The 144,179-nt window shown below is 39.2% G+C and overlaps 1 long non-coding RNA gene across 2 annotated transcripts; it reads right to left on the bottom strand.

The window, feature by feature from the left end:
• Nucleotides 1-39,705: 39,705 nt before the first annotated feature.
• Nucleotides 39,706-118,923, bottom strand: LOC133214804 (uncharacterized). Of its 2 annotated transcripts, none has more exons than XR_009726231.1 (3): nucleotides 118,748-118,923; nucleotides 59,935-60,071; nucleotides 39,706-40,141 (listed from the first exon to the last, which is right to left on the bottom strand). It is a non-coding gene; the product is annotated as an uncharacterized LOC133214804 (long non-coding RNA). The 2 variants fall into 2 exon arrangements; XR_009726232.1 differs by lacking the exon at nucleotides 39,706-40,141 and adding an exon at nucleotides 46,598-48,740.
• Between the last annotated feature and the right edge of the window lie 25,256 nt (nucleotides 118,924-144,179).

Here is a 144,179-nt window from a genome sequence, read left to right as displayed (position 1 = left end):
CTTAACAGCTACAGACCAGGTTTTCTTTTTCTCTGTTAGGCACATCTGAACAGCAAAGCTCTACACAGCAACATGCTTCAGCAGTAGTACCTATTTTTTATGATACATTCCTACCTGAATGCTTCAGAGACCTGATTTCTCATTGATTATGCCACTTTCAACTCCTAACGGCAGCAGCGCAGAGGAAGCAGAGACTGAAGCAAGAACAAAAAAAGCCTGAAGTGGCAACACTGATTTGTTTTACATTGTAAGTGTATGGTTTTTCTCAGCTACAGTTCTGAAATCCTAAAGCATTGCTTAAATTGTCAAAACCAGATGAAAATGAAAACATAAATTTATGATTCAGAGACAAAGCAGGAGAGGAGCACATTTCAAGCAATATATGGTTTACAGTGGATTGGGAAAATAACTACAGTTAAAATAAATACAAAGCCTGCCGATAAGCCTACTAAAAACAGACAATGCAAGACAGTATAGATTATAAATCTAATGACTAAGAATATACAACACGTTGCAATAATTAGGCCCTCTGCATTTTTCTCAAGTATCTATACAGTTCAATAAAAACACATCTCACCAAAGAATTGATCTGCTTTACAATTTAGACCTTCACAACCTGTGGAATTTATATAATGGGCTGAAAACTTCTCCCTCTACACATTGATCAGTATCCTCAAAGATGGCAGACAAATCCATTTAGCTACTCTTTAAGACTGGAACCTCATTTTAATCAGGGTTGTGGGTACCATTGTGACAGTCACAGAAATAACTGCAGATGAATACGAAGGTACTTGGTGTAGTCACAAACTAACCAGCCAGGTAAGGATTGCAGAGTGAGTGCAATAGCATTTGCCAAAACCCTGCTACAGCTTTCCCCATGGCACTATGCTTCCAGTTGAGCAGCTCCCAGCCTTCTGCTAGAAATGGGCAACGTTTTGCAGCCCCATCAATGCAAGTTCTGAACAAGTGCTGCCCACAACATATCCTCTTGATCACAGTGTAAACAGGAAATCTAATTTTGCTTTTTCTGGAATATATAACACGATATCAGTAAAGTCTCCCTCTCAAACATATGGCTTGTGAGTACTGCTCTAAATCCCAAGGAGCTAAAAAAACCCAATTAATATTTTGTCTCCTTCCTGCAGAATTTCTAGAGTAAAAACAAATTTAAAAGCAATCTCCTTTACTGTTTCCTGAGTCACACAGATCATCTTTCCTTACTTCACAGTGCTTTAGTGGCAACTGTACCTTCCTCTACATGGTGCATTGACTGCACATTGCACTTCAGCCATAGCATGGAATAAACACCTTTGGATGAGCCCATTCATTACATACGCCCATTCACTACAGCACAACCATTCTGGAAACTGTAAAATTAATAGTTTTATAACATCACCAAAACATATCAGATTAATGAAACAAACATTGCAGTCCATCACCTTTCTTTATCACCTTCTGTTCCATTATTAGTGGTTTTATCCATCATTTCCATTTTCTCCCTGGCTTACTGGCATCTGGACCATTTTCCTCTTTTCCTAGTAGCTGAAAGTTAGAGTACATCTAACTCAGTGGAGTTTTGCCATGTAGAGCAGATGGCAGTTCATGTATTTAAGTAATACAGTGTCAAAGGCCAAAGGAATCACTCTTCACATGCCAACCTTTATGCTAAAGTTAATCTGATCTGACTTTGGATCTGGCATATATGACTGTGATGGCATGACAGACCTTTCTTAACTCACCAGCCACCCCAACTACCCCTTCAAACTAAGCTTAATGCCATTATTCACACCAGCATTTTTTTCCTGCACCCCCACAAGCCCTGTGTAATGTTCAGGCCAAAGGGACAAGACCAAAAAGAAGCTACAGGTTTCAAGCATGGCCTTCAAAATGTGACAGCTATGTTTTAAAAGTATTGTCTTTCACTTGGTATTTGAAAATAATGTGAACAAACTCATTTTCAAATTCTGAATCAGAAGCATTTGAATGTTATTACAAAGGAGAGGTCACACCACAAGTGGGTTTTCCTCCTCTGCCAAAAGAATTCACAGTGTTGCAGTATAAAATTGTTTGCCATCTAGCCCTTACTATTTCACAGAACCTGATTCACAACACTGTTAGTAACCTTTATTAAAATTTCATCAGTCATTTCCCTTCAGAAAAGATGATGTATGCAGTTTTTCATGCTACACCAAACACTGGAAGAACAAGATAGACACATTTGAATTTACATAAAGATTGCGAGCTGTTGTTCCAAAGTAATTCTGAAGTGGTGTGCCCTGTGTGTAGGCATTTGATCTGATCACATTTCTGCATATTGAGTGTAACATGTACAAAATCTATAATTGGAGTCTGTTTTCTGAAAAGAGATAAATGGCTTCTTTCTGTTAAAAGATAAAATTATATGTTTCTGGACAGGGTCTTTCAGGCCATTTTTCTAAGTAAATTGACTCTTTTATTTTATCCAATACATATTTAGAATTGATAACAATTTTACCAAAAAAATGCTTACATACTTTTTCTGTTTTAAAAAGGTTACACTGATAAATATACTTTTTTTTTTTTTTTCCCACTGAACCATAAATGTATTTTACTGCTTACTTAAGGGGCATTTATATGTTGGGATTGATTTGTTATCGCATACCTGCCTGCATTAATTTACCACTTCTGGACAAACACCCCTGTTTCTGAGGAGTTATCGCTAGGTGGCTAGGTTCAGTTTTTCTTAGCACTAGCTTATACTTTTGCTAGTCTATATACTTTAAAGACATTACTGCATTTCAGATGGGAACATCATAAGAAAAAGCTCCCTGTACAACATGGAACCGCCCAATCAATCAATTTCCAATGTTCTCTAGTCTTCACAAGCACCGAAATTCAGAGGAAAAATAAAGAAAAATTGATGGATTTTGTTTCACTTAAGTTTTAAATTTTAGTGTCAATTTTCCCTGGCTGGACAGATCATTTTTTCTTATGAATTGCTCATGTCCTCTCAAGTCCACTTTATTCTAAGGTGTATAGTTCACAACAAACAGCCCTCTCAGAACATTTCACCATTTCTTCTACTCCCAAAGTGAGTTGAAAGTTTCCCAAGTTTGCTGCCTTTTCATGAAAACTGCAGATGAACTAAAATCTAAAAGCAGACCTCATCTTCCCACCCTAAAAGTTCAGATCACAAGCACTGCATTTTTCCACAATAACGCTATAACATACAAAAAGTACAGAACAAGAGTCTAATGTGCTAACCTACTCCTTCTGCAGTCTTTAGCAAGAAGGAAGCTGGCATCAGGTCCCAAACTGTGACCCTTCCAAAAATACAGCCAAAGGAGAAAAAAAAAAATGATCATGAATGACTAGGGTGCAATGATGCCCAGATGAGATTGCTGTAGATGAAAGCCTATAAGATTCAAAACATAAGGTAAGTAAACAAGGAAATTTATGTAAGCTAGATAAAAACAAGAGTACAAGGAAGCTGGCTATTAACCTCTCTCTCTGAACTAAGAAAACTCCAGCAAACACTGAGACAGTTTGCAAACCCCACGTAAATCATACACTAGTGCAGAAAATGTGTTATGCAGGCAGAAGAGGAAGATGTCAGAGCTGATGCCACACCACATTAGCAAGCTTTCTGGAAATGGCAAATTGTTGCAGATGTTGGCAAAGGGGAAGAATAGCTCTACATTGTTCCCAACCTTGATGCCTCCACCCCTGCTGCTGAAAGCACCCCATGCAAGTGCTGAGGACCCCACTGGTACACAACAGTCAGAAGTGAGGGATGGGAACCTAACAGTGCCAAACCACAGCTTGTAATGGACTCCTGCAGGCCATCAGCCTTGGCAGCCTCTGCTTTTCCCAACGTTAACCCTAACCCTGTACCACAGCAAACCCTATCACAGCAAAGGGCTGCACTCAATGCATTATCATGTCAAACGATGCTGGCCTTTAGCATCCTTCTTTTAAATGTGCAGATTTTTACAGGCAGCCAAACTCTGCAGCTCCTCCTGTTCCTAACCATGATCCGACTTTACAGTTTTTACTTTACTACCCTATTCTTAATCCTGACCCTACAGCATACTTATATAAGCAAGAGTAGCATCCTTAGAAAACTCCTCATTTCTAAAAAAACTAAAATAAAATGAGCAAGCATGCCATCCAGGGGCTATTAACAACTAGAGACGCCAAGAGAACAGGGACCAGAGGAGGTCTCTGATGCTGTTTCACCAGACAACTACTTTGTTCCTGTAAATCACAGCACCCACACAGCACCTGCCCACCTGCTCTTCTACACCAGCACAGACAGTGAATTCCAGAAAAGAGCCTGTTCCTTCTAATCTCTGCAAGGAGCTTCTTCATTTCTTTGTCTTTTGAAAACAACATGGTAGGAACAGCACCCTCTTGGAAATAAAGGGATTTTACTGCTTTTATTTTTCCAAGAGTAAAAAAACTCTCAGACTAAAAGATGCAGTGAACTGCCTGCTCCCCATTGCACATTCCTGTCATGCCCTGTTTGTTCTCACACCTCTTGAAATTACAATATTGAATAACAAGATGCATAGAAACAAACATGAGTGAGAGAATCAGCAAGTTTTAAAAAGTAGACTTACACACAGAATTGTATGTGTGTATGTGCCTGTATTTTTTAACACATACATATAAAAAATGCATACACACACACAAAATGGGTATATAAAATAACAGAATACAGCTTATATCACAATGGAACTATTGACAAAATCTTACTTTGCCCTTAAATACTTGGCCTTTTCTGTATTTTATTTTTTTTTCAAAAAGCTGAAGTATATATGTTAACAAAAGGAAGCTGCTGGTCTCTCGTGAGACCTCACTTGGAGTACTGTGTACGGTTCTGGTGTCCTCAACATAAAAAGAACATGTAACTGTTGGAACAAGTCCAGAGAAGGCCACAAGGATGATCAGGGGACTGGAGCACCTCCTGTATGAAGATAGGCTGAGAAAGTTGGGGCTGTTCAGCCTGGAGAAGAGAAGGCTGCGTGGAGACCTCATAGCAGCGTTCCAGTATCTGAAGGGGGACTATAAGGATGCTGGGGAGGGACTCTTCATTAGGGACTGTGGTAATAGGACAAGGGGTAACGGGTTAAAACTTAAACAGGGGAAGTTTAGATTGGATATAAGGAAGAAATTCTTTACTGTGAGGGTGGTGAGGAACTGCAATGGGTTGCCCAGGGAAGCTGTGAATGCTCCATCCCTGGCAGTGTTCCAGGCCAGGCTGGACAGAGCCTTGGGTGGCATGGTTTAGTGTGAGGTGTCCCAGCCCATGGCATGTGGGTTGGAACTTGATGATCTTAAGGTCTTTTCCAACCCTAACTATTCTATGATTCTATGATTCTAAAACCAGCAGTTCCTCTTCCTTCCATACTAGCCCACAAGGTAAGGTCTTGGTCTAATAAAAATTGTATTTCCCAGATTTTCCCAGTCTGTCAGAAAGCTCATCTAAAGTCTTCCAACCTTGTGCTCTGTCTCTTGTACAAAGTTTGAAGGAATTGCACGCTGGCATAGGTTGAGCTACAAGGCAAGGTGGACTTCAGCTCATCAGGCTCACTGGACAAAAAGCATGGCACTTCCATCTGTGTGATCAGCTGCAGAAGAATACCCTTACAGCACAGTGAGTCTTAAGGTGGTTTGTTTGCAGGGCCCAGGGAAGACAAAAGAAAAAGTAAATAAATTATTGTGCCTAATACATGATTTACACACAAGAGAACTGTAGCGGATCCAAGCTACTCAGACTACCAATGCAGATACACTCAGGCCAACCTTTAATAAATATTAACTATTACAGAAAAAGTCATCATTTTTTTGTGCTTCTCAATTAAGCTGCTATTTGAATATTGGCCGATACTACATTTTGTTTTCAATTTTTCTGAGAGTTAAGAAGGTCTTTGTTGGCACTGGGACTGTGATGCATGAACCTCAGCTACTATTCACATTTGGTATCCTGTATATGCCATTCTAACTAATGGGAAAAGCATGAAAATCAATATGTCTCAACCAAGAACTAATACTATCTAAATGACCTATGGCATGCAGCAAAATACACATTTCTCATCATTTTCTAAAGTGAATTCTGCATTTTTAAGCTCTACAGTAATGTGCACATTGAAAATATCTAGAATTAATCTATTACATTTGCAGGGAATGGTAGAATGAATGAACTATGTCTACTTTAGGATGTTTTAATATCAGAGATAAATTTGTATTTTCTAGTAGAACTAAGCAATACAGCTACCAGCAAATTAACCACTGTTGTTTCACATACTTCAAAAAATTCAGACCTCTGGGATCTCCCGTTTCATAGCAAAAAGCTATAAGCCATCCCACAAAGACACCAGGCGCTTTAGAAATTATAAGCTTCTAGCTACACATTGCTGAGTTTTATTCTACATTAGGAATTCTTTTCCAGTCATGTAACAAGACAGAGGTCTTTCTAGTATAATAACCTAATAATAATTAATACCATTGCTTTTTGCATGCCAGTCTTTACATGGCTACATTGTCTGCTACATTCAAAAGGCTTGTATTGTTGTAAATTTGGGAGTGGCTTCTGGGTTCATCGCTCTCATCAAAACTGAAGAATTTTGATAGCCCATAATGCAGAAATTCGGTCACCAGTACCCACGTACTGTTTCCAGAACGCTGCAACTCTGACACATAAATAGTACTTTTTGCCACCCAATCCCACTAAAATCATTATTCCCTGAACATCAGTTAGACAGACCTGTGGCTTCTTGCTAATGAAGAATATATGTTTAAATTTCAGTTTGCCATGTAGATTCAACAAACTTCATCTGACTTTTCTATTGCTTCATCTGGATACTATGCCGCATGACATCTAGCGCATGGTTTTGAGGGGTTAATAGAGAAGAAATATTAGGCTTTCATCAGGTTTCTTTTGGTGTGTAGTTTCCTTGAATTCTGGGTTAAAGATTTTGGCAGCAATTTGCAAGTCCAGTCAGTCAACTCTATGCAAGGTAACCTGACACATGAAATTGCATTTGTGCATCACAGAAATCATCTTCCCAGAAACAACTCTGGATTTCTTTATTTTTTTTATCTTCCAAAAATGTGTTGAAAAGCATTAACAGACCCAAATGAAGAAATCTTTCCTTTTATTTTCTTCTTAGAGAAAAATTTTCAGTTGTTCACTAATTTAACAAAAATAACAATAAGCCACAAGAAGAGTGAAGATGCCCAGAAATCAAACTGTGCTGTACACACAAAGGAAGACAATGTCCCAGGTTCTACAGTTCAGCACAAAAGAATGCACACACTTGCCAAAAATTTGTATGCCAAAAATGAGAAGCCATAATTATAGGATTGTAAAGTTATACACATCTGTGAGAGGGCAGAAGAAAAGGTAAATCTTCAGCTTGCTTAATATATTAGCTCTTCAATAAATGTACCTATTTAAAGAACATAATAGTTCTGTTTTACTGAAGAAAAGCAGTCAACTGCTTTCTATAATTACAACCAAAGAAAAATTTTGTACCCCATTTGAAAGCCAAAGCTACATGAAGAGCAGTAAAACCCTGAAAGAAAGCTTCCCTGTAAGGAGATGGAAAAAAGATTAGCATTTCTCTGAAGTTACTTGCACAGAGAAATGGGTGCTTTCATCTGAGTACTACAGGTCAAATTCATACTAATAAACATGTACCTGATACACTGTGCTTTGCGTAATCTTCCTTCCTGCCCAGACTCCAGCCCTCATTTCACATTTCTGTCAATTCTGTCAAATAGACTGGAATAAAATTGAAATCCTCTGCTTCATTCTTAAAAAAGCTTCTTATTCCATATTCAGCCAAAATCCTTTCTGCTATATGTACCTCTTCAATAAATGTTGCTCCTCCACACTTTACCTCACCCCTCTGCCTCCTCTAGTTAAGACAATCCATGGTGAAAATAAATTAAGAACTTGAAAAGTACAAGTGAAGAAGGCAGAAAATGATTTATTGCAGCACCAAGAATTTAAACTAATAGAACAATACAGCACTTTTTGATCCATCTACAATACCCCACAGGCAGTTTTATTTAAATCAGAGCATTATCTCAAATAAGATGAAGGGAAAAGTAATTCAAAAATATATTCCAGAAATATTTTAAATTGGCTTTGTAGAGACACAAGGGTACTCGCTTTCTGCTGCATTAATACTGATGGGATGATACAGTATCTGTAGAAGCCATGCAATTAGAGCACTATGGGATAGTGCTCACAGGACTCGCTGAACTGTAACACAGTCAGAAAAACAACACAGCATAGTCTTAGATGAGAGAAGTTTAAATAGTCAAGGTACTTATACATTCAGAATGACTGCTGACACTTCTAATAAAGATTTCTAAAGACCTGACATTAGTAATTAGGTGCTTTAAGTCTAAATAATTGAACACATGCTTCCACATTGTTAAATCCTCTTCCTCAAATAGGCAGGAAATTTTGTATTGGCTTCAATTAAACTTTGTATCACACGAGTGATACTTTGTATCACTTGAGTGATACCTGCAAACTGCTTTGACTTGGTGGGGTCCCAATACCTAGTTCAAAATACAGTAAGGTAAGAAACCGCGTTGAAACCAACATCAACCAGCATAGAACAGACCTGCATATGCACCAACACAAAGCAAAGATTTTGGGGGGCTTTGAAGACAATATTCAGTAGTTTTGAAACAACAGAATTCTTAACAATGTATTTGGATTCTTTTATGTGGATGCCCTCTTTCTGCTAAGAGCCTTATTTATTAGCATTTCTACTTCAGTTTTACTCCATCTCTAACTCCACAGTTACTCTACATGCAACTACAAGGACAGTCCTTGTTTTAAACATGAACAGACTCTTCACTGCTAAAAGAGTGGACCCTCAGCAGTTACCTTCTATTTTTCACTGCTTCACTGAAATAAAACTCTCCCCACAGATATACTGCATCAAGAGAAGGGATTCACAGTGATGCTCAGAGAAATAAAATGTGAAAAATTAAGTACTTATTTCTGGGTGTACCACAGCTCCAACCAGAACCACTTTTTCCCAGGGCAAACAAGCATCCTGCCTCCTGCAGCTGTTTAGATTTGGGATCTTCTCCCCCTGGTGCAGCAAGCCTGGAGCAGAGCTGACTTCCCCTCTCACCTTCCTGGGGGCTCCAGGGCTCACAGAAAGCAGCAATTAGCCAACCAGGCCTGCATCGAGTAGGGGACTGCAGGGCAAATGTGCTAGTGATGCAGGCCTGTGTCCTCTGCAAAACAAAAGGCCAGTCATGCTTTCAGGGTACACTGTGGACAGTACTACTGTGCTGCCCCTAGTTTTACTGCAGGCTTATTAAAAGTCCTGTGCCTTACACTAAGCCACAAGGCTTTTCTCCAGCTTGTTTCACTACTGGCCCATTAGCAAACCTTAACATTTTCATTATGTGCAGAGAGAGAGGCAGGCTGCCAGAAGCCACAGACGATGCCCCTAGTGCTACCCTATTGAGTACCGTGTGTAAGCCAGGGCAGAACAGAGGCTGGGATGTTACTGGTTTCTAAAAGGTTGTCATCAGGCTCAGTGAACCTATGTAAGGTACCATCCTTAGGAACACTTTTCAGAAGGGGATAGACAGCCAATAGATTATAGCTAGGCCTGCTCTGTGCCAAAAGGATGAATTACAAGAACACTGCAAACTCCATACTGAAAATGGTGTTCAAACTTGTTTACTTGCGAAATAAATAGCTCTTCTTCAAGCTGCATGTGCCCCATCGCTGGAAGTGTTCAATACCAGGTTGGATGGGGCTTTGAGCAACCTGGTCTAGTAGAACACGTTGGAACTAGATGATTTTTAAAGTCCCTTCCAACCCAAATCATTCTATGGTTCTGTGATAATGTGGAAGACTTGCTACTTTCCTATTTGACCCAAACAAAAGTTTCATTTTCTCACCCAAAAAAAAAGCCCCAGTTTTAAAGTCCAGAAGTGTATATGTGCATACTCTACTCAGCAATACAGCTGCTCCTTTTTGGAAGAAGGCTTTTTAAGCATCTAATTCTTTCCCAGATGCCTTAATATTGGTCAAAAAGAGCCAGAAATCAAAAGATATTTGGTCAGTATCTGTAATATTTTATTAATACTGAAAGATGAAGAAACTAGAAAAAGAGACACTGACAAATGAGGAACTACATTAGTACATAGTTTATCCTATTATTAGCACGCTTCAGGCCTTAAAACTCCCACGAAGAAACCTTAAATCAGGGCTATAAATTTAAACACCCGCAGATACTAGTTATGCTGCAAAAAAAACCTGCTCCGCATCTCGCTCTTTCTCTGCTGAGTCATATGCAGAGCCTCACAGGGAGAGGATATAACTAACATCCTTTGCTCTCATCACTCCAGAAATGCAGCTGAAGTACAGGAAATCATTACCTGGAGCAGGATTTCAGGGAGCTGGATATCTGCATTCTCTCCTCCCAGAACTTATCTACAGGTCCACTGTAAAACCACTCAGCTAAGGACCTCTTACAGGAGAGCTAAATATTAATGTGAGTTGACAGAATTTTGTATAAACTTATTACCAAAGAACTCATCACCTTATCCTTCTGTGGTAAACAGAGATTTGCAGGAGGACTGCCAGGGGCTGGTTAATGCCTCAGTTTCTCATGTAAGGAATGCCCTGCTATCCAGGTTCATTAAAGGACTCTTTATTTGTGCTAGTTATAGCAAAACACAAATAAACCACCCAAATCAGACATGATTAAAAACATTTATAAACAACACATAGGACAAAACAAATCAACCCCATAGCAGGGAAGGGAGCTCGCTCTCTTCTGGAGTGACTGTCTTACCTTACAAGCATTCTTTGGTATGAAATATACTTGCTGTAGCTTACTTCTGAAGCTACATCCAAGCCATTGCAATACAAAGGCCTAAACAAGACTGCTCATGACTGGCTGCTGACTGAGACCAGAATCAGTGGGGGAGCAATGGGGTTGGGGTGAAAGTTCCCCAATCTCCCTTTCTAATACCTGACTAAATTATTCTTTAATCCAATTATTCTCTGCTGGATAGCAATTACAGAGAAATGTGTGGGTTTATCAGCTATTGCATACCAAGTATGTACCATGAAGATATTGTTGTTGCCACTTAGCTATTATTTCCCTAGAATGCGAGTTAAATATTTATGAACAACCTTTCTTAGAAACTTGGTTCATAACTGTAAAAGTATTCCTGAAAATAATTTGGAATACAGTCAGTTGTGCCTTCAGATACAAGAACAATAACATAGAAAATGTCACATTCTGTTTAAAGCTTTTACTTCTAGTAATAAGGTAGCTAGGATCGTCTTTAGGTTAGGTATTTCCAAAGTGATAATTTGATGTCTCTTCATTGCTCTGAAGCAAAGTAGTAGTTTTCAGTGTCATTCTTCATGGACAAAAGTTTGTTTTACCAAATTAGCATCCCACCCAGGTATGGAGATTGATCTGGAGAGGCACAAAGACCAAAATACCTTTATTACCTGCTAGAAGTCTTCCTAAAAGGTACTGGAGATTTTAGCAGGAAAACAGGCAAGATATAGGGAAGTCTGACCCTATTCATGATACAGTAATTTTGTTTTCTTCCAAAAGCACCATATTCAGTGAAAAATTCAGCTCCTACCTTCCCGATAACACATTCTTCATGAAATTCTGAATTATATTAAAAACTTAAAATCCATTTCCTAAACCAGAAAACTTCTACAACATGCCAAACAGCTAAAAACTTCGATGAATTAATAATACAGCTTCAAAGGAAAAACTTGGCAATTTTTATTTTCCTCTATCATTGCCAATAAAATATCTGCCCTTAGACAAAAAGTTCAAATATTCTTATGAAAAGAAATGCAGGTGATTCCTAAAAAAACCCGATGTTATACATAAGCTGATGAGGAAAGTTTTTAGCACTGTATGATAGGGATTATGCAGCAAAGTAATTGAGTGGGTAGCACAAGCACAAGCAAGCAGTGACTAAATTTATGCACTGGCCTTCTTTCAAATACTTTTTGGTTTGGGTTTTTTTTTTTCCTTGAGGATGCAGTTTGTTCCTTTAAATACCCTTTATCAATTGTCTTCCCACAGGCATAATTCTCTCTCAGGGCTGCAATGTCACTAAGTTACCTAGATGCTGAAAGTGCAAGAAAACTTTGACATTCAGAAGCAAACTAATTATTTCGCTTTAATAAATGCTCTGAAAGGCTGCATAAATTAGCATCTTTTAGTACAAAGAAGCCAATGGTCAGGACAAGGAAAAGAAACATACTGCACTAAAAAGTCAAATGTTTTACTTAGCAATTCATTTTTATTTAAAAGAGAGATTTTAACACACCAGTTACTTTTAAATAGTTATCTCCTTTGTACTGGGATGACTTCTTTTCACAAACTGCTAAAATATGCAAAGAAATATTCCATACTTTTATTTTTATGGAAGAGGTTTTGGGTCTAAGCCCTGTTCTCCTGATTCTATCACACACAAACTTTTGACTCTTCTTGGTTCACAAAGAGCTCTGGAGTCATTTTCCCAGGTATTTGTTCAGTCTTGCATTTCTTGTCACCGCTTTATCCAGCCCTGCTGCTCCATCTGACACCTTTCTTGCCTCATGCCTGTGCTGAAAGCAGCACAATCTGGGACCTGTGAAGGGCCGCTTCTCACAGAACAATGGCATGGACTCTGAACAGACTATCTATAGTACACTCTGCATTCATATTTGAATCAACCCTGGAAAAAGAGGTGCAGCAATCTTGTCTTTCAGCATCCTTAGTCTATTCTTAGGGACACCTTTCCTTCCAGTGCTGTACTGACGCACACCTCTACAGAGAACAAAACCTCCTGCTATTTACACAGATCAGTTCTGCCACTATGCAAACCTAGAAACCAATAAACACAAGCAGAATTTTTTTTTTCCTAACATTAAAACCTTACTCACACAAGCAGCACAGGAAAAACCTTGTTAGATTCTGTACCATAACATCACTGTCCATAACACTGTATTAAATTGTAGAGTCACCAGCCCAACTTGGACGCTCTTCACAAATCAATGTAACAAACTGATTCCAACACTTAAATCAGCTCCACAAGCAAAATCACTGTCCAAGTGCCCCTTCAGTTATTTCTGTATTGTGGAACAAGTTGTAGCCCTGTCAATTTAATTGCCAAGGTATAACACTTAACTAGGTCCAGTGACCTAGTTAAATGCTAAAAAATACTTCATCTGCAAACCTGTTATACTTAAAATGGTGGTAGTTAATATCACTATAGCATACAAAAGTTTAAGTTGGTAGAAGAAAGCAACCACTGGGTTTTGTACAGACAAAACCCTTCATAACCATACAAAGTGGCTCTCTTGTCGCTCTAAAGTTTGTGTTACTGTTGAATAGATAAGCCTCCATGGGAAAAGAGCAAAGCAGATTTGTAGTCACCAATGGAGTCCAATGGCTCCAATGTTAATTCTACTGGAGCACACATCTCTGCCACAGAACATGAAGACAGGTGTAGAACCCATGCTCACCCTAAAAAAATGATATGCAAGGCATAAGCATGTCTATCACAAACAAACCCCAAGATTTTAGTCTTCAGGGGCTCCTTTTGATTTATTTTTTAATGGCTGTAGGTGCTGAGGTTACATTCTACTGCAGAGAACATAATTCAGCTGAGAGTGTGAGAAGTTCACCAGGAGATGGTAGATGTCAGCCATTATCTTCTGCAGGCATTTCTATGCTTCGTGACAGGAAAAACATTTCCAATAAATCTGAGAGATACTATTGCCAATGCACAAATGGACCAAGAAAAAATAGTGCATTGAATAAATAACAGAGGAGGAATATAGCAGCACAAGTTTTCAGGCCAAAGCCTAATAAAGTATACTACTGCATTTCCACATCATTACTGAATATGAGCGAATGACCATAAAGCAAATTAGTTTTTTAATCATGTTTTATGGCTTCACACAAAACATAGCTTAACTATGGATTTGATAAATCATGACATACACCACTATGCAAAGTACTTTATGAACATTTATGCTTTAGTACCAAATCACCTATTTGATGCCTGATGAAAATGCCAAAGGACAGCCCAGAGATTATTCAACTGTTGTAGCACTGGGCTGGGCCCAAGGGACAGCTGAACTTTTCTATTCCATGCTGTACTCAAAATCCCATAGCTTGAGCCCACCGTGAGAACTGCGGTCACTCCAGCAGTAGGATTCAATAACTGCAGCAGAGATGCTAAGTTTTTTGATGTGTTGTGTTTGTTTTCTTTCCTTGTGTGAGCTTTTAGTTTGTTTGTTTTTAAATGGAAGGACATAGACCTACGACTAACCATCTTCACACCAAAATCAAAAAGACACTGCAATGCAACCACTAAGGCATCTACTGATGTATGTGAAAGTTACACAATCCCATCCCAATTCAGGACGCTGCATTGATTACAGTACCATTACGGAATCATGTTAGATCAAACTAAGCTGATTTCATACATAGGGTATTAGTGTGGGATTTTACGATGATCCTTTCTTTGACTTATATTTTCAAGTAGATCTGTTCCAAATGTAGTGAGATTATTTAGAGAGAAGAAAAAAAAATGTCTCTCCTCAGTCTTAAAATTGATGTGAATCTGCTTCTAGAAGTTTACATTTTACTTTTACAGGCCTGATGCTGCTATATGCATACCAAGCAATTGATTCAGTGGATTTCTGTGTCTTAAAATATTACAAATTGCTGGACTAAGTCAATATTTATGTCAGCTCCAGTGAGAAAAAATAAAATAAATATGTATGCTGTAAACTATTGCTCAAGGAATGCCAAAACATAACCGAATAAATGGAGGAGACCAATACAAATACCTCCTCACAGGGGCAATGCTTGTCAGAACCACACATAAAAAAATAAATATCCTTGAATATAACATTATACAATATTTGACAGAACTTTAATTACCTACAACAAAGCAATTGGATCATTAGGCATCTTTTCTCTAATTTCCCCTTGTGGGTCAGCACCCATCAGCCTGTGTGTCAAGAGTACTTTGAATAGAGGAAGTGAAAGCATTCCCAAATCATAACTGTAGAGCAAATGCTCCATTTCAGGAGAGGCTCCATTCTAGATATTTAAAGTGAACAATAAAGCCCATCCATGAAGATGGGCATATTATTATGATTTATAAATCAGACAATTTATAAACACGTATTTGTAGGACTGTGATTTTTAATTGTCTAAGCATAACAGACTCCTTCTTATCACACAGATACCTGCAAAGCAAACTGACCAGCAACTCAGCCTTGTGAGTGCAGACAGGAGTCACATTCCTAACTCTTCTTGGTTGTGACATTTGTATTAGTAAAGGGAAAATATAAAAATAATAAAAGAACCCCCACAAACCCACAGACTTTGATCTCTAGTTGTTAGGTTCCAACCAGCACTCACTCAAGCTGTATTCCTTAGTTCAGCAGAAGTGTGTTTATCCCTTTGCCATCAGTTTGGTCAATGACAACACAAATCTGGTCACCCCATTCAATGGAGACAGCCACCCAAGACAGATGCAATGAATTACCCTTGAGTACACAAGGAGCCTGGACAGCTGGTTGGATGTTGAAATTTTGTGGGGAAAGTCATAAAGATACCATGCAAAGTAAGTAGTAGAGACAACATGTACAACATGCCTAGCTAGATCACTTCTGGAAACTGAGGCATGGCTGACCTTCAAGCTCAATTCACTCAAGCTATAACAGAAGCAGAGCTAATCAGAGCCCATACACTCACTGCAAGTGACATCCTGCTAAGGAGTATCCTAAATTCAGGGGTGATGTGTGTAAGAACTATTCAACCTACATGTTAGCAGTTTAGGAAGCAATGGGGGCCAAGTGCCAAGGCACTGAGTGTTCTCTAACTGACCTGGGACACGACTGAAGCAGAACTATTTTGAAATGTGAGTATCCCTTACTGACTTCCCTTTCCAAAGCTGAGACTTTAATCAAGATCACAGCAATTCATATAGAAAGAATTTAGATATTGCTTGTCTGACTTTCATCCAACCCCCCCCCCCCAAAAACCAACACTGGGCAACTGAGCTGACTTCTGCCATCTACATCAATTCAAGGACAAAGCTCCCTTTCTAGAGTTTTAATCATTGAATAAAAGTAGGGCTAAGGTTTGTTCTCTTCACAGAGCATATTAAATGGGAGATTTTATCTGGGCTGTAACAGCAATTCCTACCTCTCACCCCACAAGACAGAAAATGCTTCCTGAAAGAAAGGGCCTGCTTTATCGAAAATGAGACCTTAGCCAACAAAGTGCATAAAGAGAGAAATATCATCAATGGCATTCTGTTTCCTTTTTGCCTCTTTAAGTCTTGAAATCCTTACTTCAATATTCCCTCAGTCAGCCTTATTGAATCATACCCCACATTTTCAGCAACATACCAGTGTTACAAAGCTAGTGCTGAATGAGGTAAAAAAATTGTCTAGTTTAAATTCTATCCAAGAGCCTGTCTCCAGCTGTCTGACCGTGACTCCATGTGGATTTTGCATGCAGTCATTGTACCTGTGTGTACCTGTCCCATCATGTTCAGAGTCAGATTTTCACATGGACACAGAAAAACCTGTGGTCTTCAATAATTCTAATTAGACAATGGAAACAAAGCTTGACAGTGTGCTGTGGAAAAGCCGTGAACAGAGTTAAATTAGATGGAAAGTATAGAAGATTCTATTCTAAAATAATAATCCATAATGTTGATTTATAAACTGGGGGAAGGCAGGGTAGCAGTAGATGAGTAATCACTCACCCCAGGGCATAGATGTCTTTTCTACAAATCCTTTGTTCTAGAATTCCAGTGGGAGATTTTCCCTGAGATATGGCTTTTAGGTATGACAACCAGTGCTTCCTACTTTCACTTGAGTCAGAAAAGCCAATATGCAAATAGTCAGAAATTAAATCCAAATCACTGACAAATGACTGCTTCTGAGAGATGTAAAGTGAGTTCAGTCTCAGAAGCATAAATGGCTGTGTGCTAATCTAGTGCTATGAAAGACCAGCCTACCCAGGCAAAGTAGGAGGATGTCATTAATAAAACACTAGCATTTTGATTTTTCTTTAAAGAATGAGCTTAAGTATGTGACTTTAAAGCGGTGGGTTTTAGAGTCCCACTTATCTGGGAACACCACCATAGTTTGCTACTTCCTTAATTCAGAGCAGAAAGAAGCTAAAGGAGGACAGTAACAGAGCTGCAGGAATCTCCCCAAAGCCCAGCCAATAGATATAAACATACACAAGAGTGAGAAAAAATGGTTATTCCGTGGATGTTCATGTTTAGGATGCACTTAGAGAAATATATTTATAGGTGCTCATAAAAATAAAGGCATTCAGGAAAACCTTTTCAGACACATATGAGAAACAAGCTGTGAGTACATCCACCCTAAGTGTTAAATGCATTTGACAAACCACTAAAAGCATGGAATGCAGGGTTAGGGTTGTTGTTATCCTTTAACTCAGTCTTCTAGATGTGCTCCACTGTGGTATACAGGGTCTTTGACTCTGCTTCAAAAATGAAAAAGTAAGATGAAAATATTTTATTTGCTCATCTTGAAGTTTGCAGTGAAAATGAGGGCTGACTGAAGAGCCTTGTTAAGGCAACTGGGATTTTAAATGGTGAGTGAAAAAATGCAGGAAAACAGCCAAAAGTTCATGTACTGAATGAGGGCTGCCGAGTTAAACATGCCCACTTGGAAATCAGGTCTGGAGCTTAAAATGAAAAATTATATTACGTAATTATGTCAAATTGTGTGCAATTCTGGTCTTCTCTCACTCCCCAATTTCAGAAATTATACAGAAGATCTGGAAACAGTTCAGGAAAGCATGGCAGGGATGGGCAAAGTTAGGAACAGCTGCTGAACCTCTTGAGTGGAAGAGACAAATGATAGAACTGAGGAAGAGGTGTAAGATCACTAGTGGTGTAGAGGAGATATTGGCTGTCCATTCGAAAACAGAGTTAAGGAACTTGGAACAAAAAACAGCAGGAAAAAACAAACACAAAGTTCACATTTTGATTCTGCAAGAAATTGCTATCATAACATTATTTTATGGTAAATTTGGAGTACACAAGTCACTCAGCTGATTCTAGTTTGTTTCAGCTCAGATTATTTGCTACAAATTCCTTGACTGTTTTCAGCCAGCACATTTCAGATGTGTACTGGATTATTCTCCTTTAACTGAATTGTTTCCTGGTTGCTGAGTCATAATGCCTTAAAATGACCAAAGATTTTCAAAAAAGAGTCTTTTGCCATCAAACTCCCAGCAAAGTTGCTTTCAAGCAAGAGCTTTTCATAAAATTCACCATTCAGCTGGCACTCAATTAACTATTTGCAAAAACTGAAAGCAGAAATATTACCAGCAGAAGTATTTATCAAGTGCTTTTTCCATTTGACTGGGACTTGCTGTGAGTCAAGTAGAAACACTGATGTGAATAATGAGCTTTTTTTTCCACAAATGGCAACATGAAATTACAAATAGTCTTTGCAACAGCGGGTGCTGCTGTTCACACACACCAGGTACACTGAGCAACAGACTGTGTGACCACCTCTCAAGGCTTCCATCAAATAAAACAATTAGCCTGGAGTAAAAACTTAAGCTAAAAAATAAGCTGTAAACTGTGAAGATAACTTTTAATGCATAAATAACCAAAAGAATTCAGTCTTCATGGAAGAGTATCTCAGAACTCTAAATTTATGTGAGATCTCATGTATCAATATGACATACATGTGTAAGAAATGAAGACAACAGAGGCTGAACACATTTCCCTTTTCTTCACAGCAAAGACCCTGTTCTGAGGAGTATTCACGTGTGTGCCTATCAGTTTACTTTTCTAACAATACCTGTGGGATTACAGAAATAATTTCTGTTCAGACAGGACCTGTATAAATATTAATAAATATGAAGTCTGCAGGAAAATATGGAGTCAGGAAACTTGGTAATTTTTGCTGTCAGTTAAGTTTGGGCTGCTTCTAGAGAGTGTCTTAAAACTAGCAATAGATGCTACTGTGATAACTTCCCGTTGGTCCAGCTTCCATGACACAAAATGCAATACAGACAAAACTGAAGCAGCTGTAAGTTCATATTAATTCAAAAATGTATATTTTCAACCAGAAAAATTCTGAAGTCTCATTTGAAAACTTAATGGTTGCAAAGAAATTATTTTTTATTATTTTTAATTTTATTCCTTCAATTTGCTACTGTTACTTTGTACCCATCTGTTTTCTTACTGATACAATTTTTACTGCAATTGAATATTTTAATTAAATCTTCCTTTATTCCAAAACTGTCTTCAGCAGTTTTAAAATCATTTGTTGATTGTTTTGATGTTCACTCTCAAACCAAAGATAGAGAACTTCTCATAAAGCAAAAGTTCTGAGGTTGGAGCAGCTGTAATTTAAATCTGCGCCCAACATATACAGCAGAAGAGTATGGAAGAACACTAATTCAGCATTTTTATACTAACCTCCAGGAATCAAAAGAAAAGCAAATGTCCCCAGAGTATCCTGTGAAATTCTCCAGCTCTCATAGTGATCTTCATCAAAGGCTCAAAGACAACTGTCCTAAGAGACACTGAAACAGTGTTTTTGCTCTTAGCACCCGGCCCTAATGACTTTGAGAGGTCCTTCAAACTCTCAGTGACTAGAGCAGCTTCAAAATTTTGACAAAGTAAGCTTGCCTACCCCTATCACTGGTACAAAGCAGTGTGAAGAGCCCTGAACTTCAAGAGAAAGTAGGTTTATGAGCAACATGCAACGCCGCACTATGTTTAACATCTTGGCAATATGTAAGGCTAGAGGTTAGTGAGGATTAAACAATACTACTATTAGAAAAATGTCACTCAACTAAAACTAAAACATTTTGCTGGAGCAGTTTTATTCAAGTAAAACATTAGTTGCAAAAGCCTTCTCTAGGTCAAACGCTTAGCTACAAAGAGGGCAGGAATAAACTGCTCCCCTTGTTACCTGCAATAGGGTATCTCTGGTTCCAGTTTGCTCTGCCTCGCATATTCTAGCTGGCTACTAGGCACAAAGCTAGCAGACATTTTAGCAGACCACCTCTTCTGTTGGAAATGAAACATTTAGAAAAGTAATTATTACTGAGCTCAGGGAAATCCAGTCCAAGCCTCTTCTTTATTTGAGTGCACTGGACTGCTGTGGGTTGTGGCTCACTCATTTTTTTCAGACCAGTGGCCCTCTGTCCCACCAGTTGTCTGTTCAGCAGTCAGCCCAGAAGAGAGAGTTGCTTTTACGGGAAATAAAACCCTGCAAAACTACATCCCGTGTTAAAACCAAAATCCATGACAAACCAGTACAAACCACCTACATAAAGCTGAAATCCTGGTGCACAATTACTGAACGCAACAAGGACAGAATTCTAACAAGAAAAGTAAGCCTCTGTGTGGGATGCAACTTAGGACTTTTCTCTGTCAGGTAAACCATGGCAAAGCAAGATTGCTGGCAAATTTTCTTTTGTCTTCCTTCAAGATTTGATGTGTATATGTTAGTCAGTCTTTAATTTACCTAAGCAGCACAGTTGGCTAAGTGTGGGAGGCTTTTGAATGCTTAAATACTAGAAAAAGAAGCTTTAATACTCCTGCTGCACAACAACAATAATAATAATTTATCATTTCTCCAAGGACATTTATGGCAGATACACAACTCCTGTCATTGTCAAAAGCAACAAAATAACACTAAGTAACAAAACAAGTTTTCCTATACTTTCCAATTAATGTCAATTTATGAATCTCCAAATAACACAGCCAAACATATTTTACTTATTTTCATTTACATACCATGGAAGATCATCTCGGCATCTAAGTGCCTTGATATAACAGTAAAAATAATAACCCTAAAGAAACAGAATAGACAAATAAATGTAAACCTACCAGCTAACAACAACTCTGACCAACCACCTTATCCCTTTTGACAGCTCCAGAACTAAAAAACCTCAAAAAAAGCTGGACTCTGCATTGCGTTCTGAATGCTCAATCTGGGGGTGAAGAACATCCCAAACTATGAAGACACTTTTTCCCAAACAGGAAGAATTCAGTGTAAGCGTTTTTCGCAACTGCAGCTAAAGACAAGAGGGTGTACGTAAGCACTTGTTTCAAGAAATACACATCTTTTTTCTAACCCCTTATATTTCTCCCAGTGACTACCTCAGAGCACCCCTGCAACCTGCTCACAGAGAGTAATTCCACCAGTTGAACAGGTCACTCTGTTATTTCAGTGTCTGTTTGCAGATGGATTTTCGAGATGCATTTTACAATCCACAAAACCTCTAAATTTCGGCAACAAAAAATAAGGTCAGCAGCAATGAAATGCAGCAGAAAATGGTTGCAACCTCTTGGGTGAGTGGTATGTGTGCACAACCAGAACTACAAGCGCTGTTTGTTCATGGATTCTTTAAACTAGGAAACTCAATTACCGATAGCAGCATTACCCTGGCAGAAAGGATTACAGCAAGAGGTAGAAATTCCTCTTGAGCTTCAGGAAAATCTTCAGACCATCCTTTACCTATTTCTATTGTGACTAACTCCACTCCATAACACAGACACCAGCCAGCATATACCTACATGAAGTGGCATTCTTGATGACAATGTAGATCTACGTAACCATGAAAATGAAAGGGGAAAATCCCCACAACTAGTAATTTACTCTAAGAGCCTACAGCAGGCTGGGAACTAGTAGACATCCCATTTGCTAGCTGTGAAATTGCAGCTATCATTTGTTACTGTTCAAATTCTCTGGCAGCTTCTCCAATCCACCAAAGTGCTGGGGCAAAAGAGCAGATTGCTGAGATGTACAGCAGCATTCCTTAGCACAGCCTGACAATGTCAGTGAGATTCATACACCCAGAATGAGCAAGGGGCAAACATTTTTGGGAATTAGCACCTTCTCTCTCCCATCTTCTTATTTCTATGCCCTGCATGCTTGTGGGCGAAGAATAGCAAAAGTGCTGGGACTTGAGGCACAGATCTGTTTCTGGGATCTCCGAGAAGCAACTTAACCACAGGAGAGCACCAAAACCACACCCTGATCAAGGACAACATATAAACTTAGTCTGCTCTGGAGAGCAGTGTTTGGCGGATGGCCACTGACCAAAGATAAGTGCTATAGCTAATGACAAAAGCTAATAAAAATGTGAGGGAAACCAGAAGCAAACTGAGAATCACCACCACAATTTCCTATTCTCCAACAAAACATGAAACATCAGCCTTACAATAAATCACTACAAAGATTGCTAATATTTGAGAGGACATTTTAAAGCAGGAACTAAATGTTGTGTCAGCATGCACTTTTGCTTGACAGAGAAATTGGCAATTTTCCCCTGAAAAGGTCTCCTGGGATTTCTCCAGCCAAAACAGATGAGGCTTTAAAGAGCAAACTGTGCCTCCACAAAGTAGGAGATGGTATCTCTTATATCTGGAAATAAAAAATAAGGGTGTAAACAGTGCTGTTCAGGGTGTATACAGATATGATCACTGTCCTTTTCCATGACAGGAGCACATGTAGGCCTTTCAAAGATTCCCACTTTATACTTGCATTATATAAGGAGGAAAGAAAATCTTATTTGTGCAGCAGTTTGGATAATCCCCTCCTCTTCTTGAGTAAATCTGGGCACAGCACATAGGTGGCCTTTCAAACCGTTCCAAAAGATGTTGGAAGGTTTAGGAAAATGTCAAGTCTTTTACCCAGTGACCGCTCAAAGGGTTTTCAAGTCTTGAGCTACAGCGTGTGTGCACGCACGCTGAGCACAGAGCTGTTGACTGACCTTCAAGATATAAATGCCTTTTTCTTAATCACTAAAATAAAGAAGCCAAACCCAATTTTCTGGCTTAAGAATCATTAAGTCTTAATAAAAAATTATCATAGCTATTGGAGTCTCTCTCTTACAAGTACTCAAAGGAGATGCCTACTTTGCTATCACTAAATGAAAAAGAAATATATTCAATACAAAATAAGTAATGTTATGTAAGAGCATCATTTGGTTTCCAAAGGGCATTTTTAAATTAAAACTTAGTATATAATGTTGAAGCCACCCATGAATGCTGAGCTTTATTAATTTCAGACACTAATGCTCAATGGTTTGAAAATTTTTAATGAGAATGGCCATCTCTGTAGATTGAAGACCTTGAAACACAGAAGTAAAAGCTAACGTCTTGTTTAGCATTTGAAAATGTCACTCTGCCTTTGTAAATCCAAAAATTCCAATAGAAACTTAATTTCTTTCATTTGGCTACTATGTACTACTGCACCTCCATAAGGTACCTGCTCTAAATCAGGTACTAAGAATTGACATCCTTTGTGGAACAAAAGATTTGTTAGGCCTTTGTCCTGGGTTTAGCAGTGGCAGTCATTTTTCTCTTTCTTGGTAGCTGGTGCAGTGCTGTGTTTTGACTTTCGGGCTGGGAACAAAGCTGATAAAAATGATGTTTTGGTTTGGCCAAGGACTTTGTGAGTCTCATGCTCTGCCAGGGAGGAGGGGAAGCTGGGAGGAAGCAGAGACAGGACACCTGACCCAAACTGACCAAAGAGGTATTCCATACCACAGCACGTCATGCCCAGGAGGTAACTGGGAGTTACCCAGAGGGGCTAGAGTGGACTGCAGGGTTGGAGGAGGTATCGGTCGGTGCTTGGTCGGGCTTGGGGGGGCAAGTTGTCGGTCGCCTGGTGATGGGGTGTTGTATTCTCTTCCCTTGTTATTTCCTTTATCATTACTATTATTGGTGGCAGCAGTAGTGATTTGTGTTATACCTTAGTTACTAAACTGTTCTTATCTCAACCCGTGGGAGTTGCATTCTTTTTGATTCTCCTCTCCATCCCTCCGAGAGTAGGGGGAGGGCAAGAAGGGGAGGGGAGTGAGTTAAACTGGATGGGTTTAAACCATGACAGCCTTTTAGAGATAGAGAAAAACATGCCTTAAATTTCAGACTGAAGGTGAAGAAGGCCTTAGCTGCCATCAAATGCATCTTCCCTCATGACCAACAGAACTAACAATACTGACTGAAAATCCAGTTATTACCAATTTTCAGGCAACTGCAAGGAATTACCTTCCTAAATTACCGGATAAGGCAGGATTCCTATATTCCTGCACAGAAGAAATGTGTCATTAAAGAGATCAAAGAAGGAAGTTAAGTGATAACAAAGAGCCTTTCAATTTTAGGGCATGTCAGATTTGAGTTGATTTCTCATGGTTCATTCCACACTTGTGTTGGCAACAACTTTGAAGGATATGAGCTGAATTCGCATACAAGCATTAGGTTCTCCTACCACTAGGAGTGAAGGTTTCTTGTGAGATTCAGTGTATCATTACTAGTCTCCAAAGGAAACGGTACTGAACATTCAAAATTGACCAATACAAAAGACAGTATATGTTCTTAAACAGATTTCTAAAAATAGGACTTTGGTTTTGGTTTCATGCCTCTATTCTTAATAGAATATTGATAGTGTAGAAGTTGCAAACTGAAAGCCCAGAGAGGTCCACATATGAATGTACTCTTATTTTATTTCTATATAATTTTAAAACCTTAGAGAGTCATAAAAACAAAAGTGACAATTTCTAAAAGCACTCACAGAAGTTATAATAAAAACATATGTTTCAACAGTTTAAGTGTCAGCCTGTCTTGTTACCTATAATCTCAGTGATTGAGTTTCTATATTTTGAAGGCAAAAATAGCAATGATATAAGGAAAATCAACTGCAGTTCATTAGTCATGGTACGTTAGATGAAAGCGATTCTTTGGCAATTTTATGGCCATTTTAAAAATGGTGCTTTATCAAAAGAGAAAGTCTTAAGAGATTCATATTTCACTTATTTTTCAGCGGCTGGGTAAGCAACATCTAGAAAAATGGTGATTTGAAGCAGGCTATGCAGAAAGAAGGAAGTGATTGGGAGCTGCAGATGCAGTGCAGATATTCAGCATCTTGTTTACTTGTAGTACCTGACCTACATCTGAGTACCCAAACACTTAGAGGAAGGGAGAGTTCAAAAACCTGATTCGCATTTGAAAGATGTGACACAGACCTCTGTGGAGAACAGTAAACAAACAAGACTGGAGAAAAGCAGCAGATTTCTCTCCCTCCTCCTGCCAAGCAATGTTACATCCTATAGGAAGCCTATGCAACTCAGGCAGTTTTACTCCTCTTGAAAGCAGGGTCTATAGCTAAATTACCGTTGTGAGTAAACTGATGAATACTACCTTCTTAAATAAACCAAAGAGAAACTTTGCGTAGTAAACCCAAAATGCAATTAACCAGACTCTTTGTGATTTTCCTCAAATAAATAATTGTGGAATAAAAGGGACAAGGTGAGACTGTGAATGTAAGAGAGGACATTTCTCTGATATGGACATCAGTTAAATACCATTGGACATGTAAATAGCTATAAAGAAAATATGTTGATTACAGACAAGTATATTTGCTTGTGTGATAGTCTTCATAGGTAACCTTTAGATTCATACAAAGTGATGCATGGGGTAGGGCAGGGGATGGGACAACAGTGAGCTCAAACCTAATTTTCCATACAAAATTACCATCACTTAGGAGCAAGTCTTTAGTATTAGACAAGATCATTTTATGAAAACATCAGCTCAGCTTGGAAAACTATCTTAAAAAAGGAAGTAAAAGTTAGTAATTATTAGGACAGAAGCAAAAAGCAAAACAGAACCATGATACAGTTTTACGAACCTACAGTGTGACCAGATCTGGAGTGCTCCAAACACTTCCAGTTGTCCTAATTTAAATTTAATGGAGCAGAGAAGAGATGATTACCAAAAATGTTATAACTATCATACTGAATACTATTTAATCATCCTGCAAAACAAAAATATAGCATATTATATATATAGCAAAAATATAGCATATTAATGATTTATAATATCATAAACAGTGATAGGGAATGGCTCCTGAGCATTGCTTCCAGTAGAAGAATTAGCTAGACTGCCTTTTGCTGACTTCAAAATACAACTACAAAAAATACAATAATATATCACATCCAATTTCAGTATTGCAACAAAATGAAGCAGTTAAATTAGAAGACTGAATATACTGAGCTGAAGACCAATGTACATGCCTATGGAGAACAATCTGGCTTTCGTAGTTTTCAACTGGTCTGTGATACATGATAAAACAAAATAATTTTCACTAAGTTTTAAATTATGAATGATACAGTGAATTATTAATGTTAAAGGTACCCTAGCATTTGCTCTTAGCTTCAACCACTCTTCTCTGTTTAACAATTCTTCGGTAACACAGACAGCTTTACTGAAGGTAAGAAATAGCAAGCCCTTTCTACACTTCAAATTTCTACACTACACTTCAAAGCACAGAGTCTACATACAGACATCCAACCTGGGAGCCTCTTCAGTCTCCAGAGAGGATTGTACATGATGGCCATCACTAAAACTAACAAAGGTTTCATCCAGTCAGTGATTTAACACCACTGTCAAGGATCTTTACAAGCTACATTGAATCACACTGAAGGCAAAGGGAACATACAAATTAAGGGTCTAAGTCCTGAAAACATCTGGCATCTGAGCTAAAACTACTCATGTTTGACTTAAGTGTTCTATTTCTCCTGAAGCAACAAGGCGGGCATCAGTGATGTGTTTATAGTCCTCCACCTTGTCTCACAGGTTTAAAGCTTTCAGCAATGGCTCCCAGGAAACATCACCATCTACCCACATCCTGCTCTGCTGCAGGGAGTAGCTTCCTTTTCTGTGTAAAACCAGTTTGTGTCATGCTTTGGGCTACTGAGGATATTTTCTCTTGATGGAGAAATTCTAACCCAGGAAACTGTAAACTGCAAGAGTCTTGGGTGGGAGGCAAACATCTCAAGATGAAGCATTTAATTTTTCCTGGCATATAAGCTATTTCTGATTCTAAACAGTTACCCAAAAGTAGAGAGCTAAGAAATCATAGACCATGAAGAATCCAGCCTCTTTTCACCAAAATTAATCAAAGCTGTGTCACTAAAGTTAATGTGAGCAGAATAAAATAAAATCTAGATATTTTCTATTCCTCTATTATGCAAATCAACTGTGACATGCAGAGCTCTATTGCCTATTTCAACAACAGCAGGAACCCAGGTAAGTTAATGCATTTTTCTTTTACAATTTACACTTCAAATTACATGATCACCCACAGCACGCTGCACTGCAAAATACTGCAGCCTGACAAAACACAAGATGAGGATTTCATTGCTTGCAACAAGCACTTCAGGACTGGCAGAAAAATGACTGGCAATATTTTCAAATAACAAATACTCTCATTATGGTAAATAGTCATTGGGTTTTATTTTGGGGCAAAGCCTTTAAGTGTCTCAGTAAAACATTTTTTATATATGCCATTATGAACTGCAGACAACCACCTACTACTGAAAAGTTTACAGAACCATTTAAGCTTTTGTAATCAAACATGGAAATTAATTGACCTTGTGGCATTTAAGATCTGGATTGAATGAAACTGCTCTTTACTAGTAGTCACTAAGACTACATCATAAGACTAGTAGTCACTAAGACTACATCAGACTGTCTATGAAGCTCTACCATCATTGCTCAGACTCTGCAGAGAGCACAGACCACTCTTCCTTCAGTCCTCCTTCCTTTCCAACCTAAATGGACAGTACCACTGCAAAAAGGGCCTCACATTTCCCAGTACTGACTTCATTTATGATATGTCAGAGGGAAAACAATAGCAGGAGGCTAGAAAGGACTTAAGCACTTGCACACCCTTAAGCACTTACACACCCTTTAAAGCCCAATTTGCAGGAAAACCAGCTGTCTTTCCCAAAGAGGGATAGTTATGAGCACAACCTTTTTCAGATAGCCTTGGAAAGTACTCAAGATACTCAAAAGTAATGTTGAATCTCTTCTCAACTGCTAATGAAACATCCTTAGATTTAAACAAGCTAAGAGCTTACTGAAATGCACACACAACACATTTCCTTTGTCGGAGAAAGAAGTGCTGAGAATTCTTGACCAGATACAACAGGATAATATGAATTTTGTCACCAAATGCTAAGCCAGCATACCTATTTCCTCTGAAGCTGTTGAGAAATGCATCAGAACAGGCTAAAAGATTAGACTAAGGTGATCTCAACCCATAAATAGATACCTAAATTGCTAACACCACTCATGAGGAAAAATTGGAACTGAAGGCATTCATTTTCATTCTCAAATGCATGTGCAGCCTCTTCCCATCACACATGCCCCTTCTGTTTCCCAAACTCATTGCAGCACAAGCACGCATAGCACCACATATCTGAACAAGAGGATAAGGGATTTCCTGTGAAGAATATTATAAGAGAAAAAAAAAAGTCACAGTAGATCATACATTTCTTATTTGCAATACTTCAAGGATTTTTGGTCAAAGAAACCTAAATCAAAACTAACAGAAGGAGATTCAATTAGATCTAACATAAAACTATTCAATTTCAGTGCTATCAGACACTGGCAATCCCCTGTCCTATATGCAATATATCCCTTTTGATCTAGGTGCACAGAAGACTCTGAAAGTGTGCAGCAGTTCCCAGATAAAGAGAAAACTTAGTTTGAGCTATAAAGTTAATTGGAGGGGATTTGGAAAGAGAAAGGGTGGCTTTTTCCTGAAAACTCCCCATACTTAGTAACTGTTGCTGATCAAGAGAGTTGTTCAATTCAGATTTTGAGCATTTTATGTAGAGGGTTTTTTAGTTCACTGAAGCTACCAAGGAAGCTTAAGTTGCATCAGAGAATGACATCCTGTTGCATGAAAGAATAGCAACCTGTTGCCTTGAATCCACCTTTCCAGGAATAATAAATAATGAAACAATAAAATAAGTCACATCACAAGTGATACCTGAAAGCTTTGTGGTACAGTCCCCCTTCATCTGAAACATGAAGTAATAATTTAGGAATCCCTTCCTCTCTTATGATCTCACTTCAGCAAAATGAAGCATTCACAGATCTAGTTCACTTCAAGCCAACACAGAACAAGCAGAGTCTAACTCTGAATTTGGCCTTGAATATTTCTGAATACAGCAAAGCTCTGACGTTTTGAAATGTTTATTTATTGAATCTTGCCTGCTTCTATGTGATTTCACAAAAAAAAGTTGAAGGAACCATTGTATAGGCTTCACCTGACACCAGCACACCCTAAAGGATGAATTATTTTTAAATGCATAGTCAGCCAAACTATTTATATTTGTTGACTAGCATTTTCTTTTTGAAAAACAGCTCTTTGGGGTTTTAGTTTAGTCTTGCTCCCTAACGTGGTGAAAACTTACTGCAGTCATCACATCACTACAAGAAGACACTCCCAATTACAACAAGGATTTCTCAGATGACAAAGACCAGATTCTGCAAAGCTACTGCTCTGTCAATATTAAAGACAACTTTTCATTACTCTTTTGTCAATTATAAATACTCTTACTGTTGCACAGAGTTAACTCAGCTGTTGCTGTTCAAGGTTTGCAGTCTGTATATCACCTATGGAAACAATGAATGGTCTACAGGTAACAGTGAGTGGTCACAAAGGATTTATGGAAAGACTTTTTCCCTATGAGGACAGTCAAGCAGTGGAACAGTGCCCAGGGAGGCTCTATGGCTGTACCACCTCTATCCTTGGCATTTTGCAAGGCCCAGCTGGATAAAGCCCTGGTTAATGCACTTCTCTTATGGCTGACCCTGCTTTTAGCAGGAGGTCGGACTAGAGAAAACAACTATGCCACAATTCACTGAAATCCCTTCAAGCTCTCCCTCCCCATTTCTCAGAGGTATGAAAAAAAAAGCAACTTATTTTTATTAAGAATAAAAGCTTGACAAAATAATCTTGCCCCAATTTCCCCTTCTTGTTTTGCATCAGACAAAACATTTCCCCAAAGTCCTTCGTTTTCAGATTATTTTCCAATGTTTAAAAGTTTGATATCTAAACACAACCATATTGTATGTTACGTGACATATTTGACAAGCACTGAAGTCAGCTAGCTTTACACATTTCACAGATAAAAGCCTGGCTGACTGTATATTATTCTTGAAGATAAAATGCACATATAAAATAGGCATGATATCAGCAGTTAAAAAAAAAAAGTATAAAAGAATTAACTTATGATACCACATGATAATTTTTCACGGTTTTTGCTTCTATTTTCCACTGTTTTAAGTTTTTGTAGATACTGGATTTCATAAAGACAACAACGTGACTGAATATGAACATAATGCTTTGCTCTGTTCAGCTGTATGTGACACCTCCAAACATAAACGCCTGTGCCAGGATGCGGAGACAAAGGAGGAATGTGATGAATGTGTAGTTTTCCTCTTAAGCCTAATAAGTTGATTGGAGATTTTATTTCTAAAATCAGTTTCTGAAAGTCTCAGGAAATCTCACTCAGCCACTCTGGTTGCTAAAGAAAAGGTCAATGACTGAAGATGGAAAACAAAGCCTTAGACTACTACAGATTCATTTTCTTAATGATGTAACAGACACTGACCACAGAGTGACTTCTGCATCTGTGCTATTCACTTTTGGAATCTATTTATATTTCTTCCACAAAGCAAGTCTTGGTTCTTTTAACCTCATTACTGCTATCCCCTGCTTCTTCACTAGACAGCAATTTGGGAAAAAAGTCAAACAGAAGTGATTCGTATGCGCTGTGAGTAGAGGCAAGTGCTTAAGACTTCTTTTGTTTTAGAAGTGTTCTTCTTGACAATGACACCTGCAGAACTAAATTTAGGTATTTATCTGTTTCTGGATATGCCAGAGTATCTGAGAAAGACTTACTCCACAGACTGCATAGTTCAGGCTGTTTAAAGTCAGAAAGGGAAGAAAAGAGCTCATTTATATACCAGAACCCATTATAACAGTACACAGTACATTTTTTTACACAGAATCCATCTTTCATTAAAATAATCAGTGAACTATAACTTTAAATGATTGTGGACATTTTCCTTTTTCTCCAATGGGGAAAAAAAGAGAACAGGTTTTTTTCAAACAGTCTATTTTATTAAAGACTGTTGAAACACTTCTGTCTAGATCATCAGTAATGCCTTCCAAATACCACCCATACACAGTTCTTGAACTTGACTGTTGTTGAAAGCTGCTAAGAAAAACATTTATTCATAAAGCTATACCCGCATTTCCCTCTTTTTGGGATGGTATGCCAAAAGTCATTAAAATTTTTGGAATTATTTTTAATTTTTTTATAGAATCTAAACCCTACGTTTTAGTTGTCTTCCAAAACTAACATTCAAGGAACAGATCCTGTAAAATTTATCTCATAAGTAATTCAGTGGAATGCAGATAAATCCTTTCAATTCTGTAAGACAGAATCAATAAATACATATCACTCCAGTAATTAAAGGTTATCCATTCAAACACTACACATTTTATTTTAGATTACAACTTTAACAGACTGTACGTGAATCAGCCCTTTCCCTTTGGAACTCTATTTTCAGGAACTCAGCAAATCCCTTTCCAGAAAATCTGAGTAAGTGCATTACATATTTACACATTTAACAAAAATTTTACTACCTCTTAAAAGCAATATTATTGATATCTTCTGCCACAGACTACTTATATCTGGTAATCCATCACTTCCAAACTAGAACATGCACTGTGCTGCACTACAAGTCATCTAAGGTATTGTGTCTTTGTTTTTACAGATTATGCATACATCTTTTGTCTTTAGGGTGAAACCCAATGGAATTATCTTTCTAAAACCAGAAAGGGTGCTACAGTCTGGCACAGCCATAAATCCCTGCAGCCAGTCTCGTTAGAAGTTCTTTTGTCTGTAGCATGCACCCTGATCAACATACAGAGCCGCTGCTTGGAGAGCTGTGCCTGTTGAAACAGCCAGCTGTGTGTCTCATGTAGGGGAAAGGATTTTTACTTTCCTTTTATTATCAGTCAGATTCATTAAACACTCACATTTTTGGTTGTCCCTTTATCTACTCTGGTCTTAGGCTGACTCCTGAAATTTTACTATTGTTTTAGTCACTAAACTTATAAAATACTGTAATTTGGAAACTCTGTACTTAGCTATACCCAGAATACCCAGAACAGCACTAAAAAGCTGCTTCAGTAACTCTGCCCCCCCACCCCCCCACCCCCATTTTCACAGATGTTAGAGCAAATGCTATAAAACATCAGCTCTGCAGTAACTTTCGTAAAAGAACATCAGAAAAAAAAAAAAACACCCCAAGCCCAAGAGCTGCAGTTTTGTATCAAAAGAAAATTCCTGATAACTGTCAACATCTTAAAGGAAATTTGTACTATTTTTTTTTCACTATCTGCTCACCTCTATATCATTACAAACATGAGGTTACAGTATATTTACCCTGTACCCTGTAGTGATTACACATTTGCTCCATGTATTATCACCTAGTGCCTATTTGTTTCAGCTCTATTCTGAGGCTGAGAGAAAAACTTGGATTGGAGCTGACATGGCACTGCAGCCAAATGGTTACGAGAAGTAATTGGGCAGCAAGCCTGAATGGCCTTTTCATTGCTTTTATTTAAAATTATATTGGTGAGGGATTATTTCCCTCCTCTTTTAACTGGGTACACAATTTTAGGTGGCACATGTCGTCAGCACGTAGTAACTGTGTTTCCAAGGGAACCAAAAGGGATCATTCCCACGGGGCCTGAAGCAAGGTGAGCGTGCTGGGGCTGTAGTTGCTAACACAACAGACAAGGGCTGCTGTTATTGCCATGCGATTGCAGCTCCAAAGAGACACAAGGAAATTAAAAGACTACAACAAAAAAAAAAGGAGTACCATTAACAAAACCCTTCACCTCTGAGACGGCCTTAGGCTCCCCATAAGGCCAGAGCCTGGTGCCAGGGGTGGTTCTGCATAGCAAAAGACTTTCCCTATAAGAGGAATATACTTTGGAAGTTTAAGATAATACCTTGAAAAATAAGAGGCTTACTGGCCTGTCTTTTCCCCCTTCTCTCATCTATACACTGAAGACACCTTTATATTTGGGTCATCATTGCCAGTGGCTTTAGCACATTATCTATCTATCTATCTATTTATCTAAAGAGTATATTTTATCTAAATTTTGTAAATACATTTGTGATCCTCACTGTAAAGGTGAGAGACACCCAGTCATTAACCAGAAAAACTTGCCACCCTGATTTACAAAAAAGTCAACAGTAAGAGGAGATCACTTCAGGCTGGATTTCTCTCAACTCAAAAATTTGCAGGTATCTAGTAAAGGTCTTTACTCATGCTCAAAGAATCCATTTCTTCCATGCTTCCCAACTCTTTTCTGTTTGAAAGGTTGTTTCCCCATCAGTTTTATGTTCAAATTTAGTTTTCTACTACTGGATTGCATCAGGTAAATCCCAAATCTTATAAAATACACAGAATAAGGATTTAATGAAATTCCAGCTGGTAGGAGATAACTGCCACACACATAAAGGAATTTTACTTGTAGGAAGTAAAACACATTTTATCATTAACCTACTAAAGAAAATTAATGGAAATCTGTGGAAGTAAGCTGTTCAAAATTGCATTAATGAGACTAGAAATAAAGCAAAAATAGAATCTGGATGACACTTTCGGTAGGTGGATCCCTAATTACACAGATGTCTGTGACACTGCTGGGGAAAAAAAAAAAATAAGTATCTTTTCCCCACAAAGAAGATGCATCTTTTCATAAAACAGTTTCTCAAGCAATTTAGTTCCTGTATATCTATTGCATTTTCACACGCATACACAAATGAAGCAACCCCCATATAAGCAAAGCATAAGTAAAAGTTTAACTTTAAGCAGGTGGATATCCATTTTAAACTCCATGTTTGATTGTTTTTCTTTAATAGAGCTCTAATTCACCCAAATCAATAGATTTACTGCAGACATACTGAAGGCTGAGAAAAGAGATTAACCAAAATATATAGTTTATTTCTAAAGACCAAGCATATATTTTGTGTGTGCATAGGTCAAATGACACAATAGAAATCCCAAGCAAATGCCCTCCATTGGCAACAGGGGGAAAAGGGAAAGGCTGGAGCTTTCTTGGGCCCCCTCACATAATTCTTACTAGCCTGTCATCAAGTTCTTCTGTCTGATCTGCCCATCCAACTTCAAAGCAAGCCTACAAGAGACTTGGTCACTCTTAATATGGAATTTAAACCCCTTTTTATCAATTCTAGTGCATTTTATCAATTCTACAGCACATGGATGCAGCCTTTGAGAAAGCATGAAAAATTGTAAGTATATCCCAAATTGAGTCTCGACTACAGATTCTAAAAGGACAGGATGCCTGAATCTTTCCTTCATAATCCTACCACTCTTACCTTCTCTATTGTACTCCAGTCCTCCAAACTTTATCATGCTTGTGAAAGCACTATAAGGAGCAACATTTATTTAAGGATGATACTGCACTGGAACATGCAGAAATGTCTGGAGATTCAGTATTATCTGCATGCTACGTTCACAGACTTTTTAGAACTGTACTAAATACCAATACACCCTGTAACTGGTGTTCATGGAATGTGGTCTGAGTAAGAATGTTAAAAGATATTAATATGCAATCACTACAAGCTGCAGTACCTAGCTTTTGTAGTTAAACTCATTTTTCTTCAGATCTCCACTCAAATTTCACTTTTATCATCAGACATTCAGGACTTGCGAATTACTGATGAGAAGATCAGAGAACATAAACCTTTAACAGTGACATTCTTCACTAGTTTGGTAGAATTAACTCATGCAAATTACTGGTCTCTGGAATTCAATGTTTTTTACCATTGTCACCTCTTGTCTAGCTTAGTCTTTTGTTACAAAGATGGAGCTCTCAACACCAGATAAATTATAATAAATATGATAGCATAGGTAATTTTTTAAATTTTCTGTTAAAACTGAAATAACATTTATTCCTTGACAACCCTTCAAAAGGGGATTTCTATGTTATACCTTATATAGTTAAAAATTTCTGACAAAACCACCATTAAATTTTAATATGATTGAGAGTTCTTGACAAATGGTTTTTAAAAGCTTTTTTTCTTTTGTCCAAATGTATTAGCTGTAACAAAATCTCTTTGGAAAATTGTTTCCGAGTAAAGGACACAATTTTCACTATTGATGCTACCCTGGTATTACAGGCAGTTTGGAGAGACAGATCTTCAAATCTCCTCTGTTTCTGATTTAAAGCAGAGCTAAAAATGCATTAGCCATTTTCCTGGAAAGCCCTTAATCACCAATTCACAGGCACTGTCCAGAAGAACATATTCTTCTATGAGTGGTTGCTTTATTTTGTTCTTAAAGTCTCATATTCATCCTGACAGAGAGAAGTTTAGAATTCTTAAAAAATTTTCAAGACAATTTTTTCTCACCCTCACCCACTTCTAATTCTATCAGATCCCTGTGATTATTATTATTATTATTGAAGTATATTTTTATTTTAGAAGCGTAGCTTGCTGATGTATGGTACAATGTTAATTCTTTGTATAGCGTGCCCACCACAACCACATGGAAGTCATTTAGCATCCTCTTCACTTTTATTTCCCTTTTATGCCAAGTAGTTGTGCTTATGAAGAAAATGGTAGTGCCCATCATTCAGTGACCTGTAGGCTTTGAATTAGGATAAGCAGTTCAAACCAGAATGTTGTTACATTGTCAGAAATTTACCCAAAGGTCTTCTCAGAGAGCAGAGCATGTATTCGGGAGGTAGCATAACTGATAAACCTTTAGAGCATGGGAAGTTAACTGCATTCAAAAAGAACATAAACTGTCAAATCTGACAGTCGCTATGCAGAAATGTGGAAGAAATATACATTCCGTAAATTAGCTTGACCGGGATGCTGTGATAACAAATCTATGTGCCTATTTTAACAGCCCAGATAGAATATTTCTACTGTACGAACAGCTACAGGTCTGACAAGGCTCACTGATGTTACAAATATCTACAAGAACAATTGCCTCAGGCCAGTGCTCCCAGCTAACCTATTAAGGATGCAAAGTTCTCAATTCTTTTGATCAGAGTTACAATAAGTTGACTTTTATTTACACATGCCGTGAGGGGAGTTTTATCTTTTACCAAAAAGTAAAACCTCATAAGCCATATCACTGCAGAGGAAAATACAAACACGCTCAAGAAACAAAGCAATCTTTTGATTTTCAAGGTCTGATTTATAACATGCAAGATTAGTCACATCTCAACTGTATCATAGGCCTGAGCTGTTTAAGGCTGGATGGGTTGCTGATGCAGCTTTAAAAAACCTCCTCAAAAACTGCCTTCTTCCCTGAAATATTCCTTCTAAGAGTTCACTTAACACGGCTGACCTTCTTTTGACCAGCCAGATGAATATAGATGTTAACATTATATGGTGTCCTTAGGATGCGTGAGTATAAGCTATCTTCTTTCATCACCACCAAGAATGAAAACACAGCCCATGTAACTGCAGCATCCGCAATTTATGTTCTCAATAAAAACTGTGTAATCCCCATGTAACTGGTAAGTTTAATGTAGCACTTCACAGCAGCCTGAAACCAACCCATCACTGGGAGCCCTGGGATACAAACCATTAGTTGAACCAGATTTTCATACCCACCATTTACTCACTTGAATAAAGTGTATCCTGAGGAAATCTTAAATATAGCCTATTTTATCCAGGAGTGGTACCTCTAGCAGAGAGGTAGGAAGGAAGGAAGGAGATTGGAAGGAAAATTAACATTGCTTAAAATTCCTCAAGTGTTTGAATTTATTTTTTCTTCTAAAGGAAGCGGCAATAGCAAAAGGTTTTTGAGCTCCCCAGTGAGATGCAGGAGTCAACGATCAGTATAGAAGGGTCACCAGGAACATCTAACTAGTCTAACTAAATACTACTACTCAGTGCTCAAATGCTGTTTTGATCTGTTCTTGTGATGAGGCTAAACTCTGTAAGCACAGTACCTGGTACTTATTATTTCTTCTGATCAATTATACATTTGGAGAACTGCAAAGAGAGGATTACTGTAAGTTCAGAATAATGAAAGGATAAGGAAAGCTTTATCCCTAAACCCACCACCTGCAACTCACAGGCATGATTTGCAGTACTTTTGATGTTTTATCTGCTAGAAAACCTGTCTTTAACTGAACTGTGGGTATTTACACTATCTTGAAATACTTGGAGGTATGAGAAATGTCTTTGCTCCTCATAAAGTTTTTCCAGCTGAGTTTCTTATTTTCTTGGAGGACAAAAATCTAATTTTCCTTTTTTATTCCCGTTTTCTTCTACATGTTGTTGTGTCATGTGTGCACTTTCCCCCCCCAGTCACAATAAGACATCACAGTATAAACATCCAAATGAGATTTTTACTCTTGAATTTTGAGTAATGTTGCTTTAAGGACAAAGACACTCCGTACCCTAACAAGGCAATAGCTATAATATTGGATATTTTTTTAATTATTATATCACCTAAAAAAGGAAGAAATGATAACTACTCCCTTGATGAAGCTGGTGATTACTTTCTGAACATTTTGTGTTTCACATAGATTACAAATTAAAATCTCCTTGCCCAGGACAGAGAGGCTAATATGCTTGAGAGAGACAATGCTTTAGCCTGCCATGAATTAGCAAAATCCAATTACAACTAGTATCCAAAATGCTATAAAATGTACCATACTGCTTAAAATTCAGAAATGCTTAAAATCCACATTCTGAAATGAGTTGTGCAAGCAAAAACATCACCAGAGAGCTCATGGAGAGCACACATACTAAGGATGCAAGTGTGGTCAGAGAGAACCCCAGTTAGATTCAAGTACATATTATCAAAAGGGAACTGTGGGTGCTTTCTGGGGGTGAAACAGTACTGTTCTCTAGAAGACTGCAGAACATCAGCTTAATTTGAAAGCTTTCCTGGAACACACTATGTTAATTTTTTTTTCTCCACAGAGAGAGCTGAACACTCCTTTCAAACAGAGTTTTGATGATCTAAACTCTGGAAGCAAAAGATTAAGCTCTCAGCTCAGGTGTAGACTTATAAACACTAGTATATTCAAAGCAGCACAGGATGTTGGCCTCCATATTCAAACAAGCATTTTCTTTTGGCAGAAAATACTGATTCACTGCAACCCCATTGCTTTTCAAGATTTCCCCCTACCCTGTAAAAGTGCACATACACAGTGATGGTACTGGGGAAGGTTTTTCCAGTTCAGGTAAGGATTTCTACCCAAAATAATTTGAAATGAAGGAGACTCAAATATTCTACAGCCCAGACAATGGTCCAAAGGTTAGGGTGGACAAGAAGGATGAGAAAGACCCAGCCATAAATCCCTGCTCTACCAGCCCAGAAGCATTATCTCATTTGCCTTCCAGTGAAGAGAGGAGTTCTATTTTAATTCTGTAACAAAAATAGTTCTCCTGGCATATTGACAGGAAAAGTAAGGTGAAGGGTGGTGATTCAGAGGCTCTGACCTAAAGTCCTGTCTCTGCCCCTGGACAGGTAAGCAGCCTGGAGCAAGACAGGGACAGGATGTTTCCAGTTTCCCACGTAGGACTGGTATACCTGAGCTGTCTTCCATAGGCCAATTGAACATAAAGGTTCATATAAATACTGACTGTGTTCAGCACTATCAAAGTAGTAAACATGATCTGTAGTTCCTTCAAGTTGATTAAAAACTATGGAATATTTCTGATCAACTGAGTGCTTGCACAGACTCACTATACAGCAAAACTGACACCAAACTGTCCTTAAATGATCCAGGACAACACCTGGACAACACAGCCTGAGAATCTTTCTACACTGCTTTTTGCCTGTATTCCCACAGAAAGTAATATTACTCATGGAGAAGGTCATAACATATAATTTTGTGCAATCACAGCTTATAGAAGTTAATTGCAAGAGTTACTTCAATCCCTGGCGCAATACATGCCTTTTAATAAACAACATTTTAATTGAGTGTAATTGTCCACCACAAACTCATTCCATGTACCCAGAGGCAGTTATATTAATTCTTGAAATGCAGAAGGAAGTATAACTATCACATAAATTAAGCTTTAAGACAAAAATGCCCTGACAGACTAGCACTGCTACAAAATAGCAGTAAACATGCACATAATCTGTTTGGAAGCTCACGGTAAGTGCAGATGAGCTGCTCACATTTAGAATTTCTGCAGTGTTTGCTGCTACAGCATTTAAGTTCTCACACGTTAAATAAAAACACCATATGCATCAAGGATGGGTTAGAGGCCATTTCATGAACATTAAAGTGTTTCCTGCTTTTTTTCTCCTCCACTCTAAATGGCAAACATTTCATATATTCTTATAAAACCAGAGTAGCACTAGGAATACAGGTTCTTTGAGAACCGATATAAAGACCACATTCAGACACCACCCACTGTTACTAAAGCAGAATTGATTCATGCTTGAGACGTAACTATTGATCAAATATTATTTACATACTACAGAGTTTCCACCTTAGCATTTCTCAACAGTTTTGAATGAAAACAGGCAATCTCTATTGATAGGTAGAATGGCATCAAGCCAGCCTGAATGTTTACCCTCCAGGCAGCATCACATTCCTTCATCTCTAACAGAATCATCTCGGCAAGCACATGCAAAAACTTCAGCTCTGTGGAGGAGGCAGTATAAAGAGTATACATCGTATGTACCCTCCTTATACGTTATACAGCACAAATAGTGTACAGGCCTGTTGAAAAAAGATTACATGATATTTTTGTTTTTATATTTTTTCTTAAGTGAGGAGACCTTCATTTTACTGATGTTTGAAGTTTTGAAGAAACTTCACATAAACAACTGTTCAATATTACAGTTACAAAAGACAGGGGGAAGAAAGGGCTGTGTGCTCTTCTGATTTCAAATAAAATGACTTTAAACAGTATTCGCAACTGTCCAACAGAAAATGAGTGAGGCATCATATATAGCAATAAAACAAATGTGACATATTAAGACCTTATCTCCATCATAACTAACCAAAAGGTAGCTCAAGGGCACACACTTAGGAACCAGAAATGGTCCACAAATATTTTTGAGTGCTCCAGAAGAGCAAAATGGGAAAAGAAACCAAACCAAAACCAAACCGACACCCTGTCTCATGTCACAGGGCTCTGAGCTCGTTGTGATGTTGCTGTTGTGACTGGCACCATTTTTATACCTCAGACTTAGTCAAATATGTCTAGAAATAAAACAGTTTAAAGAAAACCAAAACTAAAACAAAACCAAAATCAAACCACACTGGTTTTCAATTTAATACATCAAAACCTGCAATTGTCTGCAAGAACATCCATGTCAAGAGGAATTCAAAGTACCTCAAACCATTGAAGAATCTTCTGATGAAGGCCTCTGGAATGCAACATATTGCAATGCCATAGCTAAGCTAAGAAATTTTACGCAATAAGGTGATGTGCTTTGAAGAATAAACAGGGAATCTGCTTGATAATACCTGATCTGGAGGGTTACAAGTAGAATGCTTCATGTTCCCCCAGCTTCCCTTCAAACTATTCAGACATTCAGTGAAATGCAGTTTTATACTATGCTGCTTTGACCCTTGCAGTATTTTATATTTTGAGCAAATGAGCATTACACCCCTTTCCCAGAGGCTAGTGAGAATGTAAAACAGGAAGAAATAGGAATTGCAGCCAATCTAATCACAGAATATTGAAAAGGTCAAACAAGTGCACCACGCCAGTGTAATTTACAAAATGAAAGTTATGAAGAGCTCTTTGATATGGTGGGGGAGTAACAGAAATGAAGCATGCAATCTCTATTTACCCAGTTGTCCAGGGAAGAGAGGGAAACCCCCAAAACAGGGACAGGAAAATGCAAACTCATTTCAGTGTTGCAAGCTTCAAAGTGTCGAGCAACAAAATCTGCCAGCTAATGGATTTTTCTTCCCTCTGAATTGAAATTCATTTTTCCTCAGTCCAACTTAACAGTGACTTGAAGTCAGTTTTCTGGTGCATTGACCTTCTGCTTTTTGGAAATCTACTTTGTTTTAAAAGTGTTTGGAATGCAGGTCAATAAAAATGTGGGGCAAGGGGATATTATGATCGTGAAGGATTTCCTCAGACCTTACGTTACTTCTTGAGTAAGAATTTGAGATGCTGCTTTGCAGTTTAGCAGCCTCTCTGGGCCTTCTTTTTACCTATGGAACAAGGCTGCTGGAGCTCAGTGACTCCTCAAAGTAATGCAAATGACTTTTCATTTCCACACTGAGCCTTCTGCATTTGTTGCATGTTTAATAAGAGCTATTCTACCCATTCGCAAAGGGCTCCAGTGTATAATTTATGAAGAACTATGAACAATAGTGGCAAGAAATTTACATTTATATCTTGGGACCAATGAAATTGCTGCTGCCTTTTTTTTTTTTTAATATATACAATTTTAAAGAAAACCAAATGGAAGAAGAATAATGAAAAGAGTCTTAACCTCTGAGGAAATTGTTAATGCTGAATCAGAAATTTGAGAATTGCAAAGCATGAACAACTACAGCAAAAATCTTCCACCACTCCAAACCTGTTAGGTTTTTGGAGTTCAATGACGCTTTGGATCACACACCATAATACTCAACACAAGGAACAAAAAGCCCTGTTCTTCAGAACTAAAGTGCCTTCAATACACAACTCTGATTGCTTAGGGCAATGCTTTGGGAATGGGGATAACTTGTTCTTGCTCTTTCTGCCCAGGATAGTCCCACCCTAAATACATTAAATACTCTGTAAGAAGCACAGCAGCCAGCATCAATTATCAACATCCTGCCAAAAAAGATTAACCAGCACTACCTTAATGAAGAGGAAGAAATATATTTGGATTTCCTCTTCCAAGTTTTTTATTAACATTTTCTTGTTTATCACATCACAAAGCTCATTATGATGGAATTTTTGAGCTCTCTGTCTTAAGGAACTGTAGGGAAACTATTTGTTCATCACATGTGTAAGGCATGTAAGGAAACAGTAGGATAATTGTGCCAGTGAAACTGCTTCCAAATAAATTCACTTGAAAGGAAAACTGGACCACAATCAAGTACATGTATGGGGAAGAATGAAGCTTCACAAATTAATGCCAATCTAGAAAAATAATGGTACACAAATATGTTGCACAGACATTTGTGTAATGCTTTTAAATTAATGAAAATAAAGAGATATAAGCTATGAAAGGAGGCAATGGGAGGAGAAAGCAAGCAAGGAGAATAAGGGGAAAAAAGCTCGTGTTTCCTTTAAAGGAGGACATATATAGAAAGGCTCTGGAAAGGACAGAGCAACCCAAAAGACCTGGGCAGACATGACATGGAAATATGGCAAGAGTTGATTTTAATGGCTAAACCAGTGTCAAAGAAGGAGAACAGGGAAAAAAGGGAAGAGACACATGCCTGGTGTAATGCAGGCTGGGCTACAATTACACCCTGCCATTCAGCACATTTTTGGGGAAGACAGCAGCAGTGGGCCCTACCACAACACACATTAGCAGTGCAAGGTGCTGGGTTATGCACAGCTCTACTAGCACTTCACAAAGCCCCATAGAAGGTGGTGCATTTTAAGAAATGATCAGGCAGTGCTGGAACTTAACTTGTCACATCTTTGTGAAGAAGAGATGCCAACCTCGAGGCTGCACATAGTCAAATTTTTGTTCCTAGAAGCAGGATAGCTAACAAAACAGGTACAATTTAAATCTGAGCATCTCAAGCAAGCAAAGGGATTCTGTCAGCTGCAGGGCAAAGGCGTGATAAAGGCTATCTAGTCTCCAAAGCAAAACATTGACAGCTTCTATGCCTCACCTTACTTGCTCATTGAGCAAGTATCACTGTCCTATATGAGCATGAGAGACTTAATTCACAGAAAATTACAAACACTGAGTATATCCAAGCTACTGAACATGAGCCCAAGTTATTCCTGGTACAGTCAGTGCTGTTCTGCTGTTACTTGCAACATGAGCAATTTTCTTAGTAAATGTTGTCTAAGATCAGAATCAATCCATGCCACGGGTAATGAAAATTTCAGTGAAAACAGGCATTGCAAGTTATCACTGGCTGCAGCCCTAACCTCTGCTGTTTGTCAATCCTCAAAATATTTCCTCATTCAGATCCCAGTGGTCATAATGAAAAGACTCATCCATCTTTATTACTTCAAAGAGAATGTATTACCATCTAAAATGTCACTTAATTTTCAACACCAACTATGTATTTCCTGGTGAAAAACCTACTTGGAAACCATATCCACAGCACACAGAAAAGATTATTAATATCCAATCAAATGTAACAGTTTTATCCTAACGAATATTTTGTTATCACCACTCACTATGATTTATTGTGATCTATAAAGCTCCTGTTCTCTCCATCCTAAAGAAAAAAAGACTATCTTTATAAAATTAATGTGCTCCCACAGCAAAATTATATTTTTGACTATTTTCAAAAAAGATGAAAATATCATTATGAAACATCACAAATCATGCCTCCTAATAGAAATCTTGGTCTGTTGTGGACTCTGAAATGGCCCATGTGGAATGGCTCATAATTATGGTTCCCATTTATCTCTACTGTGTTGTTCAGCTCAGCTGCAAAGGAAAATTCTCTTGCAGTTATAGCTCCTGGGCCAGACCCTCAGGAGGAGAAGCCAGCACAGCTCCATTAACCAGCTCTTTCCCACAGCATTTCCCTGGGAACTGTTAGGGACACCACATTAGGAGTGAGCTCTCACACAACAGCTGCTGCCCATTGGGCTCAAGTTGCTTGGTCTCTCCCATTGACAACAGCACATCAGCAAAAAAATTAAACAAAGGCAGCAATAATACCATTTCCAGCCATGCAAATGTTGTGTTATACACCTCAAAATCACACAACTCTCCCCCCTGTCCCTATTGCCCAGCCAAGCAATGCTTAAGAATGGTCCCTGCCTCAAGCTAGCTCACAAGAAACGGGTTGGAATGCAGCTCCCTGGTCTGGTGGGTGCAAGAGCTTAGTAACATGAACACAGGCAACTACATACCATGGCTGCAGGGCCAGAAATGGTTGCTGTGCATGTTCAAATATAGATATAGGTTCTCTACCCTGGCAGTTAATCACTATTTTTTGATTTTTCCATCTGCAAGAAAAGGAGGTAGAATTATTCCTTCGACTTTATTAGAATGGTTTGAGACCCTGAAGTGAAAGTCCCTATACCACTATAAAGGACTATTAATAAAGAAAACTGTAACGTTGTTTCAGTACATCACAAGCAAATTTGATTTTTAAAATGACAGCTGACTACTGAAGTATTGATTCCAATTCACCACCTGACAAAATAGCATAAACCTCCTCCAAACTCAATGCAAATGCATGGACCATTGCTTCTTCTCAAAGAAAATGAAGTCTAATTTTACTGTCCCTCAGATTTATTTAAAATGGAGCAAAAATAAGAGAGATAACAGCTACTAACTGGTGTTTCAAAACTAAGCACAAAGAAAATCACAAATTTCGGTACTCAGTCTCTCAGCATCATAGAATTATGTATTTTTCTTTATAGAAAAGCAAAGAAATTACTTCCAATGGTCATATTTTAAAATAAGAAATCACTATACAGTGCCTATGAATTGTTCAAGGTAATGCAGCGCATGTAATATCATAAGAAAGTGCAACCATCCTGAAAACTTTATTTCTTGGCCTTAAAAATGCACTCTCTGCAAGAATATTAATTTTATAAACAAAACTTCCCATAAAAGTACTTTACATTACCTGGCAAGAACATCAGAAGGAGCTTAAAGGGCCAAGACTATATAAAAGAATAATTATGGTTAAGAACAGACTAAACACTTTCCATATGGCAAATGATACCAAAAGCTACTCCCATTAAAAGGGAAGGCAGCAATACCAAGTGCACCATATTTCTTTACTACAGCATTTTTTAAAGGAAACGCTTAAAAGCAGGCTGTGACACACAGTGGTGTCCCAAAGCACTGCCAGCTTCCCTCTGCTATGTGCCAGCTCTTCTCCAGCACTTCCCAGCCCACAGCACACTACAGGAGGGATGCACCAACTCACCACCAAGGGCAAATCTGGTGCTCAGCTGCTAACCCCCACGTGATGGGTCTAATCCAATGCACTCAATGTTTCCTTGGGAGCTTTTTTCCTCTTGCCCATTAAAAAGTAGTTTGGGAACTTCTGGCAAAGAGGCAGTACAGGAATTTTGGGAAATGTGACTTGGACCAACACATTAAGACATCACAGCAAGATTGATGAGTGCATGTCTAAGCTTTCACTTTTCAGCTATGACATCTTAACTGTGGTAATCTCCAATTTCCTCTCCAACTAGTTCTACTTCCAATAGCTGCTGGTTTGTTAACAGATTTTATCAGAACAGCTCAAGACAATCTTGAGGCACAGCTTTGCAAAACGAGCATGAAAGGAAAAGAAGCAACTCTGCTCCTACTTTTTTGAAGCGTTTAGATTTTTCTGCACACATCCTGACATCTGGAATTAACGCTACACCCTCTAAGCAGTATTTCTAAGAGTGGAGTTAAACACTTACTTAGTTACATGATTCCCAGGAAAATACCTTCTGCAGTGAGTTATCTCTAGAAGTTAAGACCAAAAAAAAATTAAAGCCGTCATCAGGATAACTAGGGCCAGACTAAAACCCCTAAACCTTTTAACTCCCACCTGATGTGGTGGCTATTCCCAGAAACCTGCCCCTTTGGCAACAGCAGAAGTAAGCATGAGTGCCACTTCAGTTCTCCATAAAGCAGCTGGTATTTGAGTTAATGGAGATGTAGGCAGTGGCAGAAGACTTTTGCTTTCCCAGGTTATTACAGTTCCCTCATTTGGAATCCCAATTTTATCATAATACCGTTTTTAAATACAAAAATAGGTAGGTGTGATCACAGACCATTCACACAGCCTGCAAATAACACCTTCCCTGCACAGTGGGTGACCCAGCCATGCACTTAGTTACCTTCTGCTGGCATAGCTCCACAAAAGTCAGGGGAGTGATGATGAATTAAGTCAACTGAGGAAAACGGTCACAGGTTCTCATTGAAATATGTAAGAAAAAATAGCCTTTAAAAAGAAAAACAAGAAAAAAACCCAAACAAAGCTAACACAACTGGAATGCCCCCATTCCTCAATCTATTTAAATACAGACAGAAAGCTTACTTAAACTTGGGGTACAGGAAGTAAAAGGAGTCTGTCTTACTAGCAAAGGCCAGAGGGTGAGTAAAGGAAGCTGCTGTGCTGATACTATGCAGCTGCAGGTGTGCTGCAGCCTATCAGCATTGCAGCTCCACAGGCAAACACTGCCCACTTTACTTTCTCCAAGATTTTTAAGCTGTTGTGTAAAAAAAAATAAAAAATTAAAAAAAAAAAATCATTCATTAGCTCACAGCTTGTCTTCAAAAACAGGTATTTATTTCAAAAGCTGAGGATAAGGCTGAGAGCCCTGAAGGCACAGAGGACAGTAACAATGAGTGATGCTACAGAAGATGCTGTGGTGCAAAAGGGTCTTTCAAACCTGCTGGGGGTATGTTGCCTGCTGCCTGGCTTTAATTCCGTGCTAACATTGTCATTTACACCTCTGATGTCAATAATACTGTATACTAATTCCCCCAAGTCCTGAATTCTCAGACACCTTGCTGGTGCTTTAGCAAGTAGTAAGCTAGATTGTGGTTCTATGTCCTGTGAAAAGGGACAATTCTTATTGGAATGGTGAGATTCTGTGTTGGAAATGGGATTCACTGAGTGTATATTGCTAGGCACTAGTGACATTTCTAGCCCCAGAATTTGCACATGTTGGCTTGAGTACAAAATCTGCATGGGACCTTTTGTTTGTTGTGCTCAGAGACAGGAGGCAGTCAGGCCTGCCTTCCCGTCCTCTGGTAAAGGTAAAGTAGATGATGGAGAAGATGTTAGAAAGAGATTCACTTTCTCCTCTACTGTGTCTCTGCTAAGCAGACAATAAGAAATGCCCAGAGATGCATGCAACTATGCCTCTAGTCTTCAATCAAACAGCCAATGTCTAATGAACTTAAAATGCTGTCACCACTGTACTTCATTTCTGACCTGGGCTTTTCAGGCAGCAGAGGTCTCATGGATGTTATCCAAGTTGTTTTTATTTGCACAAGCCAGATCTTCAATTCTAAGTGCATTACACAACCTATGCTTAAAGTGATTCACCATCACTGTAGTCTTCCTGGCTTCCTTCACTTTCAAAAGCAGTTATTTTCCTGACATGATGTAAAGTTTTTTCTTACCTGAAGAAATCACCTTGTCTACTGCAATGTCTAATTCCACCAACACAAGTACAAAATGACTGAGGTGAAAAGATCTGTTAAGTTAGTTATTTTGTGATTTCTATTTAATTTAACCCTATGAAAGTGGGTTAGGTCAGAGTACCTCGAATGCTTAGTTAATGATCCACATATAAGCATTGCCATCCCCAAGAACATTTCTGAACAGGGTGTACTATGGAGTTAAAAAAATAAGCAATTTCTATTACTGAGTTGTGTTTTAAATTCCAGACTGGCCAGTCATGATAAAATACAGAGACAGCTTAAAAATCATCTTCTGATAAAGAAGGAAAAAAAAAAAAAAAGTAATGTTTCAAAGTCTGTTCTTCAAAAACTACCTCTCCCTCAAGAGAAGCTATTCTGTTATTGTGAAAGTGCCAAATGAAGAATCCAGCCCAGATGCAATCAATGCCTTGGCCAACATACCACAGCTTCCCCAGCTTCCCCACTTGTAAAACAGTTTTCCCCAGTTCCTTTTTATCACTCACGTTTCTCTTGGCTTTTTAAATTTTTACTGAGTCTGCACTGCAGGTACACCAGAAAAGCTCTGATCTGTGCTGCACCTCCAAGCACTATTCTATCACATATAAGACCATTCTGAAACAACTCTCCTGTAATTAAAGCATGTCTCTGAAGCACCTGTAAAACCTTACAACCAGGCAAGCATTTTAATTGACTGATGCTATAGCTGAGTTTGCATCTATTATCTACATTCTACTTCATGTAAAGTCACAAGACTGATACAAGCTTCCAATGGAAAAGTGAGGTCTTATTCCACATGACATTATACTACAGTAGATATACAGATCTCAAAAGATCTGGATAGGAAAATACATTCTGGGACTGTAAGAAAGGCTGAAGTACCATGTAACTAATATCAGCTCACAAAGGTCAGGTGTAAGAAAGATACAATAAAGTGATATAACAGGTAAATTACTGTATCTATGGAGATTTTCTACTGAACAAAATTAGTCATGCTAGTAGTGATAATTTCATACTAAAAAGAATTTTTTCCATATTTAAAGTTGATTGAAAGATACTTTTTTTTCTAAGTACACTAAATTATCATGTAATCCAGACCATTTCTAAGTCACTCTAAAGGAACTGAGCCCTGCAAGTAAATTTGTTATATTTCTGCTATATTAAATAAGGCGTTTGTGACTGGGAATGTATCTTGAGGCTCCATTCTGCTGAACTGCACTGCTTTCCTGGCAATGAGCCGAGGAAGGTCAGAGCCTGTAAGAAGGTCTACTCCAGAAGAATGTAACCCCAATCCTTTACCCAGCAGCCCTGCCACTACACATATTGGAGTCACTCGATAAGTGAAGAGCTCACACAAATAATCTTTGCTTTTCTACTGAGCAACATGCATTTCCAGTTTCTCCTCCAGTATCCACAGCTGTGCAGCAAATGCAGGGCACTTCATTTATCAGAAGATGACAGTGCTGACTGAGGTAGTACAATCAGGCAGCCTCTTCCATCTGTTAAATATATGCCTCTATTCCCTCTTAACTTTCTTTTTCCTTTTGCAGGGAGGAGAAGCACAAGTAGTTTTATGCTAAATATTTTGGCCATGTATACAATTTTTGCCTTATTCTTCTTTAACTGACAAGTCAAATTCCCCATGTCAGACCAGCATAGCCATTTATGCCACTCATTGTTTGCTCACAAAAGGATCTACTGAGAATATAATACAGTATTGTCAGATCAGAATGACAGTTGATGATAATGCAAGTTCCTCTGTATTCTGGTTGCCAATATTATAGTCTAACACTTATTGAGGTTTAATGCTCAAGGGAAAAAAGAGAGTGAGGCTCTTACTTCAAACTGCAGCTAGATCAAGTTTAGGAAGAGCATACCTCAATGAAAATGAGTTAATTTAAAAAAAAACTCCCCAAATTTGGAAGAAATCGTGAAAGAGAGATGTATGATAAGTTCTGACGATCAATGACAAACTCTCAATACACACAAGCGTCTTTCAAGCAATATGTTTTATGATTTTGCTGATATTGGTTCACAAGGAGAAAAACAAATCGGCTCTCAGTGCCACTTCAGAACCCTAATTCAGTCTACAAATGTAGCTTAAATTTGTGGCTGGTGCCACTATAAGGTAATAAAGGCTGAGATTTATCATTCAACCTACAATGGATTCAGATCACATTACGATCCCTTCTCAGAATGGTAGGATTATTTTTTTTTGTGAGGGACTAGAAACTTCCTTAGCTCTTGAATTTACTGCCAGTTGCTCTGTAGGAAAAAAGCAGCATAGTAAGTAAAAACAAACCAAGAGACTCTGCCTCTGCAGTGGGCTGGCTGTTCCACAGCCTCTGCTCAAAGCTTTCTCTCTGTTTCCATTCTTTTCATTTGCAATTACTCCTCTGGCAAACGCAACATAACCAAGTTCTCTTATAAACCAAAAATATTTAAAGGGAACAAAGCTGGGAAGAGAGTAAGAAGCATGTGGCTCGATTATCTACATTTTTACAAACTATAAGTGTCAACTGTTTCTTTTCCTATTTTCCTTTCCACTCTGGGGTTACAGCCACTCCTTTTGCCTATAAACGCCCAACTGGTGAATGAGGTCACTTTTTAGAAAGAGAAACCTCAGAAAGCCTAACCCCTAAGAACGTCTTCCTGGATACTAATTCTGTTCAATCTTCTAATAGCAGACAGAAACAATGTGCTTGAGAGAGATTATTGGCTCCAGATAAAGGGATTTCAGGAATCCTTGCAATGAACCATAGAGGAAGAAACACTGGGATCTGGAACAACACTCATAAATTTGATATTAAGAATAATTAAGATATGAAGAACATTATCATCACATCATTGGGGTATGTTCTAAAACAGTGGTATGTGGAAGGGGATCCATCTGTTGCTAAGCAAAAATCATAAATATCTAAAACCAAATATATATCATCAGTTTAACTTCCCTGGGCCACATTCAGCAGTGTGTTTACTTATTCATTTTTTTCTATGAGACATTTCCATCTTTCTCTCCGTACTGACAAAACAAACAGCAAGAATTATGAAACATGAGTCAAAGCTGAAGTTTAAAGCATACAAAATTTTATCTATCTTCTGAGGAAGGCTACTCAGGCAAGTCAGGCCCTGATACAAAGCTATTAACTTGGGTGAAGAGCATGGTTGTAATGGAAATATTCTAGTTGTTTTGCACAGTAGGGTGGAAAAAAGCTTACTCTTAGGAAAATTCAGCCAAGGCTGTCCTGCTTTACTGCAATTTTATGCTTATGTTTCTCATTATCAGAAGAGATTCAACACCCACAGGATTAGTTCCCCTTCTCCATTAGCCTGTCTTTAAAGATTGGGACAATAAATACATAATAAACTGTGGCACACTATAAACAAGCCCTTCCATCTCTTCAGTTCATTTTGGCCTTCTCCATTTCAGCTTCTAAGAATGCAGGTACTTTCTACCTGCAAGCCATCTCTGCTGAGAAAGCAGTGGTACTGAAAGCTAGCAATATCTGGGCTGCAGCTGGAAGCAGACCCTGCATTTTCCACGTGCTCCTTCAGTATATTTCATGCCACAGGTATGACCACAAAGGAAAGATATCAAGACTCAGTTTAGTGGAGGGTACTATTAAAAGGTTGACTTTTGTAAACAGCTATAATTCAGTATATACTTTCTGAATACAAACTTAGGGACCCTCTCTTACGGACAGAACGGGGTTAATTTTTCTCCCATAGGAGAAAAAGAAAGCATGGAAGACAAATCTTAGATCATTTACATTCATCAGCAAATTTTTATCACCAGGAACATCACACGGCTGCAGTCATCCCTCCCCCAGGTTAATGCTGCCTGAGCAGCACAATGTTTATGGGCACCTGGGTAAGCTGGGTGTTCATCTCTAAACAAAGTAATAAATCTTATAATGTGTGATACTCTTACCTATGCACACACAATTTCTTTTTGGAAATTAAATCATCCTAACTACATGTACAGTTTCACCTTCATGTACAGGTTACCCCAGAAGTCTGATAACAACCAGCCCAGCCCTGGCTTCATGCAGTGCTTTCCAAATGCCTCACAGACCACCATCAGGCCACAATGCTCCCAGTTGCATTTCTTTAGATGTCCCAACTCATGTTTTCCTTCTAATCAAGTGACAGAATTTGATGATGTGGCACACAGTTAGTTTTAATTGACAAAGCCAGTGAACATATCAGCATCATACGGCTTCCGCACTCTGTGTAAACCAACCAGCTCTTTGGAAACATACTTGATATTTAGTACAGGTCTTGCTGAGCTTCTTGTCAACACTTCCTTCTCTTCAGCACTGCTCTCAAACCATTCTCCACCCAGCCTGCAGCTGTGCTTAGGATTGCCCTGACCAACATGCAGGACCCTTATATTTGACCTTACTGAACTTGATGAGGTTGGCATTAGCCCAGCTCTCAAGTCTGTCAAGGTCCCTCTGGATGGCATCCCTTCCCTCCAGCATGTCAACTGCACCACACATATGTGCACCTCAGGCTTAAAACAAATGGTTCTTTAAGCTTATATTCCTAGGCAGCTTGAAGAAAAAGAGGTGTGTCATTTTCAAAGCAAATTTCTCAGGATAAGACTGGCCATGCTTTTGCTCTGGAAATAACAGAACTAATAACATTCTCTAATATTACTGAGGATGACTAACATCAGGTTTTTGATAAGTTCCAAAGTGTGCACATTGCAAAATAGCTGTCTGCAGAAACTCAAGCCAGAAATGACTGTGTGGAAATGGAAAACTGATGTGTCTCACTGAACCTTTAGCAAGACTCTAAATATGAGGAATCTAACAATATCTTGCAAAGAGTTTAATTAATACTTTCTTTTAGCACAAATATTACTTTGCCTTACTACATGATATTATTAGCTTCCCACTGTGGGTAATTTTTATGCCCTAGGCATTCAGCTTTAAGCAGTTCTGTGAATGGCTCAGCTTGACCAATTATAAAATAGGAGAAATGTGTATGTGCAGGCTCAATTTAGCACACAATTAGTATTTGTTTTCTTCAATAATAGCTAAATTTTCCTCATACATAACATGCATATACAGCAAACTCTGGGGAAAAATACTTCAGAAACTGTCCTTTTTATTTTTTTTAATAATCACAAACCTGTGGGACAAAGCTCAAGCTCATCCATGAGCCCTTTCTCATTCACAGTCCAGCCAAGCTTAATGAGAATTTTCATGTACACAAATATTGTTAGGACATAAAGCTGTCAGTAGTTCTCTTCACTACTGGATATATTCACACTCTCCCACTCCTCATTGCTCCCCTGTCATTTATGTCTCAGTCCATATTTCATACCCTTTTGTGGCCTGTCCAGTGACGCTCACCTGGCTGCATCCAGTTCTGCCCGTGGCTGCATGGATGTAGTCCCCACAGGCTTTCCAAAAGCAGAGGACGAAGAGGAGCACAAGACTGCTAACCTCTCAGCACCAGCCAGGCAAAACCTATGCTGGGCTGTGTTCTGACCATCATTGCCCATTGTACTCATACATCATTTACCAGCATATAAACTGCTTCCAGTTAATAGAAGTTCTGACATTTTTCATCTATGACCATATAGTCCGAGAAGCTCAACATGATAAAATTTTCCCCAAGCAGTCTTTCAGAAAATGGAAGTATTTATTGCCAACATGAATTAAAATGGCCAAATGCATAGGATTTTTTGTTAAATAGTTTTTATTGATAAAGCTTAATATGTCTTAGTATGTCTGTTTACTTCAGTTTACGGTAATCACTTAATTCTTCTCTGTCACACCCAGAAAGATATTTTAAAGCATAAGATTTCTAGTGTGCTCTGAACCTCACACAGAATTGATTTCAGCACATACAGTACTACTGGTGTCTGATGCTGATGAATTACCCTGCTAGTGAAACACAATTTCTACTACATCAACAAATAGTTTGCTATAAAGGCCATAAGATTCACTCGGTTCCTACAACAAAAGCTCCCATTTCATCTTCATTAATCCTTGTGAAATTCGATAGATAAGAGAAAAATTCCTGCTAGCTACCCTTATGGTACTCTCAACCATTTAGAATGAAAGATAAAAAAAAACTCAACCACCAAACCAACAGAAGTTAGTTTAAGCTGAGAGCCCCAGAGGAGTCTGAGGTCACTATTCAAAACTCTTGTCTCTTATGAAAATGGAAAACTATGCATTCACCTACTAATCTCCCAACACAGATTACTGAAAAGTAATTCTTCCAAGTCCTGAGAACACCACAGATAGAGACCCCCAAAATCTCCTTCAGAACAAAAGAGAAGTACCCAATTTGAACACAACACTGTCTTTCAATTGGATTTTGAATATTTTTAATTCTATTTTCTCATATTTTAAACCTTACAATAGTCCAGTTTTTAAACATTATTATTCTGCTTTAACAAACAAACAAACAAAAAAAAAACACCAAAAACCAAACAAACCCCCCTAAAACACAAACCCAAACCACGACAAAACCAAACACCAAAAAATAACATAGAAAAGAAAATAAAAAATTAACAAAACACCAAAACCTCAACCAACAAAAAAAATTCCCCACACCAGAAGTTGAGAAGTCAATGGACAAGGAAAACGAAATCATTAAGACTCAGGATGGAGAAACTCTTTTGGTGCAGCCAGTTTGCTTTGGAGTGAAGCACAGCTGGGTAAAACATTCCTGTGGCATCTCAGCCAACAGGGAGAAGCAGTTCTGTGTTCTTTCACCATCATTGCTACGAGAATATTCCCTTCACCTGAAAGAGCAGGTGAAATATTAGTGCAAAGCTTAATTTATGGCTGTAATATGAAGCACAGAGAAGCACATGACTTCTCAAAGACACAGTTGAGGATATTCTCCATCAATAACTTTCAACTCTTTATCCAGTGTCATAGAATCATAGAATCATAGAATAGTTAGGGTTGGAAAGGAACTTAAGATCATCAAGTTCCAACCCCCCTGCCATGGGCAGGGACACCTCGCTCTAAACCATATTACCCAAGGCCTCGTCCAACATGTTATACAAGCCCAAATTTGGTGTAGTAGCGGAATGCCTAACTACATATTCTGAGTTTTACTCAGTTTATCCTCATTTCCACACTCATCCCCTGCTGCCAGCACACTGGAATTACTTGCACAAAATAGAAAAAGTTGGGTGCAATATGAAGATGAGAACAACATGCACATGTGTGCTGTATCAGGCTGGAAAAGCCCCCTGCAGCTTCAGCCTCCATACCTCAATGCACACAGGAGGTGAAATTCCACTTCTACAGACTAGAGCCCAGCTCAATTTACCCTAACATCCCTAGCTTCACTGTAGTTGTGGAGAATATGCCTACTGACAGTGTAAGCCCAATTCAACCACTGCTTTTTACCTATCTTAGACAATACCATCTCACAAACAAAAGAATCTCAGATCCCTATTAAAAGTATTCTCCTGTTTGCTGTATTTTCACTTATGGCTTCATTCTCAACAGAACATCACTTCAGACAAACGTTTATTTAGGCTATGTCATCCAGAACCTTGCTTCCATTTGCTTAGGAGCTTTCTCTTATTTTCAGTGACAAACATAACAGGATGAAGTAATCTGAAAAACTACTTTCTCCTTTCAGTTTTGGATAATCTGCTCAGTGAAACATTTCTTCCTCTAAATCCACATACTGTAGTGCTTGAATTGGTAAGAATCTTCATTTCACTCAGTATGAATACAGTAGTACAAACAGTATTAGAACCATACTCTATTATTTGCGAACAAAGTCAAAAGTCTAGATGCACCCAGAATGCTGATTAGTAGAAGCCAGTGAACTTTATGTTCACATCCATAATTGCTGGATCAATGAAGTAATCTTTCAAATACTAACTAAGACCCATCTATGTAATGTGAAACATCAAATTCTGGCACATGAGAAAATAAGGATCCAAACCCAAAACCAAAAAATCCCCAATCGTACACTGACTTCAGTGTCTGGTTAGTGGCTCTACCATGCAGGAAAAAGCAAAGCACCAATCTGACTGCACAGCATCATCCATGCTTCCTTATGGACCAGAACAAGGAAAATTCAGTTCATCTACCATGTGCTACAGCTATCTTGGCAATGCCATGGTGCCTCCTATGTCACTCATGTTTTTTTCTACAAAGAATGAAGGTTATATAAGCTTACTGAGTACCAGTTTCATAAAATAAAGTATGTAGTTGCTCAAGTCACATAACTGGACCGATTCTAGTTTGAGCCACATTCAAGAGACATTCAAAAGGCAAGGCCACAGTGTCTGCCTCCACAAAAAGCCAACAGCATTCTCCAGTGCTGTTCGTTCCCTCTTTCAAATCATGGTTACATAGATAAGATCAACAAGCAGGTACACATGCTATAAGCAGTGTCATTATACCTAGGTTACTGTATGACACAAAGCAATTCTAGTTTCTTAATTAACAAAGGGGCCTTGAAGCAAGGGCATCCAGTCCTACCAAATCCTTGAATATGGCTAAACCTCTGGTCCCACAGAGCAGGTCACAGAACCTCCAAAGAACAGACATTTAAACTCTTCTCTGATGCTGTATTCAGCTGAAATAACTTCTTCACAGAATCTTTTGTTGACACCAATTATAATTTCCATTAGAGTTGCTGAGATTTATCATCACTACAGAAGGATGTGCACTAAACAAAACAGTATGCATATTGCCTGCCCTAGAGAAACCACAATCTAAATTTTTCAGATTTAAGGATTATCTAGCCTTGGAATTAATTCATTAAAAGAAGCAGGGCACATCAAAGAGAGACTGACATGCACAGTTGGACTGGTAGAGAATACATAGGACTTCAGCTGAGTGACAGAAAATGATAACATTAATGGAGAAGAAATTAATGGAGTAAATGCAATATTGAAGCAAGAAGGTGGTGGTAGGAGTAGGCAAGTGGTAAATGACACTGAGCCCCATACGATCATTAGAGGCACAAGTTCACATTAGTTCACAAGCATCCTGCAGTTTTAGACCACGGGTACAGCCATCTTCTCTACACAGATGGCACCTTCCATCCTTAAGGCTCCATAAAGTAAATTTATAAAGTAGGTTGTATTATAAATATTGGAGCACCCTGAACTATGGAGATCCTCATCCTTAGCCTGTAATCAACATTTCTGCCAACCAAGTTCTGTGAGGGGAAATTCCTTCTAGATTGCCCATTAAGACTAGAGTCTTCTTGTCTCCGCCAAGGTCACTGGACCGTGAGATGTTTCTGGCTACGTTTCCCAAGGCAATGAGGCTTAGAAGTCCTAAAGAGGATTTCTCCAGAACTTGGAAGAAATTAGTTCACTGGAGGTGAGAAACACCCAGGTTAATGTCACAGCACTAACTGGAACAGTGGCTAAACCGAACTGTTACACACTCTCCCTGGCTGCAGGCACAGACGCTCTTGCCAGCCTGGCTCTGTACTTCCCTGTGAGCATCAGCACCGAGGGTTGCCAGAAGCTGCAATTACATTCGGGAAAGGGAGAAAGCTATGGGACAAAAAAGAAAGCTAACCTCCCCCCCACTCCCCAACACACACAACCCAGCTCAATTTCATTCTTCATGGAACACGCACTGCTCAAGCAGGCACTGTTTCATCAGATAGGAAAGTTGTTGAAGTGGCAATCTGGGGGGATACAGAATTTCAGGCTCACAGTCATTTGAGTTCCTTTTGAAAATTAGGAGCATGCATATGCCTTAGAGGAGATAATAATAAAGAGAGACCAGATTTAATTTATGGGATATATTTTAATTTACTCCTATGATGATTTAGATGAGGCAATAGTATCTTAAAATGCCTCTGAAACTGCATTTGCCAGCCTCACAGAGTTCAAACCACTTTCCTTTAATAAACTGGTTATTGCTCTTCTTTAAATGTCATTATATTTAACATTTCTTCTTTGTTTCCTGTAGCATTAATCTCAGTTATTGACAGTCAGCATCCATACTCAAGATGAAAGGAATTCTCTTGTCATGATTTAATGCATTTCACATCCTGATAATTCTTTCTTCATTCCTGCTGTTTTAAACAAAACTAGCTAGGAGCACCATTTCTGCCTTTCACTTATAACTGCTGGCTGATAATACAGAAACACATCCAGGGGCAGTTTATTATGTTATCTGTCCCCAATTATTTTTAAGATGATTAATGATTATTCACCACAGCTATGTAATGACTACAAAAGTTCTTTGATATTCCTAAACAACTATCTCCCCAGTTTCTGAAAGCCCACTGAATAGGCATGACTATGCAGTCTGTTGTAAAATTGCCTACAGACAAGTCCTTAATAAACAGCTACCAAAAAACCACTGATTTATATTTTTATCTTACTTGCATTTGGCTATACTATTCCTTATTTGTTTAAAGGAGGCGCTTTTAAACGATGGCTGCAACCCCCAGAGCACTGTTTAATGAATTCTAATGTTAACACGTTCAAAGGCACAAAAGAATTAGCTACTGTAGGCTGTTTGAGCCTCCAGTTTTCTTCCTTTGTTGCTTGTATCATCTCAGAGCACAGTAAATTAGCAGACAAAGAGCAGCATTTTATGAAGTACATTAAAATTTCTTAAAATACAGCTATATTTTCATATTTATAGTGCACAAGCTTCCCATCACTCCTTCCTTCACGATTTGGCAGCAGTGCAGATTACAGAGGGGAGAGACCAGACCTCATTATCCCCCTATAAGTTCCTCAGCCTCTGATCTTCCGTACTTTTGTCCACCAACTCAACAGTCCCTCTGCTTTGACCTCTGGTTTTAAGCAAGTTGCCAGAATTATTATTACAAATGACTGGTCTGAGATGCGAGCTATACACAGGAAAGCACAGCAGTTATTTACATTATGGTATGCTGCAGCATGCAGCTTACTGTTCAAGTAACTTGTTTAGACAGGGGAAATGATGCAGCAGCGACAGGCAGAGGCCAACTCATACCGCAGAGAAGTTGTGCACCACTGAGCATTGCACCAAAGAAAAACAGAAGAACCAGTTCCTACCCCAGTTTATTTTGGTAATGCAAGAGGTGGATACAAACAGATGGGGAAGGAGGAGGGAATGAGAAGACACTCCGATCAGATCATCAGCACCCAAAGTGCTGTCAAGACTTTGGGAGGCAACCTGCCAAAGACAAACTTTAATGAGATTTTTAAGGGGGCGGATGCTCATTAATTTTATGACAAAACATGTAAATATTAAGGGCTTACAAATGCAGTTCACTGCAGTGAAGAAAATGTCATTCTACTAGGAGGAACAGGATTGCCTCTCTGAAGTGGGCACCAAGCAGTATCTGTTGCCTTAACAGTGAAGAGGGTTATCACAATTTGCAACCTGCAAAACCAATCCCCAGGTGCATTTGCTGGCCACCTCCAAGTACCCTCCTAACTCCCCACCCTCATGTCCAAGTCTCCTCTGGAAGGAAAGCAAACGCACAGACCGGACGGGGTTGCAGAGCCACCCTGGATTCCCATGTCTTTCACAGACAGCTCCCCAATCCCGGTCTTCCTTATTCCTGCTGCAGTGCTACAGGCCAGTTCAAACAGCTCCAGGGAGGATACTTTCCTTTGCCATGTGATTTTGGGAGTCATATATCACTGTCTTAGTCACAAACTCCCACTTTGAAAAGTGCTTAGAATGCTTACAAACTTGATTCCCTTCAAAGGCTGTAGATATTATTAGAGCCTAGGTCTCTTTCAGAGAGAGAAATATGGACTTTATTATATTTTATGGTTAAGGAAAGGTTTCCACTAGGGTCTCAGAAGATTGGGAATTCCTAGAATCTGGTGTCCTTCAAAAATATAATCTGTTGATTTACAATATGAAAAATTGAGATTTTTTTAACTGCAATTTTCAAATATAGTTAAGAGAACTCTTACTATAACTCTGAAGCAATAGCTAATTGGTTTTTATTCCTGTCCATGGCAAGGTCATCACTACATACAAGGAAGCAAGATAAGATTTGGGCACTGTTTGTTTAAGGGCTAATTCTTATTCCAAATAATGATTAAAAGAAGACCAAAAAAGGGTTATATTGAATAGAGTAAAGCAATTAAATGATAAAATACAAATGGAAAATGAAAAGCATTTGTAGCTAATGAACATACATCAAGTGACCAATGGTTTCAGGGGATTAGACTCTCATGGTAATAATTACATATTAATGTAATCAGTAACAGCAAATAGTCATTATTCAGTTGAAATAAAATAGCAGCACATACAATTCTGCATCGCAATGGACATTCAGTTCAGATAAATTGAACTATGCTGAAACTTGGTACCAATATATGACCATTTGGAAGACACTTTTGCTACCTCTACTACCCTGAATAGCATTTTTGAGCACAAACAGGATCAAGCATGGTTTGTCCTGAGGATTTTGCAACTTGGAAAAAGCTTGTAAATAAGAGATATTTATTCGAACTTGGACACAGATAACCTTTTGTCATGCAGATTAACTCCTTTTCAAGCACACGGGACACACTCAGGTTTACATGGTACAGCTCCAGTAAGCAGCTCAAGTCTGAGGTTCCTAGGTTTTCATTTTAAGATAACAGAAGTGCCCTGTGATTTGCTTTGAAACCCTGTTCCACAGCAATACTAATCAGAACGTACTGCAGTTGTGAAACCATGGATTAACAAGGTTTACTCTGTGGCTGACGCTTTCAATTCTAGATTGACCACAAACAGAGGACTGAAAACAGAAACTAAAGATCCTTACCATGCTATTCATTCATCCTCTTGACAGTATGCTCTAGTAAGAAGTGCTGCAGTCAGCTCAGCTGTATATATTTCACTGGCAACTCCTTCAGGGAAACACCCCCACACACAGCTCCATGCTTCACTGGACCTCACAACCTAAATAAATTAATAGAATTTGGATATTAGATTTTTAAGGAAATAAAAGTGCTCCAGAAAATGGTATAAGTGGTTCACCAGACAAACTCACTCTTCTTGTGTCAGAAAAGAACAGGGAACATCTTTGCACTTGTATTTGGGAGGAGATCAAACTACGCTGCCATGACTCTGTGAGATTGCCAATGAACACCAAAAATACTCCAGTTCTACCCAGACAGAAGTCTGTGTTGAATATAGCATTATTACGTGATGCTTAGAGCAGGAACTATAAGCAAAGGATTTAAAGTATATCAACATCAGAGGAAAAACTGGATAGTTCAAAATGCCTCTGTGTCTGATGCTCCCACTTCATCCTGATAGACACCTCTTGATAGAACTCCATCTCACATGCCTCTGAGTACCTTGTGGTGCATGGCAAAGAATCAAATACCACAGAGAACCCAGTCTCTGAGAGAATAAGAGCATCAGGCAGGTGCAAACTAGAGCCCTTCTAAGCAGATTCTGAAACCATATACTGACATTTTTTATATACATAAATTCCTGTTCCTTTATGAAAAAAGATGCGTCAACCTAAAAGTCAAGGGTTTCTAGCAAAATGCTACATTCACAGAAATTTTGTCATCTCTAGTGTGGGAGAACAGACTAAGAGCCTATTCACGCTGTTATTCGTGATGTTGTGCCTTCTAGTCTGTAGTTACTGCTCCCTCAGTCAAGGCAAGTAGCTTAATTAGACTGTACTGCAGTTAAGCAGGAGAGTTCACAAAGCTACTAAATACTTCCCATCTGAGGGGGAGTAACATCCGAATGCCAGCAAGATCATGGACTGAATTTGTGAGCAAACTCAAAGTGGACCAAAACCTCTGCTCATTTATTCTGGTAGAAAACGGGTGGGGGGAAGGTGTGTGGAAGTAATAGAAGGGAGAAAGAGAAGCAGGAACCCATTGGAATTATCTGCTGTCAAAACCAGGAAGAGGCTGAAATGGGAGTATAGCAATGAAAACTAGAGGCAGAAGAAATGGCAGCCAAGAAAGGAGGCAGCAACTCCTATAGCAGAAAACTGCTGTACGAGAAAGTCTGTCTTACTCAAACCCAAAACATTACTTTGCTTTTCATGCAAGAACAACATCAAATATATGGGGGGGGGCCCCCCCACGGCAGCATTATTTTCATTCTTCTTCAGTTCCATGACTTCCTGACACTCATTTGCGTACGCCTCATGAGAGCAGACTGGGGCATGACATTCTGATGCATCATTATAAAGGACAAAGTCTACTGAGTACAAAAATGTCACCAGCACAAGACATCTCACCTCCACTCTCTTCTTGATTAAATAACAATAGAATGAGAGCTGTGTTTGTTCATCAAATAGGGAGAAGGGGAAAAAAAAAGTAGGGATAATTCATCACATCAGTAAAAGTCACTTTAAAACAACATAATACAGGAACAAAGTGTTACAAAGCAGTGCAGCTTGGGGGAAAGTTTGGGGATTGTGGTAGAAGAGTATAAAACGGATGCATAAGTGACAGCATTGCAGGTAGGTTGAGTGTGATGCCATTTCCTCACATAGAATCCTTTCTCTCTGCCCTATAAGGAACTACATATGTGTTATGTTATCACTTCACCTGCCCCTTCTCTCTCTCTCACTTGCTCCTCACTAGCCCTGTTGAGAAAGGTGCAGACTCCTGAGAGTCTGCTGAGGCTGCTCATGGTGCTTACTAAACCCACTCCAACTGCTGTTTTCTGTCCCTTCTTTATTCTCTCCTTGTAGTTCCTTTCAGAAGTTTTTGGCCTTTTCTAGTCCCTTAGAACACAAGCATGATTCAGTCATTCACATTTTAAAGCGCCTGACCTTCAACTGTACTTTAGCCTTCCACTTCAACTCTTCTCTAATACACTTTTTGGTTACTATTTCTATCCCTCACTTGGCATTTCTATGAATTTGTTCTAACCAAGACAAATGACTTCATCTTACTCAAGTCTCAGAAACATCACCCTGCTCCCACTGCCCTGTCCAATAACTCCATCATATGTGACCATGCTGATACTCCTGAAATGTCATCTTTTCTCAATCCTTCTCTCGCTTTTTTTGGTAATTCTTTAACATTATCTTGGGTGGATTTTCCTCACAGATTCTGGCATGGCTCCATATACATAATGACTTTGGCCTTCATTTTTCCTCCCATAGCATTTTCCCAGCTGCAAGCTCACAGTTTGTTAGCAGAGAGAGAGGGGAGCTGAGTCAGATATCCACTCCTCCGCTCTTTGGTTCAACAAAAGAAATTTATATGCATTCAGAAGTCTTTGGCCAACTTTGACTCTCTTGTCTGAACACTTTGGCATAATTTCTTCAAATCAGCAGAGGGTAATTATATTCAGAAATACAAAACAAGGCTCTCAACCACATAGAGATGGTATACTATTAACTTCACAAGAAGTTAAAAAATAGCAACAGAAACTTGCTGATGGAATAGGCAGTAGCGTGAATCAACACCTGAATTATAACAAATTTTCAAGAAAGACTTTGAGTGCTGCTTTCTGCTATGAATAACAACTAGTAGGAGGGTGCAAGGAAGGACTATTCCCAACTAGTTAACATCTCAAATCTACTCTTAACAGTAGACAAAATGAATAAAATGAGTGTCTCTCAATGTACCATTTGTTGTGCATCATAACAGAAAATCATTGAAAATCTTCCATACTTTATTGTCACTTTAATAAAAAGCACAACTTCAGTAAAAAGCAATCACCTTCATTTTTGCAGAAAACAAGACAAATTTTAGGATTGTCAGAGAGAAAAAGAAAATCTTCTGGTGGTTTTAACCGAAAGAGCATAAAGGCGTCATAACAGAGTTAGAAACTATTCAGGCTATGAAGCCTCCTACAATGAGTGTCTCATCCTCACACAGAAGTCATCAGTTCCAGGGGATAAAGCCACAAAATCACTGACATCTCATCCCTACTGAACAACTAGGAAATGATGGAAAAATAATGTAAGACACAACTTCCATGACTTTACAAAGTAGAGAAAGTTCTCTTCATTGTACTTTGGTGAAAATACAGATAACTGTACTTCTGTTCAGCCCTCTATCAAAAACAAGATGAAAAACATTTTGTGAAGCTATCAAGGTCTACAGTGACAGAAAAACCTTGTAATCCACTTACTGAGCTTATCAGAGCAAATAGATTAGTGAAAGTGCATCACTAAATGTCCTAAGAAGCACCAAGAACAGCTACAAAATCTGGAAGCGTAGGGTAATATTCCCCAAAAAGCAGGCTGTAACTCTAAATTCCTTCACAGCGAGGTACTGACCAGCTGCCACTGGGAAAGTTGTTCTTAACATGGTTTTCCAGAGTTCAGTGTGTAGAACAAAAATAACAACCACCTGCTTCTTTTGTACAATGAAATAAAATGGTCATCCTAATTCCTCCAGACAGAATGCAACGTGAGTACAGGACTGCAAAACTTAACCTCCAAGCTCCGATCTGAGGGCTGGTACTCCTTTGCCATTTTACTTAGGAACTTTAGCTACTTAAATGCTCACAACAAAGCAAGGGAAATGATAAATAAATAGCTGATTTTTCTTTTCATTTGCTAATGGCACAAATGGCAATCACTTCAAACTTGGAAATATTCCTCACTGGGAATGAATGATAAATGCAGAGTAACTTTGTCACTGACATAAGAGAACACTGCTTGCATTTTGGTCATCAAATCCAATGGATACTTTCCCAACGGGGTAACAAAGGCTGAGATCAAGGTCCCATTTTCAAAAGTTGATGACACCTTTCCAGATGGCTGCTCAGTGAAGGAAAAAGAAGGACTGATCTTCACTGAGGCAGGAGTCTCAAACTTATGTTCAACAAAGTGCAGCTCGGAACTGTGGGCTGCAAAGAACACAAAATTTATTCAGAGATTGAATAGAGCTTGAGTCTGCCATACTCTTCCTACCCCAATGAGCTTCAAAATCAAACCAAGCTTTTGACCCACTTCTCACCTTACAAAGCAAGCAAGTATGCCTTCCTAATTAACAGCATGTCTTCATTTTCCTTCAAAATCTACTCAAAAGGCTACCTGTTTTCTTGCCAATATGAATATTATGAAAAATAAAAAGAACTTTGGCCTTTGGCTCAGATTCAACAATACTCCAAATATTAAATAAGCCAGGAACTTATGTGAGACAACTTAAAAACCAAACTACTGATTAAGCTCAACAACACAACAAAATATCTTGGTATTATTTATGACACATGTAATTGTTATTCAGATTATATGACGCACTAAAGATATTTATAACAATCACTGATTCATTCCGTTTCTTCTAGATTCAATGCCTAAGAACATGAGAGGTTTGAAAGCGATGCTACCATCAAGATTCTAGGCTGCTGTAGGAATTGTTTTGCTAAAGAGTTAAGAGCTATGTAAGCCTACACATTCAATAAAAACTCCCACAAGGAAAGCCTGCACAAAGTTTCTGAACATCATATTGTAACAAAGCCTGAATAAATTCTGGAACTGTCACCCAGACTCCCATGCTCCCCTGAGCTGAATTGCATCCATTACTTCCCGAGTATCATGGTGACAGTCTAAGAACTCATTTGAAGAAGCTGCCTAAGAATTTGTGTCAAACATCCCTTCTTTCTTTTCCCAACACTTGTATTCCAATAGAAAGGACCTCTTCAGTGAAAGGCCTTAAACCCTCTCTGTGACACTTTTGCTGAGAGCTCACTCCTGTTCCCATTTCAAGCATAAGGCATTTTAGCTGCCTTTATGGAAACTGAGCTAGACTCAGTCCACTTTTATCTTACTTTCCCCTTGGTCTGCTGGCAGCTCACTTTAACCTCCCATATGCCCCTGGCACATCGCGCTGGGGCAACACTGTCTTTCTGAGTGCAGGTCTCTCAGGGCTGACCAAAAGTTAAAGGACAGCATTAAGGGTATTGACCAAATGCCTCTTAAATGCTGATGGGCTTGGGACATTCGCCACCTCTCCAGGAAGCCTGTTCCAGTTTTTGACCACCTCCTTCATAAAGAAATGCTTCATCTGTACAAACTTGGTACTGCTACAGAGATTGAAATACTCTGATGTGCTTGCACATCTACTAGCTTTAAAATGTATTTTAAAAGATACACCTCAAGGCCACCCTCAAAATCAGAGATCACAGTATCACAGTATGTTAGAGATTGGAAGGGACCTCAAAAGATCATCTAGTCCAATCCCCCTGCCGGAGCAGGAACACCTAGATAAGGTTACACAGGAACGTGTCCGGGCGGGTTTTGAATGTCTCCAGAGAAGGAGACCCCACAACCCCCCTGGGCAGCCTGTTCCAGTGTTCTGTCACCCTCACTAAGAAGAAGTTTCTTCTCAAGTTTAAGTGGAACCTCTTGTGTTCCAGTTTGTACCCATTGCCCCTTGTCCTATCATTGTTTGCCACTGAGAAGAGCCTGGCTCCATCCTCGTGACACTCCCCCTTTATATATTTATATACACTAATAAGGTCACCCCTCAATCTCCTCTTCTCCAAACTATAGAGACCCAGCTCCCTCAGTCTTTCCTCATAAGGGAGATAAACAAACAACAGAAAATTAAAAAAACTATGAAAAATACCATGGGGCAGAACACAGCTATGTTTTTAGTTGCTTGCATAGAACTTCCTAGTACGAAGAGAAAGGCAAGTCAGAAGTGTAGTAATGCTTCAACATGTGAAGAACTGAATCATGCCTCTCTCTGTACATAAACATGCATGCATTACACTAAAACAAAGGACTATTTAAACATCAAAATTGGCTCAGACATATAACGTTCTGAAAGTGATCTGAGCCCTCTAGTGATGAAGAAAATTAGTGAAGTGTCCACTCTGCTCCCTTCAGTAAAGAAATGTTTCTGATTATGCTTAAAGATGAAGTGACAGTAACACTTTGGTCCCTCCTTAAGTTACATCCTTGTATTTTTTCATATGCTAAAACCTAAACTAACACCACAGCTGAGTCACACATGAATCATGTAGAATTTATTATTTTTTTTCTTGATATTAGATATTGTTTCCTTTCTGGGAAGTGTTATGACCCCATTGCTATGCTAATTATTTAAATCCACTAATTGGTTATGAATTTCTAGTTCCTTTCCAGTGATATTTCATGTTTTCTCCCATGAATAAAATGAAGTTTTATGAAAGGAACAAACTAACTTAACATGAGCGCTGGCCACACAGATTAACAAACAGATATTTTCTTCTCACCCTGTTTTCCAGCTCACTTTACTGTCTCACATTCATATTATTGACCTCAGTCCAAATGAAGTAAACCAGTTGCCTTTTAAATGTTTTTAAGCAAAACAACCCTCCCTCCACAAGTTTCTACCACTCTGCGGCATTATACATCATCTCAGATCACATCAGCATATGGTAAATTCTGGTCTGTAGGAAAGACTTGTTTTAAGCTGGCCTGGCCAGCATCCGTGGGTCCAGGACAGCCTTGGCAACCCAGAGGGGCGTAGCTAGACCCCTAGCCTGCCCACCACTGAGCCACAGTGAGCCGTGTTTGCTGCAGAGACACCTATGCAGCATCCCACATCCCAGTCGCCTTTACCAACCAGCTCACAAGTCCTCCCTTCAGAAAACCTGCTCTTTGAGAACAAGCTTTCAGCTACAGCACATGGGTGAATGATCCGTGCTCCATGTCAGAGGCAGAGGATGCTTAGGGCCACACTCATAGCTCCATAAGTGCCTCCAAGGTTAGTATTAGCTGAAGGTCTTTCAGCAGCTCAGTTTCAGAGTTAAGCATTTACTGCTAAAGTCTCACTTGAACATTCATTTTAATCAGTTCCAAAGTGATTAGTAGCACACATTTAAATAGAAGCAGAGACTTCCCAAAATCCCGAACTGAGACCTCAAGAAGAGCAAAGATAGAAATATTTGAGATAAGGGGAAAAAATCCAAAACTTCTGGCACAGCAAGCATTGCCATCAATAACTCAATTAACACAGGAGTAACAATTCAGATTAAAGTCAGACAAGATACATAGCTTCTGGTGATATTTTTAGTCAACACACAGAACACACAGAAAATAAGCGTGCACCAGAAATTTTGAAGAATACAAGGATACAGACCCTTTAAAATACTTTGCACTGTTTGAAGACTAACCTATGTAAAATAGGCTTTGGTTAGACGCTGGAAATTCGTCACTTTCACTCCTTTTAGAGCACCCTAGAGGACAACTTCCTGTGCGTAAACAAACACTTATTCCTGGCTAGTCCTTGGTGATAACTAATAGGAGCCCCCATTAACCACCTGGAAAAAGATAATAATGACTTGTTTAGACTAGACCTCATTAATTAGCAGCACTGCTAAGATGAACAGTTAAATGCTAAGTAGTAAAAAAAAAACAACAAACAAAAATCGAACAAAAAAGGAGGAAGGTGGCCAGCACATGAGGTGGACTTTAAGCTCTGCCTGCTACGAGAAGTACTGCAGCAAAACAGGATGCTAAATTAGTTTCAAGATGCACCACATGCAGCGGTGCATGAAATTATTTCTTATGGTGTGCTGCATAGATCCACCCCCTGTGGGAATGCAAACCTCAAACAGAGATAGCCACAGAAAAAGGACTGTTTGCAGGGGATGTTCAAATCAAGATGCCTGAAGGCACAGGGCACGTGAATTTCACTAACTGCTTTATTCCTGAAACATGTTTAAAATATCAGTAGTGGTGGGTTTAAGTTTAGATGAGCTTCTATGTCTGGATTTCTTCCTTACAACACAGACTGCACAGCTAGATTTCAAATATATATTAGAACTTTAAATCATTTTCCTACTGTGCTACTGCACTGATGGGTCAGGCAAAAACGCATTTTTTCCACAGTCATAAAGTAGTAGCGAAATGAAAGTCCATCAAGAAGAGAACATATTAAAACCACCTCCCAGCAAACTATGAATGGTTTTTTTTACATTGTCTTATTGAAGAAAAAAACTGCATACTTGCCCTGTTCTTGATGCGAGCTGCTCTTACTGCGTAGGCAACGTACTTCAGGGAGAAGTGGGTAGCTGTTTATGGGAACATTCATTTCTGAGATCCATACAACCACCACCTTTATCTTCCCACAACAGCCCAACCACAGTTTGTAACACCAGGGAAAACTGTGATGCAAGGGTTGACTGGAGTGAGAGCCAATTCAAGCCAGGGGACATGGGAGTTCTGCTCCCCATCCCTCCACAACCTGCAGCCTCATCCACACCAACATAAGGTCTCATCTTCACAACTACCATTTCTTTTTTCTTTCTCTTTGCTGTTAGGATGGCAAAAAGCTTACAGACGCTAAGCTGGCAAAGGACAGGCATGATTTGTAAAGCAGTACCACCTCCACACACCTTAAAAAAGCAGTGCAGATGTGAATCTGGAGACAGACCTGAGCTGGTATCTTTAATGGCAATGGGCTACACTTGAGTTTATGTTCATTCAGTAGCCTGCATGCCAACTTGTGCTGCCTAATACAAACATACCCTTGCTTCCACTGCTGGTCTGAATCCTTGCTGTGCCAACTCTACAACTTCTAGTGTTGTGATTGCCAGGCACTAATTGACACCATTTTCCTCATTAAAGCCATTTTCAGCAATGTCATGTACTGTCCTTTTTCACTGCCATTTCCAGATATGAACAGCACCTTTTTTTAGCATATGTAAGCATAACATCCCAACCAACCAGATATGAATATCTCTTTGTTCTTGGAACAGTTGCTGTATTTAACAAAAAATGTGACTTCTCAAATGAAGCAGGAAGAGTGGGTTTTTTCTCCTCACAGATTGGGCTATGCTGGCAGATAACCCAAGAAACTCCCCTTTTTTCTGATTTTTCAATTCAACTGAAGGTTAAAAGTGCCTGCAGGGGAGTTGTTGATCAAATTTAAATCAAAGCAGCAAATGAGAGAGTTGAAGAGGGAGGACACAGCACAGGCCCATCACACCAGGAGCTCATCAGACTTCACATTCTTCCCTTGAGGCCTCACATAAATTCTGTCCGGTTGTTAACTACGTGTGGAGTAATGATCCCAGCTCTACTGATGTCACTTCTCTGTGTAGAAACTGAAGCTAGGGCCAATCCTAGTCAGAAAATATCCAAATGGGACCTACACAGGTAGAATCAGTTAGATTGAGGGCAGCCCTAAGGCCAAGCCTTAACAGCAGGTGCTTTGATGCCCCATGTTCTTGCATGGCCATGCAAAAGTAGGACACAGCAGTAGCCTGGAGGTTGGGGAGCTCAAGAGGTTTAGTCCAGATGGTCCTTTGGGCTATTAACTTGTTTTAATGGATTAGGAGAGAAGCCAGCAGAGTGTTACCACCCACTCCCCATCAGTCAGAAATTGTCCAGCAGCAAATAGAGGCCAGGGAAAGAGTGACCAGAAGTGAAACAAAACAGAGAAAGAGCAGAAGGCTTCTTGCAGCACCTCAGACACAGATGGAGTGCTCTGAAATGTAATGTATGTTTTGGAATGTATATTCAGTCTGACAAAGACTAAAGATTTGGGCAATAGAGCCCCATCTTCCTAAATCACAAGAACTTAGAGCTAAAGGGTGAAATTCAGGATTAAGTCTACCTGTTAACGCAGAAAAAGCTGATGACTCAAATCATACAACGGTAAAGCAGTGCAATAAAGTCACCGGTTATGCTAATCTTTTTACATCCTCTTATCTGCTTAGAATGATGTATGAAAACACAACAATCTCCAGCATAGTTAGACCTTGGGAGGCCCTTCACTATTACATTTAATTTAAAAGTTTTAAAATGCTAATTAATAAACTCATCCACTTAACTATATTATTATAACCGAGATAAACCTCTTGTTTGTAAAGGAAGGTCTAGCAAGATAGCAGTATTAAGTGACAGGCATGAGAGATTAATTTCTAAAGCATTCCTTAATGTCTGACAAACTTTAGACATTAAGGCTGGCTGTGCAGTAGCTCAAACTGTGCTCAGCTTGGGCATGTGCCAGCTAAAGGCTCCCTACTATCCAGCAGCCCATTTTCCAAATTCGAACAAGGTGTGCTTCAATTCTTTCAAGCAACCACAGAAAACTTTTGCTGAGCACTGTTGATTAAATAAGCTTTTCTAAATCCTTTTGTATTCTGGATACTTTACTCATACGCATATGGCCAGTAACTCTGAGAAAACTAAGCACATGCTATCCTGCCAGGGAAGTGGGAAAGAGTCAAGATGTAATAGGGCACAGATCTACCTGCATTTAAACCTGTTACAAAACCTCCAATCCAGTGGACAGGTTTAGACTAATCAACCTCATATTCACCATGGTGAAATTCTTTGCATTTTCCTACTGCCCCCAGGAACTCAAAGTTGTTAATGTGGGATATCCTATAGCACACACACACACACAAAGTTTAGACACTATAGCATAACAAAGCACACTAAATGACTCCACTAATGACTCTGCCCCTGAACTCTCTCACAAAGCTTTTTGAAATTCAAGCCAGAATCTTATAGATCTAGTTCAGAAGACCTGACTATAGTCATTCCACTTTTGCTATTGCTAAGGAGGAAGCTTCTGAGCTTCTTGGTGACATTGCAGAGGAAAACATTTCCAGTGATACAAGATTTCACAAAAACTTACAACCTGATGGTATTTTGCAAGAAAAAGTGGGAAAGTAATTACTAGCATACTTTTTAAAGGGAATTTGACCAGAATTATATACAGCATACAATATTATGCAACATTGATTATTTTTTCATTACAGCAGGTTTTCTCCAAGACACTTAATTTGCAGCATTTCTGACAGCCCTGGGAGCAGGCTTAGTCCTCACTGCAGTCCAGAAAAAAGATACTGCTTATGTTGGAAGCAAACAGCAAGTGTTGATTTTGTTTGTTTTTAAATACTTGCCTAAAAAAGCCTTCCAGGCACAAGCAAATCCTCTACATTTTAACACTGCTTTTTGCAAGAATAGATGGCAATACCTCTCCTTCCATAACCGAGTTTGTACACAGGAGCTAAGTCCTGGGAGGACTGACCTCACCTCCCAGGTTTTCATCCTGGAAAGAAACTCTTTGGATTTCTTTATTTAAAATAAACAACCAAAACCTCAGAAACCAAAACAAGAAAGCTGTCAAAACGTGCTGTGATAAAAACCAATGGAAAACACCCGTTTATGCAATTCTGTAAAAAGAAGCAACTATCGCTCTGACTCAGAAATGCACACTGAGACAGAGATGCTGAGCATGCTCACACAACAGGTAAGCAAAGGACTTGGACAGTCAATAAATATCAGGCTCCATTCAGAAACCAGCTTAGCATTAGCAAAGACTAAACAAAGCTTTTCATAATACTGCTCCACAGGATGTGTACAGATGCATGTCTCAACAAATAATGGATTTTTGTTCTTCATGACAAGTTCTATGCTTCCAAGATGAGGGTGATAAATTAGTTAAAAGCTCAAAGCAGCCAGAGAACTGAAAGATGCAAGATTCTTCAAGATGCTGTGACTCTTCAAGAAGCAGCGTTAAAGCTTATGCCAGCAGCTCTTGCCAAACACAAGTGCAATTAACCAAAGTGAATCTGTAAGAATCTGCAGGGAAAATAAAAAGGGGCAGGAAGATAACGAGACAGGAAAAGGCTCATCAGATCTCAGGTCTGAACTATGAGACAGCACAAAATAGGATGGTCATGTAGCAGAAAGGAAAAGGACCATTGAGCAAAACAGAACATGAGTAGAGAGGGTAAATGGATACAGAAACATAGTAATAAACAAAACAGGTCAGTGAATGTACAAGTGTTTTCAAAACCTTAAGCATGTATCACAGAGAACATAGGAAAACAAGGCATCTATGTGAGAGCATATCCAAGCGGAAACCAAAACTAAGAGGAAGAGATAACTAGTGATAGGACAACAGCAGATTTTCTCCCTTAAAGATAGTGAGTCTGTATGTTCCCAGAAAATGTTAGGAGGTTTTCAGAATTGGCAGGCTTACTTAGACACCCTTCAGTCATCAGATCATGGAACATCATATTAAGACATCAAGAAATAAAGGAGGACAGAATGGGAGGAGACAGTTGTCTCAATGTCCTTGAAATATTAGTGCAAAGAGAGAAGTTTGAAGAGCTCAGTAGTAATTATCTGGCATAAAGGGGAACAGAATCATGCAGCAGTAAGGGAGTGGTGAGGGAGGGAGAAGAGAAGAACAAACCCATGGCCCTAAAGAGCATTCCAGCTAGCATAAATACAAACTCCTGTAACTGCTGATCTCAGGAGTGGAAACACCCAAACATGGGCTTAGGGAAATACATTAATAGAGTATTACGAAGCTTCATCAGAAAAACACAGCATAAAGTAGGAACAGAAGAAATAGAAGAGCAAGTGAAGTCACGCCATTCATTTCACAAACATGCACCAGTGCTGGTGGACCCACGGCTTTCCCCAGAATCCTTTCCTTCCCTTTTGGGGGAGATCTCTAAGCCAACACCTTCCCCACCTGCTCCAGATGCACCAGAAATGCCACGGTGCAGGAAGACCTAGACTGCAGTTTGCATCACAAATGAGAGGACATTTGTGCACAGTTTATCTCTGGGCATATTCTGCTCCCAGGCAGAGGAGACTCCCACCGTGTAGCCTACAGAGACCCTAGGAAGGGCTCCCATGCTCATCAGGAGAAGGGGGAGCACAAGAGGTTCTGTGTCACTGGGCCTCTTCTCCCAACACCTGCACATGGGCAAAAGCACAGGTCCATGCTTCAAATGCACAAGATGCCAGAGCTATAGCAACAGAACACGAAGTTGGAGGCCAAAACATGCATTGCTCGTACAGACAGAGCAAGGCTTGACAATCCAGAGAAGTAAAGCCTGGAAGCATCTGAATCTCCAGAGGTGGAGGGAGACTAAGTCACAACATAACATCAAAAAGCCAAGTAGAAGGCCACTAATGTCTTCAGATCAAACCCAGCAATAATATCAGCAATAATCCTGCAAAGAGGGGCAGACAGCAGAGGGAAAGACAGGCACATCTATGTGGACCTTCTCTCCCCCTACTCTTCAGTCTCCATCTACAAGGGACAGCATTTTCAGTGCTCTCTTATAAAGCAACAGTTAAGACAGAGTCTGAACTAATTGGATCATGTCTCTCCAGAGGTTTTCCAACACTGACAGTGTTAGCATTCCTTTTAAGCTCTTAATATCATGAAGGGAACATAACCTACAGCTCTGAAGAGAGATCAAGTAAAATATCCATGAAATCAATAGTTTCATCTAGTGCATCACAATGCATACCAATACTGCAGCAAATTTTCCACTTTTTGGCAAAAGAATCACAACCAAAAATCAAGAGATATACTGAGAAACAGAAGTGAAGCAGATAAGGATGAGAGGGAAGAGGATGATAGAGCAGATCTTCGAGAGTGCTGTTGACTCTCCTGTGTGCAGGGTAGTATGGCCCACATCCAGCAACCCCTCAGCCAGTTCTGAGTGTGCTCTGCAGACAGGTCCAGGCATGCCTCTATCACCTAGTACACACTTGTGTGGTCTTCTGTTATCCAGAGGCAAATTCTCTATCTCATCAGCACTGCCTATTTTACAAAAATAATGAGGAGTATGCCACATTCCATAACTAAATGGAGTTCTGCAGTAGCTTCGCTCTTCGTCAGTCTCATCTTCAGAATTACAAGTCAGAGGGACAGGCATATAGACTGGGAAATTTTCCACTTCCATCAAAGTAAAAAAGGCAAAACAGTGACTACTCAGCACTGACTGCTCTCGGAAGCCAGAACTATAAAAATGCTACCAGCAGCACTGAAGATGATTTGAGTATACTTTGTATTGTGAGCAACTGCAGTATAGAACAGTGTTGGTGTGCTAGGGCCAGCCAACTTCTCAGTAACCAATAAATTAAAATGTCCTTTCTGACAGTCACTGCACAGACTTCTCAGCAGGGAAATGTTTGTTTGCTTAAACTGAATTTATTTCCAAGGCTTACTGGGGAAGGAGAAAGAACTTCTGGATTTAAATGTACTATATAGCATGCTGGTAAATATATACTGACTGGTAGAAATGCATTAAGGTCAGTGTTCTTCCACTGTTTGTTGCAGGTGTCTTCAAACCTACAAACCCATACTTCTATCCCAGTGGCTCAGAAAAGGAGGATGTTGCTCCAAATCACATTGATCCATTAGATACAAACAAGTTTTTCTAGCACTTAATTTAGCTTGAAAAACACAATATTATCTGTGTCTATAAATTTCACGAGGACTTTTTAATGCTGAAAAAATGTCAGATATGTGTAATAAAGCTATTACTCCTCGTTTAGATGCTAGAACACTTCTCCACAGCAAAATTTCTGACCAAGAAGAGTACAAATAGGTCTCTGATTTTTCTTGAGTTTATACTTACAGAATTACCAAAATGCATGAAGCAAACAAAGAATAATGCACCAGCTAAGAAAGCTTTCCTTGCTTTAGAAAGGGATCTTGAGCTATGCAGTCTTTACAGGGCTTCTTTTAGCAGGGTTTAGGAAAGGTGCACAATGAATGCACAGAGCAAAGAACCACAAAAGTATCACCATCCTGAGCAACACTCAGTCCTGAAAGTCAACAGGAGCTCCATCAGGCAAAAAGATGTATTTCTGCTCACTGAAATAGATCTATAGAGCTTTCAGTAAAATATGATAAACAGCCTAACTCTTAATTTCTTTTTCTATTTGATATTAGGGAATTCTGCATATCAAATTATTAAAGCATTGGATTATTCCATGGAAACTACCATCAGTCTACAGCCCAGACAAACTGTCAGTGTCTTTGAACAGGATTCACCTAACCTAAGTACATGGAAATTTGTTGTCTGTGTATAAGCTAGTCACCTTAGGCTATCTTCATAATCAAAAGGGAGAAACAGGCTTCTGCAGAGGGAAATTTAGATGTACTTAATATTTATATATGGACATTATCTTCAGATATACAATATTTCATGAGTATGTTTTCTCCCTAAACTTAGAATATATCCAAACAAACAGTCAGAAACTGGTTATGGTTAGAAGTGAAAGCAAGGAGACATAACATCAGAAAATAACAGTGCTTTAGAAGGTGATGATTAGAAGTGGTGTTATCTCCTTGAAACTCATACAGCACTTGGGTCAAAATGATTTAACAATACCGCAAGGAGCTTAACCTTCTCAAGCAAAGAGAAAATAGGGAGTGACTCATCATTTAGCACCAATTTGAATTAAATTATTGTACCCTAAGATATTAATTCCTTACCTTCTGGAAAACAAACATACTCATGTTTGGAGTTCACCATCATATTCTGCACCCCTGTGAAACTTCACTAATAAGAATTCTAAAACAGCATTTCCCTACATGACTGCAAATGCTTTTCATCGCATACTTAAAGGATGTGAATTTTGCCTTCACGATTGTTCCTTCAATTCTCATTCAGACTAAGTAGCATCTGGTGTGGCACTTAGTGGGGGACTGATGTCCTTTTTTAATGACTACCAGAAGAGGCAGATACACAAAGGATGAGGAAATAGTGATTAACTTTCTGCTGCTCAGAGTCTCGCAGAGCCTAGTCATATTTCTCTTAATGGTTATACACTTAAGCAAGCAGAACTGTGTATTGTTTATCTGATGAGTTTGCCTTCTCTTAAACAAGAGAGGAGACGCTTGGGGTTACATTCCAACATAAAATGAGAAGCAGAGAACGGATTAATCACTGGAAAGAGAAAATTATACAGGAAAAAATCCCAAACTTCTTCAGTGACTCACTGTCACTTGCCATGCCTAGCCAGGAAAAGTTAGTTGGAATAAAAGAACTCCTAAGTAATATCAAAAGCCAGATCAGCCTGAGCAAGCACTGATGAGACATAACAACCAGCCCAGCTTTTTAGGCTGGGCAGAGGCAGCAGAGGTGCTGATGGTCCTTGTGAAACTCTGGTCTAGTGAGAAGAGCATAAACTTCCTAGGAGAGAGGTCTAAGCTTTAGACTCTTTTCACACTTCACACCTCGGTAGCAGGGGCTGCATGCTCCACCACAGCAGCTCCTCATGCAGCTCACAGTTGAAATTCACTGTACGTATGACTACCTCCCACCCATTGCACTACTATCAGGGTTATCTAAAGAAGTACCCACCAGAAGAAACATGCGCACAGTTTCAGTCTCATTCAGTAAAGCCTGAGATCTCAGCCCCAAGGACTGCCTCTTAATGATTTCAAAACACTGAGTCTCTCAAAGTCTTTCTTCTCTTCTTGCAAAGAGCGGAATGCCTTTACATCTTCATCAAGACAGAAAATGCCTACAGGAATGAACAAATGAGCCCAGATTTCTCATTATTTCATAGTACAAGCACTACATACCTGACCACATAACAGAAGAAGAGAATTAACGTTAGAGACATACAAAATTAATAACCAACACCTTCTGACTCAAAGAAGTGAGTGCAGCAAAACAATACTGAAATGATACCTTTTACTAGCAGCTAAACTAACTCAGATATATTTATGTCATATTGCTGTTGCTGCAGACCAAAGGAAAACATTTAGAAAGGTGAGAACTAATGAGACCAAAGTTGCATCTGCTCGTACTATACCATTTATCTCAGCCTTCTGCAATTTCATCCAGCTGTAAAGAAAGAATAACTCAAAAATCATGGCTCATTGAATCCCTTACAGAGGAAGGAGAATGAATGGACCCTTCCCCATTCAATCATGACTATTTGCAGGGGAAATTGTGCTGAAATAATGGTTTATCAGATACCTCCAGCTGTGTGAGACCCTGCTGTGCCTATCCACTAAATAAGGCACCCAGCAGCACATAACTGATCCAGAAATCCTTTCCCTGATTCTCCATACAGCATCTGCTCTGTTCCTTTGCTTTGTAGCAAAGCTCTAATCTTTCTTGCTTTAAGCTGGCTTGGCCTACCCACTGTGCTGCCTCCTCTGGAAGCAGCAGGATATGGGGATAAGCCCTGGAGCTCCTCCTCAGGTCCACACTCACCAGGCTGGAAGTTCCCAGCACCAATGCGTTCTCCATCCTTCAGGATTTCCTTTCACAACCTTCATCATGGTGGTTAGCACAGAATATGCTCTTCTGAATGACTGTTGTTTTTCTATCCACTTCCTCTATATTACCATCTCAGGAGAGTTAGCCATTATACGTGCAGTTCAGAACTTGTATAGCTGTTTCCTTTCTCTCCCATTGATGCATTTTTTGTTGTTGTCATCTTGTGAATTTCTGCTATAAACTTTCACTTTTACCCACAATGTAATTTAGGTTTTAAGTTAATGCAGTGTTCAGTTTATGATAAGCCTTTTTTGGCTTCTGTTTAGCAGAAAAACTTTAAATGCTAGCTGGTAGAACTCTCCTGTGCCAAGGCTATTAAGCATTTCATCCCTGGCCTATCTCATTGGTTTAAAAGCTGACATAAGCCCAAGTATCTGCTCTCAAGCCTGCATCAATATAGTTCAGCTACTCAGCTAACTTGCTTTCTTACACAGTCATATGACCAGGACCTGTGTTGAACATAATTACACAATGGCTAAGAAGCAGCAAAGCACAAGGAGCTTAAATGTCACGACCCCCCAGAAAGCTGTTGTGTAAAAGCTTTAAAAATGTCAGATGGTTAACCAAGCACAAGATTTAAAAAATAAGGTCTTTGAGTAATTTATTGCTTTGCAAAAGGATCTCTGCCTTCAAAGAGGTCTTCACCAAAAGACATGCCTTGGCTTAGAAACTTGAGTTCTCCTGGGCAAGGAAGACTTTACACTTTGTTATTAATGCTTCCTTTTGTTTTCATTATTAAACACGTGTGAATAAGGAAAAATGCAGATGCAGAACTGCGTTTCCATTGAATGCATCATTAGTTCCCTAGAACACGTTGACATCAATGCTGCAGCATTTTTATTCTTCATAAAAATAATTATGTAAAGAAAGGTTGCCTTACAACTAATAGAGTACATGTTCACTTGAAATGGAAACAGCACAATTGTATTGAAGCTACTGAATGGTAGCGAAGCAACTGACAACCATTTACTGTTGTGGCTTTCAGTAGAAGCCTCAATGCATATCTTCCATTAGGAACAGAAGTGGGATAGTTTCCATTTACCTGAACATCATTTGTTTAATTGTAACATGCATCAGCAAAGCCACTAGATTTTATGACACATGTGAAAGACAGATAATTAATGATAATGGTCTGTTTAATAAATATTCTACTACCAAGCAACGTGACTAATGTAGTGCTAGGGGAAAAAAACAACAAACCAAACAAAAACAACAAAAACACAACCTGGCACACAGAAAAGTTTCAGTTTACACAGGGCCTAGAAAATCTCTTTAAGTGATCCAATTCTATATTACACACTTGGTTTAAGTTTTTGAGGTGCCCTGCTAGAATGAGTAATCATTCATGCCATCACATTCCAGCAGCATGAAGAGGGCAGCACAACACTGAACACACTGAGGAGACAACAGTTCACTAGATGCCAGTTCGTTTGCCATAGTTGACCTGATCCTACCTTAAAACTCAAGTTAATACAAAGAAAAGCAAAGTACTGGCATAAAGGACAACCATTCTCCAAGTCACTAGAAGTATAATTTCTTCAAGCCCGGAAACCTATCTTTTTAGAATTCTAAATAATTATATTCTGCCATTAGAAAAGTTCTGCCTATTCTCCAGCCTCAAGCAGAAAGCCTATCTTTAAGAAGGAAGTGTCCTATTTCATACTGGGAGAGGGGGGGAGCATTGCTTACTTTCATAAAACCCTAGAGGAACATGTGATTCATTTGTTGTTTCCTTTAGCAAATTTTTAAGCCGCTAGAGATTCACCTATTGGTAATTCAAAAGCTGGCACAATTAATGCAAAGATCTGTTCTGAAGTTAAAGTGGTATAGATTAATGTTAGGGAAGGGGGGGGGGGGAGGGAAAGCAAAGGCTTATGATGCAGCAGGTATTTTCTGAAAGTCTAACAAGCATTCAACTCTCATACTCGAAGCATGCTTCAGAAATCATTACCTTCTTCAACCAGCAGGTCGAAGGAGGTGATCCTGCCCCTCTACTCTGCTCTTGTGAGACCTTACCTGGAGTACTGTGTACAGTCCTGGTGTCCTCAACATAAAAAAAAGACATGGAACTGCTGGAACAAGTCCAGAGGAGGCCACGAGGATGATCAGGGGACTGGAGCACCTCCCGTATGAAGACAGGCTGAGAAAGTTGGGGCTGTTTAGTCTGGAGAAGGCTGCATGGAGACCTCATAGCAGCCTTCCAGTATCTGAAGGGGGCCTATAGGGATGCTGGGAAGGGACTCTTCATTAGGGACTGTAGTGATAGGACAAGGGGTAATGGGTTAAAACTTAAACAGGGGAAGTTTAGGTTGGATATAATGAGAAAATTCTTTCCTGTTAGGGTGATGAGGCACTGGAATGGGTTGCCCAAGGAATTTGTGAATGCTCCATCCCTGGTGGTGTCCAAGACCAGGTTGGATGAAGCCTTGGGTGATATGGTTTAGTGTGAGGTGTCCCAGCCCACGGCATGTGGGTTGGAACTTGATGATCTTAAGGTCCTTTCCAACCCTAACCATTCTATGATTCTATGATTCTAATAAGCAGCTGGTTTAGGCAGAGCAATGTGAATTGGGAGATTTGGAGCGTAAGAGCAGAGTTATTTTTTATTTTTTAAATACTTTTATATTTGCACTATAGGTTTTTGATTGGCCTGATAAATAGTACCATTCCTATGAACAAGGAGACAATCATGTCTGGTTTTCAGTTTCAGGCTCTGTAAAGGGTAGGGTTTCATCACTGAGTTCAAAGGACCAGGCTTTCTGATTCACATAAGTTTTCAAACATTATCACCATCTTCTTTTGTCTCATTACTTCTCTTCATAAAGATCTGGGGTCATTACAACAACTCTCCCGCTATGAGATACTGCCTGTTTTGCTTGCAAACAATAATTCTACTTCTGGGTGGATTACAACAAGGCCAGTGAAAAGATCACATCAAACATGCTGTCATCAGCAAATGTCCCCCTAGCCCAGATCCCACCTTCAGCACCAGGATCAAGCTGTGGTGGGTTAGACAGACATAGCCAGGATACAGGACTGACCAACCCCAAGGCTCCTCAGCATAAAGCCTGTCACCTTCCCAGTCAACCCCAGCAAGCTTCATGGCTCTGCTACTTCGCTGGAAGAAAATGAATGCCAAAGAAATCGTTTTTGTTTTGATGGTGGTGGTGGTGATGTTGCCATTTGGAGGAGATAGAGGAGGAGAAGCCTTCCTCTCAGACACGAGGTGGCTGAGGCATTTTCAGCTCAATCTCCTCCCTAGGCCAGGGGAACAACCAACCTATGCAGCCCTTGGTAGCTTTTTGAGAAATCTTTTTATACTTTTATGCAAGTTCCAATCAAGTTTCAAATAAACATGCCAGGCAAAAAAAGTTAATCAAGACAAGAAAGATCAAGAAGAAAGAGTTCACAAAAATGACATGAATCAGGAAAGAATCTGAGATAAGTTTGCAAGAAGTATAGCTGGCAGTGTTAGGTATCAAGCAGCTTTTTCTCAAAGCATAGAAGGGGACTCAGCCAAGGATGAAGAAAGATCATTTCAGAAAGGAATGAAAAATACAGCCACAGAGGATGGTAAAGCAATTCAAGCATTAAATGAATACTTACATGTTTACAACAGAGATGCCTAAAAATCTGTCAGACGACACTGGCTATATATCTGCTATCATGAAAGAGTTCAGAAGCAGTTAAGGGAAAGCATTAAGCTAACTGGAACAGTGGAAATGAAGGACAAGACCACTGGAGAGCCTCAGCTACGTGACAGCCTGAGCACTCTCAGGTTGAACTTGCCGGTTCCATTGATGCATACAACAGATATGGGCTCACTGTATGCCCACTGACTGCAAAGTGGAACTTAGAGACTGTGCTCAGTACTGGCACCACTATCTGCTCACTGAAGCCAGGGAAAGGGGAGGTCTGAACTCCACAAGAATTGATACAAAGGTTATATTAGATACTAAATTCAAGAATGTCCCTAAAAAAACCCTTGATCATATACAAACACCCGGTGTGCAAGATTCACATTGATCAGACTAGTACACTTTTCAAAGGGAAAAATCCACACAAGTCAGCCTCTTAACAGTTGCACGGCACTGCATATGTGTTCATGCAGACAGTGATGCTCCTGAAGAGTCTTAACTTTAAAACAAATTTCTTAACACTCTTACTGCCATTTATTTTGACACTAACAACTCAAACAACATGATTACAGTGTGGAAAACAAAAGAAGTTTAATAAAAGACAACAAAACTGATTTTTAGCTCCAACAGGCTCCAAGCTCTGAGCTAACATGTAGTGAATCATTTGCTTAATGAATAAAGCCTCTTCCTGTTTACAAATTGTCCGAGAACACTTGGCATCTTTCACACAGGCTCCTTATTTGGAATTATTTGTAAAAAATATTTTTCAAATAATTTTGAGATTCCAGATTGCTCACCAGCAGTTCATTGTGATTATGCAAGATTTAAAATAAATAGATGAAAAATAAGTTGAGCTTTCTGGTTCACCTAGTGTTGCACAGCTTATTTTTCATTTCTTAGACTGGATAGCCATTAGTCTCAGACCTTGAAAGGTCTGTGTTCACTAGCTGCAAGTTCAGGTTTCATGCATTTCTCTAAATGTTAATTTAAAATTTGTGGTTTTCCTCATACATCCTCCATAAAATTATTTAATAGGTGGCTAACAAAGAATATATATATATATAAAGGTTTTTCAAAAACCATTGAAATTGCAATTTCAGCTGCTCGCATTTTACATAACTCTACCTTGGACTGAACAGTTTCTTGTAGCATAGCATCCTGCAGGTTAAGTACTGAAAGTACAGGTGCTTAATTGTTTTTTCCACACTCAAGCAGAGCACCACCACTGAAGCCACATGACCATGACTGGGAAATGCAGCCACCTCACCTCACTTGAAAATTACTGTATGAATAACTTTGCAGTCTTCCAGTTACATGTACCTATTTCAGTGGAACTTTCATATAGAACAAATGATATTTACACAAATGGTATCAGCAGAGACAAGAACCCATGTAGTTCACCTCCAAATGAAAGCCTCCACCTCAGAAAGCCTTCAAATATTTCAGTGTACTATATAAAGCAGAGGCTAAGAGAAGCCTGCCAGAAAGCATAACCTGATGATGTAGACCCTTGACCCACTGTGAGATGAGAGCTTCATCAGTCATACTGAAAGTTGCCCCCATCAACCCAACTTTGGAAAGCAATCCTGTTGATCAAATATATATTCTTTCCTTCTGCTTAGGTTACTATTTATGAGATGCAAAAAAAAAAAAAAAAAAAAAGGGAGAGGGGAAGGGAAGAAGTGCACCAGAAGATGTCAACAAGCCAAAGGTTTATTAAACCATGCAGGGACTCAGCCTGAAGCGTCCTCATGTGCTTCACAAAATTATTCCTGAAAAGATCTCTTAGATTTTGTAGAGAGGATAAAGGTGTTTCATGGAGTCCTCACACTCACAGGGCAACTAAATATACATTTTTTCCATTACAAGCCATTTATGTGTAAGATTCTCGACGTTGTGGATCTAATCACATTTACCATAATCCGTGGGAGAAACTAACTTGGAATTCCAGGCGTGTCTTTACAAACATCAGTGGCAGCTCACTCCAACTCATACATTATTTTTATTCCCATGGTCCCTCTCCTTAGTACTGTTAGATTCTTTTTTTTTTAAAGATTTTTTTTTAAAGGAGTATTTCTCTTCCATAATTTTAGCCTTGTTATTTCCAACAGAAAAGAAGCAGAAGGGTTCTGCATTTGCTGAGAATATAAGCTGCAAGTTAGGCACTATTTCTTTAAATTACAATCTGCTTTGTCAAATATCTAGGCAACCTCAGCAGATCATGTTTTAAATAGGACTGGCTTCTTTTAAACAAATCATTTGAAAGCCTGGTTCAGAGTTATTTAAAGCGGTTGGTATTTTATGGCACCACGAACGCTGCACAATGCAACTGCTGAGCTTTAGAAACACAGAAACTAGAAAGTGGGTACAAGAAACTACCATCTGTCCCTCTAAACAATTATCGTCCTGCCATCTGTCTATACACTAGATAATGTTTTTGCTGTCAGTAATATTTGATTCAGAAAGCTCTCTCTATGGATACTAAGAAGAGGAAACCATTTTACGAAAAACAAAATATTACTGATCATTCAGGTTTCCGTTTTCTGCAAGAAAAGCCAGCACTATTTTCTAGTTAGACAACATATGAAGGGTACATTGCAATGACATTGGACTCCTTAATAATAAAAGGCTTCTTCTCCGTCATTACTCCATTATTTATAAAAGTCCTTACTATGTTTATTATAAAAAGCACATGAAAAGCATAAAACCAACCTCAAACTGTGCAAAAGATGAGGAAAAGTTTCTTTGACATTTACTTTGGACTTTCTTCCCCACTTTTGATTTTCTCCATGCCACAGCATCACTTATCAGATGACAAATTTAAGCTCTTCAATGAACCTGACAGCAGTAGTCCTTCATTGGCCAGCCTGAACAGGGTTTAGATGGTTAGCAAAGCCCAACACAGCAGGGACAGAAAGGAGGATTCCTTTGAAGATCCATAGACTGCTGCTGGTTCTGCTCCCTAGCATACTTCAGCTAGTCCAGAAGTGCAGTTACATGGACTGCTAAAAGGACTTCCACTCCCTGGTAATGGCTTTAGGAAAGATACCCTTGAGAAGCCTCTTGTCAGGTCATGAGTTCCCCCCAACACTCTAGGTTTTGCCCTACACTTTGCAATCTTTGAGATGAAAGGCTGTATAGAAATATTGATTACATCTCATTTTGTACTTCCTTGTCTCAACATGATGCAGGTATTACATTACACAACAAATCCTCTAATGTTATCTTGAATTTGAGCATGTCTGGCAGAATTACCCTTTGGTTAGGTAATTAGTATCCTTATTGTAATTATAATTATCAGTACTCCAGTACACTTACACGACCCACCCCAGCAACTTGGATTACCCATGATCTTTCACCAAGACTCAAAAGGACAACAAAAAGCTACATTTGCTTGCAGATTGTTGCAATCCTTCATACTTGACTGCTGCAGAGCCAAAAGAATGTGGCAGCAGACACAGTAACTGAACCAGCATTTGTTCGGAGGCTACTGATAATGATATTTGTAAAATCTGCTGAGTGTTTATTCAATAAAATCGTCTCTATTTCTTGTGGTGGAGGAAGAAAAGAGACAGGATTACATGTTTCATGAAGAGGTTAACAGTAGTTTTTCCTCTTCTGTAACAATTATATCTTTCAAATGTGGAAAAAATAGTTTTGTCATCAAATTCTAATCCTTTACAACAAACAAGTAACCGAAAAACCCTCTAAGCTGTAAGGTTCCAGTGGCAGACCAAATGCATTTCAAGTCAAGAACATATGAAAGGCAAGGATAGCTTCTCAAACCCCTAACTATACTGCAAGTCTTTTTGAATGCGAAAGCAGGGAGATATGGAGGTGTACTTTTATTCAACCTAACTTTGTGGGGAGTATGTTTTTGGGGGAGGGTGGTAGTGTTTGTGTTAACTGAGCACCATGTTTCATATAATATTATAAGAGAACTACTAGTATTATAATAGATCACAAAAAAAATTCCAAAGTACACTGGGCACTGAGGATGGGAGGAAGTTCACAAAGCATTAAAACCCAAAAGGTTCACATCTGCTACTGCAACCTCCCATTACGGTGAAAGAGCACAGGCAGCTTATGTGAAGTGTACTCTAACACACAGCAAGCAAGTGCAGAAAATCCCAACTTAGAAAACACCCAGTTATTACTGAAAAGCTGAATAAGCTCTGCTGTATTTCTCTCTGAATAGGCTCAGGTGTAGCAGATACTCCCTGAAATCATGCAAGTAAATCACAAAACTCATTTTAGCCTGGAAGTTCAAAAAACATGAATATAGATTTAACCAGGGGATGGGACACTACACAGGAGACAGCATAAGAAGGGCACACACCAGCTGGATTTCCTGAGGCATGTATTTTATTCATAAGTGTAAGCTGGTGAATAATTTACACGCAGCAGTACATAGCAGAAGCCACATAAAAACCCTACAGTGACCATTCCTGGACTTGGCTTTCCCAGTTGTTGCACTGAGTTACTACAACTCAGTCTTTTTGCAAACATTTCCACAGTGGAACTGAGAGCACACACGTCAGCTGTTTTATTACAGTTCTGCAAAGTAATGATAGTCTTTGGAAATGTCATTGGGAAAGAATACTTCTGTGTATTTTATATATATATATATATATATATATATACACACACACAGATATATATGTATATATATACAGATATGTGTGTGTATATATCTGTGTATATATATGTATATATAAAGCTCTTTGCATAGTTTTCAACCAAGTGTCTTGAAATAGCAAAAACACATTTTATTAGAACGACAGTTCACCACCAGGCTCCAACTGTTTTGCATTCATGGCGCTGAAAATTGACCAAATAAGTCAGCAAAGCTGCTAAAGCCAACTAGTGTGCTCAGCCGTGTGGTTGGAATTGACTGGCTTAATCTCCACGCTAATTCTAAACTGAACTGGAGAAAACCACATGCTTATCTGAATGAATTTGAGTGAATAGGTTTAATCACTAGAGCTATCCATGCACCAGTACAAGGAATGTCAGGACCTTAACCAAGCCATCGCCCTGCAAACAACTCCCCTCACCAAAAGCATGAAGGCAAAGTCCGATAAGAGTAGCCAGGATTAATGCTTACTGTCAAGGTGGTACTTAAATTCAGAGAACCCACAGAGACAAAAGATGAGAAGAGTCAGGCCTCAGAAGCCAAAAAAATGGTGAATACAGTTTTACAAATAAACATGTATACACACAGCCTGTACCAGAGGCTTGTTAAGCAACCATTTTCTAAGCAATGCTTAGAGAGAAAAGTCAGGCATACAACCTCACCAACTCCTGTAGCCAATACTGCAGCAATCTGAGGAGTCTCTGCCTGATCAGATTATTCTGGACACTTTCACAGAATGGTGCATTATGGAAAATGATGGGAAATTCCAGGATCATTGAAGCAGTCACACTTCTACCACATAGATAGGGTAGAAACAGCTGACAACTGCTGGTTTTTGGAGTGTCCTGGAACACCTTTGCCCAAGCCTTAACAATGCAGTTGCAGTGGCAGTTTGGCAACCAGTTAGTGCCCCAGAGCACGGTCATCAAGCACATCAGGGACTAGACTGAGCAACTTGTTGTGGTTCCTGCAGGCAACGTAATAGCTACATATGAACAGCTTCCAGCTTCAACTGGGATACTGTACTTGCCCTCAAACATCACTGAAACTTGTATCTCACCAGAAATAAGTCCAAAGCTGAGACTATACCAAGAAAACAAAATGCAACTTATTCTATGTTTAAATTACAGTGAAAGATTAAAGTGTTAAAATAAGGATGAAAAACAACTGTAGCCAGCTCATTTTAAGGTTTTTTTTTTTTAATCACTAAATCCAAATATTGGACATTTTTTTGCAAGAACCTCAAATCATGTTTAAGTAGTTCAGCTGAAATGCTTTCCTTATGCTTCACTTTCCCTACACTCTTAAATCACCAGCTTATTTCCAATATTTAGCCTCTAGGCCGCAATCTATTGCTTCTTCATTCAAACCACAAGACAATAAAGAAACCAAACGAACCACTTATACAAATAAACACTGTCCAACCTCATATCAAAGGACAGTCCTCCAGGTTCCAAATACAAGTTCTGCACACCCTCCTCACACACAGCACTTATCTCACCACACCACAAGTAAGCATGCAGTCTGGGAGATAAACTTTTATAAGAAGATTATAAAATCTTTATATTTTGTCTTAGCAAAAGTAACAGTGAAGGCTGCTGCCAAGGTCCAGTGAGCAGAGCATTCCTCCTCATCATCACTCTGGGACTGATGAGACAGACTTCTCAAGTCCTTCTCGCAGTCCCCAGTTTTCCTTCATACACACGACATTCTTCTCGAGTGGAAAACTCATCAAGGGGACAATCTGTGTAGGTAGAAGGGCAGCTTGATAACAGAAAGGGATTAGACGAAGCTAACAGCACAACTAGACAGTAAGATAAATCCAGGCTCTCTGGTATGGAAACAGCAAGGAAAAAGGGATAAAGAATGTCTTTCACCTGATCCCTTTTTAAAGAAAGATTTCCATAATCTCTGAATAATTTTCTTAAGAAATGTTTTCATAACCAGACCACATACCATAGCACCCCACATGAGACAGACCAGGCTGGAAAGTCCTCATCCAGCACTGAGAGAAGGATCTCCAAGGCCCTTATTTCACCTTAGCACCACAACCCACAGGAGATTCACTCTGCTTAGACAGCTTCACCACAACTCTCTTTTGGTCAGGGAAATCAGCTTCCTGCATTCATGACTGCAAGAACAAAATCTGCTCTCAAGTTCCCTCTGTGGTTTGTGAGGGACTCTAAGGAGGCTGTTTCAAGAATCTTGTTTCACTGCTCAAGTACAATTAGCCAAAGTGACTGTCATTAGCTAATTATGGCTAGCTTTGAATGTGGTTTGCTGCTTTGGTGTTTCATTGAGCACTGGCACATTTATTTCATTATCATTTGCTACCTGCGCCTCTAAGGAGTCACCTCTCACTCTCACTCTCAACTAGCTAGAGGCAACATTACTGACCGCAGTGAGGTCTATCACATACTGCTGCCTCCCTTTTTTCCCAGTAGCAGGAAGGCTACAACAGAATCGAGTCTAAAGTGACAGACACATTGCCAGAGCCTGTAGAGACCTCATGGCCAGTCTGTACAAATACTTTTGTAAATGGGTCATAAATTCATAGGAGAAGCATGCATTCACCATCATTTTTACATTTTAACAGCCAAATAGTACAATGCATTAGGAAAGTGCCATAAAAAAAGTAAAGTGACAGTTACCTTTGATGATTTTTCATAGCCATAAACCCTTAGATACAGTCCTGAAACAGGCACTATTTTTTTTTCTTACTGACATTTGTGATAGAAAATGTGAAGTATTCAGGAGGGATATAAGGCAGTAGTGAGAATCCTGTCTCCGGTCTGTCCCTGCACAGACCAAGATCAGCCAGCAGCTTATGGGAAGTGCTTGGTTTCCCCATAAAGGTCATCTTTCTCATGTCTCCTTCCCAACAGTCAGTAGTGACAATCCACTAAGGTGTCCTGTGCATTTCTAAGGTACAGATTTCAGCAATACATCTGCTATAGGGCACCTTGTATCCATTAGGTAACCATCCAGGTTCCCAAAACATTCAACCTGTAAGTGCAGCTGACTCCCAGATGGGAGTGAAAGGGGACTATGGAAAGTACTAGAAATTTTTCCCTCCCTTTCTTTTGTCACTCCATACTAATTATGCAATTCAGATAAGCAAAGGATTTATAATGTTATAACAGAAGGGATTTAAAGGTCCTAATTTTTTTTTATTCCAATCTTTCTCAAACGTGGAAAATGAGAACTCAAAAAGCCAAAGTTATTTTAAGAAGTCGTAAGTTACTGCACTCTACTGCCCAGTACAATGAACTATTCTCAGTTCATGTCAGCTGTTAATAAGGCTTTAACATAATACAGCAACTCAGCTTGATTAAAAATACACCACAAAGAACATTCACCTCTAAAAATAGTTATTAAAAAAAACCAAACACAATGGACAAAGTCAATCTGAAAATATATAGAGGGAAAGGAATAGAAGCAAAAGAGATTAAGTTGGGCAAATCATATTGGATGCCAGGAATTAGTGCATTATTCCAAGCTCATAAAACATTTTTAATACATATATAACCAACACATGCAATAGTGTATTAATCCAGCCAGAGTTCCCAGTCCCAATCACTTATTTTAAACCACAGAACAGAGGACATTCCAGCTTTCTCTTTTCTGATCCTCGCAATAGGTTCAGCCACGCAAAGTAGTGAGAGCTCTGGCATTAACAAATAAAGGCTCTCCGTGTGCATTAAAGATAGAGAAGCCTTGCTCACTGATTTTAGGCTTTAAACTTCTCACAAAAATCCCATCCCTGCTGCTTTACCAGGATAATTCAAGCCAGCTCTGAACTCGCACCACTGATGCTGATTTCATTAAAAGAAAAACCAAGCTCACTTTCCCCAAAATTAAGCAGATGCTCAAATGCTCTGCTGGTTCAGTGCCAGAGCACCCAGCACTTGGGACATTCACACATAATATAAAGGCACTATTCTGCCTATTAACTGTGATTGCTATCATTGTACAGACAGGTAAGTGCAGTGTGAGTATTTAATGGAAAGACTGATGGGAGAGATGATATACTGTTCAAGTTTAGCTACTTGCTGACCCAAGAGACTAACACCTTGTTTGAGAGAACCAAGTGTTAAAAACCATTTTTAAGAACTTGATTCACCTTTTCTCCAAGGCCGAGGTGCTGCAGATTTCAACTGATGACAGGAAATGCCTGCACTAATATCATTTAAACAGGATATTACAATATTTTCTCCAAATCCTATCAGCAATCACCAACACAAATGAAAGAAAATTTGTTGTTTTATGAGTTTGTTCAGCACCTCCATCTCGTGGTATTTCAAGAATCAACACAACCCAAATCTATACTGGCCAAAGAACTCAAGTCTAGGTTCACACCATTCCTAGTATTCCATTAATACTAGGATAATAAATCCTATGATTCTGTAGAGGAATATAAGCCATTATTTATTCAAAACATCACAGGGAATAAAGCCATGACTTTCAGTAATCAAAAAAGGGACAGGGGAAGGAATATTAATATAAGCTGTGCTGATATATTGGTAGTTGTTGAGATGTGCTATTGATAACAGCAATGAAGGCTAAAAAGAAAAACACCAAAAATCCCCAAGTTACTGAGTGACTACCTAGAACCACAGAGGCGATGAATGCAGGGCACAGGTATGATCTTTTACACTCAGGCTGTAAAGCAGAGGTAAGTATTCTCTGTGCTGTCCAAAATATGGGGTTTAATGTGGGGGAGGGTGTCAACTTAAATATGTAGCTAAAATAGGCAACTAAAAAATAGGTAGCATAAATAACTGAAAGGAGTCCATGCCCAATGGCCAGAAACTGATCCCAAGATTAACTGTATTCTAAGACTTCACAAGAAGTGCTGGAACACGCACTATTTCAGAACACATCTGTTAAATGTCTACCTTTTGCCTACAAATCCCAAAACTACTAAGAGAATGACTCATTTTCCCTTTGTAATTCACATACCAAAAGAAAACACTGAGTGTCTAAATCTATCTGGACCCATCCCATCTTTTTTTTTTTTTTTTTAAACAAGCCTTTTATTCAATTTACAGCTGTGAATATTTCCATGAAACGTACATCTCTTTTATGGCTTCCATCCTAAAACCAAGTCACTTGAATCTCAAGTTAGGAATAAGGATTGTTTGTTTCATAGTGATTAAAACCAGCAAGAACAGTCAAAGTGTTTGGGTGCCAAGTCTGTGCAATTTTCTTTCAAAATCCTTGGTGTCCAAGTCAGAGGGATTTAATTTCCATAGATGCCAAACAGCCACTTAAAGGCTCTCCCTGTGCCCTAGCACTAGGATAGCTTAGCTCTGATGTGGGGAGAGAGGAGCTGGGAGGAGGGGAGTTAAACTTCCTCCAGTGCAGGTACAACATTCACAAACATATATTCAGCAATTTCTTCCTACAAAAAACCTTCTCAGATATGTAATGAAATAAAACCCCCACTATTTTGTACTGCTCCTGTGAGAGTGTAATCCCTGAAACATCACCACTGTGAGATGACATGGGCTCTGAAGTGACAAATATTTTAGCAACTTGCCTATCTAGAATATTAAACAAAAAAATTACTCTTATGGGATACACAAACACTTTCAACTAAACCTACAGACATATGTTTGCTGTAATGGACAAAGTGTGCAACAAAAAAAGCAGCCCAGACAGCACGCACTTTCACCCTTATGTATTTTAGCTTCCACAAGAAAGGTTAAGCTTTAGAAAGATCTTATTGAATCTTGTAAGTACTACTTCACCTCAATAGTGTAAAACTCATTTTCTCTTCTCTACTGATATGGATCTATTGAGGCTATTGAACAGACTGAAGTCCAGCCATACAAACTGAGCAAACAGAATTGGTAGAGGTGCCAATAGGTCTGCAAAGATCTTGTGGCCTTTGCAAAGTAAAATAGTCTGGACTTAGGTCAGTAAGTATGTTACTATTTGAGAAACTATCTTAAAAGGGCATATGTTAGTGGAAAATTGAACCGCCTTTAGCTCTGTGTATTTCTTGAATAAAATGACCTAGCTACCAGTGCTTATAATTTGTGAGCTAGGACTTGATCCAAAGCCCATTCCAGTCATCAGAAAGGCTCTCACATTGATGCGAGCAGCCTTTGGATCACGTAATAATTGGTTTTATTCAGTTTTATTTTTCTCCTGAAGCAAAAACCAGCGTCTTTATCCACCAAATATGCACCCCTACCATTACTCTAAGCTTTTCTTATAAACAGAACTCAACTGCTTCAACATCAGAGCCTGCAAACAGATCTGTTCATTTCTGTGTGTAACATGGCAAACATTTTCATCTTCGCAATTACTAGCAGACTGAAACTTCACAAAAACTGGGAGGTTAATTGAGATAATTTTGTGTGAAAAATATTCCTATTAGATGCTTAAGAAAATATTTTTGTTTTATATAATGCATCTCTGGGTTCAGACATTAACTAAGTGGATATGTGAGGTGATCAATTAAATTCAAAACGAATTCATAAATACTGGCAGATTAAACAACACCATATTGCCAACAACTAGTTAAAGCACTTCACCTTTCAGGAGACCTCTCATAAGGACATGACATTTACCAAGTGGGCCAGATGAGATCAGTCCACCAAGACCGTATGCCAGTTGGATGTATTTGCTGACTGATGGTTCAATCAGCACTACAAGAAGGAACCCAGAAATGGCTTCTCTCCTGTCTCAGGAAGTCTCCGCACCCTCATGGAGTAAGACTGCTATGCTGTAAAGTGTAAAAAGGCAGAAAAGGACACAGGGAAAATAATGGAAAAGAAGAAAAAGGCTTCCTGTGCTTTACTTGTGGATAGCAGGCTTATCCCCTGCCTTTCATTTCCACCTCCTGCATAACACCAGACTGTGCTGAAATAAATGCATTCCCAGTCAGCATAGCGTCAGAAAAATTCCTAGAAGAGCCTGTTCCGAAACCACCACTTGTCTGTCAATCCCAGAATGCCATTAACTACAAACCAACTGGTTTAGCAGGAGGCTTTTTCAAATAAATTACTGGAACTTCTCACTGAACTTGGTAACAGTCACTTGGACTGAGCCAAAAAGCCTCAACAGATGTAGACATCCTGCCATGTTTGCTTACACAGGGATACAGCCCATCATCACAGGAGTGGCCATGTGAATGAGAAGTTGATGCATTCTTTCAGATCAATAAAGACGCTGTACAAGAATACAGAGTTTGGGACTGATCAAGTTGCTACTACGAGAAACAAAGCCAAAATGAGGTAAAAAGCATGTAATGATGTGTTTATATTTTCCAACACTTTTATTTCACCATTTTCTTATAATATGGGACATTTTAGAACCATCTGCACAAAAAAGGAAACATTTCCCTCAAAAGATTATTTCCATTTTCAGCAATATAAGTACATACATATGTGCAGAAATACAATATTCTTGCCTCCTAGCAAAAGACAACATATGCAGCTATAAGAGAAAAAAATGAGACCTTAGCTACTGGCACTGTCATTCTAATGGAGAGTTTCAGATCTGCTCCTTCCTCCAGCATCACAGTACAAGGAAGTTTCTGTTTATTTTTTTAATGCAGGCTTACAGGCCCTCTGGCTATTGGAATACAAGCACAAAGGAGATGCAGTGTTAATTTAATTCTGTAGCAAGTTTTCACTGGTGCAGGAGCAACATCAAAGACAGTCTAAGAATATCAAATTAAAGCCATCCATCATGTCTGTTGTCCACATTGTCCAAATGGCTTAACCAATATCAATGAGGATTTAACTGTCACCAGCGAGCAGAAGCACTGGTATCATAGGCCTAAAATTAGTGTAGATTTGAGTAAGTTGTATGATTATTAGCAGGGGTACATTAACACAAGTTCCAGTCCAGCAAATTTAAAGCCTTTAATCAATCTTCATGAAGTAATCAACACCCATTTGTCACCAAAAATATTGATGCTTTGTTAGATTACAGGAGAATACCAAAAAGCTCCTAACTTTATTAACATGAAAGTACTAAGCAGATCAAGTCTAATCAAGGATAGCAGCTACCCTGACTACAGAGTTGTTTTGTCATTTAATCTGCAAGCCTCAGGTTCCCCAGAAGTGTAACGTATGATATACCTGCCTTGTGTGGAAAGCTGAAAGTGTCTCTTTCAGAGCTGAGGCTCTGAAGCCTCATATGTCTACTTTACGAATATATTTCCATTTTCATAAATGCATAGATAATTTTTAGGAAAGTTTTACAGAAACATAGATAATATTAAGAGCAAATAACATCTCAAAAATTATTACAGGCAAAAATACTTGAAGCCACTTGATAAAACCACTACTGTTCTTTCCTTCAGGGAGCCCAAAGCCTGAACTGAACTGCACACTTGTCATTACAACTGGGGATGTTTCATGTCAGACACTCAGCATGTTAAAACACTTCATGTCATCCCCATAACATAAGGGGGTACCTTAAGTATCTTTGCAAATCTCCTGCTAGCTTCACAGCCTGTGAGTGGAGAAAGCCAAGACAAGCTTCCTAGCAGCCTGTGTGATAGTCTGACCTGCAGACACAAGTGTGGAGGAAGACCTGGCACGGGACAGGGCACTGGAAACAGAAGCCAACTGCTCTGGAGCCAAGAACATCCTCTGGGGCAGACCCACAGGGGAAAACAATGGGCAAAACTTATTTATAAAAAAAAAAAAGTAAAAAAAAAAGGGAAAAAATAAAGTAATTAAAAAAAAAAGAAGCATCAATTACTGTACTGGTGGAACCTCTGGCAAGGCCTATTTAAGAAAGGGCAAAATGCAGTGAGTGAGGAGAAAAGCACGAGAAAGACCAAGGGCTGGGCTGGAGGAGGCACCTCAGGTCTCAAGGAGAGCTTCCCCTGCAGCCTTTAAGGGCCCATGCTGGAGCAGGGAAACATGTGAGGAAGAGAAAGTAGCAGCAGATAGGCAACTACCCCCCTATGCCCACCTCTGCACTGCTTAGGGCTGACAGAGGTAGAAGAGTCCGAAGTGAAGGAGCGAAGTCAAGTCTGTAATTAACAGGGGAGGGAAGGTGCACTACATGGTTGTCCTGGGTTTAGCAGTAGCAGTCATTTTTCTCCTTCTTGGTAGCTGGTGCAGTGCTGTGTTTTGACTTTCGGGCTGGGAACAGAGCTGATAAAAATGATGTTTTGGTTTGGCCAAGGACTTTGTGGGCCTAATGCTCTGCCAGGGAGGAGGGGAAGCCGGGAGGAAGCAGAGACAGGACACCTGACCCAAACTGACCAAAGAGGTATTCCATACCACAGCACGTCATGCCCAGGATGCAACTGAGAGTTAGCCGGAAGGGCGAGGGGACTGCAGGATTGGAGGAGGTATGGGTCGGTGCTTGGTCGGGCTTTGGGGGCAAGTTATCGGTCAGCTGTTGATGAGGTGTTGTATTCTCTTCCCTTGTTATTTCCTTTATCACTATTATTATTGGTGGTAGCAGTAGTGATCTGTGTTATATCTTAGTTACTAAACTGTTCTTATCTCAACCCATGGGAGTTGCATTCTTTTTGATTCTCCTCTCCATCCCTCCAGCAGTAGGGGGAGGGCAAGAAGGGGGGGAGTGGGTGAACAAGCTGTCTGGCTGGGGTTAAACCACAACAACGGTTTACCTTTATTTCTACCATTTAGTCTAGTTTTAAATGGCAATAAATTAATTTGACCTAAGTCAAGTTTGTTTTGCTCATGACAGGAATCAACAAGTGATCTCCCTGCCTTTATCTTAACCTATGAGCTTTTTAATCATATTCTGTCCTCCATCCTGTTGGGGACTGAGAGTAGAAAGCAGCTGGGTGGGCATCTGGCAGCCAGACAAGGTCACCTCAACACAACTATCTTGTAAAAATCCCCATACTTATTGCTTGAGGATGAAGGATCTGAAAGCAAGAGGGAACTAGGATGAAGGGAAGCAGGTGTTCTGATTATTCACCATCATCCAGCAAGGGACTTCTGAACCTGTTTTAGGAGACTTGCTAAAATGAAAATATAACTCCAGAAACAATGCAAAACCACTCTCTCCCCCACACACTCAGGCAACAAGGATCTTTGATCTTTTTGAAAAAGCAAACAAAAGAAAAAGAAAAAACCCAAAATCACACAACCACCCCCACAGCCCTCACTGTATACAGGCAGCAGTCCAAAATCCATATTGAAATCTTCAACCATTCCTACTGTGGAAAAAGAAGTTATGATGCCATGTATTTATCAAGCACTAAGATATCAGGAAGTGTCATCCCAGTTCACATAAACAATGCAAAGCAAACAGCAATCACAATCTAAAGCTCCATTTAAGTTTCACTTATGTTTGGAATCGGCTGAGTTATACCACTGCACAAATGATGATTGTCACACTGACTGTGAAAGTAACATTTCATCAGATAAGTCTACCATTTTCAAAAAGAAAAAGAGGAATTAGAAAAAGTAATTTTCCACTCATCACAGAAAGCATAAGGATCACTAAAGATCACTGTAACTGCCATAGTGCTTTTGGTAATTCATATGACCGTTTCTCAATTGTTTGTGGTGGACTGTCACGTATGACAGCGTGCAAATGAACAACATAAAAATAACTCAAGAAACACTTCTGAGAGCAAAACTGCTGCAAAGAGACAAAAAAATATTCCTTGAAAGAAACATGAAAATACAGACACAAAAAATAGGTGGTTGCTACAGAAACAGCTAGAGCATCACAGTAGCATCCACAGTTATTCATACGGATCACTTAACTGAGACAGCAAATTAAATAGAGTCCCTCTCCCTAACAGAACAGAAATGATACATCGCAGTAAGACAAAATCTTTGTATACTGCCAACAGTACATTAGTTCCTTTTAAGTGGGAAAACAATTATAGACTTGGCTGAGAAATAAACTTTTTTCTCCTCTGTGGCTACTCCTACTTCAAATCCTGGAAGCATTGACATGATTTTCATAATTTTTTGTCAGTAGACAGCTGAAATAACAGCAAAACTGATCTGGAAATACTTGAAATATAAAAGTGTAACTAAATCAACTGCTTTAAACTTTTGAAAATATTATCGTTGCAAGTGATAATTCCAACATTATCTTTCAGAGGCATTCCTCTAACTGCAAATAAACAGAAATTCAGTATGAATATTTGCTTGAAACTGCTCAGTTCCTATTCTTTATAGTGTAATGAACTGTGGTACAGATAACTCATTTGGAAGATGAGAAACATTGCAGTCACTTTTCCTCATCTATGAAAATAATTCCATAACTAGAGAGCATACTTTATTTTGTCAGTCTTGAATGCATAAGAAGTTGAATCATGTCCCCAAAAGAGGATTATTTCTTTATTCCACTTTTCTGTTATTTCTATATCCTACAGTAAAAACCAGTTTTCTGAGTGATAGGAATGATTTTTTTGAACAAACACTTTAAAGAAGGGCCTACAGACAGATATTTTTCTGTGATTGTTTATATAATAGTAATTACTTTTATTTTCCTTCATAATATCATTCAGTGACCTTCTAATGAAATAGGGAGTGTTGACTTTTCAGAAATTGTGAGCACTCCTGAGGAGCTGCAGCTTGCAGTAACTACAGAAGGATCATTTGCATGAGGATTATTTTGCAGAGCCATGAATGCACTCCTGAAGTCTTAGACTAGGAAATGCTGCCATGTTCTACCTTCAAATTCCAGTCCTCAATCATAAGACATACAGACTTTATTTTAGCCTACCCTAAGCACAGGAAGAAAAAAAAAAATTTCCTTTGTATGCAGACAGAGCAACCTTCTGTCATACTGATTCGTTAAGGAAGAGCTTTGGTCAAGTTCATTCCAGTTGTACCTACACAGAACTCTATGAATCGATTAAAAAGGCAAAGCCAAAGCCATATGAAAACAGATTGACTCTCTAAACAGCAAGTTTAGATTTACTGTGTTTGAATATAAAGGTACAGATGAGATAAAAGTATATGATTTTTTATGATACGGTTTTTACATGGTGACTATCAAATTTCCCTAAAATTCACTTCAAAATATGATACTGTTCGTTATTTTTCCCAACCCAAGAAAAAATATCAGTTACTTCATGGTAATACTAGCATTCTGTGGAAATAAGATTTAAGCTGAACACAAATAAAATATTGTTGGTCTTTGCAGCCTGCATTCATAATAATATTGTTAATAAACTCATAAAAGGCTTAAGGCTTTTCAATGTCACATCAGAGTCAAGTTACAATCTGACACAGGACATGAAAGAAACCCTAGTGACTGTCTTCACATATTTAAGCAGTACTAGACACTGGATGCCTATCCCCTCTCTTTTTTGTCTTCCTCCTCATTAAAAGATTACAGTACCCTGTAAGGCTCACACCTGAATAGAACAGAGGCAAAACCTCTTCCTTAGTGCTCATGTTCTAAAGTACAAATTTAAGTGGATAAATCCTCATGGTAGAAAGATTCAGCAAGTTCTTAGAGATACTTTAAACACGTAAGGTTAACTGTGCATCAGGGACTTCCTTTGGCACAAACCTTGCAAGAGCTCAAACTACATTAACAGCCTCTGGCTGGAGTGTCTTGCTGTCCCAGATTGGAGCAGCACTAAACCTCCTCAAGAGCTGAGCTGTCACCTGCCTTGCTCCACGCTTGGATGGATGATGCAGAGCAGATGAGAAGAGGTATAGTGGCATTCCATCTTTCTGCAGCAGCATATTTTCCTCAAGGACTCCCCTGCCGCTTTCCCCCTGCAATCAGTCTCTGTGTTCACTTTCTCAGTTTTCCAGACCAGCCCATGATCTTGTTTCACCAGGCTAGAAGTGTTTTACCAGGAACAGTGACCTCATAAAAACAGTATCTGTCCCTTGGTTCTCTGAGCAGGCTGATACTGAGAAGTGGCAGTGATAGAAGATGTTCAGAGCTTTATCGTAAAGAGATAACAGTATATGAAGAACAAAAAACAGCTCGCAAGGGAACTTTTACCAGACGCTAATCATCCCTCTGAGATTTAACAGAGCAGAAACTGCAGACAAGTTCCTTTAGTGTCTTCAAAGTGTGATTATCCTGGGGAAACACCATTACCTGAAATTGCTTAAAATATTTTTCCTTTCCCAAGTTTCCAGAGAAAGTAATAATGCATTTGTACTAGTAGGGGAAAAAAAAACCAACAAACCAAACACAGTTGGCAATGTGGCCTGGAGAGATATATGGCCAAACAACAGTCGGCAATGAACTGTGCAGTTCTGAGTGCAAATCCTATATTGAATACAGCTTATTTATTGGCCTCACTGTGTGTGAGCATTAATTATCTTCAGAGGTGAAGTGATGGCGCATTTATGCACAGCAAGACCTTTTTCCCCAGCAGTAGCTAGCAGATGATACCCAATGCAAGAATTTGAAAGATTTGCTCAGAATTATGATATTTGGCTCTAGGGATTAGCTCCTTTTATCCACCAGTGCAGATAGATAGATAATTCTACTGTTAGGACAGGGTATGATGCAGATTTGTGCTGAAGGTTTACATGTTCATCTGAATGGAGTTAGTGCCTGGCTTCTCTGTTCTGTTTACAATGTTCCTGTCAGATTTAACACCAATGTTCAATGAAAAAAAGAAAAATTATAATTACTAAATATCTCACTGAAAAAAAAACAGTGATGCACAGTAACTACCATGAGCAAAATGAAGTTATAACTGTGACAGAAAAGCAGAACACTGACTGACCTGGCATTACCCTTCCTTACAATTGCTAGGCAGTGACCCAGAATAAAAATCACAGAAAATGTGTTATTTGTTCAGCAAGGACCAGATTGCAAAAGAAATTCCTCCTTGAGATAACACACCCTTCAGTAAGGGAGAGACCAAGTGATGCTAACAACTTCTGAGCTTTACGATTCCCTCCCCTAGGAGAAGACACCTTTCAGGTGTCCACAGCAATGTGTAACTCAGGAGACCAAAAGTGGTTCTGGTCAGCCAAGGTCTGAAAGAACAACACATCTTGTCTAACCTCCATTTTAGGGCAAAAGCTAGACGTTCAGTTCCTCCACCAATCTGTAGGACTCCTGGTTTCCATGAAGAGGGAAACTGAAGTGCACAGCTTGAAAGGGAGCTCAGGTATGCTCCCTTCCAGGTCCCAGAATTTGATGCTACCGAAACCATGACCCCAACTCAGAAGTGACATACAGGGTTCACATGTCCACCTGGCAACCGTGCTCCTCCACCTATCACCAGAATAACACTCTGCCCACCACCCTCAATTTTGCTCTTTGAGGAAAAGCTTCCTTCTTTGAGTGAAGCTCTCAGATTTATCAGCTTCCTTCTACATCTTGTTCCTCCATTATGAAATTAGCAGATAAATAAAGTTTATCCCACATAAATAAAGTCAGATGCACTCTAGACCCAGAGACAGCTGTCCCAGACCAAGTGCCAGCCACCCAGTAGGCAAGATGCCAGAAGCTCATTTTCCTTCATCTTGTTGCCCAAGCATTCAGAGCAAAACATAGCAGCAACTTCTTTTACTAATCACCTATTAAGGGTTCTCAATTACATTACAAAGAAACAGAGTACTTTAAGATTGTTTAACCCATTACAATCCCAGCAGGAAAAACTCAAAAGCTAACAAAATAAGCCTTTAGAAGTAACTTATGAAAAGCTATCCCAGTATGGTTCCTACAGAAGTCTGTTCTTTTCATAAATATTAAAAACTCCAATAAAGATTTGACAGAAAACATCATCTTTGACAGAGACCATTTGGAGCCACCTTCTGAATAAAAAATAAGTTTATCTGTGAAGAAGGTTCTGGAACACCACACACATACACACTTAAAACACTTTGCACCCTTGTTTGCCTTTTCAAGGTGACTCTCACATGTTTTTACACTCTAAGGAACCTCAAATTAAAGGATATAAACAGAAGGGCTGAGGCTACAGTCAAAATTGAGCAGTTGCTGAGAAGGTTTTGAGGAGGCTGCTCAGTCCCACTACATCTCAGCTTTGTTCAAGTCCTGTCACCACCTCCCTAGCCACCTCCACTGCTAAAGAAGAGTGCAGAGAGGTCCTGCTGCAGAACCACGGGAGAAAGCCTTCTTCAGCAAGTATTTTTGTTACCTACTAAAAAGGTATTTCACTGCATTTAAAGAGACAAATTCCTACAGTACATTAGCCCTCTCTGCTGCTGCTACTAGGTGCAGTCATTAATTTTGCCGATGCTGCTGTTAGTCTCATTCAATTCAATGAAGCTTTTGATTCTACTGTTCATGGATCAGGCAGAGATGTTTTAAGAGGAAGAGTTTTGCTCTACTATTTCCTTTCTGGCTGCCAAACTCTGAAGACTGCTTTATGAAAGAAGGCTCTTCCTTACTAATTTCCTGACTACCAGCACTAACCAAAACTAAGCTGGGTACAAGCAGTACTACAAATAGTAGTGGCTAGATGAGAATCTCTTAGAGAGGAGTGTTAAAGAAAAGAACAGCAAAGCAATACCAAAATTCCTCCACCCCAGGGAGGAAAAGAATAGCCCTTACGCTACAGAAGGACTTCAATCGCAGACAAAGGACAGTTGGGCATTTTTCCTTCCTGACGGAAAAATGTAAGTTAGGTAAGCTGGAAAATGCTTCACTGTGAGAATTATGGGACAGGCCTGGGAAGAGTATGACTGGGCGAAAAGGGCCTCCCCTTTAAGTCTCTGGATAGATAGCATGACAAATGTCCCATATCTAAGATATTAGGCACTTAGGATTGACCATCCTGCTGCCAGATGCTACCAACAGAAAGATTGGCTGTGCCAGGGAACTGGCCATTGGAAAGAGCATCTTCTAGTTTTTCCACTGCACAAGCAATACAGCAAGTGAATTGCCCCGCTTCTGAATGTGCAGATAGACTGGGAGGAGACAGCCCAAAGCCCTGCTCCAAACATCAGAATGAGTTGCTACTCCTTCCTTTTCCCATTCTCCAAATGGGTACTCAGTAAATGCAAAAGCTCTTGGCAAAGTAGCTAGAGTAAACATCACACAGCACACAAACTACTTTCTAAAAGATGAGATTTCTTGATAGTAATTTACATTACTACAGAAAACGTCACTGTCCTTTCCTGCCAGCAGGACACACAAGGCTTCTAACAGGCTTCCAATATCATACACTGAACCCTGTAATTCTTGGCAGGATGCAGCAGCTTTGCCTGTGCAAAGCATGACAGGCAGCTCACCATGCCACAGCCCATTAGGATGTGTGATCAGGATGCAGGATGGAACGGCACACTGCAACTGGCAGATTATAATGGCTTTTCACTGTCTGCTATAAGAGGTGCTTCTGCAATGTGCAAGTTAAACTGTGCGCAATACATCAGCAGATGGAGAAGGAGAGTTTAAGGAAACACCTGTCCAAGCTGTTTGGCTACTACTGGCCTTGAAGAGAGGATTTCTTGCTGGGTTTTTCAAAGCACATAGCTAGAGAGGAACAGGAGGCCCAGCAGGTGCACCCAAAATACAAACATACAAACCTGTGGGCCAAAGTCAGGTAAACCCCTGGCTATGAGTTTATGCTGCATTAGTTAACAAGTGGATTTAATGAAGCAAGCATAAGAAAGCTGCAAGGCTTACATCAGTCTGATTTTTTTAACAAGCACATCACCATTAGGGCTTTGGGAGCACTTTGACCTAAGCAGTGTAACTATGACATTAGCAGGTATATCAGCCTTTTTCTTTAAAAAAATCTATCTTGGCTAGTATCAATGCAATTAAATCACCGCTATTTGATGGGGTGGTTGCTACCACTAGAAAATCTTGATTCAGCTGGATAGAAAACAAGTTAAAAAATAAATACATAGTGTCCAGCCAATGAAGAACCTGGCTGTCCTTGCTCCAGTTCAACTCCCTCTCTCACCCACTGGGCTTCACTGGTAACCACTGCAACAGAAGAATTTGACAAGAAACACTGGATGATCCATAAACACATCTCAACAGTAGTTTCAGCTTCCTGTATGACAGGGAGAATAGCTGACATTTGACAGCCTGTCTGCTCATGTAGTCAAGGAATCAGACTGTTTTCCAGAGAGGGTAAATCTGAATGCTGCAGCTATGATAATTCATCATAGTCAGTATTTCAGATAGGCTAGAAGGAGATGGGCAAGGCAGGAGTCCCTGCTTTTAAGGATGCGACATTATGAATTCCACTATGCCTTCAGACACCAAAGGTTTTGTAGATAACCTATTCCTACACCTTCAGAATCCATTAATTCATCTACAAACCAAACTCTCAATAGAAGTCCTCCTGCTTCTGCCTCTCTTGCCTCTCTCTCCCTCCTCCAAATTGCCATCAATACAGCCCTACACCAAAAGTAACTGCTAAGTTTACAAACACAGAGCTGAAGAACCTTTTATTTTTCACCAAAACATGAATTATGAAGCCTTCTTATCCAGGTTTACACTTGATTCCAGACAGTGCGAACTGCTGCGAACAAGGCTTTCGCATAAATGCAGAATGAGATGGTATATTACAATAGCACAACCTGAAGAGCTATCTTATCACCAACTTCACTCAATACTAAAAAAGAAATTCACCAACCTCTCCCCACAAATAACTCACAAAAAAGTAAAAGAGCAACTTGGGAGAGCCAAACTAAGCATTTACACTGATAAGAAAGAATGTGCATAAATACCCAACTTTTGTTAGCAACTGTGACAGAACATCGCATATATTTTCATATCCTTGACACATGTGAGAGAATCCTGTCAAACTGCTGTATTTCTTCATTAGTGTCCAGGATGGGACCTTACAGATGGCACTGAAACTATTTTTTATTTTTCTCTCTGTTAGATGTTTAACAAATATTATTTGGAAATATGTTAGCAAGACTGTCAGCTGCTCTATCAACATGCCATCTCTGAAGTCCACACAGGCATTGCTATTTATGCTAGCTGAAACCTGGCATTTGGATTGCTAAGAGTTGGCAGTTCTATGCATTACTAAGATTCCTTGTCTTTCCATTATTAGAGTCTGTCTTCTTCTTTCTCCTAAGGTTAGCCCATGTACAGACTACAGAATATTTTCATAACAGATCTTGTCCTCAAGCTGATTTGAATGACATACAAACTTTAGCCAAAATAATTCAGCTGTTCTTAACAGCATAGTAAGGAAAGAATGTGTGGATTTTCCTCTGTGACCCTCAGTCAGAGCTTTGAGATCTATCTAGATAGTTTTCTCTATCATAAGTTTCCCCAAAATGGTCAGAAGTCAGATTAGAATAAAAGTGGGAATACTTCGATTAGATAGAGGAAAAACTCAAAAAGACTACAGAAAACAGAATGGAAATGAGATGTATACTCCACTCTCCCACCCACCACATCAGCACAGTAAAGAACTGTATCAGCCTGATGTTCAATGACAGAATGGAAGCAAACTCTGCCCAGTCCCACCTGGTCCCTGGGAAGGTTTTCCTTTATCCCAACAGCTCAGCTGGCAGATCTTAGAATTATCAGTCACTCTTCAAGAGATGCTGGGATTCTCCAATCCCTTTCTTATGCCCTTCAGTCTCCTTAACATTCTTTTGATGAGCAGACTCGCTGCTCATCAGCTCCCTAGGAAATAAGACATTTCTCCATCAGGTGTACCACCTAACCCAATAATTCTAAAGGAAAACATTACAATATAACCAAAAAGGCCAAACACTGTATACCACACCATCAACTTCTCAACAGCTAAAATCTCTTACCAAAGCTCTAGAGATGCTAAACACTTGGAATTCAAGAGGTATGCCACAGGGAGAGAGATTCCCTATATCGTCTTCAGGAAAGTTTATGCAAGCTGGCCAGACTATGAGTCCTGAAGAACTATAAATGAAACGCATTTAACAAAAGCACTCTGTTTTAGTCATGAAAATGCCACATAATCTCATTCTCACCAAATATACTTCATCTTTTCCTACACATAACTGTGACATACATGGCTGTACAGAACTACGACTCGTGCTAGCATTGAAGCTCACCTGAGAGAGTAGTGGAGATGTCAATGCTAAATTAGACCCAAGAGAACAGGAAGAGAAAGGATAGTCTCATAATGAAGGCAACTGAAAGATACTATCAGAGAACGGAAGAGGTAGAGACATAAGCAGTTTACAGAAACTGTTCTTAAACAGTTAGAGTGCAATATTAGCACCAAAGAATCAGATGCTAAAGGTCTTAAATCAAGCACCCCATGCTGGTGGAAGACTTCTGACCTTTATCTCTTTTGTTTCGGTTCTCCTGAGCTGCTGCCACTGCTTCATCTCACAGGTTTGTTGTGAAGATAAAGTCATCATTAGCGCTTGTGAAGCTCTTGGACACTGCAGTGGTGACTGCTGTTAAAAAACCCATGCAGAGATTCAGAACTCCTTTTCAGAGCAGTGTTTGAATAGTGTGCCATAAATAAAGCATGGGACCACACACTGGACAATGGGGAAAACATACTGAATAGATGCTCATTAAGTGTGTGCTATTCATTCTGCTCACTGAATGAGGATCAAGGAAAAAAAGAAAAAGCAGTACATGATCATGTAATTAACAACTGTATCATAATGAAAACACAAGGGGCCTGAATTAGGGTTGCATTGATAGCCTTGTGTTCAATTGCTTAATTTTGGAAACTTAATGATGTTTCTTTAAAGTAGTTTAACATTAAATTTGAATTCTTTCTAGAAAAACTGTATTAGGCAGCATTTGTTAGTAAATGCAAGTAGCCTGATGCATTATGTATATTTGGTTCTCTCCAGGTCTTTCAGTATTCTAAGAATGGTTGCCAAATAACATATCTAACAAGATTTGCCACGATTTCTTTCAATGTATTTTCCTGTTTAAAAACTTTCCATGGATTGAGATATCTCCAATACAAAGCTATTAAATGAAACAGCACTGCTATCATAATTATGCAATGCACTTTTAGTCAAATTTTAACTCGGAAGCTTTTGCTTTGCCTCTCTACAAAACCAAGAAAATTTCTTTTCTATCCTAGAAGGACTAATGTGACAAAATGGGAGTAAGAATTACTGACAGTCCTTTAACAGGACAGTGAAGCCACAACTGTCTGAGGAAATGAAAAGCTGGTGCAAAGCTGTGTCTCAAACATGAATATGTGAAAATACATTCACTGGTAATGTGACCTACTGAGGTATTTCCTATACCAGCATTCCTGTACTTTCCTGTGAGCTAAAACTCGGCCAGCAGTGGTACCCACTATGGCAGAGCTCTTTCAACTCTGTGTTACATTTCCACCATTTCAAACGGGCTTGAATATTACTGTCATGCACATGCAGGCATGGGAACCCAAACTCCTACAAAATTATATTGAGGCTTCAGTTTTGTTTTTTAAGTCCCATTTGGAAAAGACATTGAATTAACTTAATTTGATGTGGGAAGCTAAATCTTTTCATTTTGTTCTAGAAATGCCATGAATTACTACATTCAGTCAACCCTTTTAGCTTGTGATTTCACTAAAGAAATGACCGAGAGTCCAACACGAGAAAGATGGCAAGCCTCAAATACAGGTAAAGACAACAAAAGCGATTATTTACCCTACCATGGACTACACAGGAGTCCAAGGATTTCAATTTGCCTTTTTTGTTTGTTTACTTTTGCTTTTGCCTGGACCACACTTATAAGGCACCTTCCCTTAGTCAGGAGACAGCATCTTTTCCTATAGGTAGAATACATACAGAACACCCCAAGGGGAAGTGTATGCTATGCTCTCCCATGCAGAACATGCTTTTTCATCTTTCTTGCCCCTCACCTTGTCCCCTCAGAATGCAAGATTCCGGTATTCACAGCAAACGTACATCCTCCCAAAGGATGCTCACATAAGGCAATTGAATGAACAAAGTACACGACCTCTTTTGCACACACTAATGCCTCAAGTCAGCTGCAATCTGCCACCAAGTCATTTCATATCCAAAATGTCTTCGCAAAGCAAACAGTAACAAGAAGCAGATGAGAGCTACAATTCTCAGTCAGAACTGATCACCACATTAAAATATATCAGAGCATCTCTGTACTACAATGATGGGTGCCTGGGTACACAGCCTGTTTGTAGCCATAAAAACACCACCACGACTCAGGGACTTGTCTTTTGATGGCCAGGCACAAGCTGTTGGCATCCTGCCCCTTCACAGAAAGCCCGTCTTACTTTTCAGCTGTCCAAGCACATCTCTTAATTGATCTTTTCTCTTGTTCAAGTTGCAGCTTTTATCACAGAATTCACAGATCATTAATCCTTAAAAGAGAGAGGCACCTGAGAAATACACAAGATAGTGAGGAAGAACCTTGCTTTAGGAGTCTAGGTCCAAGTGAAGTCACCAGGGCAGCCATCCAAATTATTTTGTATGGCTGGGGAAATGCTTTGTTTTACATCTTTTGACAAAAGAAAAACCACTCCAAACAAACAAAAAGATGAACTTAAGTCGGTAAATATTTTATCAGAGACCACTCAATAAGTGACATAAATAAAACAGTTACCGACAGCAGAAACAGATGCACATATGTACAGTTCAACCCCTTTAAAAATCCATCTGCCCTGCCTTGTGGATTCTATTGAATATCAGTAACTTTTTAGTTTGTCTATTATGTAGCACCTTGTCCAAACAAGATGCAGTCACTACCTGATAGCACCCAAAGACTGGGTGATGTTTAGGTGTCAAGTATATTTGGAGCAAGTTTTCCACCAGAGCTGGAAAATACAAACAAATTCCTGTAACATGGATTTGTAGGTACATTGTGTAGGTAGTAATCGGCAGAAGCCATTTTTGCTCCAGACACAGACTGGGTCCTTCCTGTCCTGGATACTGCATAGTCTGAGCACATGGTTTCTAGCCAAGACAGATTTACAGCCCTTGGGAAGCATCTTTGCTCAGTGTTGCCCCGGTGAGAAATATGGTATATTAGCTTCATGCAGTGTCACATTACAAGGACAAACAGCTTCCAAGGCCCCCCAAACTGCTCACTTGGGAGATTTTACAGTACCAGGCAAATGCATTGTAAGCCTAAGTAAAGCACATCAACTAAAGAGAAGACATCAGAGAAGGGCATGACCTGCTTATTGCCATGGATCTCTACAGTGTCCCAGGAATCATGCATTGCATGTGACACAGGGCTTCTCACCAGCTTTGGTCTCCCTCTGCAGCCACTCCCGCAGACTTTCCCACACCAAGCAGCAGTGTGGGTCTCAGTACAACTCCTCCAAGCCAGCAGCCTCCACACAGGGGGCTAAGGGAGGAGAGAAGAAGCTCCAAAGCAGACTAAATATTACACGCGCAAGGGACAATTCAAAAGCAGCAAGGGAAAGCCAGTGTCTGCAGAACATGAGTGCTCTGATAAATGAGATGGGATTAAAACTAAAAAAATCACATCTTGTCAGGCTTTAGGTAGCTAAGCAGCTTACAGCTGTTTATATGAGTAAGGAGAGGGCTGAAGAAAGTGAAGTGCAGGATAGTTTGTTACTTATGACCAGGGTGGATGCAGACTTTCATCCAAAGTGTGAAGATCTCACCATTGCACTGGTGTAGGAGCATCACAACAGGCAGGAGCATTGGCCAATGCTAGAGCTATGAAAAGTTAATCAAACGTATATAATTTGATGTTGCACAGTGAAGGATGTCAAAACATCTGGGTATCTCCTTTTAAGTATTTGTACCTTTTAGGACAGGCTCCAGATCAGGGGAGAAACGAGATCACCAGTATCTCAATAATGAGTTAACACGGGCAAAAAGCACCCTTCTCACTCCAGCACATGATCTGCGTTCTCTGTGCTGACTGGCTTTGAGACAGTGCTGTAAAACAGCAGTGGAGCTGGAGAAGTGCTTTCCAACGTATGGCTCCAAGGTTGCTGCTGCTACAGGAAAGCTGGTGTTTTGAAGGAACCTTAGCATGCCATTGCAGAAAAGGCACTTCAATTCCTGCTTTTCTTTCTTTGTGGCTTGCATTTTCTGTTGTCATTCAAACCTGAATGATCTTCAAATGAACTGCTGCTTACAATTACTGCTTCCAGAATGACTACGTTTAATGCTTTCCTGACACACTGTTAGAGATATATTTTATTATTATTATTTTCAAATAGATGCTTAAATGAATAATTTGTATGCACCAGTGAGCTCTACTTGAAATCTAGCAACATGTCTAAAAATAACTGTTGTGCCAATGGGTAAATTTTGGCAAGTCACTGAATCAAAAGGAGTGTGACAGAGGCGATTGGAAGATGAAAATAATGAAGCTGGTTTTTTGCCCTTTTGTTTTCAGCATGAAAAATAACATTTTCCCCTAACAGATGAACATTTGAAGTGCTCTATAGCAGACACCTTTTGTTTTTATTCAATAAGGAGCTGATTCCAACACCCAAACCAACACAAGAATAAACACATTATTTGTATGCATTTTTGGTTCACTTCTAACATCTTTTTTCTTCTTTTTTAATTCAGCTTTCAGAGCGCCTGAAATGCAAAACAGAGTGTCTTGAAGTTCCCCAAGGAAAGCTGCACAACAGATGGTAAGATACTGTAAGGTTTGATTAGAAGAGTCAGTAATATCTACTGGGTTGAGCACAGGCTCGAGAGCCAGGAGCTTTCAAATTTTAATCCCTACTTTACCACTTGCTCGCTGCCTAGCCTATGGTGAGTCACATTGTACCCACATTCTGCACTACTGCAAAATGCAAATATGGGTGATCCTCACAGGATTGTTTAGAAGGATTAGTTCAAGGTTTTACTTTGTTCAGAAGATCTTAAATGCTGACCAAGTGGTAAGAATTGCTTTACCATACTCCATAAGTGAGACGCTATTGTTACACCAAATCAAAATCTGCATTGTTATACAACCCAGAACAGCGCTTCTGGAAAGGTGTGGTTCTAACGCCTTCATTCTAAGCAGATCATCCAGAAAATAACTGGTAATCATCTTGAACAAAACATACTGAGACAAATTTAGTGTGAAATTTTTCATGTGGTCCTTCTACAGAAGTGCTCGTTTAAGGATTTAGTTTATAAACAGAATTCTGGACAACAAAGAAAATAGCAAAAAAGAAAAAAAACACCCAAAACCACTGTAAAACCTACAGCACAGACATCACTGGAAAGAAGTATATCTTCCCAGGAAGGACTTTGCTCTATTAAGAGCTCATAAAATGGCTTAAAAACATGTCTCCTGTCCCAGTGGGGACCTGAAATACTTAACGCTAACAGTGAGAGTTTGTTTCCGCAATATCTGCTTTCATACTTTTCCCCCTTCTACATTTAGAAGCATAATCCAAATTTAAATATTTTAATCCAAAAGCTAAATAGCTTAATGAAAACCAGAAAAAGTGAAAATTTATTATAACATTAATGAAGGCTATACCTAAAAAGCTTTTATAATTGATCCAGCGCCTGTTCCACCACCAGTTGTGACATCTTAAGTGCAACTGATGATTCCTTCAACACCATGCCAAAAGGTAAATCACTTCCACCAAGTGGCATAGTTTCCAGAAATGACCACAGTTAATAATCCTTTGCACAGGCCTGATTCTGCCTACTATGAGAAATTCCTAAGCTTTCTCCTGAGCTTAGAACCTGAGCTGAGAACCTATAGATCAATTATCAGTTAAAGATAAATCATCCCAACATTGTAATTTCTCTTTGCATTTGATCTCCAGAACCCGTTCTATATATTTGAGCTAGGAAATATTTCCTACAGCCCAGTGCCAGCAGCACAGCAGAGGGAAGCACAAGCATCACCAAAGGCTTGGATCTTCACCTACCAGTCTCCTTACCTTGTCCTAACCAGTTTTATGCTAACCCAAAGCACTTGATGCACATCCTCCACATTCAGTTTGCAAAGTTAGTGTGAATGACCCCCATGAAAAGCATGTAGTGGAGAACACTGCTGAACCACAGCTCTCTTGCTGGGCTGATCAATATGTCAACTCTGTAATAAGCATTAAGCACTGAGGAAAATGGCATCAAATAAGTCACACAGAGTCCAGCAGTCAAATCCTACAGCTTGAAGTCACTAAATACATCTAGTCAAACCACAGAAATTGTGTTTACCAGAAAAACCTCCCTGAAAAGTCGTACAAACACAACATTTTTACATTTATGACTGGAATTAAGGGAGATGGTGATGACAGAAAAAAAATCACCCCACAAAGTAAGAAAGTTCAGATGCCTTTCACAGAATGAAAGGTTCCTCCCACATCCATTCAGTAGTGGTTTGTTGCAGGTCTGTGATATTCCTTGGCTCACTACCTGCTGTGTCATCGCTGTCACAAGCCTACGCATTCCTCCAACGCACCATGGCAGCAAAGCCAGAGAGAAATAATTATGGCCATCCCCAATGCTCATCTGTCCACACTACCTAGTCCCAGTGGTAGAAAGGATGTAAGGCACATGAAGTTTAACTTTTGTAAGGCGATGCAGAAACCCAAGAATCAGACTTATGTTAGCAAAGAGTATTTATTCACTCCTGCTTTAATAACAATGAAACCAAAGTGTTTGATGCAGAAAATATTCAAGGCTTTCTTACAGGAAAAAGAAAACAGATGGGAAGGCACTAATCAGCTCAGGGGCAGCAATCTTTTCATTTATACATCCAGAGATGCATGGAATTCAAAGTTCCAGGTTTAGAGTGGAAAACAGTACTTCACATTTCAAGACTGCATAAACATTAAATCAGCCAAGCCCCTAAAGCTGAGTGACTATGGTTGTGGTCCTTAATCAACAACAGCGGTCATTCAGTGCTGTGCCTGAACCAGCAAACGAGGTTATGGAAGAGGTATAAGCAATTGTCAGAGTTGTCAAAAGCATGAATAAGAGCCACTAAAACCCTCTCATACCCCCACAGGCTTGAAAACATTTTTGTATCTGTTTAGCCTTGACATCAGTGTGAGTCACTACTTGGAATCAAAAGAGATTAGGGAGGCTAGATATACTCTAGACACCTACTGAAAGAGCTTCCTGCAGCACTTTGTGAACATGGTTTCTTGTTGTCTGCCCTTAGAAACCCAGACATAACATGTTCCACTTAAAACTTGCTTGCTGTCTCTTTAGTTATTTATATTGTTTCAAAATCTGTTTACTTTGAGGAATGAAAAAAAAACCAAACAACCAAAACAAACAAAACACCAAACCAGAAGCAACCTGAAATATCAACTCCCAGTGCTGTATTTGTCAGATGTATGAAGAAGTGAAGCCTTTCCTCAAACCAAGAACTGCATTTAGATCCTGCTTTGACCTTATATCTCTTATGTACAACTACATGTAAACTACGCTATTATTTCCAAGTACCTTATCGTTTGTTCTGGGCTGTATCTCTGTCCACAGAGATGAGCTGCATTTTGATTTTAAATTTAGGAGCAAAAGGTCAACCTGCATCAGCAACAGAGAATTACAACTGAGACTGAATGGGACCCAGTTTGTTTAGAAAGCAAATATGTACCTGTAAAAGAGATGCCTTTTCATTTCTGTAAAGCAATACCATGAAATGCAAATCTGTTTTCCCATAATGAAATCATTCCACTGATGCTTTTTTCCTCATGCTTAGAATAATTCTTCATACTTTTTTATTCCATTTTTCAGATTAATTCAGGGAAAATCAAGGGCGCCTCTCTCATCAGTTGTGTGCAGTCATGTGGTTATGGTTTGCTTCATATGAGCCTGCTCTTTAGTTAGGATCTACATCACCTTCACTACATTCACAGTTTTGGTCATGCAGGACAGCTAATCTATAGCAATAGCTTCCAATTCCCCCTCCTCTTCTAACAGCCTACCTTATTCATGTTTTCTTCAATTATCTGAGTGCAGAAATGAATGAGGATATGAATTAATTCTATTCCCACACCTGCTGAATACCAAATGATTAATTTTTTTGATGGTAGAAGAGCATTTTGTCTTTCCTACTGACAACAATAAAAGCCTTACAACCAGATATCCTCAGGTATGTGATTACCTTTAAGAAGGCCATTCATTTTTTTATAGACAGCCATTCAATATATGTTTAAAATCACTTCAGTGATAAAAATGTTTCTGCCAAGAAGTTTCCTGTTAGAAAGTCAATAAAAAACAGAAACCATATATACAGTCACAAGTGCAAGGATTTACACCAGCCAATACTCAGGAAAGATAGCTCAGTGCTCTTCCTTCTCAGAGCTGCTCAAGAAAATCTTTGGGCATAAGTTCAGTATGTCTAGTTTAAGTAAGACTCCTGTGCTATTGAACAGCCCCTCAAAAAGATGAAGTTTACCAAACTCCATGATTACTCACTGGACTAAGTTTTTCCCAGAATTCAGGAATTACGGAAAATCATTAAAATCTCTTTTAAGGAAGGGCTCTGTTAAAGAGAGACCTTGAGGATAAATTATTATGGGCTTACCATTTTCCACACATATTACCTTAACTAACAAAGTGGTAAAATTGTTCTCTCCTGTTTACCCAGCTCTCATTCTTGTCTGGCTCAGTGCCCTTACTGCAAGGCTTGGAGAAGTGTACTACAATTACTGAGAAGTGGATTATTTTTAACAGTTCCGTCCCTTTCATTTCCAACGAAACATTGCTTCCTATTATTTGACAGTCATTTCCTAGTATAATTTATAAGGGCAATTGGAAGTAAAAAGGAGTGTTGCTTTTCTAACCAAAATAATAACAGTAATCTAGGACACTTCCAGGCAGTCTGATGTAACGGGAGGTTGGAGCATGAAATTCTGTGGCACTGGAAATGGAGAAATCAGCTCTTCTCCAATATAAATTCTTCAGCTGCATCTTAGCCAAGCTTGAAAATGTCATATAAAAACTAATGCAGACGATCTCAAAGCCAGGAAGATCCATGAGTCCTATAAATTTATGAGGAATTGATGAGTCAGATCTGCAGCCTTTTCTATCATTCAGCTTAAAAAATTGGTGCAACATTAGGCTCAAAGCATTGTGCTTTAGTAACTTACAGGGCAGTCAGAAATACTTTACTTAGGTTTTAATTACTAAGAATTAGTTCTGGGGCAATTGACTGCATTTCCTTATGCTGAAAAAAGCAACAGATATTTGCAAAGTGTAGGCGTTAATTTGGTCTTGTGCTCTCCCTCTGCCTCATCTTGATGTCTCCTTGCTTCTTGGATCATTTTCCTAGCTCCAACCTCCATTACTACTGCAAGGAACATACTTAAAGTAACTCAGTCTGACCAAAACATCTTTATCCCATAGCTCTTGCTCTACTGGTTTTGAGCTTGTTTTCTGCCCATCTCCACGAGTATCTTTTTGTACCCTTTGAAGACTCCTTTTTTATAAAACAGAACTCTAAAACATCAAAATTTGGTATAATAACCTCTACTATGAGAGCACGACATTACACCTAGCTTTTGAACCCAGTGTGTGCAGCCTTGATACCAGCAGAATTTATCAGCCTCACTGCCAAGCACCAGTTTCAGAAATCAAACTGATTTAGCCTCTAAGGGATCAACTTAAAAGCAAAGTATGCAGGCCTTTTAATTTTAGCATGGCCGCAGGACCATGGGCAGTAACTGCAGCAACACAATATCAGTATCAAAGGTTTCCGGACCCTTTAACAAACTGATTTAATGGTCACTGAGAGAGGTGCCAAGTTAAACTTAACTTTGAAAGGTACATTGCAGAGAAGCTCATAAAGGTAGCTGGATATGCTGCACAAAGAGACATTTCTAATTATTCTACACATAGGCAGGAAAAATATGGTACAGAATTTTCTGTTTTTTCTCTGGATGCTCTGCATTATTATTCAAAAACAGAGAGAAAGAAAGACATAAAGCCACTTGAGTATTTTCTGCCCCTCAGTTTACCCTTTCTTTTAATGAGTAAAGCTTACACAGGTATTACATGAATACCTCCAAGCTAGCTTGTCCTTTCCTGTGCCTTGAAAATCCTACTTGGAACCTACATGCCCAGCCTCTGCACATTTTTAAAATTTGAGGTAGTAAGGCTAAGTCAGAAGATAAAAACCAGCGTGGAAGTAGCTGTAGAATTAGATGTTAACATTCCTGTGGGGACAAAGTTACATTTCCTCTATTTCTTAAATCATCTGCTCGAGCTTCTACGCTCTTGTTGAGCATTTTCAAGTTGAGATCAGCTCTTACAGGCTCTTCTCCGATTTCCTTGTCATTGAGCTGAACCTTTCATTGAGGATGACAATTCTTCCAAGGACAATTTAAATCTGACACTTCCGGCCAGCAATTGCCAATCACCCCTTCATATGCGCTAGTCATGTATTCTGCAGAGCCGTGGGGTTTTGACTTAACCTCATTTCACTTCTGACAATCTTTACAAAGGAATTATTTGCAGTTGCTACAATATGTGATGGGTTTGAACTTAGGTCAGGGAGATTGAATTAAAGCAGAGGGCATCCTTGTGATGAAATCATACCAACTTTTCCAAATAAAAAGACTTATCCGCATCAAAGGATTGAATAGTGTAAGTAGTGTCCTTTTGTGATGTGAATTTTCTTCTCATGAGAACAGGTTATGCTTTACTGTCAAAAATATCTAAAGGTCATGGGCATCACTACCTATAGCAATTCATTTCAGTCTATGAAAAATGCTTCACAGTCTCCCCCCACTAAACTGATTTGGCAGCTTAAATTCAGCTGCTGTTTCTCCAGCTCATCTACTCACTTCAAAGACTATATATGTGGTGTGGTGCATCTCATGACATTGCATCACACAACCTCAGGTTCATTTGTATACTGTTAGGTGGTGAATACAAAGTTTAGAAGGCTATAAAAATGTGTTTTCTAAAGGCTTCCATTTAACATGCTGCTCCACTAGAACCATGCAGACACAGGGATGCATCATTAGCAGTACAGTAGTGCTGTTTCTTTGGAAAGGGAAGTAACTGTCATAAAAAAAAAAACATAAACTGCATACAATCAGATAAACTAAGCACAATAAGGTCAGATCAATTCAATCGCAGTACGAATGGAGGGTGTCATTGTCCATATTGGTGAAAGCAATAGCGACTGAACCCACAACCAGATACTTTCATTAGCACACCGCTGACTCCAAAAGTAACCCACATTGGAAACCTCATTTAAGAAGGAGCAAGGCAGCACCACTGAACTCCAAACCTGTGCACTGCTTTGTGCCAATGATCATATTTGAAAGAGCACATCTGAACAGTCAAACTCCTGGTAAGCACTGCTGCATCTGAGATTGCTTCTCCTGCCTCTCTGACCTGTAGAGTTACATACCTGGCACACCACATTAACAGAGCCACAGGGCTTCCCTCAAGGAGAGGCTGGGTATGCCTGCTTTACTACCTGAGCACAGCCTGTGCTGGCTTTCTCTGCTACCTGTCCTTCACAAGACAAGTACAAGACACAGAAGTCCTGTGCAGAGCCCAGGGAACCAGTGTCACCCACTGCCTCTGTGAGGGCACCTGGCTCTGCTTTCCCTTGCTACCAACACAGAGGCCACAGAAACACTTGATCCTACAGTACTTAAAACATGCCAATTTTTATCTCCATTACATCCTTTTATCTTGTAAGGGTAAGCCACAGGTGTTTAACACAGAGATGTGACCCTAATGTGAAGCCAAAGTGACAGAAATAATCCAAGCCTTTTATTAAAAACACCACCCCCTCACTCACCCACAAGTAGCACACTTCTACATGAGGCTATAAAGAAAACAAGATACTGGCTTCAATAACTTCACTCTGTTAACAGCTACTGCAAGGCGCAGTGCAGGGTCTAAACAAACAAAACAACCATTATTGGATTTCTTCTTTAAAGTCACTGTGTGAATTGTTTCCTTAAAACTCTAACACAAATCCCTAGAGCAGCGGAAAAAAACAATGCTGAGATCTCAAGTGGAGCAGAGGGAGTAACTTTAAAATGTAATAATGTGCCTTATTGGAATAAGCTGTTCAGTGTTACACCAAAATGACTCAGGCCTTTGGGCTGCCACACACAAAGTGGTGCAGATTTCAGCTTCCTACCCATACAAAACAGACCTCCGAGTATGTATACTTTGCCTTCAATTGCCGATCTGCAGGAAGAACGTCACTGTCAATGTGACTATGGAAAACAACACAAAACCAAACCAACCAAAAAAAAAAAAACTCCATGTGCTGCATTACTCAAATTTCTTCTCTTTCATGCATTCAAAGTTAAACAAACATTTCTGTGTCACTCCTGTTATCTCAAAGTCACAGGAGCAAAATCTGGATTCTTCTCTGGCTCCTCCATCAGCATAGCTTTTCATTGCACTCCCCTAACAATGAGAACCTTTACTCTTCCCTATAACATGCAAACAAGGGAGGCCCCAGTTTACCTGCCTGATAGTCTTTTTATTTTCCAAAATTAATATATCTGTACTTATACCCAAGTTTTCTGATAAAACAACTACACAATGCAAAACTAGAAATATGATACTTGCCACCCCATGCATATTGCAAATAAGCATTTCATATTGTAAAGATTCCATTTAATCTAATTAAGCATTAAAAAGGATTGTTCCACTTTAACTTGCAGAAACTACTAACTCACATTTTCTGTTTAGTCTACTTTCTTGTGAATACCAGAAATACTGCCTTACAAAGAACAGTACAAGCTCATCATCTGTAAAAGGCACAGTTTCTTCCTGGTGTAAAAATAAACCTGACAAAAGAATCCATTTTTTAAGAAACATGTCACTGAAGGATTTATTGCTTTGCCTCATTTTTCCCCCACAAGTAGCACAGATTTCTTGTTCTCAAGGTCCATTTCTAGCATCCCATGTAATTAAAAATCTGGGGATTGGGTTGTGTCATGGGGATTTTTAAAATGCTAAAGCAGATTTCCTGTAAGTAATGTCAACCTTGGATGCAGACAAGAATCAGTAAGATCTCAGATACTACATTTTAATGGAAATCAGATTTGTCTCATCTTAGGTGGGACTTGTCAACACGACAACACAGCCAGTGGGAATTCTTAGGTAAATGTACCTAGGTAATTTTCCTTCCTTTGTCCAAATGGAGGGGTCTCTCTCAATCACCTGGCAAAGAAAGAGAGCTCTGCCTGCCCAAGAAAGAATTTGCAGACAAATTTTGAGACTCCTCTCATCAACAGCTGGCAGTGACGAGTGTTTTACCTGCCATTATGTAAAACTGTTAACACATGATTCCATCCTACTTATAAATGCAGATCTACGTATACAGACTAAGTTAACGTAGCCTGTAATAAGCCTCACTAATCCGCTAGCTAAGAACAGATTGACATTTAAAACTGTCAAGAAAAAGTCAATGCCTGAAAAGGATTTATCTGCAGAAGCCCAAACCTTCTCAGCTACTCAGTATCATAATAAAAGGCTATAAAAAGGAAACAAAGACTTGGGAAACCTTGACTCAACTGAAGTCAGTAACAGAACTACAAAACCCTCAGAGGAGCCAGGATTTCATTCCTGGCACTTAGGGCTGTGCCTTGAGCTAGTGTACACAAGAAATTCAGAATCCTCTGCTCTCTCGCTTCTCATTGCTTATTTTCCCATCTTGTAGTATCATAAGCCACATGCCTACACTTAGACATACAGTCTTATTGACTTCCAGGGGCTGTTCATCTGTTAACTACAGCAAGTACATATGTATCTTGCTTGCTTGAGGACTGCTGCCCCTTCAAGGCACACATCCTACCATACCTTGTCCCACCAATACTGTAAGAAGTCCCTCAGGGCCAATAACAAATCAGATGAGAAATACCAATGTAGTTTCCCTTCCCTGTGAAGATCTTCAGTGCAAGAACTGCCTTTGAATCTCGTGTGCATAATACCCTGACCCAGACCTCTAAATAATGCTACAATAGAAGTCATTTAAAAATCAGGGCTGAGCTAATTAGACTGCATCCTGGGGACAGTGCTTACAGTGCTGCTACTGCCAGCAGTTAGAGCTAACCTTGTGTGATTCAAGAACAGCACTAACTTCTCACACTTATTTCACCTCCAGAGTTCCTCCATCCTCCTTCTACCCACCCCTTGATCTCCTACCACTTACATGACATTTATTCCTGAAAAGCAGTTCTCTCCATACACAGATCATACATTAGAACTAACTTACAGAAGTTTGACTTCCTAGTACCCCACAGCACTGAAAGAAGCTTTTGCTACTATTTCCTCAAGTACTCAGTTTTGCTCCTTGGTACTACTGTGCTGCATATAGCCTTAGATTAATGTCTTTTCTACTTTTTCACTGATGAAGGAGTTGTCAAATAAACGTGCCCTTTAGCTAGCTGTCAGGGAAAAATAAAGCCTCCTGTGGCATTGAGGAAAAATAGCACAGAGCAGAAAGCAGGATTTTGTATCACAAAGTGCATAAATCTATATTAGCTGAAAGCTGACTTCCATTTGAAACAAAAAAGCAGCTCCCCACTGAAAACCTCACATCTTTTGCAAACATTGTTATTCATTGAAAGCCCCACATCCAGCAGCACAAACCTTAACTTTCCTGCTCCTTCCAGATGCTTTACCACGCTTCTGCCCTCTGGAAAACACAACACAGCCTCCAAGACAGAGCAGGAAACACTTTCATGTGAAGTCAGCCCACAAAGCTACCACATGAAACAATGAGTTCTGCACTCCTTCAGCATTGAGAACAAAGCAGAAATGGCAGAGCCAGCTCCTCAGCAGCTGAACCAACTCAGTTCCTCATCAGGTACAATGAGCCCCAGGTGAACATCAACCCCAGGTTCAGATGATGAGCCCCACGGTGCAAATAAGCACCTGGGGTACACACAGGCCCTAGGAGCCCAAGGTGCATAAACCCCCCAGTGAAGACACGCTCAGGACTGAGTTGTTCTACATTTATATTTCATACCAAAGAGAAGCAGCGTAATTTGGCTTTTGCTTCTTAGTGAAGGAGGAACCTACAATGCAGAGTTTACAGAGGAGCTGCCCAAGGAAGAATGATGAATTTTGGGAAAGGGAGCTAAGAGCATAGAGGAGCACTCCTCAAGGGCACCCTGTTTCTTGAGGCCAAGGCTCCAACCAATGCAGAGCCGTTTCTCTGGAAAATTTCTGTATCCTGTATCATTCATGTATTGCCAAATCCCCCTCATCTTCCAAAGATGAGAACAACGGGAGAGCTGGGGACTTTGCTCCTACCAATACAATCTCACCCTGTCACACTAGAGATCTCTGTTCACCAGGCAAAGCAGAGCTGCATGGGGAAGGGGAGATACAGACCCTCTGTGGGCTGCCATCAGGAAAATATTCCACATTGCTTCTCAAAATAGATAAAATTACCTGAACAGTTTTTACAGCTGTGTCAACTTGAAACAATTTTGCTATTATCCAACTTGCACCATCCAGCCCTAATTAAAAAGCAATCCAGGTAACTGCAAATGAGGGAGTAACTTTATTTTTGCAGTGTAAATTCCCCAGTGAACATAAAAATTAGCAGATGTTTTCACAATAGTGGTTATTTCTTTATCTACAGCACTACTTCATTGCTGGGGGACATTGAGAATCAATCTGTGCTTTTACCAGATGTCTGCATAGTAGCTACTCCTTGATGCACTTGACTTCTTTAATGCCTCAGGATACATACAGCATACATTTGGTAAGAGGCATTTGCATTGGTTCTACGGTTTTATGCTGATCATCATCATGCTTGTTGTCATAAATAATAGGGTACTCCATAAGAGATGTGATTCCGGGTAACAGGACCAAGCAACTGGAAAAAATTCTCCCTCAAATAGGTTTTCAGATTTAAACAGAGATATTGGTTAGCGTGTATGTATTTGCAAACCTATTTCTTTAGGCAAAGATTGGAAAGGCAAGGAGAATCACAAAGTCAATTTTAACTGTGAATATGCACTTAAAAAACACATTAAACTGTACCCTTGTCTGCAGCTCATGCATTTCCCCAGTGCCCTAGAATGAGCTCAACAAGACTGAATTCTGCATGAATTATTTTAGTACTTGAAGGAAGACTTAAACCGTTGGCAGATTTCAGTGAAGTTCTTTCATCTGCACTTGCACCACACGTGAACAGGAGGGAGGGAGAGAGATGGATTGAAAGGACTGTACCTTTAACTTTGTATCTTCAGCCCTAAGCAAAAATACATCCTTAACAGATCGCACAGATGTGATACTAAAGGCTTCTCTCCTGAACTCTGCTTATTTCAAATGCAAAAAAAAAATCTTAAGAGCCTCAGTTAAAAGCATTATTATGATAAAACAACATGAGGAAGAAATGCAAATGGATTGAAGTCTCCTGGTTTAACTAAACAACTGTCTAGGACAGAGACCAGTGAAGGTGGTTTTCACTAATTTGAAAAACAAGAAAAAGATGTGGCTTTTGAATAACACTGTAGAAGTCTGGCCACTTCAGTGCTTTCCAGACTTGAAAACTGAACTCATCATCTGACATCAGCCATGAAACTGCCGGAGCCAGCAACCAGCCTTGAGGCCAGGTCTTGTGCCCAAGCTAGCCACCTTTGGGTGCCACAGACCCAGGGCCCAGGGTAAAGGTAGCAAAGCACTCTGTGTTCAAAGGTTATAAAGCATATATGGATTCATCAGAAGCTTCTTTTCACTGAATGCCCTAGGAAACACTTGTCAGTTGCTTCTTACCTCCCTTAGAGAAAAGAGAGGGTTATTATTATTATTATCATGAGACCCAGAGGAAAGAACCAAAATTGCTGCTTGTGTGTGTAACTCATACATCAGCCTTTATTTTTATTTTCCAGGCTGCTGGGGAGGCTGGGGCCAGAGGTGAGTACATTGAGAGGCTGTCCCTTTGTGCAGCTGCGTGTTCAAATTGATGGGACAGGTCTCAAAATGACAGATGGATGCCTGTAGCTATTTGATATATTCACCGAATGAATAATAAATAAAATGGCAATGCAGTGGCATTTAAAGGGCCTCAGAGTCTATCACCTCCCAGAGAAGCACACCGCCCAACTTCAGATGTTTCACAACAGAGAGCTTTAATATTCTCAAGGCCTTGTTTTACTGTTAGGACTGGGCAAAAAAATGCTGAAGCAGGATTTCAGTTTCTGCTGTACAGAAACAGTCCTTGCTTTGCAGGGATATTCTCAGCAGAGCCTTCACAGGCTTTATAAGCCTACCAGGAAACAGTACTGCTTTGGCTGTAATTAACCCAGAATACCTGTAAATGCCTTAGTCGTGTGCAAGAATGAAAAGCAGCAAAAAGAAGCCACAGCAGCTTCACCAAAAGCCTCTTCCACCACAACCAGTGGAAGAATTTAAATTACATCTTTAATATACACGTGTAGTATTAGGTCTGCTTTTCTTCCACATGATGTAGGAGTATAGAGCAATGACCATAAATACAGGCATTAAATGGGCTCCTTTCTATTACTGGAGGGACGAAATTATATCAGCAAGTTGAGCCTATTTAATATACATCATGCAGCATGTAATAGAGCCTGGTAAATCCTAGCCAAATATGAGCTCATTGTTCTCCTCAACTTGCCATCCCCTTAATATCAGAGCAAATACCCTCCCAAAGAAGCTGCTGCTGCTTCTCCTGAGGTGGTTCATAAAAATCCATAGCAGCCTCCAACTGTAAACAGAAATATGCCACTTAAGTTTTGCTGCAGATTTACTCCCCTACCCAAGACATTTACTGTGATGACAAACGCCGCTGTCTGATAGCAAAGTCATGGCACCTAAAAAACACAGATGTGACTTGCCAATTCCATTTAAAAGCAAAACAAGACAACAAACCATATTGATGCTTGATTTCTTTTAAATATATTTAAATGAAATATTACAAATGTGATCTTATTTAATCTATGTTACTTTCATCACTAAACCGCTGCTAGCTAGGCTTCAGGTAATACCTGAAGCATGAACCACGGTGTTCATGCTGCTCCACTTAAATGCAGATATTTCTATGAGAATTGAGTGGTACCTTGCAAACCAAGCTCATTTAGAGGCAGATCATTTGCCTTCACAGAAGTTGGACACTGCCTGGTCCCCACCTGCTTTGGTCCATGACAGAGAACAGGACATGCCAGTTACTCCTCTGACTTGGATTACTCTCCCTTCCCTATGTTTTGCTCATCACTCTGAAGTGTGTCCCACTGGAAAACCTGCAGTGAGCACTGAAGAGGCAGTAGCAACCACAGCTCTCCCCACAGCCAACAGGTATCTCTACCTCACAGATGTGGCCAAGTTCATGAAGGAATCGCAGGTTGTATATCACATGAAACTGGCAGCCCAGAGCAGTGATTTATGCAAGGTAACTCTGATCTTATTCTCAGCAAAGGCAATTAAACAATTCTTTTTGCTTTCCCAGGTAAGAGTAGTCTATTTTGTCTACAATGTCACAGTGAGCCCATGATATAATTACAATACAGGGCAATATGTTTCATTTCCTTTGCCAAAGCTGCTCCCAACAAGCAACCCACCACCACTAAAAAAATGCACTGGATATAGTATCTCTTTGGGACTTTCAAGATCCTCTTATTTTCTGCCAGAAATAGCTCACTTGCTTACCTGAAAAGTAAAAGGTTATTGTGGCTATAGAGCATTGTACCTCTGACAGGCTTCCTCATCCCAAACAGAAGCTCAAGTGCATCCATCTTATGGTCCCTGGACAGAGAGCTCTCTAGGCACCTGCAGCAAAAGCAGATCTGTGGGTAGATACTACTCAGTGCATGCAACCAAATCCCTCATCCTACCCTATCTGTATAACTTCTCCTACCATGATCTTTGAGACATGCAGTCTGTAGTATACAGGGTAACATGTATGTCTGCAGCACACTTTGTCTCCAGGAACTTCTATCCTGGAAGCCAGCAGACCTTTAAGGTATAAGGTAAGGTATTACAAATTGTATTTGAAAGATCCATCCTCTTAGGGACTTCAGCATATAACTCCACGACTCAATTTTCTACTGGTTTGACCATGGATTTCTCTCTTTACCTGGTATCAGGTACAAATCACTTTGCTCTTGGTGTAAGTATATCTGAAAATTAATTTCTTCTTTCCTGAGGAAGTTATCTTCTCTGCTACAGAGAATCCCAAAAGGTCAGGCTAGCAGTAGTAACTGGGTAGACAGCAAGCTGGAAATGATCTAACATTGTAGGATAAACCTGCAGTACAGAAGAACCCTCTCTGTTTCTCTAGCTTTCCAGAAACTGTAATCTTAACAGCTTGGCTCAGCTCCTCCCAAACCCCTCCCATCAGTCCCCTTCCTATTAAACAAATAAAACTGCCTGTTCTGGCAATATTTAGCAAAATCTTTCCTAGACATTGCATCATCAATGAGATGAAGCTACACAACTCTTTAGATAACCAAGAGAGTCCTGGCAGTGATTTAATGCCTTATTGGGCCTTCTGCCATGAGTTACTGTGGTCCAAACAGTATGAAGAATTTCTGTCGTAGCTTCTAGCACCAGAAACCTAAACAAACACCATTAAACATGAAAAAGGAAATCAGCATCTCCACCAGAAATCCTTAGGAAAGATCCAGCACTGAAGGAGACCTGCATGTATGTGCCTTTCTGGCTTCTCTCCTGAGAAAATTTCCCCTACATGTCTAAGCAGTTCTTTATTTAACAAGCAGCACGTAATAACTTAACAAACTGATAATTCAATAAACTTAATAACTTCATAAACTTAATGACTTAATAAAATAAGTAAGTCTTTGTTTAACAAGGTAATCTTGGGGTCCATGAAGCAGGGAGCATCCAGCAGCCCCATCACAGCACGTGCAGTGGGATGAAGCCAGAAGCCATCCAAGCCCTGACACAGGTCCTGTGTGACAGCCAAGACCTGTCTGTCCTGGGACTGAGATCCCTTGTGACGGCCACACATGTAGAGCCATCCTGGGCTCTGCCAACCCCTTCAAATTCACATCAGAGGTGAAATAAATAATCATACTCGCATACAGACATAGCTAAAACTCAACTGTTCATATGATGCATGTCTTGCACACTAATTCAATAACTGTGTTACAAATTTTCTATAGTTCCCTTCTTTTAATACAAAATCTGCCCCTAAGGAATCAGAGCCTTTATAACCAAAAATGTGCAGCAGTATTTTGGGAAGCATTGCAAAAAAGTCGTACTGACAGCTTTTTTAAAGGTCACTATATACAACACCAAAAACTCTTGCTTCGGTAGAAGGTTTGCTGCTTGTTTCACTGATAAATTAATAATCATCTCCTACATTACTTCAGGGATACAACATCACAAAGATCACACTGGTCTTTGCTACTTGGGGGATATAATGCAGACCATTAATATCCCAATGCACACTTTGACTTGTACAGGCTCTACCTCCAGGATTGACTGCAGCAAATCCCTAGCTGGGAATATGGATTGGTGACAAACAATCATGGTGGAGGGCCTTTTTGCACTGTGGTCTGAGACACATCCCAAAGCTGGTTCACCTTCAGGACACAGCACAAGGCTCATCCATCTGCTCAGACTTTTGCTAAAGGAAGGTGAGGGGAGAGAGATGTCTGTTTACAGCAGAACATGGGTTTGGTTGCAATTGAGTTACTCTTAAAGGCACTGAACTAAGTGTAGTATTTTTTGTGTTTAACAGAGTTGCTTACAAAATATAAATAAGGACAATCACCTTGAATACGGACCCTGGATTCTAGCAAATTTAAGCTACTGGCAACAGACTCCATTTTCTGTGTACTGCAAGATAAGTGATACACTCAAGTTCTCATTCCTACTGATTTCAGTGACACTTTTTTCTATACATCTAAATGTTTTAAAAGTTTTGAAAACAAGGTCCTTTCACTCAAGTTATATAGTTGAAGATTTTGGATTCAACTATTCGATAGCAGAAGGAATTTTTTTTTTTTACATGAAATCACAGAAATTATGCATGTATAACAGTTTTAAATACTAATATCCTGTAGGGTAATTTAAAACTTGTGTTTAAACATTCTGCAATGCAATTTTTTAAATTCAGAATAAAGTAGAGCCATCTGGCATCTCAGGTGGCCCCAGGGTTTCAATGGATTGTACTGAATGGCTGCAGCTGCAGACGTGTTTTTGATAGAAAAGTAATGTTTGTGACATTTAACCTCCAGGTATTTATCTTTTATCCCTTGGAATGCAGAGTCATCACTACTTACTGTGTTATCCATGCCAGGAACTTTTATTGCTACACAAATAGGTTTTCAGTACTGTTGCTAACAGTCACCAAATGCTCTTCACAAGCGCCATGGATTTTTCCAGCTGTCATGCAAAGCAGCCATGATTAATGGTGATTTCACACTATGACCCATTGCTCAAACAGCCCATTGGCCACAGAAGAAGAGAACTTCTACCTCAATTTGCTAAAGCCTTCAGAAAAGGATTACAGTTTTCAGCAACAAAATAAATGTGCATTTAGGTTTGCTGGGTTTAAGTCCTGGCTATAGTCAAAGCTTTGCAGGTCATAGTGGCTGAAAACCTGGAAATACTGCATTTCATTTCCCTTTCCTTAAAAAGGAAGCAATACATTTTCCTATGTTACAGTCGTTCTACAATAAGCTCATTAGCTTTCTAACTTTAATTAGATTCATCAATATCTTAAAGCCTTTTAAAATCTTTACCAGAATTCAACACGGAAGATACTCGAATTCCTATTCAAATGAGAAGCCAAAAATTTATTGTGGGAGAAAATGTTATGATAATTCAAAAATATCTAATAGTTGGGTTGTTGGGGTTTTTTTAAAACAAGCATAGTAATATAATGCTAAAAAATAATAATTTATAATTTTCACATCACAACTGTTCACTGAAATCGGCACAGCCCCATGAAATACACAATTAAGTGGAGAAACAGTTGGATAGAAAAATTTTCAACCATATTTGTGCACAGAGTGGGGTAACTGAATATCAGTTATATTCAGATGTATCAACATTCAGATACTACTTTAGCTGAAGCTGCTCTTAAGGAAATATAGTCAGAGAGTTTATTTTGAAACCATTCGATAGTAGAGTTGGAAAGAGATCAGTTTCAGATCAAAACCAACCCAAAATTAAAAACTGAAAATCTTGTCAGAAAAATCTGCAATATTTAGCAAATGTTAAGCTTTTTATGGAGGAAAAAATGCTTACTTTTGCAGGAACTGTATTTTTTGCAGAAGTGGCATTTTGTATCAGTCAAATTTCTCTGAGAAAGGGTCCCAGCCAACACTTGCCTTCCTGACATCCAGCTGATAATGCTTCTAGAGCTGCAATAAGTATTAAAACTGTGACTCCCAGGGACTAGCAAAGGTACTGCATCTTGCTGCTCTCATTACAAAACCAAACTAAAGGAAAAGGTGGTTTTAAATTCATAGCCACTTTAAAGGTCACAGAAAGTATTATACTATTACAAGATTAGCTAATTATATTATTTATGGAAAGCATTTGTTCTGGGAACAGAGATTAGACATAACTACAATTGGATGTGTCTGTGACAAATCTAGAAATTAAACAAGGCTCCCCTAAAGTCAAAGCCAAGGGTTTTTTTAGCCATAAAACCACTCTGTACATGCTGCCCTGGCAAAAACCTCCTTTCCATAATGTATTACCCTGTGAGCTGCTACTGGTAATGCTAATAGCTCTCAGCAGAGCAACCAGTGGATGCTGAGACTCTAACTGCGTCAGTGTCCAGCCACAAATTCAGGCTCTGGGCATAGAGAAGAGCTGCAAAAAATTAATAAAATTATTCCATTTGAGTTAAGTTGAGGGATGAAACCTCCCCAGAGGACTAAGAAGCAACAGAGAGAAAAATACCAGCTTAGCTTAGGGTTAGTAAGGCATTTGCTGCTATTGTGTCCTGGCAAAGCCTCATGTGCCCATAGATTCAAAAGTGGATTACACATTTCTATGTGAGCTGGTTGGTGGGAAAAGCTGTCATTATTTCAGTTTTCTTCAGATTTCTAACTGAACATTTCTAATTACTGATATTCATGAAGTGGAGGAACATCCAATTATTTAATCAATATGACACAAAATTCTGATTTCCTATGGTTTGGTCACCAAACATTCAGGATCTTTGGCAGTGGATGCAGAAATTTAAATAATGTAATGACTTAAGTCAGAAAAACCTCCTCTTTCCTATCTTTACATAATTTAACAAAGCATTTTAAGGCCAAGCTAGCCCAAAAAGGTTGATTTTAAAGGTTGAGGGGGAGAGGTTGATTCTGCAACCAAAAAAAAATATAACTAGGCTAAGCCTGTTCTGGCTCACTCTGACAAAAAAAACACTACTGATTGTTGGAAGACTGAGTACTCCAAAGGGTTATAAGGCAGGATCAGCTATAGGTGATGGGGGAGAAAACACTGTATTAAGCAACCCAGAAAATTAGGGACAAAACTTCCACAGAAAGTCAAGTATAAGAGTAACATGATGCATTTAAACCTAGTTAGTCCCTGAGCAGTACTTTTGCTTCCTTGCAGCACACATAGTCATTTACACTGGACAGAAGGGATATGCCCTGGCAACTGCTGTAGCTATGTTTTATACTCTTTTTCACAGGTATTATCAAAAAAGTAGAAAATAAGGCAGAACTGTATCCAAATCCTCAGAAGCTTTTTTGCTTGTAAAAAGAAAAAAAACACCAAACAAACAAGCAAAGACTAAAAAAAGAAGTATTCTTATACTTAATCAGCAGCTGAGAAAGTGAAGAAGGTATTGTTGTGACCCTGCCCTACAGTGCTCTTTGCTCAGCCTACAACACTGCCCCAGAGAGAAAGAAATTGCCAGTGATCACTCTTCAGATCACATTCTGCAAGATGAGGGTAGCCAGAACTGATGCTACTTCCCTCTCCACATGCAGCAAGGCCCCTGTCACTCTTCAACCAAACTTTAGCTCTCCTCAGTAAAATCCAAGTTTAAAAATGACCCTGGTAAATTCTGGTCACCTTAAAATATTCCTGTGTAGCCTGGGGAAAAACAATAGCTGCAATGCCATATTTTGCATTGCCAACAATAGTTGCAATGCCAATGAAATTGCTCTGCCATAACCTTTGCCATGTCCTTCTCCCTTTGTGCCTCCCTGGTGGTCTATTACCCAGAGGGAATAATGGAGAATAATTATGCATCTATTACCTCTCTTTTGGCTGGGAGACAGATAGACTCTGGTTGTCCTGATGGTGAGAGATGTTGCTGGGACCAAAGCAGTACTAGCCTGGACCTGGATGCAGAGCCAGGCACAAAGAATTCAGGATCCTAATGTCTATGCTTCTCCCCAAACTCCATTTAAACACGTAACAACTGTAGAGCAGAAAATCTGTCAAATGTGGCCTCTTGTACAACGCTTTCTTCACACTAATGAGACCTGTGTCACCTACCACCTTCTCCCCTGCAACACGCAGATTTTCTTCATTGTTTCCATTCTGAGCCAAAAGAGTTGAAGTCTGATCGTGTTGCTTAGCAATGAAGGAATGGAATAAGGTATGCTTACAGTCTTCCTCCTCTGCTAGGTGTCCTGTAGCGGCCATTACTAGAAAAAATTGACTTTTCCATTATCTTCTTATTGTTTCCATAGCAGTTTCTCCCCTGTTCCTGTAGTATTTGCTTTAGCTTCCCCCCCACCCCAGTATTCTCACATTAACCTTTTCTTAGGCACAGCATCTACTCTCACCCCTCTCAGACATCTAATACATTTCTCAGCTGTAGGCTTTTTGATGGGATTTTTCCACCTCATTCTCAGATAAACTAAATTTATTACAGATTTAAGCAAACAAATCCGGAATGCTGCTGGACAAAACCTGCAGGAGAAATAACCTCTAAGTGAAATAATTACTTTATCTCTTTTAGCCAATGTTCAGTTGACTTTGTGGTGAAAAACTGCCAAAGAGAAAGAAAAATAGAAGGTGTCTGAATCCCATTTTTGCAGTTCAGAAGCCACAAAGCTTTCTTTCTTAGCAAAATCCCTGTTAATTTCAAAGGTGCCCGAAAATGAAAGCTCTGTTTGGGTGCCTGACATTCAAAGGAGGCTCACAACAAAATAAACTGTACTCATACGAGGCCCTTAGACTAATCTCTCCCATACAGCATTAGCTTCACAAGACCCCACTCTGAGGACTGGGGGTGAATTTTTCAGGCCCATTTCTTGAGAAAAGCCACGCTGTATGTCTGTTGAGATCTCATCGTTCTCTCTGGAACAAGGAGTCAAGGAGTATTTGTATGACTGGTGTTCTGAGGTTTGTTACCAAGTGTAGGTACAGTAATGCAACTATATGTTCGCGGCAGGTAAATCACGTAACACATTAGTGTACTAATACTCACTCCATCATCATAAAACAGACAGAAGAGTTTTGTGCATTCAGGCTTCACGCCGCCTTCAGTTTCTGCTGGGATGCTTATTAGATTTGTGGTGTCAATAATCACGTTAGTGCAAATGGTTAAGGGGCAGTTCCCTCAAGAAAGATCACAGCTCAGGAGGGAATTATCCATATCTAATTACAGTTCATGCTGCTGCTGGACATTCTCCTGGCTTTGCTGTCTGCCCGCTGTCGTCCTGTTTTAAAAAGCACTGACTATGCTTTAGGCATTGGATCAGGTATTTGGACATCAAGGCCCTGTATCTAAGCGTGCCATCCTACAGTCAAACGTGTGCTGAAGATCCGGCACAGGGACAGTGGGCAGTGACCACATCGGATCCTCTCCTGGAAAGGTGGGAGCAGGAAGTGTCACCAGAGGGCTCTGTAACAGCAGTCCTGTATCTTCCCTGTTGGGTTCACACCTGCATTTCCTCCTGTGATACCTTTCTCTTCCCTGGCTTTTTGCTCTTCAATGAGCTGTAACTTGCTGGAAAACACAGGCTGCCCAGAGCCTTGCTCCGAACAGCAGGATTCTGCATGGAGGCAAAGCTCAAAGCAGGTCTTGGGTCATTCAATCTCAGGAGCAAGGGCTGGATTTTGCTGTATGAGCCTCGGTACAGTGCATTCTTTGCCCAGAGTGCCAGTGGAGTGCCAACAACAGCTAATGAGTACATGGCGCAGTCTGGGGATGCAGCAGAGCCTGTTTCAGTAGCACAGTGAATAATATCAAGACTGGTAAAGAAATGCAGCTTTCTGTGACTTAGAGCCACACGGGCAACACAAACAACACAGTGTGCTATAGCACGATCCTTCTGTGCAGACTCCTGCACCAGCTTTAATTGCAATTGCTTTAAATTTGTAAAGAGCCTGGAGGCTTGAGGTCCCACTCATTAGCGTCTTGGCAAAATCTCCCAGTCCTGGGCTGCTTCCAGAAGACTCACGTCTGTGGCAGGGTCAGGTTCTTAGCCTGTGTTCACCCTGGCTCGAACCAATAAAATAATTATATGAGATTTCTTTTTTTTATATTGCAGCCATGACACTTATATCTGAACACTTTGCAGCCTGAGATATGTTTTCATAAATGCATCAATCATCCACTGTTTTTTTAGCCAAGATGTTTTCAGGAAATTGCAATGACCATCAAAGATCATGCTATTCAACAAAAATCATTTTAAAATGTAAAGTCTCATAAATTCTTCAGTGACTACAGCTGCCTAGATTGAAATCAAAACCCAGATGAAAATACTGTATTTACTTATTTATTTCAGAAGACAGAATGTGGAGAGCTGCCTCCTTCTGAAACCACGGGTTAGTCCAGAACAAGCGTGTCTGGGCTTTGAGATCCCGCTTCACGTAAAGCTACCCTGTAACACCAGGGCTCAGCACACTTGAGACACCTACCTAATGAAACAGAAGCAGTAGGCCAGGATCTCTTGCCTACTCCATCTGTAATCCCATCACTTACACTGCCTGACTCCTGAGGGACACGCTTACGGGGCGAGAGTCAGATCCTCATCTTTTATTTGATTTATTTAAAAAAATCTTTTCTATTCCCTAAGATACTTTTTTCTCCCTGCAGCTCTTCCAATCATCACTGTTGCAAGTTTTACTTGTCAGCTCCTGATTTGTATTTTTCTTCCATCCATGAAATAGCTTCTATATCTCTAAATCAACATTAAAATCGTATGGCCAATGTTTCTGAACAGAAAAGATCAGTCAACAGGGGAGATGGCTTCACCATCCATAATACATGCTCTGGCACCAGTGTCATTTATGCATCTGCTTAACCAAACAAGACAAGCTTCAACATACAAGATGGGGAAAGATATGATATAGCAGAAAAGTATTTTAATCAAGCTACAAAAAGCTTGCTGTCTAATCATGCTCTGAGGCCAGCATTAAGGTCCTTACTCAGTGAGATGTGACAGAGGGACAATTGCAACTGCAAGCACTGGGAATATCAAGAGCAGACAACAGTTGTCCCAAAGACTAATGCTGCTTTTTTCCTCATATTAGGACTCCTTTTTACAGCCACACTAAAGCATCACCACAATACAAATGTAGGGGTAAACGCAGGGTAACAGCAAACTCAGTCTTCTGCTACCTGGAATTCACCTTAGAATTCAATTTCTTCTTTTTACTCAAAGTTTTGTTGGGTTTATTTTTTTCCAGTTTGCTTTTCCAACAGAGACCGTTTGAAGGTAAAATGAAAAGCTGGTGCAGAACTTCATCTAGCTGCAGGAAAACTGAAGATTCAGATGCCTTCCCTGTATGTAAAAAGGTACTAATATCACTAGATCCAGAATAAAATGTTAAGTGTCCCTATGGTATTTCAGAGGAATCAAAGGATAAAAGGAACAGTTTGCAAGCTAATTCTCTGTATGTAACAGAGTATTTGTCCAGATTTAGAATATGATCTTCAGGGAGGCTAAGGGGAGAAAGGCTACCAAATCCCATTGAAAAGCAATGAAAATTCACCTTCTAAGGGAATTCAGATTCAGATTCAATTTTTTATTTCTACATTTCATCCTTTTAGTACCTAACATTCATAAAATTAGTGAAAATATCTAAAAAGTTCTTGTCAAACAGCTCAGATTCTAATGGAGCATTCAAAAGAATTATATTATGGCAAGTACCATCCTGGTGAAAGAACGAAAATAACAATACAATCTGGACTTCCCATGTGTAAAGTGAAGGGAAAGCAAACTAGTTATTAACATGTTACTAATTCTAAAACATTAGTGATAGATACTGGAAGTTAAAGCAATGAACTATGAGTGGCCAATAGGTTAAATACAGTACAACAAGACTTGAAAACACAGGTGGAAAAGAGAATTCTAGATAAGGAAAAAATCCATTATTTGGAACAGGTTTTGTTTTTTTTTTCCAGTCAATGTAGAAACGTTGAGCAGATGGTTCTGCTTTGTACGTGATGGATAACACTGTGAGTTAAAGAGGGGAAAAAAAGAATATTCCTGAAGACATGAAAGAACCAGCCAAAGCTACTGCTGTTTCCGAACTAACAGGCCCAGATATTGAGTGGGGAGCTGAAGATGTCTCTGAACTTCTCTACTTTTAGCATATCCCAGAAATAAGGAAAATTTTAAAGGGAGGTAGGACTGCCAGCTTAGTTTGTGCATTTAAAAGGGCAAAGGCAACGCAGAAAGGGCAGCAGTGACTGCACACCTTACAGATAAACATATGGTATAAACCTGATATTTGCTGCCAGTTAACTGCCATGAGTAAAATTCCTTTTAATACAGCACTTAATTAGAGCAATGTAATACATTTGGAGACAAGTCAGGGTGTTCAATCAAAAAACAGAGGTACAAAGAAAAGCTTAGGGACCATTACAGGTTAACAGCCTCAAGATGATTTCCCAGTAGTCTGCACTGGCAAAAAAGCTCTAATACCATCCTTGAATGTTTAAAAAGAAGACAACTGGAGAAGAACAAAGTCAGTACCACCTCTAAGCCTAGCATTAGTGAAACAGTTATTAGGCTGTGGGTCCTAGTCTGATTCAAGGAAGATGTGAAAAAGCGATGAGCACTTTAAAAGAGAGTCACAAATGTGCTTCACTAGCTGGAAAATATGCCTTACAATGCAGGGCTTAAGGCATTAAATAAATTTAGCTCTCAAGGAAAGCTTCAGCTGTAGCTTGATCACTGTACATTCAGGTGAAAGAGATAGCTGTGGTGGCAGCTTTGCAAAGTTGTTGACAAAGATAAAACAAGACCCAACAGATGGGAGTTGAAGTCACACAAATTCAGACTGGAATAAGAAATAATTTACCAATGCAAATGCTAATGAAGCACTGGAACATTTTTTTCACTGAAGGTGATAGACTTCTCTTAGTGTAAGCCTTTAAAATTAGATGGAACACTTTAAAAAGATGTTCTTTAAACCATACATCATTTGAAGTGCTGCACAAGATCCATCCTCAGTAGCCTGGAGGAATTACATTGCCCCTGCACTGACTTCAACTTCCACACATTACTTGCAGCTTTGCATGAAGACATCTTACCTAATTATTATACCGTAAGGCCAATACAGACTCCAGTAACATTCAGAAATGATTTCTCTTCTTCCCCCTTATGGCCCCATGAGGCACTGCTCAGATTCTGCATATTTTTTTGTTTCCAAGTTCTGAAATTTCAAAAACTGTCTACAGCTACAGCAAAGACTGCACATGAGGTTACCCACCACTCTCCCATGGTGTTGAGAAGCACCAGTGTTTCTGTTTCAAGATGCCCAGCAAATCTGAAGTCAGACATTTAACCTCAGCAGATAAAAAATTTACCTCAGCAGCTGCTTTGGGGTTTTGTGCCTACTCTGCAGCTTTGGCTCCTAGAATTATTTAAGCAAATTTCCCCTGATCAAGTCCTTACAATTTAACAGAGTTTGTGTTCTGGGGACAACTCTCTCTAATTTCTTTCAGTAGACAAGCTGAAAACCAAAACACTCAAATTAACCAAGTAACCAAGGTCAATCAAGCATATTGGGCTAGTGCAAGGAAAAAAAAGGTCATATAAAAAAATGAATAATAGGTGAAAATAGAAAGATACGTAGGTGCTTTCTGCTCTGAAACTGCAAAATAAGGATGCCCATGCATGGCACTGAAGGTTTATAAACACACATAAAATGCATCTTTATGAGTAAAAGGAAAAAAAACCAAATCTTTTGACCCAGCACCTCTCTGAGCCTTACTGAAAATGAACATCCCATTAGCATTGCCAGTGAGATGCTCTAATTATGCACTTTCAGCACGTTACTGTTTCTTGACAAAATTTGAGTTGATGGCATGAAGGACATTCCTACCACTCAAAATAGCTACTATAATAATCTTGTGTAACACCAATCACTGGGAAATACAGTCTATAAACTGGCTTCTCAAAGAAGCTTAGGATGATCCTTTGCCCTCTTCTTTCACCAGACGAAAAAAGGAAAGAAAAGACATGGTGCAGTACTTTCATTTACATAGCTAAACAAGTGCAGTAGTCCTACCCCAAATCCAGATGACTTCCCTAAAGCCACTGCAATCTTATAGGTTAACAATTGGAAATGTATTTTCTTAACTCAGAGGAAAGGGAGGGAAACAAGGAATATCAGAGACAAGAACTACATACACTTTCATACATATTCAATGGATCCTATTTACAAAAACCTCTTCAAATGCTACTCTGTTTAAATAATCTGTGAGTGGAGAAAGTCAATACCTTTTAGCTTATCTCATTGTTATTTATAACAGCTTATTGCATGTTAATTCTTCCAACTGTTCTATTGGATTTCCACACGAAATATGCTAAAAGCCCATGTAAGCGACATATATTTTATTAATGAACTGTGATCCACCACCATGGAAGAGAACATTTGATTTCTCCATTTTTGCCACACTGGTACAACATTACCCTTGGATTCTAGATAACAGATTTATTCCAGATATTCTGCGCTCAGTCACCTTTCCTGCTTATTAATAATAAATACCCTAACCTACCTGCAGACACCATTAGAAACTGATGATACTTCCCAACAACCTCTTCCTCTAACGGCAACCAATGCAACTACCCCCAAATGAAAATCATGAAAAGTAAAGAGAAGGAAAGCAGAACAAGAATAAGCAAGTCAGAAGATTCAACATCTTCAACCAATATGAATGAAGGAAAACTGTCCAAAAACTATTACATGATCTAAGCTGAAGCACACTGAAATCAACAGAAGTGTTTCAAGATACTTTTAGGTGAGATGCTTTCATTCCAGTTCTAATCTGAGTCCAGGGCTCAACAAAATTCCCGATTCAAACACATCTCTATTATTTATAATGTACACGGTACCCGTACGTCCATGCCATGCACACCTCTCATCTCTGAAGGCTGTGCTTCTGCATGTTGGTATTTTCATTATGAAAATAACCAAGTGTTGGAAACAAAATCATATGCTGTGGGGCAGGAATCTTAACTCCCTAACTTTGCATATGAAAGAAGTACATATACTTCTCTAGTAAGAACATTAATATCAGGCTACAGCAAACTAAAGGGAAAAATCTCATGATTCATGCCTTCATGGCTCCCAAATACCTGTCTAAATATTCTAGTAATTTATGTTTGAAATAACCTATAGAAGAACTCTTTTACAAGCACATAATGCAATCAATTCATCCCTATGTCTGCTGTGGAGGTGTGATATAATTAAAACTACAACTCTATTCCTGCTGGATAATGTGTTTCTTCATAATGTGACCTGTTAGCATTAGCTTCCTCTTGAAATGTCACTCCTCTTCTTTCACAATGCTGAATTTCCAAATATCCAGGATTGTATCTATGTTTGGTGACCTACCCCACAAATGTGTTACTAAGCTTAATTAATAAATGTTTGTTCAGTGCAATATAAATTCTAAGCAGTGATTTTAAAACTGGTGTGAAACTTGGAATTTGCTGGCTAAATTTCTGCAGGAGTTGTTGCATATGCAAAAGACATTCTGCTCTCTACTCCCAGATCTGTGGTTGTCACAGTGATTAAAACCCCATGTTTCCTAAACAATTAACTAACATAGTCTATTAAATCTCATTTTATTACATTGAATGGATTGAATTGGTACAATAATCCAACTCGGAAGCAAGACAGAATTTACATATCTTTTTCAGAAAATGGATGAGACATAAAATGAACGACACGGTGGATAAAACCAAATCCTAGCTTGTTCTCACTCTGTTTTTGCATTTGATTTTCTCTGCGGTACTATAAACAAGTTTTAGCAGTGATAGACTCAGATTATGTAGAAACCAAAGAGAGAAAGCTCTCTAGGCTACCAAAACAATTCACTTTAAATAGAATGAACGCATTGCTCAGTATGTTTTGACAAATTTAAATATGCTATCAGCTCAAATGTTTGCTTTCTCTGACTAGTTCTGATGGAGACAGTAATGCACGTTGGGTGTCCCATGCTCCAACTTGAATACTTGAATTCAGTTTTGTGATTTGGAAAGTTTTTCTGTTAGCGCTTCAAATGGAATATATGACCTGCCATTCATTTATATTTCCTATGTAATTAGTATCTGGCAAGTAAAACAAATTAGGTGCTTGATAAACACACGCAATTATATTTTCAAAGCAGTTGTATTTATGCTTGGAAGGAAGGACAGTTTTATGAATATGTAATCAAGGATGTAAAATTGGAAAGAAAACAAAATAGAGCATAGTTAATTTGGTGGTAGCGACAAATTAACACTATGCCAAGCCCTCTGCACATGCACTGCCCTGATAAACTTGTTATTAGCAAAGGTTCCCTCTAAGAGGAGCTTGGTAATCCTTCTTTTGTGTTTGCTCTTCTTTATTAGTCCTTTGAGAAAATATTGTTTATAAAATAAAGATCTGGACAAGTAAAGATAACAAAGTCCCCATTTCCTGCCTAACCTGCTTAATAGCTAACAAGCTGGGAATATATAGCTTTCTTTCTATTTCCTTTATATATTTGGCTACAGGTGTGTGCTGCACACCAGCGATTACCAAGCATTCATGAGCAGCTGTGCCTCCAAATGAAAGATGAAACTGAACTGAAAGTTTGTTTGAAATGGAAGTAAAACCTGGCAGATGGCAGCATCCAGAAATAGCACCACTGAAACGGAAATTTTTGTGCAGCTACTGCTCCAGAGCACTGGTGAGAACAGGGAGGGAAGACGACCCAGCAACAATCTACAAGGGTAAAGGGGAAAAAGTAGGGAAGAAAAACCATAGAAGGGATGGGAAGAAGAGAGGAAAATAAGATTCAGATGTCAATGGCTAAAAAATAAAGAACAGAAATTTAGAGAAGGATCTGTTAGCAAAAGGAAATAATTACAAGTATCTATGAGATGGGTTTACTTCTAGAGCAAAACAAAAACTAGTGGAAGCATATGGAAAAACTAATCATTTAGAGAAAGAAAGTGAAAACTCATCAGCTGTCAGGATCAAAGAATTTAAATCCTAATATGCGTCTGACACATTAAGGAAAGACACACTTTTTTTACTACATATTGTGGAAAGTCATCATGCTGAAACAAGTGTAGATGTAAGCTTTTGAAGAAATATGGGGTTAAAGGCAGATGCCAAAAGGAACATACAATAGATTCATTTTAGGAATTTTGCAAGAGAAAACCGTGACCATCAATTTCTTTTGTTGTGATTTGGTTCTTTTTTCTGTTAGCTAAAATCATCACTAACACGAGAATGAGGAGAGGGGAAATACCAAACTCAACACGCAACTTTGCTGGGTTTCACTCTCTGTGAATCACAGAGCACAGCAAACCACAATGCCCAGGCAAAGATCTCCATACGTGTGTTTCCTCTTGTGAGCGGGTGGGCTGCAGGACTGAGGCTGTGCATTTGTCGGTGGCAGACACAGAGCAGAAGCTCACGGCCAGCAGCTCTGCAGTGTGCTCTGTGTAGCTTTCACCAAGGTGGAGCTTTGTGGGCTGCAGTGCCACTGGCAGAACCTGTGCTTCTCTTGTAGAATCCTGTTTAGAGCTGACTACAGCTTTGCATAATTATTTGAGCCAAAATTTCCTAGAAATACCCTAAAGCTCAATTTGAGAGGAAAGGCCACCTAAAGTGATTCAGACTTTGGCCATTCCCCATTGGAGTGATAATACATCCTTCCAATGACAGTAATACCTCCGAATATCACAGTGGTCTTGTAAGAGCAATTCATCTTTATCAGGAATACAGGCTTTTGCCTTTGACATATTTATGCATAGCTCCACTCTGCAAAGCTTCTGTAACTCTCAATAAGAAGGTTTGAAAGTGTCTAAATCACTTTTCAAAGTGGGATTTTGCCCACAAAAGTCACATAAATCTCCAGAAAAAAAACCACATAACCAACTCCGTTTTGATCAATTGTCATTAAATGAATCCTATCATGCTTTCTAAGTAAGGAGGCCAGAAGAAATGAGTTGTTCTCTATTCACTGTGCAACACACAAGGTGGAAAAATATAATGTAACAGAGTAATTAGAAATTGTAAATTAAGATCACATCTTGAGCTGTAGGAATAACCTTAAACTCAAACATTCCACTTTAGAAATGTCCTTTTCATTTAATGTTGTCTTTTGGCTGCAGCTCATATCAGACCATTCAGTGGTCTGAAATCTGTAAAATCACAGGGCAGATTATTCTGATGATTTAAAAAGATTTCTAATCACTCTGCTGACAACTGTGCCTCCCTGAAAAGACTGGTACAAATGATTCAGACGAGTTGCTCGTGACAACTGCTTTGCAAAACTCTTCTAATATGACTCACTTTATGATGATTCATTTGCTTTTTCATCATTTTAAAACAAACTTTCCTGTGTGAAGTTTAAAGACCTCATTGAAGAGAAAATTTGCAATTGCAAAGCTCTATTTTTTTATTAGAGACAGAACTGCTGCTTTGCCGAAACAAAGCTCTTCTGAGCAATTTTCATTTCTAGCCTTGTAAACCAACCCCAATCTGAGTACAATGCTGAAAACAGTGACATCAGATATTTTGCAGCATGGGTGGGTTACTAGGTGATGCTGCAAAGTTCTGCAACGTTATCCAAAATCCCAAGCTTTCCCAAAACTACAATCATTATATTGTATTCACCCATCAAATAAATGTCTGGTCAATGAAGTGAAAAACTTGTGAAAAGTTTCTTATTTGCACCAATAGATTTTCTTTAAAAGTTAATTCTACACATCTTAAATAGCAGCTGAGTTCTTCCTGTACAATGAATATTTGTTTTGCTAAGAAAGTGTAGGGCAACTGCTTTACAAACTTGGGAGCTACTGAGGTCTATTGATTGGGGATTTCTATTTTAGTTTGAAGTCTAAGATCTTTCTTATATGTTGCCAGAAGACCTGACTTACAACCAGTGCTTAACAGACCTACACTGAAAGTAACACATACATAAGAACAAAATATTGTCTTAATATATTTGATCAGTCACAGTGGCTGTATGGAAAAGTCAGCAAACTTACAACCAAGGGAATGCCCCTAATACTTGGAAATTTCACTCACATTTCAACTCCCCAAGAGACAACATCTATGATTCCCACATGAATAGTCCTACACAGGTAAGCAGAATTCTGTAGAGACCCAAACCAAAGAAAGCTGTCTATTGCTGCTACACTGATGGACTTCTGAGTCAATAGCATGGATTAATGGGCTTCTGCTAAATACTGAGAAACTAAACAGACAGCCCTAGGTTGAGGGAGGGAATTAAATTACTTCCTACAGTCAATTAACAATAGGAGTGTGACAGGAACACCAAAACCAAGGGAATACAAAGTCAAATCTGAAACTGTGTCCTCATCAAATGCTGCTGTCCCAAAGGATACACGATTGCAAAATAGCAGAAGATTTTGCAAACTGGGCATGCTTTGCTCTGCAGTTGCTAAATCTCTGGAGGGAACTTTTTCAGGAGCCCGGATTTCACACATCATGTTTGTTGGTTAGAACCGTGATACCCAGGTAGAAGGGCCTGAGACTTCTGAAGAGGCTGAAAGAAACTGGTTATGCAAACACCAGTCAGAAAATAATTTTTTCTTTTATATGTTGCTAATGTAAAACAAATAAACAATCCAATGTTGTGCAACATGCAGATCCATTCAACCAGTCATTCCAAATGAATGATAGAATATACTAGAGAGGGCAAAATCTCTTTCCATTATACACAAATTACTGTTCTGTATTCACCCAGTAAAGCAAGATTGAGTAAAGTATTATTATAATGAACATGTTGGGAAGGCAAGAATCTATAAACTCTCTCCCCTGTTATATTTGTGCCATTCTAGTTGTTTCGCAGTGTTTTCAGTGTGTTCTCATTTTCTCAGAAATCTGGATTTCAACTCTTTGGTGATATTTTACTTAGAAAGCAACAAGTTTTCTCCACATTCTCACAGCGGCTGAACTCTGAGCTTAACTTAAAATCCCCAGGTCTCTTCCTACGAAGAACAAAGTTATACTTCCACATTGCACCTATTTAGGAAAGAAAAACCTGGTACTTCTGAGTGATGTGAAAGAAGGTTAGCAAGTGGTTCTGGAGATCTTTCTGGCAAAGCTGCTCAGCTCTTACATAATACCTATTAAAGGACAATACTGCTCATCCTTATTGTAAAAGTATTCTCACCTAGAGCTTGCTTTCTGCCTCGAGCAGCTTGTTTGCCCTCAAGCCTGTTGATACAAATACGCTCTTTTTCTTGGTATCTGCAATACCCATGGAAAAGCCTGAAGCAAAAGGAAGGAAAGATAATAAAGGTGTTTCAAACATTCTCCCTGATGGTCAAAAAAAATGAGCAGTGGAAGAATGTAGCTCTAGCCTAATAAATGGGACCAGGCAAACACCCATGAATACAATGAGACATACAGGTGACTTTATCTGGCCCACAAATAAATACTTGTATGATATGCTATCATTAATCAAAAGCAGAATTCTATACCTCTTTATGTTCATTTCTGATTTCACCTGCACCAAAATTATAGTCATTTCTTTTGCAATGCCTCTCCAAATCTTTAACAAATTCAGCCACAATCAGCCTCCTGTCAAAACCATGTCAAGCATCTATTTACTGGTAAAGAGATAACAAACAAAAAAAAAAAAAAAAGGAAAAGGAAGAAAACTAGGCTAAAAAAAAAAAAGGAAAAACCCCACAGATAAATCAAACACATTTCAACTTTCTGTTTGCTCTGACAAACTTTATGGGCCATGTACCAAAAGCTCTAAGCAGAGCCTAAAACTTGCAGTGGGAATTAACTAAGCATGCACTGATTACTAATAAAAAAAAAATGTATGTCTGCTTTAAAGCTGTATAATAATCTTAAAAGACAAGTTCGAAATACTGTATTTTATTACTATGCCCCTCTGTTCTTTACCATTTTATTCTCTGAGCATCCTTAGAGTCACATGTGTGCTGCTGAACCACCAACCTGTAGGACTCCATCAGTCAAATCCACATTTGTTAACATTTTTGTCATCAGTTGAGGCTCACCCATTGTAGGGCACACACTGAAATCAGCACAGACAACTGAAATGCACTGCTACTGGGCCTGACTGCAATCCAGTGTATAAGGTGTGACAAGGCATGGTGCCCTAAAACTTCCTAACCTCCCAAGTTTAACAGAATGTTTAATTTCCCCTTCTGAGTACTGATAAATCAGTATCTTTTACAGCATCTGCTGACCTGCTGCACTATCCCAATTACCCACAGCTACTCCACACCTGATGGTAGCATTCTTATCTGCTGCTAACACAACACGGCAGTGCATTCATTCCACCTCTAGACAATTAACCCCCTGTCTGAATCATATTGCCAGATTGGAATTTCTCAGGGACTCAAAATATTTTATTAAAAGCTTCACAGGCTAAATGCTAGCAGCCCTAACTCTCTTTTTTGTGGAGTTCCCCAGGGAGGAATAAAAGACTCGATTTGGCTGAGTAGCCTTTGTTTTCAGAAGCTGACGATATCAGAGGGCTGTAGATAGTGAGTATAATCCTACAATACGAGATTTTTTGATGTTCAGCTCTAAGTGAAGTGGATGCCTAAGTTATTAGTGTACATAATAGTTGCCCCTTGAATCAAACTATGTAATTAATACAGAGATATGAGCTCGCTAAGTTAGAAGTTAAATAGCATCAGCATAAAGCTTGATATCAATGTTGCTTTCATTAAACATCAAGAGGGAAAAAAACATACAGACACTCTTTGATTCTCTTTAACTACTATTATTCTCTTGGTGACTTGCAGTAGAGTTTTGAAACATATATGACCTGGTACACACTGGATTTGCTACCCTTGTATTATACACATTAATGTATTTCAATTAAAAATCAGATAAGCATCTGATTTACTTCACAGTTTCTTTATAAATAGCATACTGTCTGGTAGGTCCAAGGAAGATCTAGCAGAAATTATCACAAATGCATGAATAATCTTGCAATACACAGGCAAAGCCATGTCATATATGCAAATGTCTTGCAAATCCCATCTGAATCCACTCTGAAAATAGAAGCTTATGTTTTATTACAACACTTTCATACTGTAACAAGTTCACTTGCCTAATTCATAAGAAAAAGTCTTATCCAACATCTTGAAATTAGTGCCTTAGAGAATTCATAGAGAGCCAAAATGAAAATCTACTTGGACACCAAACTTTGCATATTCAGTACTGAGAAAGGAAATACATTCATGGGTGAAAGATTATTTCTCATCAAAAATGCCCTGAAAGAAGAATGAACCTTTTCTGAACATTCTTCATTATTCTCTCAATTTGGGGTTGGCAGCATCACTAGCAGCCTAACTAGAGTCACACCAGAAACTGAATTCATTTGAGATCTTTTAACAGAAAACTAGTGAGAGCCAAAGAAATTGTGATCAGGATAGCAGGACACGATACTCAAAAATGCATTAAAATAAAAGACAACTGGGATAGCAATCTGTTTTGCTCTAACCACTTGATCCATACAGTGCAATGGGAGCATCTGCAAACATAACTGACTCATCTGAGCATCTAAAAGGTAAAGCTCCCCGAAGGAGGAAGGCTATCACTGCCAGAGACAAAGACATTATTCATCCATCAGTATTGCCAAGTGTTTGTGAGTTTGGTTTTAACAGAATTCTTATAAACTTAGATCATCAAAGGAACAAATCTAAAAATCTATCAGCTAAATGAAATATTAAACACCTATATTCAAATCTAAACACAGTATCTAAACCATAATATGTAAGCAGTCACATGGTAACAGATTCCAGCATTACAAGTAAAAGCTCCAGTGAGTCAGCTCTTGGAGGTGAGCAGGAAGACTGAAAGCCAACAGGCAGACAGATTCACTTGAAGAAGAATAGAGGACAAAGGATTTGCCTGAGTAACACTGACCATAACCCAATGAGTTATGAGGCAAACCTGAGTAAGAACAGTGATTGCAATTCCATCTTCCAGTGCTCTAAAGCTGCTTTTCAACTAAATTTCTTCCAAACATATTGTACGAAAGCAACTTTAGAAAATTTAACAGAGTAAATAAAAATATTGCATCTTTTCAACGGATTTTACTAGATGTCAACTGCAAGGACGGAGTTTAAATGCACAGATGTTTAATTAGACCTACCTTATTTTCATCTTTAAGGTAGCATCTGCCAGTCTCCATTAGCAGACTTCACCAGAGAACAACATTTTGTCTGCTTCAGGGAACTCAGTGAAACCCATTTCCTTATTTTTTCAGTAATATTTTGTGATATAGCAACATTACTCTGTATGTGTGAAAGTAAACACCGGGCAGGTATACACCTTACCATGGATTCCCTTATCATGTAATTAGCTCCCTTGGTTATGGAGTGCTCCTGTACTAAAGGAAACAAGGACTAGGTCTACATATTACTCACTTTTACAGTATAGGATAATTAAAACATCAGATGTAGAGTTTTCCTTTTGCTTAATCTATTTACAAACACTGTGAATGACAGAGAACCAAGAAAACTCTTGCTTATTTCTACTGTGTGCAGGAGGTTGTCATGCTGAAGTGCTGTAGTTAACATTTCCTAATACTTCATCTCATGGGATGAAGCAATTTCCTGAGATTAGAAAGGAAGGGGTGACTGTTTTAATTAACCTGCTGTTACTAAAAATCCAAGGATATTAATTCCACATC

This window comes from Neopsephotus bourkii, unplaced genomic scaffold (assembly GCF_033783945.1).
Source record: "Neopsephotus bourkii isolate Nb327-2 ecotype Australia unplaced genomic scaffold, CSIRO-AGI_Nbou_v1 NB_936, whole genome shotgun sequence".
NCBI classification, from domain to species: Eukaryota; Metazoa; Chordata; class Aves; order Psittaciformes; family Psittacidae; genus Neopsephotus; species Neopsephotus bourkii.
This window is presented reverse-complemented; position numbering and strand designations above follow the sequence as displayed.